Source organism: Saccopteryx leptura, chromosome X (genome assembly GCF_036850995.1).
Source record: "Saccopteryx leptura isolate mSacLep1 chromosome X, mSacLep1_pri_phased_curated, whole genome shotgun sequence".
In the NCBI taxonomy this organism is placed as follows: domain Eukaryota; kingdom Metazoa; phylum Chordata; class Mammalia; order Chiroptera; family Emballonuridae; genus Saccopteryx; species Saccopteryx leptura.
This window is the reverse complement of record NC_089516.1, coordinates 110,972,095-111,093,990: the sequence shown is the minus strand read 5'-3', so window position 1 is coordinate 111,093,990 and position 121,896 is coordinate 110,972,095. Positions and strand designations below refer to the sequence as shown.

Here is a 121,896-nt window from a genome sequence, read left to right as displayed (position 1 = left end):
TCTCTCTAAACTTCAGTTTCATCAGCTATAAATGAAATGGAGTTAAGAATAATACCTCCCTCTCGGAGTTGTTCAGAGGCTCGGGAGAGTTAATTCATGTTAAGTGCTTAGCACAATGTCCGGCAATCAGAGGTCACAAAAATTAGCTACAATCCTGATTCTGCAGTTTTAGAGAAATCACTGGTACTTGGTTGTATTGTTTGAAATCAACACAAACAGGCTTAACTGAATCCAATCTGTTCAGTTTGAGAAATTCTGAAAAGTGACCCAACCCCTAGGAGAAGATTTCAGAAGGGATATTGTAACTCAAGAAAAGTGGATTTCCAGTTTTCCTGGAGGACAGACTGAAGCACTAACCCATGATGAGGCATGATCGACCCAAGACAGAGAAGCTCGGAGTTCAAGCGGGACTACAGATTCCACAGCCACGCTCCCAGCTTTCTATCCGAGCTGGAAAGCGGCATGCTATTACCCGGAACCGCAAGCGCCTCTCCCCCTGCCTTTCATTCTTGGTAAGCCCAGGACAAGGCTCAATTTTTATTAAAAAAAAAAAAAAAAAAGAAAAAGGACTCCTGGGTCCTGAACTTAATTGCATAAATGAAAGGCGATGTTTTGCTTCCAAAAGTCTGGGTACATTGCCTCTTCCCAGCAGTTTCTTTCCCCCTGGGGACTGAAATCATACGGTTGAGTGGTCAGGCTGGGACTTCTGGATTCTTTGAAATACTACAAGAGCAAAGGGAACCCTAGTGACCACGTATGGGCTCCCGGGGCGGGGGGATCAACTTATATAATTTTGGTGCCCTCTTTAAAACAAAACAAAACAAAACAAAACAAAAAAACGGAATAGAACAAAAAGATCTTACTTTTGAAAATTTAACAAAAACTTCTGACCAAATGAATACATTGCTATGGCACCTCCCAGGGCTGGGAAGGGGCCCGTGCCAACAGGGCAGTGGGGTCTGGTGTGAGGCAGGATGGATTTGTTCTTGGCCTTTGCTCTCTTTCTTAATCAGTGTTGTAAAATATCAATACATGCCCTGAGGTAGAGTTTAGGATTATCACTATAACCACATGTTCCTATTCATTCCATTCAAAAAGGATTCCTTTCTTCTTTCTCTACAACTTTCTTGATCTCTGATTCATTTTCTATAGTATATGTGACATTTTCTTGAGACTGTTTTAGAAAATCTGTAGGTCAGAGATAAATCCATTTCACCAGTTTCTCATGAATGAAATCATAATTTAAAGTATTCCAATAAAACAATAAGTCATAATAATAGCAAGATTGTGTCAAGCAGGTGCCCAGCATTATTTTAAGCACTTTACATATATTAACCCCTTTGATCTCCACACTACTCCTTCGGGGTAGGTACTATTGTTATCCACATATGCCAGATGGGGAAACTGAGGCACAAAGCAGTTAAAGCTGGATAGCTGTCAAGTGACAAAGTTTGGTATTTGAAAATGAGACCTCTAGCCCAAAAGATTCTCAGGAGCGCAACAGGAGTGGGAAAACGGGGAGCAGCGGAGCAATCAGACGCTGAGCAAGCTCCAGACCAGGGCCCCCTCTGCCCCGATGGACAGGGCAGGCCCCGCATTTCTTCATCTACTCCAGCTCCGTGAGCAGGCTCAGTGGGGGTGGGGGGATCAGCTTATATAATTTTGGCGCCCTCTTTTAAAAAACCAAAAAGATCTTACTTTTGAAAATTTAACAAAACCTTCTGACCAAATGAATACATTGCTATGGCAATGGGAAGGGGCCCGTGCCAAGTGGCTCCAGAGTGAAATCATTAGCTTCCCAGTCCCTCTGCCTCTTCCATGAGATGTCTCTGCTGTCTGGTCGGGAGCAGGGCACCGGGAGCTCACTGGGACAGAAGAGTTTGCTTTTCACTCCCAAACAGAGCAATTTAGCACAGACTTTGTTCTGGTTACGTCTTTATGGCCACAAATATCTCCATTCTGGGAGTGAAAACGTTAGAGACAGTGAAATGTGTCCTGTGATTAGACACATTTGGCACATTCTCTTAAATCTCAGCAGTGCTACATTTCCTCCTGTGTTACAAAACTCGCCCAAGGAAATGAAATCCCAGGTTGGATGCTCCTCATCAAAATAAGAGCCCCTTTCTACTGTCTCCTTCCTTGACAGTATTGAAAAATACATAGATTAACAGACTTCTTTAATTGAATTCAGTTTTGTCTTGAAGAGGGTCCAGTGAAAACAGCCACCCAATCAGTCACTTGAACATTGTTTATATTTGTTGCTAGGATACCAAAGGTCCTTTTTAAGCCTTTGGCTAAGAAGAGCACCATGCATCTGAACTTGTTCACCTACACATAAAGCAAATAATGGCTGAAATGATGGGAAAGCGCCTCCAAATATTTTGAGTGGAACACAAGGCGTTTTTCTTGTGTGTCCAGAAATTGCAGGGTTCAATATTTGTTGTGCAAATAAATCTCCACCTGCATACTAAAGTGCACATTACACATAATAAGATGAGGCTTTTACAAGACAGATGTTAATTATTTTGAGGTAAATCAGATCACCTCTGACCCAAACTCCGAGCTGTAATTTTGTTGCTCAGCTTCTTGGTCCCAAAATTAATGTAAATCTTTACATTCGTAATTTCACTTGCAACGCCAACCCACCCTCACAGTCTGCAAATGACTGCTCCGAGTCAGAGACTATTCACTTACGACCTGTTAGATATTTTAAAATGTTCCCTGGAAGGATTTAATCACCTAATCCCAGTCCTTTCACAGATTCTGTTTTCTGTGAAAATGATGGTGCCAGAGAACGTTAAAACTGGAAGGGACTTCCAGTTTTTAGGGAAGAAACTAAGACTCGGATGTTAGAAGTGACGGTCCCCCTCAGTGACCAAAGCTAAAACTCGAAAGGAAAGTACTGATTTAGGGTTTCAATAAAGGGTCCCACTTAGAAATCCTTGCTCCGAGCCCAAGTCCAGAAGCTACCGCGGCGCACCCTCCTGCGTCCGACTGCGACTGTGAGCCCTGGCACCCATCGGCTGACGACTGTGAGCCCTGGCACCCATCGGCTGACACTGGTCTCAAAGAATCATGCCATTTTCAGTGTGAGCGCTGAGACTATTATTCAGATACAAATAAATCAGCTACTATTACAACAACATGTATTCATTTGGGTAGATAGATCTATGAGAAACTGTTCACAATGGTTACTTTTGAGGAGGAGGACTAGGGATGGGAAAGGTAGGACAGAGAGATAATTTGCTTTTCATTTTATACCTTTTCTTTACTATCTGACTAATTAGCATGTACAGATATTAACTGTGTTAAAAATCTAAAAATCAAAATAGAAATACTATACACTATGCTCACAAACTTCACAGGAAAAAATGAAATTTACGACAACACTGACACTTGAAAAATCTATCATCCAGTACGGCAGTACTTTTAAATTTTTTCTACCAAATTATCGATAATAGCCGAGGAGGCTGAATGGGCCCTTCCAGGGGTCTAGGGAAGTGCCAGAAATGGTCCTCTGTTCACAAGCACTCTCTAGTAGCAGCTTCTGTTTTTCAAAAATGCATTCAAATTGTGCAATAGACTCTCTGCCATATCCGCATGTCTTTTAATATGGAAATAATGGCTTAAATGACTTACCAGCCACGGCAACTGCCCCTGTGGGGAGACACCCCTGTTTTCTTCCCCCGGTGGTCCGGAGCGCCCACAGCACACTGCTTCCGAGACTGGAGAGGCCTCCGAATGAGAAGCTCGGCTGTTCGCAGGCTGACCTGTATTCTGGCTCTCTCACCTGGAATCAGGCTTCACGGATCCTGTTATGAATTGAATAGTAACAAAACAACAGCATAAATTAGGGTGTTGCTAAGATTGGGTACTATCAATGTTCGCATGAGCATAATAGACATAATGAATTCTATAGCACTAACCTGCACAGCTTGGAGAGATTAAAACCACTTTGTCTTTAAATTAAATTTCAAAAATCATTGAACAACAAGGATAGGAGGAACAGAAAAAAAAATTAACCAGCGCCTCATTTATATCAGCCACGCAACTGTAGGAGGCACCACTTCTTGCTTCCTGATCATTAGCGTCTGGTCCTAGGTTTATTTTAATAGCTGCAGCTCAGTGGATCCACAGTCATTGTAATAGCCATACAGGGGCTCCTCTCCTGTATTGTGATTTGTAGCTTTAGCTGGAGAGCCTCTTAGTGAAAAAGACCTAAGCTGAAGTTTGTTTTGTAGAAATTTTACACAGTATAGTATATCTAGGCTCCTGCAGAAAAGGAAAAATGGACTTAAATTCATTCTTAAGCAGTGCTCTGCTTGGGCAAATCATTCAACAAAATGGATGCCTAATTATGAAAAACTCCCATTAGTGTGCTTACTAGTAAGTGCCAGGTGCCAATAGTTACCCATATTTCCCCATGTATAAGATGTTCCCATGTATAACATACCTTAATTTTGGGGCCCAAAATTTGAAGAAAAAAAAAGTATTACATAAAGTTATTGAACTCAAGTTTTATTCATCATAAAATTCATACAACTCCTCATCACTGTCAAAACTCATCCAGCCCTGGCCGGTTGGCTCAGCGGTAGAGTGTCGGCCTGGCGTGCGGGGGACCTGGGTTCGATTCCCAGCCGGGGCACATAGAAGCGCCCATTTGCTTCTCCACCCCCCCCCCCCCACTCCTTCCTCTCTGTCTCTCTCTTCCCCTCCCGCAGCCAAGGCTCCATTGGAGCAAAGATGGCTGGGCGCTGGGGATGGTTCCTTGGCCTCTGACCCAGGCGCTAGAGTGGCTCTGGTCGCGGTAGAGCGACGCCCCAGAGGGGCAGAGCATCACCCCCTGGTGGGCAGAGCTTCGCCCCGGGTGGGTGTGCCGGGTGGATCCCGGTGGGGCACATGCGGGAGTCTGTCTGACTGCTTCTCCCCATTTCCAGCTTCAGAAAAATACAAAAAAATCCCAAAACAAACCTCATCCATTAGCTTGTCCTCATCTGTGTCTGATGACGGATCACTGTCTTCAACAATGAGCGCAAAAACAAGTGCGAAAAAGTGGGAAATGCAAGTAAAAATATCTACAACCACTGTATAGATGCACCCAGTTTTTAGACCAAATTTTTTCAAAAAAGGTGTGTCTTATACCTGGGGAATATGGCACTGCTCTACGTGCTTTATGTTCCTTAACCCTCCATCATAACACCCGGAGGAAATAAAACTGGCACGATTATATCCCGATATTATAGATGAAAAAACTGAGACTCAGGGATATTAAATGACGTGCCCAAGGTCATACAGCCAGGTAAGGAGCAGAGCCAGGATTCAAATCCAGGTACTTCTGATCCTGGAGTCTGCGAAATCTTAACTGCCTCGTAATAATTATCATAGTTATCACATATACTGCTTATTATGTATTTTCTATGGCAGATGTTTTTTTGTTTTGTTTTGTTTTTTTGTATTTTTCTGAAGTTGGAAATGGGGAGGCAGTAAGACTCCCGCATGCATCCGACCAGGGGGCGATGCTCTGCCCATCTGGGGCTTTGCTCTGCCGCAACCAGAGCCATTCTAGTGCCTGAGGCAGAGGCCACAGTGCCATCCTCAGTGCCGGGGCCAACTTTGCTCCAATGGAGCCTTGGCTGTTGGAGGGGAAGAGAGAGACAGAGAGGAAGGAGAGGGAGAGGGGTGGAGAAGCAGATGGGCGCTTCTCCTGTGTACCCTGGCCGGAAATCGAACCCAGGACTCCTGCATGCCAGGCTGGCGCTCTACCACTGAGCCAACCGGCCAGGGCCCTATGGCAAATGTTTTGCATAAGCTAATTCTTGCAATAGCCCTCTGGGGCAGGCAATATCTTAATTTTATAGATGAGGAAAACTGAGGCTTCAAGAAATTAGGCAATTTGCCCAACAGCACAATTAAAGGGCATTATCCAGGCTTCTTTGATACCAGAATAAGAGTTTGGGTTTTTTTTTGTTTTTTTTTTTTTGTTTTTTGTTGTTTTTTTTACAGAGACAGAGAGAGAGTCAGAAAGAGGGAGGGATATACAGGGACAGACAGACAGGAACAAAGAGAGATGAGAAGCATCAATCATCAGTTTTTCGTTGTGACACCTTAGTTGTTCATTGATTGCTTTCTCATATGTGCCTTGACCGTGGGCCTTCAGCAGACCGAGTAACTCCTTGCTCAAGCCAGCGACCTTGGGTCCAAGCTGGTGAGCTTTGCTCAAACCAGATGAGCCCACGCTCAAGCTGGCGACCTCGGGGTCTCAAACCTGGGTCCTCCGCATCCCAGTCCGATGCTCTATCCACTGCGCCACCGCCTGGTCAGGCAAGTTTGGGGTTTTTAAAAACAATTTTAATTTATAAAATGGTATATATTTAAGAGGTAGAACTTTGTTTTGACATATGCATATGCTGTGAGTTCTTTTTTTTTTTTTTTTTCTTTTTTGCATTTTTCCAAAGCTGGAAACGGGGAGGCAGTCAGACTCTCGCATGCGCCCGACTGGGATCCACCCGGCATGCCCACCAGGGGGCAATGCTCTGCCCCTCTGGGGCGTCACTCTGTTGCATCCAGAGCCACTCTAGCACCTGAGGCAGAGGCCACAGAGCTATCCTCAGCGCCAGGGTCATGTTTGCTCCAATGGAGCCTTGGCTGTAGGAGGGGAAGAGAGAGAAAGGAGAGGGGGAGGGGTGGAGAAGCAGATGGGCGCTTCTCCTGTGTGCCCTGGCTGGGAATCGAACCCGGGACTCCTGTACGCCAGGCCGACGCTCTACAACTGAGCCAACCGGCCAGGGCCTGCTTTGAGTTAACAACTAAGTATGATTCAGGTGATTGAAAGCTCTAGGGTCCCCTGGGCATTAACACGTCACACAGACCCCTAGCAAGCTGCACTTAAAACATGCCAGCACGTGTCCTACTCGTCAGGCATGAGTTTTGCCTGTGCACGTTAATCACCTATCCTTTTCTCCTAGTGATGTTGTGGATTGACAATCATGGTGCTTTACTCATAAATTTTGTGTTACAAAAACCCACTGGATTTCTGAGGTTTAAGAGCAACAGAAATCACAAACACATCCTCATGTGGATCCCAAATAAGGGCTTATCCAAAAGAAACATAAATGTCTTCCACTGACTGGATTTAACATTAGCCTGTTAGGAGATCCATTTCCTCTTTTCCGAGCCGAGTTTTGAGCTCGTGGCAGTTGCATAGATCTGCCTGAAATCTTCACCAGCACTGCAGTCTCAGCACTGCTTAATCTAATCCTCTGCTTTGAATGGGATTACACTGAAACGGCTGGAGCCAGGTGAAGACGGAGGGAAGGAACTGGCTGAAAATTGCTGTTATTGCCTTCTATTTTACAATTTTTTTGTTTTAACACAAAAATCACAGAACCACCACCCACTTAAAACATTTCAGCTTACATTTTTTGATTTATAACCACAGGACTAGGTTAAGGTGGATACATTTTATTTTTTGGAGAAAGCTCATTCAGTTGTAACCATCCATGGGTGGTAGACCAGTGATTTTGGATGCAGTGGACCTGAATATTATTTTTCTAACGGACTGGGAATGTTGATAGGTCACACAGCTAAGCTCTTCGTGTCTCAGGAAATACTGTAGTATTTATTCAACATGCAGCACTTACTCAAATGGAGCACTTACTAAATTAAAAAAAACTTTTTGGCAAATAAACCACAAACAAAATTGTATTTCAGATATTTTCTTTATTCCTTCAAATTTATTGTTAACCAGGAGTGACTGAAATAAAAAACAGAATTGAGTCCCATCATCAACATGGAAATGGCTTTAAGAGAAAACTGGTCAGATGAAATATTATTGCTTCCATTTTCAACCAGCAAATAGTTGCCATTGATAAATAGACAGCCGACAGTCTGTCAAGAATGCTCAAGTTATGTGACATAATACAACATGCCTGTTCTCAGCGGCAGGGGAGGGAAGACTAGGAAATAACTTAGGTGAACTTCTTGATTTCATCATACAAAACAAGCACAAAAGCACCACCCATGCCTCTGAGAACATTGGACCACGCACCCTTGAAGAAAGCTTTGCCTCCTTCATCACGAGCAATCTTCCTCCAGCAGTCTAGTGTGCCTGTGTACATGATATCAGCTGCAAAGAAGAAAGACATGAAGTTGGTGACAAAAGGCTGATGCAAAGGTCTTTAGAATTTACTGGTCTTAACCAGCACCCTGCCTCAAAGAGCTAAAATTAAGTTTTAAAAAGCCAACATTAACATGTTAGTGTGGGAAATACTGAAATATTAATGGTGTGACTAGAAAACAGTGATACGTAGACTACTCATTGGACATAACCTCTAATACAATTTAAGCACCCTCATTCATAGGCATCCAAAGGGCTCGCTCATAGGCCACTGTGCAGCAGACACATAAACTCCACCCCGTGACCTGAACAGACTGCCATTTCACAAGCCAGGCAGCACTAGTTTATGTCTCTGCCTCATGCCCACATTTTCATCTTCTGCTTAAGGGGAACTTACTTCCTTTGCGCCCCGACTGCATCATCATGCGGCGACGAACAGTGTCAAATGGATAGGAAGTCAACCCAGCCACCGCAGTGACGGACTGTGCGATCATCCAGCTGATGAAGATGTGAGTATTCTTAGGATCTGGAAGCATTCCTGATAAGAGGAAAGAGACACCTTTACCAAAAGGCAGAGTTTTACTGACTCGTTTTCCACCTCCCCTCAATACCTCCTCTGGTCATAAGGGTTGTACTGGATGACCTTAGCTGCCTTCACAGCAATTACAAACAAAACAAAACAAAGAAAACCACTCTGGCTCCTGGAAAACTAGAATGGCATAATGATTCTTCTAACTTGTCTCTTAATAACACAACTTCAAAGCACATGGCAAACTTACCCTTGGCAGTATCATAGATACCGAAGTAGGCAGCTCGATAGATGATAATACCCTGCACAGACACATTAAAGCCTTGGTACAGGCCCCTAATCCCATCAGATTTGTAGATCTTAGCCAGGCAGTCACCAAGGCCTTTGAATTCCCTTTCAGCTCCAGCTTTGCCCACATCAGCTGCTAGACGGGTACGGGCAAAATCAAGAGGGTACACAAAACACAAGGAGGTGGCCCCAGCCGCGCCACCTGATGCCAGATTCCCTGCAAAATAGCGCCAAAACTGGGTTCTCTTGTCCACACCACCCAGGAAGATCTGCTTGTATTTATCTTTGAAGGCAAAGTTGAGAGCCTGGGTGGGGAAGTATCTGATGACGTTGGCCAGGTTACCACGCCAGAAGGACAGGACTCCCTGCTCCTTGGGGATACGAACCACGCAGTCTATAATGCCCTTGTATTGCTTATCTGCGGTGATCTGCTTGCTGGCATGCTGCACCTGCACACAAGAAGGAGCGTTAACAGGGAGAGTTATAATCATGGAGAAGGTTAGAAGGAAGAGACTATATCATCCCAATCAACGCGATTTAAGGTTAGCTATCCCCTTAATGTAGTCTTCTGTATCACACGCTGGACTCTCCGAACCCTGACAGCTGTCACAGGTGGAAGAGAGATCTGTATCATTAGAGGCATTAAGCCTCCTCCCCTTTGGGTGGGAGGCGGCACACTTAAGCGGACCCGTGACCTTTAGAACTAAGAGAAAGGTCAGATCCAGGTTCAGCGGCATTAAGGTGAGTCCCACGTAGGGCGCGGTCACCTTGGGGACCAGGGCACACACCTCTGCTCTCTAGGGCTGCTTCCCTCCCGCTTCGCCCCGACTCCCCTCCTGGAGGTGACCCGCGGGCCACCCTCCTTCCTTCGCCAGCCCAAGTGCGCCCTCTAGAGCCGGAGCGTGCGAGCGCGCGGCGCAAAGCGGCCGCGGGGACGCGCCGGCGGCTGCGCAGAGGCGGACGCAGCAGGCACACGCGCTTCCCGGCGCAGGCTTCCGGCCCGGGCGGGTAGGAGCGCGGCCGCTCTGCTGGCCGCGTGGCTACCCACTGCTGCGCTCTCCTTGCCGCGACCTTGAGGTCTCCATTAGGGCCAGGTGTTCGCCGGCTTTCAGGCTTCCCCCGTGACCCGGAGGCCCGGGGAGCCTAGCCACTCCGGACTGCGCGGTCCGAGCTCGCGGCCTCTGGGGTGCCAGGCGCCGGCGTTGGTCACCTCCCTCCACCCCTGACCCCTTCCTAGATTTGGAAATTCAGGTCACGAAAGCACCTCCCTCGAGTTTGCCTTTTGGCCCGCCTCTGCGGCCCCCCCGGGCCCCTAAGCCGCCACTTCCCCAGACCTAAAGAGCTCCCCCCTCCATCCTAGGGCCCCGCTTTCTGCGCGACCCCCTCTCCGCTCCCTCCCCCACTTCCTGGTCGGGCTCTCGGGTCCCAGGACGTACCTGCAGCAGCAGCTTGACCCGCTCAATGGGCGCTACTGCTGTCTTGGAGATGGCCGCAGCCACTCCACCGGCCAGGAAGTCCTTGGCGAAGGACACAGCGGCATCTGTCATGTTGAAAGAAAAGAAGAAGCAGGCGACTGCGAAACTGAGCAAATAACCGGCCGGGACTCCGGGGCTGTAAGGCGCAGCGAAGCAAATGGCCGATATATATACGCGGAGCCGGCCACCCGAAGGCCGGCGTCGGAGGCGGGGCTGGCGGGCGGTGTGCTGAGCCGCGCGGCTGCTGAGTGGCTGAGCGCTGCAGGGGAGGATCCGCGGAGTGGGGCCAGGGCCGCCCTCCGCGCCCCGGGCTGGTCCGCTTGAACTGACCAGAGGGGAGGGAGGGGCGACCCCAGAGAATACCGAGGATTCGGACGCTCGACCCTGGGAGAAGCCTGGGAGCCGGGAGTGAGGCTGAGGTCACCATGTGCCTGGACAAAAACCTCTGCAGCAGGGCTGGCACAAGGATGAGGGGAAGGATGTAAGGGAATGGAAAATACAAAATTTTTTAAAAAAGAAGAAAGAAAAGCTCGATAATCAAGATAAATAATATTTAATGCAACATTTAAGAAATTTCAGACAGGCAAACTACGGCCAGCAGACCGGTCACCTGTTTTAGTAAATCAAGTTTAGTTGGAGGCCCAGGCCTGGGATTAGGGTGAGACCAGTGAGGCAGGGTCGTGAAAGTGTAGAAGGTGGGGATCCTGTCTTTATTTTAAATTTCGATAACTTGTTCATCATGAATTTTGTTTTGCATTACTTTTGAGTTCATAAAATAGTGCTTAAAAATATATTTTGTAAGTAAATCAGAAAAAGCCGAGACCAATATGGTTTCACACATAGGTGGGATATGACACTAAGACTCAAGGACATAGATAAAAGTGAAGTGGTTACCAGGGGGAGGGGAGTCAAGAGGGACAAATATACCGCGATGGAAAATTATTTGACTTTGTGCGATGGGCACACAACACAATCAATAAGAGTTCAAATGCCATAGAGCTGTTTGTCTGAAATTCATGTGTTCTTATGGACCACTGTCACCCCACTCAATGTAATTTCTAAATGTACAAAAAAGAATTTATTTTGATTACTAAGTTGTTTGGCGCCCCCTTAAATATTGTGCCGAGGCAAGTGCCTCCCCGCTCTGACCTGGGGCTGCCCTGAAGTTTTGCTGGTGAAGCCAGAGGAAACCGGGAGGACTGAAGAGAGGAGACCCTGTCCCCATGCTCCAGACCCGGGTTTGCAAATACAGTTTAACAAAGATCTTGCTGGGAATTAGGAGAGGAGAGTCCAAAGGACTTGGCTGGGGGTAGGGAAATGACTGTAGCCAGAAGCCAAATATAGAGGTTGTACAGAAATGATTGAAAGGCTGTGTGAACTAGGTTGGCATTTGACTTCCTGAACTCCAGGTAAAGTGCTCTTGGAGTGAATAGATTCATGAACTCCAGAAAAGTTTAGAGGAATCAACAGTGTTATACTGACGGCCATTATGTCAATGGACAAGTGCTTACTGAGCCCCTTTATTCCTACGCGGCCTAAGCATTTGTTACACATGACCTTGAAAAGCTGCTTGTTAGTTTGAATGCACTCTCTCAGGTTTAGAGCAGGAGCCAAGGGTGTAATCACAAATTTTTGTCTAAGTAATCACAACAATGTTTATAGAAATAAAGATAACTCTTGCAAACTGCAATTTCAGTTGAATCCCAGGTGTCCAGCGTGCAGAAGACATAGGGGCATAGCCCTCACTTTCCTCCCACCCTCTCTCCCACCTTTTCCAAGCCCCCCTGTCAAAGGACCCAGTTCTAGGGTTCCTCCAGGATTGTCTGGTCCTCTAAGTATACTTTGCAATTTGTTAGCCCTCCCAAGAACCCCAGCAAACCAGCGTGACAAGCACACATCACAAGTGTTCCAAGAGGAGCAAGTTTGAATCCAGCTTTGTTAATCTTGGGGATCTCTTTGACCTGTACTCGTGAGAAGCTGCTAGTTTTCTCATTAGCTGATGGTAACTAGTGATGCATCTGGATGCAAAAATAACCTTACTGTACAGTTTCAGAGAATGATAGAGTATATTCTTTGAAAGTGATATTCACTCCCCTACTTCTACTAGGGAGAGAATTAACAGCTAAAGCAAAAGTCTACAGAGCATTTTGTTTAGAGGGAGGTGGATTTTAGAACACATTTCAAAATAAAATTCAAAGCCTTTCTAGTTTGAACCCTTGCATTCTGATTAATGCATTTTATTCAAATGTTAATTCCTTTTTGAAATGCAGGGCTATCACTTAGATACACTGTTTCTAGTTCTCATGGCCACATCTGCTACTCCCTTTGAGCACGAGGTCCCTATTGTATTCTCTCTTCCAGATGATTTTTACAGTTACAAGCACTTCCACATTTATTGCTCTGTCAGATTTTTGTCTACACACACACACACACACACACACACACACACACAAAATGATCGAATAAGTACAAAGAATTTGTTCCTTCTCAGTCTTTGGATACCTAAGTGTAGTTTTACTGAAGATGAAATACAAGAAGGGTCATTTAAAAGCAACCCTTTGCTGTGGCCTGGTATTTTTCCAAATCCTCTGTGAGTGGGAGCTCTCCTAGTTGCCTATGACCAGATATACTTCAGAGAGTCAGGTGTTTTCAAAGGTGTCAAAGTCATAGAAAACAAAAACTGAGGAATTTCTCACAGATTAAAGGAGACTAAGGAGAAGGTCAGTTTAATGCAATGTGTGATCCTAGCTTGGATCCTGGTGGTACTCTTGGTGAAACTTGAATATCTGTAGATTAGTTAATAATATTTTGCCAATACTATTCTTAGTTACAGTGGTTATGTAAGATGCTAACATTTGAAGAAGATATATGGAAATATTTTATACTGTTTTTTTTGGCAACATTTTTTTTTTAATGTTTGAAGGTTAAAACAAATAAAAAGGAAAAAGGAGAAAGTGACCAGTAGTAAGAGCCCAGGAAGATAGTAATATTAATAATAACATTTATAATTGTGTATGGCTGGTCAATTCTTTAAAAATTGATTCCTTCTCGGAGGGCATAGTGGAGGTTCTATTGTTAGTAACTATTGTGTTTCTGGGAACTATGTAGGTTATAAGTGTAATTTTTATTGATTTTTTTTAGAGAGAGGAAGGGAGAAAGAGAGACAGAGAGACATCAATTTGTTTATCCACTTATTTATACATTTGTCGGCTGACTCTTATTTGTGCCCTGATTGAGGACTGAACTTGCAACCTTGGCATATTAGGACAATGTTCTAATCAACTGAGCTACCTGGTCAGGGATACAAGTGTCATTAAGAAAGAGGAACTAAAGCTAAGGCAGTACCTCGTAAGTCTCAAGAAAAACCAAGGAAGAGGGTCAGAAATGGTACTTCAGGTCTCAGTTATTTATGTACCAACACCAAGAATACGGGTAATGAAATGAATCTCCAATGTTAATACAAGCAGGAAAACAATTTTTAGGTATTGTTCAAAGTTGGTAGAATGGGACTTCTGACTGGTATCTGGAAAAAGAAGGGCAAACCTGTTCAGGGAGACACCATATATTGATAAAAGAAGAGCAGAGCAGTAATGTATCAAGAAGGTATAACCAGTAATTCTTTGTCTAGAGGGTGAAAAGCATTCAGTGAACATCAAAGGGAGAAATGAAAGTGATTTGTAGTTGTGGAAGTATAGGAGAGACTTGCCTAGATCGAGAAAAGTTATGAATAGTACTTCATAAAACCATCACATAGGCAAGAAATGGTGATCAGAGAAATAAGCCATCTAATATCTGCTGGAAGTTTCATTACTCTGATCACAACACGTTGGATAAGTTCTTTTAGCTGATACTTATAGTTCCCAGAGACGGATGAAGCAGGGAGAAGTAAACTTGCTAAGCGGGGCTTAATCCTGATAATAAATAAGGAAGATCTGGTTAGCGAAGTAAAAATGACAAAAAACCTGGGGAATGTCAACTGAATCTGTTAAACAAAAGGATGCTAGGCATGGTCAGACAGGTTAACTAGTGTGCATGCGCGTGCATGCATGCGTGTGTGTGTGTATGTGTGTGTGTGTGTGTGTGTGTGTTAGATATCAAAAGGATCAGAGAAAAGATAAATATGATCTCCTGGCCAAACTAAGATTCATACCTGTACAATTTAGAAAAATTCCAATGAGAAATTTAAAAAAGAGATCTAATAAACTGAAGTGTCCTTACCAATTATTCTCCAATGAGCTCACATTTTAAAAGTACACATATAGATGACATAAGAAGGGCTAGGCTTTCAAGAACGAAGATCAAAATGTATCACAGACCTCTAGGAACTGAGCCAGAAGGGCAAGGCCAGAATAAACCCAGGCTTACAAAACACAAAAGACCACATAAAGGATTCTAATGTTCTATTTAGTGCAGGACATTTAAGAATGAGGAGCTAGAGCTTAACATAGCATTGTGAAAACTCATGGTCTTAGTTGACTGTCAGGTAGCAATGCCAAAAATATGCTAATGTGTATTGAGTTGGGCCATAAGGATGATGGTGACTTTTGGTCCCCTTGGGCTTCTGCTGGTCAGCCCATACTAATTTAGGCTTACTTCAGGACACCATGTTTTGTTTTGTTTTGTTCTGTTTTGTTTTTATGACGGAGACAGAGAGAGGAACAGATAGGGACAGACAGGCAGGAAGGGAGAGAAATGAGAAGCGTCAAGTCTTCATTGCAGCTCCTTAGTTGTTCATTGATTGATCTTTCATATGTGCCTTGGCTGGGGTTGGGGCCTACAGCAGACTGAGTGACCCCTTGCTCAAGCCAGTGACCTTGGGCTTCAAGCCAGCGACCTTTGGGCTCAAGCCAGCAACCCCATGCTCAAGCTGGTGAGCCCACGGTCAAGCCAGCAACCTTGGGGTCTCGAACCTGGGTCCTCTGCATCACCGTCTGATGCTCTATCCACTGCACCACTGCCTGGTCAGGCAGCACACCCTGTTTAAGAGAACATTAACAAACTGGAATATTCAAAGAAGGCAGTCAAGAAAGGGAAATGCATATAAATCTCATCACATGAAACATAGCTGAATGAACGAGAGACTTTTAACTGGGGAGGAGCTTTGGGTGAAGGAGGGACATCTTGTTTCACGATTACAGGACTCTCAGATAGAAAAGCATTAGACATTATATATGGTATCAACACCAGCTTTTAGAAGTTTCATGAAGGTAGAGTTCAGCTAAACAAGAAATAATTTAGTAAGATCCTAGTTGATTAACTCAGTTGTTTAGAGTATCATTCAGAAACAGCATCAGTCAGGGCACATAAGGGAAGCGACCAATGAATGTACAACGAAGTAGAGCAATAAATGAATCTCTCTCTCTCTCTCTCTCTCTCTCCCTCTCCCTCTCCCTTCCTCTTTCTAGTGCTCTAAAAAGAATTAATCAGTAAGAAATAACTTTGATACCCTAGCTGCATGACTCCGTTGGTTGGCACATCATCCCAAAGCACAGAGGTCGCTAGTTTGATCCCCAGTCAGGGCACACACAGGAACAGATTGATGTTCCTGTTTCTCTTTCTCTCTCCCTTCCTCTCTCTAAAAAAAATCTATAAGAAATTAAAAAAAATAAAATAAAAAAGAAATAACTTTGTAGCCTGACCGGTGGTGGCACAGGGGACAGAACATTGAACTGGGATGCTGAGGTCCCAGGTTGGAAACCTCACGGTCGCTGGCTTGAGCACAGGATCTCCAGCTTGAGTGTGGGGTTGCTGGCTTAGAGCATGGGATCACTGAAGGATCCCATGGTGGCTGACTTGAGCCCAAGGTCACTGCCTTGAAGCCCAAGGTCACACTAGATTGAGCCCAAGGTCGCTGGCTTGAGCAAGGGGTCACTGGCTCAGCTGGAGCCCTTCAATCAAGGCACATATGAGAAACAATCAGTGAACAACTAAGGTGCTGCAAGTACAAATTGATGCTTCTCATCTCTCTCCCTTCCTGTCTCTCTCTCTCTCTCTCTCTCTCTCAAAAAAAGAAAGAATAGAAAAGAAGTAACTTTGTAAAATATCAGCTACTTAAAGGTGGAATGGGTTGCTATATGAAGTAGGGAACTTCTTGTTTCTGGAAATGTTAAGAGCGGAATCGGCCACTTGTTAGGGACCCTGCAGAGGAGATTGCTGTTGGCTGGAGAGAGAGTTCTGCACCCTTCCAATTTTAAGATTCTATGGCTGTATACTTTGTATCTGTAAGACTGAATTGGATTTGAGCATCTGAGTTTGGAAGTCGGGGACAAAAAAAGAAGAGAGGTAATTTAGGCCAATGGTCAACAGGGTGGGCTCTGTTGCCAGACTACTTGAGTCCAAACACTGGCTCTGCCACTATTTGTTTAGCATTTGAAGCCCTTTTGTCCCCCCCCCCCCAGGATTTCATCTCTGGCCCCTCTGGGCAGGCTTAGAAATTCCAGTCTTGGGGTAACTGCTTAAAACATAACAACAATCTTTAAAAAACTGTACATATTGAAAGTGTACAATTGTCAGACCTTGGGTAAGTTACTTAACCTCTCTAAACTTCAATGTCTTGGGGTATAAAATGGAAATCAGGATAGTACCTATACAGCTAGTGCTCGACTTACGACCACGATTGGTTCCGACAGACTGGTCATAACACGATTTGGTCGTAGTTGAGTAGGCTATATGTACAGTACTGTGAAATGATGTTATAAAAATCTTTGTCATATTTTATCATAATTTTCTTTCATTATTGTTATATATCATAATTTTCTTTGTTCATTTTATGCCATTTGTATCATCACTACACCATTTTGTTTCTTATTTTTACATTCGTCAGGTTTAAGTAAAACACTGCATTACCGGTACAACTGGTTTAATATTTGCAAAGACAGTTTCCTCTTGGTAAACATCTTGGGAGGGGTTTGATAAAAAATATCCAAGACACAAAATACAAATTGCTGTACCGAGTCTGGGATAACAGTTGAAATGGTGCACGTGGAGATGGTAGTGCTGCCGGGAGCTGGTCTGCCCTGTGGTATGCCCAGCTGGGCAACGCTTGTGCTGCCAGACACAGAGCAGTCGTGGCTAGTGATTGTGGTCGTAGAGTCAAATGGTCGTAAGTTGCATAGGTCGTAAGTTGATCAATATTTGTACCTCTAAGTACTATAGGGACAATTAAATAAGGCACTGTATGTAAAAACAGTCTGGTGCATAGTAAGCATTCAATAACAGGTTAGTTTTCATTAATACTAAGAAAAATACTAACTCAGACTGACCAACTCTGAGTTTTGCCAACACAAAAACCTTCCAAACCTGTAAGAATTTCTCATGATTTTATTTGAGCCAAACTGTTGACAATTGCCAGGAAGCAGAATCTCAACGGCTTGAGAAAGTCCCAGGAAAATGGCAGTTTCACCACTTACTGTATACATCAGAATCAAAGGGGTGCCGTGAAACTGACTGGCTGACTGGTGATGGATTAGGGAGGCGGGAGAAAGCAAAGCGGGGTGGGGGATCTCTGGGATTGGGGGAAAAGTAAAAATGTATCTGCTGAAACTTCTTTTACATAGTTACACGGGCCAGAGCAAGGCAGTTAACAGTTAATGGTTCACATGACAATAACAGTGAGGGGGTAGGGTGTCCTGTTGGCTCCTGCTCTGAGGGATGCCTGGCCTGATGGAAAAAGATGACCCTTACACTCCAAAGGCATGTTATCAGGTACATTGTCATAGATGCAAAAGACAACAGATAGGCTTGAGTAAAGTAAGCACTGACCTTTGTTTAGAAAGAGAACACCTCCCTGGGACATGACTACCCACCATGAGCTGCTTTTAGTTAGAAAGGCTAAGTTAGGTCTCTGAGTTTGCAAGGCCATTGTGCAGGCTCACCTGAGCTTGTCCGGTTTAGTTTGTGGTCCTATTTTTATTTATTTAAAAATTTCCCCCTCTTTTTTAGTCCATAGTTTTTTGTGTTTTTTTTTAAGATTGTAGAGGTTTTTTTAAAGATTTTATTTATTTAGTATAGAGAAGAGAGAGAGAGAGAGAGAGAGAGAGAGAGAGAGAGAGAGAAGGGGTGGAGTCGCAGGAAGCATCAACTCCCATATGTGCCTTGACCAGGCAAGCCCAGGGTTTTGAACCGAGTCCATAGTTTTAATGACCAAATCACTCTACCCCTGCTTAAGAAGCATGGTAAACCAGTTCTTCATCCCTCGTAAGGGCCCTGCCTATAAGTTGGTAACCATATCGGAGCCCATATAAGCAGGATTTGGATCTCTAAGAAGTACCCAGATCAAGCACACTCAGTTTTTAGACCTGGCTTGCATTTCCAGTATGGAAGATCGGAACATCACACTCATGCTGGCAGTGTCATTACTGAGGAGGAAACAATGCTCATCATTTGTAGGCCAGTCTTGCTGTCTCTAGTCTCTCACTTCAGTTTCTGGAATGATCTTGCGCACATCCAGTGTTTGTCACATCACCTATGTTGGTCAAGAAACCAGTGACTCTTCTTTGCTTAGTGGATCAAACCTAAACTCTTCAGTTTAGCATTTGAAGCCCTTTTGTCTCGTGCTCCCCAAGGGTTTCATCTCTGGCCTCTCTGGGCAGGCTTAGAAGTTCCAGCGCTGGGTAACTGCTTAAAACAAAGCAACAGTCTTATTGAGGTTATCACACAATAAAACTGTACATATTTAAAGTGTACAGTTGCTAAGTTTTTAAAGGTATCTTTACACCTATGAAACCATCATAGTTAAGATAATGAGTGTATCCATCACCACCCTAAATTTTCTTGTGCCCCCTTGTAATCCCTCCTTCTTTTCCATAGCAACCACTGATCTGCTTTCTGTCACTAGAAATTAGTTTGTCTCCCCTAGAATTTCATAAAAATGGAATCATAAAGTATGTATCCTTTGTGGGGAGGTCTGGCTTCTTTCCATATAAGTTGAGATTCATCCATGCTTTTTGTGAATCAGCAGTCATTTATTTTCAATTGCTAACAGTTCCGTTGTATGGATATATCATATTTTGTTTCTCCATTCATCATTTGATAGACATTTGGGTAGTTTCCACTTTTTGCCTTTTATGAATGATGCTGCTATAAACATGTCTGTACAAGTTTTTTTTAAATTCATTTTTAGAGAGACAGGAGAGAAAAAGAGATAGAGAAGGGAGGAGGAGCAGGAAGCATCAACTCCCATATGAGCCTTGACCAGGCAAGCCCAGGGTTTCAAACTCACCACCTCAGCATTCCAGGTTGATGTTTTATCTACTGCGCCACCACAGGTCAGGCCAATGCCTGTACAAATTTTTATATGCACACATGTTTTCATTTCTCTGATGTATACACCGAGGAGTAGAATTGCTGTGCTATATGGTAGCTCCTCATTGAACCACTTGAGGAATTGCCAGACTGTAAAATGATTGTACCGTTTTATATCCCCAACAGCAGGGTAGAAGAGTTCCAATCCCTACACATCTTGCTTGAGGCCTTTCTTTAGCCACTATCTCCTCAGTGTCATTTTTTTTAACAGAGACAGAGAGAGAGTCAGAGAGAGGGATAGATAGGGACAGACAGACAGGAACGGAGAGATGAGAAGCATCAATCATTAGTTTTTCATTGCGCATTGCAACACCTTAGTTGTTCATTGATTGCTTTCTCATATGTGCCTTGACCATGGGGCTACAGCAGACCGAGTGACCCCTTGCTCAAGCCAGTGACCTTGGGTACAAGCTGGTGAGCTTTGCTCAAACCAGATGAGCCCACGCTCAAGCTGGCGACCTCGGGGTCTTGAACCTGGGTCCTCCGCATCCCAGTCCGACACTCTATCCACTGCGCCACCGCCTGGTCAGGCCACTCAGTGTCATTTTTTGTTGCTTCCCCTTCCCCCAAGAATTTGTTCCCATCTACTCCTTTGGTGGTCTCATTCAGTCTCTTGGCTTTAAATGCCATCTATCTGCTGATGACATCCAATATCTTGTCTCCAGTCACCCTGTCCCCTCAACTCTAGACTTGTCCCTGTTTGACCAAGACAGTGCTGGTTTATGCTTATTATCCTGACGTTATTTTTTAAAATTGATTTTAGTGAGAGAGGAAGAGAGAGAGAGAAAGGAACATTGATCTGTTCCTGTATGTGCCCTGACCTGGGATTGAACCGGCTACCTCGGAGCTTCAGAATGATGCTCTGAGCTATCCGTCAGGGCATCCTGACATTATTATTAATAGTGCTCTGACATATTAGTTTCTATCGCTGCTGTAACAAATAACTGCAAACTCACTGTCTTAAACAAGCTAAATGCATTATCTTACACTTATGGAGATCAGAAATCTGACATGTATCTCCCTGAGATAAAATCAAGGTGTCTGGCTGGAATGTGTCTGTTTTTGGAGGCTGCCAGGGAAAGTCTGATTCCTGGCTCATTCAGGTTGTTGGCTGAATTCAGTTCCTTGTGGTCGTAAGACTGAAGTCCCCATTTCCTTCCTGGCAGTCAGCTGGGGGTTATTCTCAGCTTCTAGAGGTCACTCCCATTCCTTGACTTCCAGATACTTTTGTCTTCAAAGTCTGCAACAGTGAATCAAGTTTCCCTCATGCCCCATGTCTTCTGCTTCTTGCTCTGTCCCACTCTTTTACCTTCTTCTTCCAGTTTTAAGGACTTGTGATTAGACTGGGCCCACCTGAATGAGTCATGATAATCTCTCCATTTCAGTATTCTTAATCTTAATCACACCTGCAAAGTCCTGTTTGCCATGTAAGGTAAATGTGCACAGGTTTCTGTGATTAGGGTGTGGACAGTGCTGGTGGGAGGCCATCATTCTGCTTACCACAACTGGTTTGGCAATTACACAGACAGTCCGTGCTCCGGGCAACTGTCTATCTGGATGTCCCATGGGGCATTTTGAATTTAACATGTCCAACAGAGACGTTTTAATTCCTTCCCCACCAAAACTCTGGCCTTCACCAGGCTTCCCCATATTAGCAAATTATCTACTTTGTTAGTCAAGTCAAAAGCCAAAAAGCCTAGGTGCCTTTCTGATTCCTTCCTTTTATTCCCTACATTCAATCGCTCAGCAAATCTTGCTGAGTCCAACTCCAAAATATGTCTTGAACTGAGTCACCCCCTCCATCTTTACTGCTCCATTCCAGCCTGGCCTGTGGTTGCCCAGTGGATGAAGTGTTGACCTGGAGCGCTGAGGCTGACAGTTCCAAACCCCGGGTGGCCTGGTCAAGGCACATATGGGAGTTGATGCTTCCTGCTCCCCCCCTTTCTTTCTCTTTCTTTTTCTCTTTCTCTTTCACTTTCTCTTTCCCCTCTCTCTCTCTCTCAAAATGAATAAATAAAATATAAAAAAATTGCTACCATTCTATTCTAAGCCATCCTGTCCTGCTTGAACTTTGTAAGAGTGTCTTAACTGGTCTTCCCACTCACAGCCTCGCTTCCTTCCAAGCTGTTATCCACACAGAAATCAGATTGTATCTTCTCTACGTAAAAACCTTCAATGACTCCCCACTGCATTTAGAGTAAAATCTAACTACTTACTATAGCCCAAATGGCCACATATGATCTGGCTTGCTATCCAAACTCGTCTCATACACTCTCTGCTCCACTCACCACCCTGGCTACACTCACCTCTTTTCTGTTCGCCGAGTCTTTCCCCACTAGCAGCACCGCCTGGGTTTTCTCAGCCGGGGATGTTCTTCTCCCTAGTTTTCTGCATGACCGGCTCCTTCTCACCCTCCAGGTCTGGTCTCTAACGTCACATCTCAGAATGGCCTTCCCTGGTTCCCTGAGTTAGGAGCTTTCCCGCACTCCCACATATTTCCCTAATATTGCGTCCTGTTTATTTCCATCATAACATTACAATCTGTAGTTACCTAACATGTTGATTCGTTTATTTATTGACTGCTGCTTTCACTAGAATGCTAGCTCCAGGAGGGCAAGACCTTATCTGCCTTATGCACCACTGTGTCCGAGGGAGCACCCCGCAGCTGAGTAGCTGCGTGAAGCCAGTCTTCTTACTCTACCGCAAACCCCTTTCGCTTCCTTCCATCTCTGTGACACACACATAACCCGCCTTCAACCTGAGACACCCTCCAACTTACTCTTGGCCGATTACTATCCTCTTACTTCAAAACTTACTTCAGAACTCATTACCTTCCCAACGCCCCCTGGTCATTATTGGCCCCTCTCACCTGACGATTCTGTGAACCATCCATGCGGTAAGTATACCCTGAACCCCTTAGCGATCCTGTAAACAGCTGTTACTGCATTATCATGCCTTTGCTTTTATTTGCTTTGTAATCACAGTCATTTCATGTATGTGGGTAAGTTTTGTTCCTTAAGACTGTAAGTTACTCCTGGGTCAATACTGCATCACACTTCACATAATTCTCCTGACGTCCTCAGTGCAGTTCGGTGCACACTGCCAGCCGCAAGCAGAACACCCCTCAGAGCTGAGCAAATGCAAATGGTCTGAAGTTCATTTTAGGAACAACGCTAGAGTTGTAAAGAGTTGTTTTGAAATTATAAAAATGAGACATACTGGTATGCTTTTCCCTCCTTACTTTATTATTTTTATTATTATCATCATCATTATTATTAAATCAAAACAGCAGCTCAGAAGGCATGCCTGTGGCTGGCAGTAGCTAGAGCTTAACTGTCTATTTCATCGTGCCTGTGGATGAAGCACAGAAGACACTGATACGAGATAAGTTATCTTAGATTAGGATTTTAGATTTAGTAAAAAAATATATATATTTTTTGTTTTGCAGCTTTCAGAATTTCAAAAAGTTGTTCACCTCGAGGGGAATAGATGAACAAACATGAACTATTGCTTTGAGTAAAGAGTTTGCTACCCTCAAAATTGGAACAGATTGGACCGCGCATGGCATTTTCATGTGTGTATTAACTGCCGTTCTCCATAACCACAGCCTGCCACGGCAACTGGAAAAATGAGTTATCTTGATATATTTCTTTTTTTTTTTTTTAACTTTTTTTTTAATATTTTCTTTTTTTTTCCCTTTTTTCTTTATTCATTTTTAGAGAGGAGAAAGAGAGGGAGAGAGAGAGACAGAGAGAGAGAAGGGGGAAGGAGCTGGAAGCATCAACTCCCATATGTGCCTTGACCAGGCAAGCCCAGGGTTTCGAACCAGCGACCTCAGCATTTCCAGGTCGATGCGTTATCCACTTCACCACCACAGGTCAGGCTATCTTGATATATTTCAATAGGACAAGGTTCTGAGAGTTTAAACATTTTGGCCAGTATATATATTTCTTTTTCCAAGTTGAGAAGAGGGGAGATAGAGAGAAAAACTCCTGTATGCACCCCAAGTGGGATCCACCCAGCAACCCCCATCTGGGGTCGATGCTCTGCCCATTTGGGGACATGCTCACAACCGAGCTATTTTTAGTGCCTGAGGCAGAGGCTTCATGGAGCCATCCTAGGCACCTGGGGCCGAGGCGCTGGAATCAATTGAGCTATGTCTGCAGGAAGAGAAGAAAGAGAGAGAGAGAGAGAGAGAGAGAGAGAGAGAGAAAGGGAGGGGGAGGGGGCAGAGAAGCAGATGGTTGCTTCTCCTGTGTTCCTTGACAAAAAACTTAACCTGGGATATCCACACACTGGGCCAAAGCTGTGCCACTGAGCCGATCGGCCAGGGCCGGCCAGTATATATTTAACCATAGTTTTATAACTCAGATTAGTAATAAATGTCCAACACACCATTTTTATTTGGAAAATAAATTTAATAGGGAAAAATACTTTCAACATACTGAACGCTTGTGTGTGTATAAATTAATATCATGTTAGATATTTTAATGCATAGATAGGGACTATTCAAAAGTAGTTATATAAACTTGACACAGACTCCCCAAGGTGGAACAATCCAAAATTTGACTTTTTAAAAATCTAGTAGAGATGACTAGCCTAAAGTGTTTGTTTGTTTACTTATTTATTTATTTGGTATGTGTGTCAAATGCTCTATTTGATCCTTTCTAGGCAACTGGGACTCCTTGTGAGAATAACATAAGTTGACTAAATAATTTATTTTCAGGGTAGGCTTGCAAAGTAAGTTAAAAAGGCAGAACATTTAGGCCACTTAAGCTGTAAATGACTTCAATCGAAGGCAGTCTTTTGGGCATAATTAAGCAGTCATGACAACACCTGCCTTTCTGAAATATAAGATTCTAAGCCTGGTATGCTTCAAATTTAAATAAAGGATTGTTCTACATTGGCAGTCCTAACTTTTAAATGTTAAACATTTTCATTTAGCTTCTGATAAGGCATAATGTACATGGTGCTGTGTGCACTTCACAAGTCAGCAAAGATTATGCGTTCCAGGATGATTCCACGAGGAAGTCTCAGGTTATATGAAGCAAAATGAGGCCGACGCGGGTGAGGGCAAGCTTTGACCCTGTGACTGAGCACGCCACGTGGTCTGTTCAGCCCTTCAACTACTTGTTGCTTTGAGGGGTTGTGGCAGTGCCCTCTCTTCGGTATTGTGTAAATGGCGTATCATTGCTGCGAGCTTTTGTTATGAAATCTGGTGGAATGCCATTAGGGTATGGTCACATTGGGAAACTGCCCGTGGTGCTGGTGTTCCCAGGGCCATCAGTTTGGAGCTCAGAGGTGGCGTATGGCTAAATCTTGTCATTTCTCAGAGCAGCAGACAGGAGTCCGTCCCATCACTCCCCACTTGTGCAATGATGAGGCCACATGCATCTGTGATTGCAACATGGCTGCAGTCAGTGCACTTCTAGTTCCATTCAGTTTTAAAGAGCTGGCTTTCTAGAATTTAGTTTTTCAGTTTTGAAGAATTTCTTTAATTCCCGTAGTTCCTGAGGCTTCAAACTCTGATCCACCCCTGGGGTCAATTTGTAGCTCAGAGGAGACACAATGTAACCATTTTGGTAAAGACAGATTCTCTTGCAGAACTCAAACGTACCAAACATAACTCCAAAGTATGGAACTATCTGTTTAAAAAGAAAATGAAAATCATGTTAACATCTTAAAAAGGAAGTGTCAATGTGTCTGCAATCAACTTGAGTAGGGGTAAACTGAGTTAAAGGTGGTGAATAATACCACATGGTAATTCTTTTGGGGGTCAGGGAAGATGGTGGTTGGGGGGAGTGGAAGGGCAGAGCCTTTGAAGGGCCCCCGGGAAGCCCCGGGAAGCCCCGGACTAGCACAGTCTGCATGGAGACAGTCTGACACGTTCTGTTAACATATGCCTGTCTTGATTGGAACCAGTGGTGGGATTCAGCCAGTTTGCACCTATCGAATTTTTTGTTGAGTTTGGCGAACTGGTTTTTAAAATGGCACCTGTACTCAGGGTTCTAAGGTGGGCGCCTGGGAAGCTGCCTAATGTGGAAATCACAAATTGATATTCCTGACTCGTTTTTTTTTTTTTTTTTTTTTTTACAGGGACAGAGAGAGAGAGAGTCAAAGAGAGGGATAGACAGACAGGAACGGAGAGAGATGAGAAGCATCAATCATCAGTTTTTCAAGGCGACACCTTAGTTGTTCATTGATTGCTTTCTCATATGTGCCTTGACTGTGGGCCTTCAGCAGACTGAGTAACCCCTTGCTCGAGCCAGCGACCTTGGGTCCAAGCTGGTGAGCTTTTTGCTCAAGCTAGATGAGCATGCGCTCAAGCTGGGACCTCGGGGTCTCGAACCTGGGTCCTCTGCATCCCAGTCCGACGCTCTATCCACTGCGCCACTGCCTGGTCAGGCTCCTGACTCTTTTTTAACGTTCATCTGCGCAACAGCGTATTCTCAGTGCCCGTAGTAATAATGTTCATTCCATCCATAGGTGAGAAAAATTGCAAGTGAGGAAGCCAATCATGAAGCAATATGGAAATATCTTAAATAATATTTTTATTGTTTTTTTTCAGGTATTATTTAATATTTTTTCATTAATATTTTTAAAGTTTCTTTTTTGTTTTTTGTTTTTTACAGGGTCAGAGAGAAAGTCAGAGAGAGGGATAGATAGGGACAGATAGACAGGAATGGAGAGAGATGAGAAGCATCAATCATCAGTTTTTTGTTGCGACACCTCAGTTGTTCATTGATTGCTTTCTCATATGTGCCTTGACTGCTGGCCTTCAGCAGACCGAGTAACCCCTTGCTCGAGCCAGCGACCTTGGGTCCAAGCTGGAGAGCTTTGCTCAAACCAGATGAACCCACGCTCAAGCTGGCGACCTTGGGGTCTCGAACCTGGGTCCTCTGCATTCCAGTCCAATGCTCTATCCACTGCACCGCCACCTGGTCAGGCTAAAAGTTTCTTATAATGTAGTTTTGTTTACCTCTTTTCTTGTTTTATTTAAGTATTAAATGCATGAAATAATAAACTACCTTTTGGCATATCATATCATTTTTTTTTATACTTAGAACGAACATTAGGGCAGAGAAGTGGATGTTAAATTATTTGAATCCCACCACTGATTGGAACCGTTGATTTGTCCACTAGTGCAAGGTTAGTCCAGAGTTCTTAACCTTTATTTGCTGTTGCTCACAGAGTCTTTGGGAATACGATGAAAGCTACGGGTCCTTTCCCCAGAGAGAGGCACATGCGCACACACATCCCCATCTTTGCATACAACTTTAGGGTCGGGGGTTAGGTTCCCCTTGGGAGCCCATGAACCCCCATGGTGGGAACATCTAGCTCCTCTGGGATGGGGAATCAGGTGCCCTAGCACTACACAGCATCTTCTCTTTGGGGCTGATGGCCAGGCTGTGCTCTGGCCTTGGGCTGCCATCAGTGCTCCAGGGGGCATTTCCATGCAAACGATAGAGAGTATGGCAAAGCAACAGCTAGAACTGGAAGACGTAGGGAACCCGGAAGACTGACCATGCTTCTCACCTTTAGTAAGCTGGCTGCCAACCCATTCCAGAGCCCCAGGATCCCTTGGGTCTTCACTATCTGCCGGAAGCAGTCTGTGGCTCCGGAGAAATGGACATCTACTCCTCCACAGTGGGGAAGGAAGGGGCTCTGAGCCTGGTAGGAGACAGAAGGCGGGATGAGGTGATTTCGTTACTAGGACATGAAAGTTCCAGTCAAAATAGTCAGGGTTTCAAATATGGACTCCGGATGCCGCGTTCCTGTCCACGATGATGGCAAAATGGCTGCCACAGGGTTCTTCTTGTTCTGTGGGCTTAGAATGAATATTGATATGCAGTCAAGTCATGACACATTGCTCACAGATTTGTGGTTTATTTTACTTGGAAGGAAGCAGCCATTTGGGACAGATTCAACTTCACACTTAATTTTCCTTCCCAACCTATTATTACCTCTGGATATGATGGACACACACTCCCATGCTCTTAACCTTTTTTAAGTGTCCCCGTTTAAGACTATACTTTCAGGGATCATTTCTATAGTTCGTTAGGGGCCCCTGTTTCTTTGGCCTAACTGATTCCTTCCCTTGTTTAGAGCTCTGCTGTGGCACAGTCTATCTGGTGGGAGCTTCCTGGATACACTATCTGGGCTGGCAGCCAGCAAGCTTTGGGGAGCAGGTACTGGGCCTTCCTCACTGTTCTAGCACTTTAGGGCATAACATCCTTTATTGCACACATCAGGTATTCAGTAACTATCAAACCAAATTCCCCAAATATCATTGCCACTAGTAGCTTTTCCAAGTTACAGCTATTTAACTGTGACCAGGCTCAAGTAAGTTATGAATGGTCATGAAATAAAAAATTAAATGGCCAATATTTGCTGCGTGTTAGGTGTCAGGCATTACATCGAGTCCTCTACATGCTCTGGCCCATTTAATCTTCACAAAAACGTAATGAACTAGGTAATGTTATTTATTTATTTTTTTACAGAGACAGAGAGAGAGAGTCAGAGAGAGGGATAGATAGGGACAGACAGCAGACAGACAGGAACGGAGAGAGATGAGAAGCATCAATCATCAGTTTTTTTGTTGCGGCACTTTAGTTGTGCATTGATTGCTTTCTCATATGTGCCTTGACTGTGGGGCTACAGCAGACTGAGTGACCACTTGCTCAAGCCAGCAACCTTGGGTCCAAGTTGGTGAGCTTTCCTCAAACCAGATGAGTCCGCGCTCAAGCTGGCGACCTCAGGGTCTCGAACCTGGGTCCTCCGCATCCCAGTCTAATGCTCTATCCACTGCGTCACTGCCTGGTCAGGCTAGGTAATGTTATCTTATTAGCCCAATTTTATAGGTAACAAAATGGAGTTGGCCAAAGGACAAATCTCCAGAAGCACAGAACATAAGAGAAAAACATCTACGGTCTGTTTGATGTAGAATGAAGCTCTACACCACTAAGCACACTGTCACCTGATGTCCAGCACTGAGAATACTGTCCCAGCCCTTGACATGCTTGTTACCACACATCAACAGTGAATGTGGCTGCCACAGCTTATACACGGAGGGAATTTTTTATGCTAAGACTGGAGCTCATGGTGTGGTGTGAATCAATGCTTCTAAAACTGTCATACGAAACTGATGTTCAGAATAGAAAACATGTATTGCTAGTTGCCTCCTGCTATGGCCTGAATGTTTGTGTGCCCCCACAATTCATTGTTAAAGCCCTGATCCCCAGTGTGGAGATGGGGTTTGGGCAAGTGATTAGGTAATGAGGGTGGGGCCCTCATGAATAGGATTAGTGCCTAATAAAGAGAGACTTAGAGCTCTGTCCTGGTAGCTCAGTGGTTTAGTCCCCCGGCAGGACACAAAGAAGAATAAACCAATGAATGCATAAATAACTGGAACAACAAATTGATGTTTTTTCTCTCTTTCTCCTCCTCCTTTCCTCTCTCTCTCAAAACAATAAGTGAGTAAAAAAATAGAGACTTAGAAAGATGATCTTTCTCACTTCACTATGTGAAGACACAGCAAAAAGATGTCTGTCTGCAAACCAGGAAGTGGGGTCTTGCCAAACACCAAATCTACTGACACCTTGATCTTGGACTTCCCAGCCTCCAGAACTGTGAGAAGTGTTGTTGAAGCCACTTAGTCTATGGTATCTATTTACAGCAGCTTGAGCTAAAACATACCCAAAGGAAGAAGGAATGGTAAGGCTATATACCAGTGCTTCTCAACCCTTAGCTGCATATTAGACCAACCAAGGAAGCTTTTCAAAACCATCAGTGAGTGGAATCGATCCCTAGAAACCATGATTTAACTGACATTGGGTTGGGCTTGGATGTCAGCACTTTGGGCAAGCTCCCCAAGTGGTTCTGACGTGCAGCCGGCATTGTGCAGGCCCTCCAGAACACGAGGCTGCTCAGGGCTCAGACATGGGTCTACCAGCTTGCTGCCGACACAGTGTTTGGGAAAAGCACATGGGTCCTGAAGCCAGGCTGCTTGGACTGAGTCCCTGCTTTGTCACTCATTGGCTCTGTGACCTTGAGCAAAATGTCTTTACCTTTCTGAGCTTTGATTTTCTCATCTGTAAAATGGGGTAATAATAATATCTACCTTGTAGGATTGTTGTCAAGACTAAATGAAATACATATAAAATGCTTAGAACAGCATTTGACATGTAGGAAGCACTATGTAACTACTTTTTTATTTTATTTTTTTTTCTTTTCTCTTTTCTCTCTTTTTTTTTTTTTTTTTTTTTTGCTTTCTTTCCAAGTGAGAGGATGGGAGATAGAGAGGCAGACTTGCGCATGTGCCCCAACTGGGATCCACCTGGAAATCCCTGTCTAGGGCTGGTGCTCTGCCCATCTGGGACCATGCTTGCAACCGAGCTATTTTTAGCACCTGAGGTATAGGCTCCACGGAGCCATCCTCAGCACCCAGGGCCAATGTGCTTGAACTAATCAAGCCATGGCTGCAGGAGAGGATGAGAGAGAGAGAGAAACAAAGAGAGAGAGAAAGAGGGAAAGGGGTGAAGAAGCAGATGGTCACTTCTCCTTTGTGCCTTGACTGGGAATTGAACCTGGGACATCTGCATGCTGGCTGACGCTTTACCACTGAGCCAACCGGCCAGGGCCATATCCACTATTATTAATATCATTATTATTTATTATCTAAACTTGGAGAAAAGTATGCTGAAGACTAAAACGACCCACTAGACTGGAGTGCTAGACTGCCGTTTGCCCAAACTGTGTCTTACTAGTAAAGAGAAGCAAACATGTCAGCTGCTAGTCACAGGACCTGAACTAGCACTCCCTCCACATGAACCCAGGTAGTTATCCCACGAATGTCTAGTTTAGATCTATAGATCCTGGGGTGGGCATGCTGCATTTTGCAGCATAGCACCATCTGAAAAAATCAGAAGAGCCAGGTCCTTGTCCTGGCATTGACACTATCTATATAACCCTGACCAGGTTGTTTAGTTCTTTGGACATAAGTTTGTTCACATGTCAAGTGAGGAGATTGGAATTAAATGACCTTGAAGGCTTTTCTTAGTTCTATAATCCATGTTGCTGGCTTTACTGTATGCTCCTTCCTGACTCTAAGCCTTCAGACCTGCCATTTCCTCTGCCTGGCTGAGTCTCTCTTACTGATCAGAATAGATATCACTTCCTCCAGGAAGTCTTCTTAGATTCCCAAAGTCAGGAGCCTAGTAAACACTTTTGGTCACCCTGCGCTTCTCCTTCATGGCATGTGACACACTTTGTAGTGACTTGGTGTATAATTACTTCTTTCATGGGTACTACCTCCCCCACAGCTCCAGCCTCCTGTGCTGTAAATACCATGAGGGCAGTGACCATGTCTGCCTGTTTGCGGTCTTATCCCCAAAGCCTACCAGCCTGCCTGGCATGTACTCTGTACTTAATACATATTGGGGGAAAGAAGGAACAAACCTGCAGCAGGTCAAAATAAAAGACAAATACTTCCAAGTCAGACACTGGATGTTTCTGTGATAAACTTCACAGAGGCCTTCCAGCAGAAGCAACATTTCAGGTTGGTACTTTTTCTATGAGTACTAAAATAAACAATACTTTACAAATACGTAAAACTCACACCCTCTGACCAAAGCAATCCTACTTCTAGGAATTTATTCCATAGATATAATTGCCCATGTGGGAACTGATATATTTTATAAGAACTTTTGTTAAAGCATTGTTAATAACAGCAGAAAATTGGAAATAATCTAAATGTCCACCAATAGGGGGCTAGTTAAAGAATAGTTCGTACATCTATTATGTTAAGTGAAATAGCTCAAAGACAAATACCATATGACTTCAGTGATATGTGGAATCTAGAAAACAAAATAAATGAACAAACAAAACAGAAACAAACTCATAGATATAAAGAATATTCTGATGGTTACCAGATGGGAAGCAGGTTGGGAGTGTGGGTGAAAAAAGTGAAGAGATTAAGAAGTGCACATTGGTAGTTACAGAATAGTCACAGGGATGTAATACAGCATAGGGAATAGAGTCAGTAATATTCTAATAACTATGTATGGTATCAGATGGGCACTAGATTTATTGGGGTTATCACTTTATAAGTTATATAAATGTCTAATCACAGAGTTGTACACCTAAAACTAATATAATATTGTATGTCAACTATTTTTGAAAAATGAAAAAAAATTACTTTGAAAATAAAAAATAGGATATCATACTATGGAATACTATGTCACCATTTAAAAATATGTGACAGCCTGACTAGGTGGTGGCACAGTGGACAGAGCATCAGACTGGGATGCCGAGGACCCAGGTTTGAGACCCCAACGTTGCCAGCTTGAGCGCGGGCTCATCTGGTTTGAGCAAAAGCCCACCAGCTTGGACCTAAGGTCGCTGGCTTGAGGAAGGGGTTACTAGGTCTGCTGAAGGCCCACAGTCAAGGCACATATGAGAAAGCAATCAATGAACAACTAAGGTGTTGCAACGTGCAATGAAAAGCTAATGATTGATGCTTCTCATCTCTCCGTTCCTATCTGTCTGTCCCTGTCTATCCCTCTCTCTGACTCTCCCTCTGTCTCTGAAAAAAGAAAGTAAAAATATGTGACAGCTTGCCTGACCAAGCGGTGGCACAGTGAATGGATCATCAGGTTGGGACACTGAGGACCCATATTTGAAACCCTGAGGTTGCCGGCTTGAGTGCGGGGTTGCTGGCTGCAGCATGGGATCATAGACATGAGCCCATGGTTGCTGGCTTGAGCAAGGGGTCACTAGCTTGGCTGGAGCCCCCGGGTCAAGGCACATATGAGAAGAAATCAATGAACAACTAAAGTGATGCAACTATGAGTTGATGCTTCTCATCTCTCTCCCTTCTTGTCTGTCCCTGTGTGTTTGTCTACTGTCTATCTGTCTCACTCTCTCTTACAGAATAAAAAAACAAACAAAAAAACCACAACAACCATATGGCAGCTCTATCTAGACTGATTTGGTACCATCTCCAAGATACACTTTTAAGTAAAAAAAGAAACAGTGCAGAAGAGTATATGTAACATAATGCCGATTATCTTAAAACAAAAAATAAATGCAGATATTTATGTGTATCTTTGCATAAACCATCTTTGGAAAGATTCAGGTGAGAAACTGGAAACTACAGTGTTATCTGCAGAAAAGTTAGAGGCCAAGAGAAAAAGGCTGAGGAAGACTTACTTTTCAATGTATACTCCTTGCACCTTTTGGATTTTGTATCATAGCATATGTTAGCAATGCAAAGGGTAGAGTACATCATTTAGAAAAGCATTAATCAAGAAAACGAGAAGACAAGCCACAGACTAGGAGAACATATTTGCAAAAGACACATCTAATGAATGACCGTCATCCAAAATATACAAAGAACTCTTTAAACTCAACAATAAGAAAATGACCTGACTAAAAATTAGGCCAAAGACCTTAACAGACACCTCATCAAAGAATATCTACAGATGGCAAATAAGCATATGAATAGATACTCCACATCATATGCCGTCAGGGAAATGCAAATTAAAACAACCATGAGATACCACTACATACCTATTAGAATGGCCAATATCCAGAACACTGGTGCCACTAAATACTGGTGAGGACATGGAGCAGCAGGAGCTCTCGTTCATTGCTGCTGGGAATGTAAGCGTGGTACAGCCACTCGGGAAGACAGTTTGGTGGTTTCTAATAAATCTAAACATACTCTTAACATATGACCCAGCACTTGTGCTGATTAGATTAGATTAGATTAGATCTTGCTATTTACCTACACAAGTTGAAAACTTATATCCATACAAAAACCTGCACACAGATGCTTGCAGCAGATTTATTCATAATAGTCAAAGCTTGGAAACAACCAAAATGTGCTTGGCTGGCCTTAGGTGAAAGGATAAATAAACTGTGGTATGCACAGACAATGGAATATTATTCAGCATGAAAAAGAAATGACAGTTAGCGTCAGCCTGGCGTGGAGTCCCGGGTTCGATTCCTGGCCAGGGCACACAGGAGAAGCGCCCATCTGCTTCTCCACCCCTCCCCCTCTCCTTCCCCTCTGTCTCTCTCTTCCCCTCCCGCAGCAAGGCTCCATTGGAGCAAAGTTGGCCCGGGCGCTGAGGATGGCTCCTTGGCCTCTGCCTCAGGCGCTGGAGTGGCTCTGGTCGCAACAGAGCAACGCCCCAAATGGGCAGAGTATCGCCCCCTGGTGGGCATGACGGGTGAATCCTGGTTGGGTGCATGTGGGAGTCTGTCTGACTGCCTCCCCGTTTCCAACTTCAGAAAAATACAAAAAAAAATACAAAAAAAAAAAAAAAAAGAGAGAAGAAAAAGACATGAGCTATCAAGCCACAAAAAGACATGGGGAGAACTTAAATGCATATTACTGTGAAAAAAGCCAATCCAATGCAGCCACTGTGGAAAGCAGTGTGGAGTTAGCGAAAAAAAAAATTGGGACTGCCTTTTGACCCAGCTATCCCACTTCTAGAAATATATACAAAGAAACCCAAAATACTAATTCAAAAGAATATATGCACCCCTATGTTTATTGCAGCAATATTTACAATAGCCAAGATCTATAAATGGCTCAAGTGGCTATGAATAGAAGAGTGGAGAAAAAAGCTGTGATACATTTACACAGTGGAATACTAATCAGCCATAAAAACGAAGGAAAATTTACCTTTTATGACAGCATAAATGGGCTGGAGAGCATTATGTTAAGTGAAACAAGCCAGTGAGAGAAAGACAAGTACTATGGGATTTCACTCATGTGTGGAATCTCCCATCCAAGTACTAACCAGGCCCGATCCTGCTTAGCTTCCCAGATCAGATGAGATCGGGCGCGTTCAGGGTGGTATGGCCGTAGACTCATGTGTGGAATCTAACGAACAAAATGAACTAACAAACTAAATAGAAACAGACTCATAGATACAGTGTCAGAAGAAAGGGGGACTGAGGGGCTGGGGGCTGGGTGAAAAAGGTGAAGGGATTAAGCAAAACAAAAACAAAACCAAAAACAAAATTCATAGACACAGACAGCAGTCCAGTGATCAGCAGAGGAAAAGGGGTGGGGGAACAGAAGAGGGTAAAGGGGGGTGAATGGTGATGAAGGAGACCTGACTTTAGGTGGTGAACACACAGTACAATACACAGATGGTATATTATAGAACTGTACCCCTGAAACCTATATAATTTTATTAACCATGTCACCCCAATAAATTCAATAGGAAAAAGAACAATAAAAAAAAGAAAGAAGGAAAAAGGGCAATTTGAGAAGGGTACATACTGTATGATTGCAACTGTATGACATATCTAGAAAACCATGGAGACAGTAAAGAGATCAGCTGTTGCCAGGGTCAGGGAGAGAGGGGAGGGGTAAACAGGCAGAGCAGAGGATCTTCCGGGCAGTGGAAAGACTCTGAATGATACTATAATAATGATGGATACACACAACTATACATTTGTCCAAACCCACAGAATACACAACACTAAGAGTGAACCCTAAGGTAAAGTATGGACTCTGGGTGATTATGATGTGTCTACGTAGACTCCTCAATCGTAACACGTAACCACTCTGATGGGGTATGCTTGTAATGCATTGTGCAAGCAGTGAGTACATGGGGAACCTCTGTACCTTCCTTTCAATTAAAAAAAATTTTTTTAAGCGAGAGGCAGGGAGGCAGAGACAGACTCCTGCATGAGCCCTGACCAGGATCCAGCCCAGCCGGCAAGCCCCCTACCAGGCTATGCTCTGCCTGTCTGGGCCACTGCTCCATTGCTCTGCAACCGAGCTATTTTAGTGCCTGAGGTGAGGCCATGGAGCCATCTTCAGCCTCTGGGGACAGCTTTGCTTGAACCATTCGAGCCATGGCTGCAGGAGAGGAAGGGAGGGGGGTGTTGAAGCAGATGGTCTCTTCTCCCATGTGCCCTGACCAGAATCGGTCCAGGGACTTCCACACACTCTACTGCTGAGCCAATTTTAGTCCAGGGCCTAAAAATAATTTTAATTAAAGCAAGAATACAATATTGCATTAGTTTCAGGTGTACAACATAGTGATTTGACATTTACATACCCTACAATGTGATCACCATGCTAAGTCTATTAACCTATCACTGTGAAAAGTTATTAGTATTACTGACCATACTTATTGTACACTATGTCCATTTTATCACAGGAAGTTTGTTTTTCTTTTACTCTCCTTCACCTTTGCACCCATCCTCCACCCCTTCCTGTCAGTTTTGTTGTGAAGCTAAAAGTGTTCTAAGGAAATAAAGTCAATTTTAAAAAGGCATTTAAAAGAAGACAAAAGAAAGAAAAGGAAGAGTCTGCTAGTTGGAGCAAGCAGGAGCTCAGGACCTTTTGCTTGTTATGTGGAAACAACTTCATCTGTGGACATACAGAACCCAAGCCGGAGAGCAAGCTGCCCAATTCCCAAACCATCTGAGGGCACAGCTGCCTGTAAGGCAGTTGTGGTGGGAGGCTTTTGTCATTTGGCAAATCCCCAATAATCAAACCAAAAAAAAGCCAATCGTATGGAAGTAAAAGGATCTTTCCGTCCTTTGAACCACAGGCCTAAGTTTCTCTTGGCAGAGCCGGCCCCCCAGAGCTGGGACACATTATGGCCCTGCAGTGGGGCTGTGCACAAGACTGGGTGGAGGCAGCTGCCCCAGCATGGCCTGTCTGGAAGATACCCCCTATCCGGGCTGAAGTGTGTGCCTCACGGTTCGGCAGCAGCTAGAGGACTGACCAGCTGCTCAGAAAGCCCAGGATAATGGAGAGGGCTGTGATCTAATGGACAGCAGGTTAGTATTCGGCCCGGAAAGAGAGAAGAGAAACAGTCAGTTCCAGTGTGATGCTGGGAGGTGGGGGCGGGAAAACCCAAAGCTCAGGTGGGCTAGGCTAGAGAAAGCAACTGAGGTGCAAGTGAGTGCAGCTGCGGAGCTGCCAGTCCGAGGCCAGGGGAACGCGCATGAGTAGCAGCGCCTGGAAGAGCCAACTTTTAGTGTCACCATGATTGGGAGTGAGATCAGACAGGAAAGGTGAGGAAAGAAATGGAAGATGACAGTTTCCAGGAGGCAGGGAATATATAGATATATGCATTACTTGCAATGGTAGCCGTTAGGTAAATGCCTGTTAAAGGAACTCAACAAATGAATAATTAACTGTTCTACCATCCCTGCGTGCCATTATCTATAGAGATTGAGGGTCTTTTAAGGTTTTGTGATGCTAATTCATTTGTGTATTTATAGCAATCATAGGAACCATAGAAACACAACTGGACCAGCGTGTTTTTTTTTTTTTCTTGTGACAGAGACAGACTCAGAGAGAGGGGCAGACAGACAGGAAGGGAGAGAGATGAGAAACATAAATTCTTCGTTGCGGTTCCTTAGTTGTTCATTGATTGCTTTCTCATATGTGCCTTGAGCGGGGGACTACAGCAGAGCGAGTGACCCCTTACTCGAGCCAGCAACCTTGGGCTCAAAGCTGGTGAGCTTTGCTCAAACCAGATGAGCCCGTGTTCAAGCTGGCAACCTTGGGACCTGGGTCCTCCGCATCCCAGTCCGACGCTCTATCCACTGTGCCACTGCCTGGTCAGGCTGGACCAGCTTTTATAGTTCTACTCAGGCTTTCAATGCCTTGCATTCATTCTGAGGAGATGCTTCAAGAGCAATAAAAATACCACCTCGGCTTTATTGAGTATTTATCACATGCCTGGCTCTGTATCTGCATTAACCCAATTCAATCTCCTGACTATGAGCGAGATGCTATGTCCCCCCCCCCGGGTTTGACAGGTGGGGAAGATGAGGCTCAGAGGGGGTGCATGGCTTATGCAAGTTCATGCAGGAGTAAGGGGCAGAGCTGGCGTCCAAAGTCCACACTCTGTCTATGGAGCTACTCTGCTCATTAAAGATTTGAGATGAGCACAGCCATCAAAAACAAACAAGCACAAGCTACATGGGAAAAAGGAGGTGCGAACTACTTTCTAAAGCTGCAGTAGGGATGTCCACAAAAGCGGGTACAGGCAGCTTCGTCAGCATGCCCGGCCGCCTAGAGGTAACTGCCAGCTCATTTCTGAAAGTAGCTGGAGGCCGCGGGGGTGGGGGGGCGTCAGCAAGCTCTAGTCATCTCCTGACAGCAGCTGCCGAGGCCTGCACACAGCTGCGGGGCTTTCTGGGCAGACAGCAGGCCTTTTCTGGGACCTCTGTTTCCGTTTCTCCTGCTTCTCTCTTCACCCCCACTCTGGAGATGGGGTGGTGGTGGAGACAGGGGTAAACTTCCATCTTAGTTGCTACTGTTTAGCTGGAGCTCAAAGAAACCTGCTTAGAACATTTTTGATTCCCAGACATTAAGTCTTAAAGAGGAGTAATCCAGCTCAGGTCAGGAGAAAAGTGCACAGTGATTTTACAGAGTGAAATGAAGAAGTTTCCTCCCTACTCCCTCTAGGCCAGGGGTCGGGAACCTATGGCTCGCAAGCCAGATGTGGCTCTTTTGATGGCTGCATTTGGCTCGCAGACAAATCTTTAATAAAAAAAAATAATAACGCTAAAAATATAAAACATTCTCATGTATTACAATCCATTCATTTCCTACCGCTCATGTTCATGGTTGCGGGTGGCTGGAGCCAATCACAGCTGTGCTCCGGGACAACACCAAATTTTTATTGGATAATGCATAACATACACGGGTCGTTGTACGGCTCTCACGGAATTACATTTTAAAATATGTGGCGTTCATGGCTCTCTCAGCCAAAAAGGTTCCTGACCCCTGGTTTAGGGACAGTGTTGTTTCCATGGTCAACAACTGCCATCCCTTCTGTATTTAGAGCACTCTATACCTTTTGAAAAACAAAAACAAAGGGGAGCGTTTTCCTTTCCCTACCCCTTACCAATGATGCTCAAATGAAGCCACAGCTCCTTAGGGATATCCTGACATCTACCTAGAACCGGAAACGGCCTTCCCCCCTCCCCCGCCAGACCGCTAAGGCATGCTACTGACGTAGGCAGAAGCCTGACCCAAATGTAAGAGGACAGCACGGAGCTGAAAATGCAACAAGCTAGAGGTAATATTCCTATCCTCTCCCCCTGCCCTGACAGCTTAGAGCCCAGCAGGGTTTGTACTGCAAGACAGGTGAGCTGGCTCTGTTGGAAAAACAGAGTTCTGTTCCTACTGAGGATAGATGCTATGTCAACCAAGAGTGCTGAATCAGGCAGAAAACCCTGTTAGCACCTTCCAGCAGGTGTGATGATCATGACTTCCTTTCCCCTCTTGGGGCTTTGCACCTGCTTTCCTAGGGGCTCAGAGAGCCCGTGGGGCTTTCTTCCCAGTCCTTTTGAGTGAACTGCGAGCAGCGTGGAGTTTGTGACCACTCAAAGGTCCATGGCTGCTAAATGATCTGTGCTCCTCATTCTGCCTGCCAGCTTCACGCTTTCCATTGTCAGGCTGCCAGGGACTAAAGGAAGCCCCCCCCCCCCCCGACAGCCCGCTTTCCCAAAGATCTCCCCTCTAACTTGAGTTAACCAATCCCTAGCCAAAGCCAGGCTCTTGCCTGTTTCTGAGCTTGCACACTATTTTGCTTTTCTCAGCTGCTCTTGCAACTGTGAGGGGAAGCAGAGTTTGCCACCCCAAAATACGCTTTTTGGGGATGTTGATTATTTTAACCCAGTGATTAAGAAACGAAAGATTCAGATAGAACCTCTGACCTTCCCCCTTACCTGCCTAAAGAAATTTAGATAGAAAAACTCCTTAAAGGGAGGAAACTATTACCTTGCCTGGGTTCTCAGCTGGTTACAGCATCACCCCGATACACCAAGGCTGTGGGTTTGATCCCTGGTCAGGGCACACACAGGACTCAACCAATGAGTGCATAAATAAGTGGAACAACAAATCAGTGTTTCTCTCTCTCCTTTCTCTTTCTTTAAAATCAATATATAAACTAAATAAAATAAAATAAAATAAAATAAAGGAAAGGCGCTACCACCTTAGCGTCAAAATGCAAACGAAATGTGACAGTGAGGAAACAAAGTGTCTCAGACTCCCCTCTGTGTCCTATTGTTTCTGGGTGGCCAAGCAAGAATTTGTTCACCACTTGTTTGTTCGTTCTTATTGTCCTGTCGATTGCCTACTTTCCCTTTGAAGTCCCAGAGCCCTGTCTCCCTCTCCTTAGTCCAGAATGGCATAGAAGCCTCAATGGCCCAATGTGTCCTCGGGTCTCATATTCTTATGAGCCCTCACGTGTTCATACATAACAAATGGGCTTATTTTCTCCTGTTAACCTTTCTCATATGAATTTGATTATTAGTCCAGCCAGAAGAACTTAGAAGGGTAGAAGAAAATTTATTTTTGTGCCTTACACTGCGAGATCCCAATTCTCAAGGTTAGGTTTTCTTCTCCTCTTCCACTACTCCCAAGGCCGGGGCACAACAACCACCACCACCAAATGAACTGATTACCAAGGATCTAGGAGCAAGCCCCTGTACTGGGGCTTGACAGGCCTGACGGAGCCCCGGATGCAGTCTCGGCCCCCTGTGCTAGCTCTGTGACTGTCGGGCGAGCTGCTTACCCTGTCCATGCCTCTTCACCTCATCTAGAAAACGGGAATCCTAACAGTACTTGTTTCACAGGGTCTGTAGAGACGCTCGAATGGGATAATACACTGCCTTGTCTATATTAAATGACCAATAAATGGTAGATATAGTATTATAATTTTTGAATCCCAGGGAATGCTCTCCTTTCATCGCCAGTGTAAATAGGCTTCTTCCAGGGAGTCACAAGAAAAGCATTTTGAGGACATGCACATGGGAGGGTGAGGTGACTGGTAAGTTTTACTGAAGTTAAAACCAAGCACCGTTGTCTCCTCCACGACCAGGTGTTAGCTCTGTCCCACTGTGGAAGCAGTCCAGCCTGGTCTTCACCAAGCCCTGAAGGCCCAGGGGCCAGAGATGTGCCATCATCCAGCATCGGCAGGGCATCTCAGGCTGCCCTAGTCAGTCAGTCCTGCCACAGCCTAGTCCAGCTCAGGCTCTGCCCGTGGGGTTAGCCTAGCCTCTGTTCCGGACAGCGCTCCGGCCGGCGCTGCGCTGCCGCAGCCAAGCCCACACTTGGAGCCCATGCAAGCTGGGGCCCGAACGGCTGGGATGGAGAGAACATGCACAAACGGACGGGCGAGCAAATGAATGCGTGCTATCAAAATGGGCCTCTGTTAGGCTTTGATTATATTACCTTGGCCTTGCGAAGAGAGTTTTCTTTCAAACTAACCAATTTCCTCCCTAAGCTTTGTGCTAGGCCCTCCCCCATCCGATCCAGTCTTCTCCCCAGGCTTTCCGGGCTAGGTTCTTCCCCTTTACAAAGCTAATTTGGCTCCTACGGTGCATGTTTCACAGTTTTGCTGCATCATCTTGTTTCTACTGCACATGCACTTACCTCTCTTTGCACCATCTTTGCTTCTATTGCCCATGTGCCTAGCAAAGGAATTTTCCCAAGCCCTCCCTCGGTAATCCAGGCTAATGGCCACTTATCCCCTGGGGAGCTGGAAACCTGATTGTCCTGGGATTAAATCCCTTTTGGTGGAGGATGTGGCTTTCCCCTGAGGTGTCCAAGCAGTAACTTTCAGACCCACCAGGCCCAGCCAGTGTAGCTCCCTTCTCTGTCATTATCTCCTAGATACCTACACTAACAGGTACATATACATTTGGCCTCCATCCTTCCCATTACAAAAGCACCCCAGCAAAGGAAAGCACAGATTTAGATGCATTCACTGAACTCTGTAATGCTGTGATTCGTCAAACACTTCTAGGCAAAGTGGCGGGAGGTTGCATTGAAGACGGGGTATACATCCAAATGGTGTCACGACTGTTTTACTTCGTCCTTGCAGCGTACTTGCCTATCTGGAGATGTTACCAGCTACTTGGCCTGAGATAAACAGAACTGACTGCTAAGGCAGGAGAGAGAAGACAGTGCATTATCACAGCGAGGATTACAGGCAGGGAACAAGCAGAGGTTTCCTGAGAACAGGCTGTTCTTACCTCCCGGATGGGTCGGGGCAAGCGCACAGACTTGGATCTTAACGACCAGCAGCTAAGGTTCGATTCTGTACTCACAGATTCCATAAGCCGGCCGTGAACTTCATTCATTTTAAACAAGTATCAAGTGCTTGCCACACAAGGCTATGTGCTATGGGGATACACAAAGTGTAAGACCTATGTCCCCAAAGCAAAGAGCTCGTAGTCTAGAGGAAATAATGACACAGAAGATAATAACACAAGGAAGCATGTTGCATGGGCCTATGAGAGCTATAGTGAGAGTGTACCATCTGCATTTGTGAGGAGACTGCCTGCGCAGGAGGAGGTGAGAGAAGACAGGATGCGGCTTTGATGGGGTGGAGAGACAGAACAATGGTGTAGAGATGGGAGCAGTGCGGGCATGTAAAGAAATGCTTTGAAAATTCAATGGGCTGGGTCAGAGGACACACACAGGCTAAAAGCATCATTAAAAGAGGTTATTCACCCACAAAACTCCCACAAAATAACAGTGCCTTGGGGGGTGGAGTGCGGTGACAGTGGAAACACAGCATCTTCAATTATTGCTAGAGCACATTGTTAGTTAACTGGCTTTTCCTGCGCCACCGTCCTCTCCACAGTGGTCTGGAAGATCACCGTTGTGGCTCTACAAAGAAACACCTGCCTTCATCCACCGGGACAAGGTAGTTCTTTTGAGGGTGGGAAAAGCCATTCATTTGTCAAACCAAAGCAACAGATAAGTGCTATTTTAGGTTAGAAGAGACAGACACCCTGAGGTAAACCTCAGTGGAGAGCTTTTAAGCAGATGCAGAGAGATGCTCTAGGCAAAGGTACCTGATATGTGAAATATAAACTTATTTTTTTTTACAAAAATATTTTATTTATTGATTTTCCAGAGAGAGGAGGGGGGAGTGAGAAGTATCAACTCAGAGTTGCTTCATTTTACTTGTTCACTGCTTGCCGATTGTGCCCTGACTGTGTAAACCCAGGGGTTTGAACCGCTGACCTCGGCACTGCAGGTCGAGGCTTTACCTACTGCACCATCAGAGGCCGGGCTATACACTGATTCTTTAGGGGGTTGGAGGAGGCGGACTAAGATCATTTTGATTGAATTGGAGACTTGAATAGAAGAGAGGTTACAAAAAAGAGTGCTTTGTTTAGCCCAGGCAGTATTTACCTAATTTTATTTGCCAACATTGAAAAATGGGGAGATTTTACATAAAAATCTGGATTTTAGGTTCTCTTGAAAACCTGGAACCACAATTCTAAATGGAAGGGGAGCTTGCCAACGGCCTGCACTGGCTGCCTTTCTTTTTTCCTGCTATTCACATTTTAGATGCTAATCACATTTTGTGAACACAGTGCAGTGAGCTCTCCAAAACGCTTTTCAAAGCCAAATGCCTTGATGGCTCAGAGGCATTTGCAAGCTTATTCTTTACGGGGCAAATTCCTGTTATCTGGGTTTCCCTATTTTCTCTTTTTCACGTTATTTCCAAATTTCTGCTAGTGTTTGATTTTGCACCTCCTGATATAGAGGACCGCTGGGCAACGAGAGTGGCAAATTGTTAAGGGCAGCATGCCAGGCCAAGGGGCTCAACCTTCATTCTCCAGGGGCAAAAAAGGACAAAACACACGCAATCTTAAAGTTAGTCAGGAAGAAGCTATGAGCTGAGCCAGGGGGACTGAAATGACTACTGAAATGACTGTTGCCCCTGGAGACAAGGATCTGGTCTTAAATTTCAGCTTCTGGGTATGTAAACTCAGGCAGGCCACAGAGCCTCTCCGTGCTTTGTTTTCTCATCTGTAAAATGGGCTTGATAGGAACAGTACCCACCTTATAGGACTGTTGTAAGGATGAAATAAAGTAACAAGCATAAAGCATTTAGCACAGTGCCTGGTACATTCGTACTCCAGGATCATTTTTAGAATTAATCCTGGAGGCCAATTAGCAGATTACAGCAATAGCCTAGGTATGAGCTGTAAAGGTCCCAGATTAGGGCAGGGACAGTGACAAAAAGACCAGGCCCTGGACGGTTGGCTCAGTGGTACAGTGTCGGCCTGGTGTATGGATGTCCGGTCAGGGCACACAGGAGAAGCGACCATCTGCGTCTCCCTCCAACCCGCCCCCTCCCCTCTCTTTCTCTCTCTTCTCCCTCTGCAGTCATGGCTCAAGTGGTTCAAGTGCATCAGTTGGCAGCACTGAGGATGGCTCAGTGGAGCCTCAGCCTCAGGTGCCTCAGGCGCTAAAAACAACTGGGCTGCGAGCATAGCCCCAGACCGAGGTTGTCGGGTGGGTCCCGGTGGGGGTGCATGTGGGAGTCTGTCTCTCTATTTCCCCTCTTCTCACTTGGAAAGGGAAGGGAAAAAAAAGACAAAGAATGACCAGTGTGGGAGGTTGGGAATGAAGAACTAACCGGCCTCAACGGAGAGGTGATAGACAAATGGTAGTGCAGCAATGCAGGACCAGGGATGAAGATGTGGATTTGAGCAGAAGACACCATGTGTGGGGGAGGGGCACTCCAGGAGCGACTGGTGAAGCAACAGTGTTCAGCAGGCCCAAGGCAGCCTGAGGTGTTAAACATCTTGGTCAGGTTCAGCATCTCTGTTTGAACAGGTCAGGGCCTCCCTTCGCTCAGGTACCGTGTGTATTCTGCTCGGTCAACTGTGCCACTCGGAGACTACCTTTGTCCCTCATCTTCTGTGCTTTCAGTTCAAATGCTGACCTGGCTCAATCTGCTTGCCTTGTGAGCCTGATGGGGTCAAAGTCCGCTAGGGTGTAAAGTAACAGGCTGACACTCACTTTTATATTCGATGAAATGGAGACACGTAATACGGGCAGCAGGGGAGGGTGGCAGGCGGAGCTGGAGATCAAGCTTGTGCCTGGAGCCCTCCTCCTGATCCCCTCAGGAGGTTCCATGTTCTTAGCTGCTGCCTATATCTTCAGGGCAGCCTGTCTCTCTCTCCCCTCCCGAGTGCCTGTCCAGGGAACCATTTGCTCTGGAATTCCAGGTCCTTACTAGGAGCCCACAGATTAGTCAGATAAATTCATCTCCATCAATATTTTACTCTTTCTACTTTCTCAATCCACTAAGTCAGGGGTCCCCAAACTTTTTACACAGGGGGCCAGTTCACTGTCCCTCAGACCGTTGGAGGGCCGGACTATAAAAAAACAACTATGGACAAATCCCTATGCACACTGCACATATCTTTTTTTAAAGTAAAAAAACAAAACGGGAACAAATACAATATTTAAAATAAAGAACAAGTAAATTTAAATCAACAAACTGACCAGTATTTCCATGGGAACTAGGCTCCTCTCACTGACCACCAATGAAAGAGGTGCCCCTTCCGGAAGTGTGGCGGGGGCCAGATAAATGGCCTCAGGGGGCTGCATGTGGCCCGCGGGCCGTAGTTTGGGGACCCCTGCACTAAGTGTTGCCAACCATGACAGGCCCCGACTCTGGACTGGGTATGGGAGATACGAAGATGGGAAAGGTCAGGCCATACCTGGAAAAGCCTCAAGTGCAGCTCTGAAGATTTCCCACAGGGTGCTCTTAGGGTTCAGGAAAGTGCACCAGGGAGGGGGCGCCACGTTCCATTTGTACAGAGGGCTGGCCCACCCCCTTCCCACCAGGAACCATGCCATCAAAACATGCACGTGCACAGGCCATGCACAGTTCATTTACCTCTCTGTTCGTGAGCATGCCAGCCAGCAGCCAGGGCAAGAAAAAGAAAGAGGAGTAAAATGAATGTAAGCACAATGAAGGAAAGGCTCAGCTGCTTAAACAAGGCTTCTGATTATTGTCATTAATCAGGGGAATTCCAACCTGATGTAGCATTAAGCGGCATTAAACAGGCAATGTGCGTGTGTGCGCGCGCACGGGGGTGTGTGTGTATAAAAACATGTTAGGAGAAGGAGACATTCAAACAAAGTGGCCAGTCAGTGTGGAGGCTGACAAAATTCTTTGTCCAGCAGGTTATCAAATAGACACCTGACACGGATTTGCTTCCTGACAGGCAGCACAACAAGGAAAGTCAATGAAATGCAAGGGTTATCAGTCAGTGTGCTTAGCTCAAGCTCCCTCCTTACAAATTCTGCTGGCAAACTTGGCCTACTCCCCTGCTGGGGGGGGGGGGGCTGTTATCAACGCTCTCTCTTCTTGGAGAATTTGGATTGTGTGCTTTGCAAGAAAAACAACTACAGCAGAATTTAGAGTTCGACTGTTGTTTATCCTCCAAACTGAAGATGTATTTCGAGCAGGGATTAGGAGGTAGTTAACTGGACAGAGCTCACTAGCTCCACGGTTTTAATAACCTTAGATAGTGCTCAGATACGGCCATTTACTGCAGCGACATCTAATGGCCAGAGAAAGCAATGCACATTTATATCTAAAAGTAGACTGGTTGTCTTGAGGATTAACTTTTTTAAAAAGTAGAGAGGACAAAAAAAAAAAAAAGTAGAGAGGACAAGGTATTATTATGTTTACTAACCCCTGTTAAATAAAACTTTGACTGAAATCCTAAGAATTAATTTCCTATATCTTTGGATGACATGTATGATGTTATTCATAACTGGATGCTGATCATACTTTAAAAAAAAATGTATTTATTGATTTTAGCCAGAGAGGAAGGGGGGGAAGGGAAGAGAGAGAGAGAGAGACATTGATCTGTTCCTGCATGTGCCGTGCACCTCTGTGCTTCAGGCCGATGATCTAACCAATGGAGCTATCTGGCCAGGGCTGATCATAGTTTTTGAAGACAGAACAATTGTCTCTTTGGGTTTTTTTTTTTTAATTTTATTTATTCATTTTAGAGAGGAGAGAGAAAGGGAGAGAGAGAGAGAGACAGAGAGGGAGAGAGAGAGGAGAGAGAGACAGAGAGAGAAGGGGGGAGGAGCAGGAAGAATCAACCCCCATATGTGCCTTGACCAGGCAAGCCCAGGGTTTCGAACCGGCAACCTCAGCATTTCCAGGTCGACGCTTTATCCACTGCGCCACCACAGGTCAGGCTCTCTTTGGGTTTTTATTTTTTAACAGTCATTACAGCTTTGCATTGATGTTGAAGCTTCTTGTTGAAGCTCTGTGGAGGCACCATCTAGATTTCTATATAAGGAAGAATATTAACAATTTTCCCCCCAAATACCTACTTCGAGCACATCTTACCCTGTTTTATAGTATATTGTTGTATGTATATAAATCTTCTAGAGTAGAATGTAGTGGTGACTAGATTCCTCCAGAAGAGGTCCTTGTTCTTAGCTCTCAGGCGGAGAAAGGAAAGCTAAAAGTTTATGGGTAAGACTGAAACCTCACTCCCACATTTAAATGTCACTGAATTTTTTAAAAACCTTCGTGATACTGTGATTTAAATAAGAAATATATACAGTGTGTCCGTAAAGTCATGGTGCACTTTCGACTGGTCACAGGAAAGCAACAAAAGACGATAGAAATGTGAAATCTGCACCAAATAAAAGGAAAACTCTCCCAGTTTCATACCTATTCAGTACAGTTCGAAGTGGGCTCATGCACAGATTTTTTAGGGCTCCTTAGGTAGCTATCCCGTATAGCCTCTACAGACTCGTCACTGACTGTTGCTGAGAGTTGAGATGAACCATTCTTATTCACTGCTGGTGCAAGTGTAAACTTACCACCTTTCTAGGGCGCCAACTTCATTAAGAACCTTAGAATTATTTTTAACTTGTGACCTGTGAGTCTATTTCTAGGAATATACCTTCATCACAAATGGAAAAACATACAAGGGTTTTCACTGCGATGTTATCATCCTGAAGAATCAGAAACAGTCTAAATATTCAAAAACCTAGAAATAGTTGCCTGGCCTATGGTGGTGCAGTAGGTGAATGTCAACCTGAAATGTTGAGGTTGCCGGTTCAAAACCCTGGGCTTGCTCGTCAAAATCAACAAATAATTGTTACTTATGGCATAATGGAGGCAGAGACTGATGTCAGGCTGTCACAAACGAAGGAGCTGTTAGGCAACCAGAAACTGGAAGGGACAGGAAAGAATGCCTTAGGGCATTCAAAAGGGGCATGACCCTACCAACACCTGGACAATAAACTTTCAGCTTCTAGAACTTTGAGAATAAATCTTTGTTGTTTTAAAAATAGTATGGCACATCCATATAGCAGATACTTTATTTATTTATTTATTTTTAGTGAGAGAGACAGGAAGGGAGAAGAGACAAGAACCATCAACTTGTAGTTGTGGCACTTTGGTTGTTCATTGATTGCCTCTCATACGTGCCTTGACCGCGGGGGCTCTGAGTGGCTCAAGCCAGAGACCATGGAGTCTCACCCTGAAGCTGGAGACCCTATGCTCAAGTGGATGAGCCCGCACTCAAGCCTGTGACCTCAGGGTTTTGAACCTGGGTTGATGCTCTACCCACTGCGCCACCACCTTGTGAGGTAGATATTATGTGATAATTGAAAAGAATGTTCACAATAGTTGATAGCCTAGGGCAATATAGATTACATAATAAGTGGAAAAGGATGCTAATATTTCTGTACAGTAGGAACACAATTTTGTAAACGCCCTTCCACATACATGCATTATATATACTTATGCACACACATACAAATACACATATGTTGTGGACCATTAATGGCAAAAAGCCATTATAGATTCGAAGCTTGGCAGGGGGCTAAGTTCTCCCCCCTCCATCTCCATATTTGGCTTTGATGCTGAGTGTTTGCACCCACTCCACTTGTTTCCTCGGGTTGCAGGAAGCAATATACATGCCCTTCCTCTTACTCTTTGTTTGTTTCAGATGTTTGTAAATTTCACTAATGTATCCTGTTTTTGCCTTGGGAGAGTTCCCGTCTTAGCCTTTGATGTGCAACTTTGTATCAGGGTCCTTGATTTGCATAGGTCTATATAATAAAGCGAACTGGGGCTATGAGGCACTCAGATGCTGCCAGGCAGTTTGAGGAATCCTCCCGGTCCCATTGGTTTTGTTCTGACAAAGTGTGTTTCCTTAATTCCGCACCGTTATTTGGAGCCGCACTGGTCCGCAGCACACATAGAAGGGAAATTATTACTCATTACAGTGCATAGGTGTTGAGCTTATAAGTATTTAGTTTTTTCTGTGTGTGTGTGTGTGTGTGTGTGTGTGTGTGTGTGTGTGTGTGAGACAGGGACAGACAGACAGAGAGAGGGACAGATAGGGACAGACAGACAGGAACGGGGAGAGATGAGAAGCATCAATCATCAGTTTTTTGTTGCGACACCTTAGTTGCTCACTGATTGCTTTCTCATATGTGCCTTGACCGTGGGCCTTCAGCAGACCAAGTGACCCCTTGCTCAAGCCAGTGACCTTGAGTCCAAGCTGGTGAGCTTTGCTCAAACCAGATGAGCCCGCGCTCAAGCTGGTGACCTCGGGGTCTCGAACCTGGGTCCTCCGCATCCCAGTCCGATACTCTATCCACTGCACCACCGCCTGGTCAGGCTAGTTTTTTCTTTTTCATACTTTTCTACAATCTGTGCAAAACATAGATAACATAAAACTGACCATTTTAACCTTTTTTAAGCATATGTGCATTCCTTTTAAAATTAAGAATAAAGTTTTACAAATAAGCTTGCACTGAGCAGGCTCTAAACTTGCATCTACATTACTATTACGATAATGTGACAATTACTTGTTTCGACAAAGGACAGGAAAGGAATGCAACCCAGATGAATGAAAGGTTTGACGGACAGGAGCAACAGCACTGGTGTCATTAGGACGTGTATTATTATGAAGGCAGCTTTTCTCTATAGGTGGAGATGCATGCCTTCAGACTTTTTAGTGCTGAGGTCGAAGGGGTCCAGCCCGGCCGATAAAGCCTCGGAAGGGAAGCTCGGGACCACAGAGGCTGTGGAGAGATGAGTTACACACACGTGGGAAAACAAACTCAGCTGGGACTGGTCATTTAAAACTGGCTCAACTGACCCCAAATGAATATCCCAGCAGCTCTCAGAAGTATATACAATTGCATAAGTCAAACTTTGCCCAGAAGAGGCTGGGGAGGCAGGCAAGCCTGTGGACTGGAGTTTTAGGGAGGCCAGCAGAGAGCAAGTAGGGTTAAAGGCAGATGTGAAGCCTCAGAGTTTTCGATTCTGAGCCCACCCTCACTGTGCAGACCTGCTTGTAACCCCCAACACTACTTAGCCTATTGATTTCCTTTTAATCAGAATTGGCTGATTCGAGGCTAAGCCAATCACAGTCCTCACTTTGGACATCTGTAGTCATAGAGAAAATGTGAGTATCCCTGGTAACAATTAGGAAAACGCAGGGCCAATCTCACTAAGACACTGACCCATTTCAAATGAAGTTACTTCCTTAGCAAGGGAGTCAGGGAGTACTTGAGCTTGGTTATCAAATAGCTTCTGGCTTAGTTTGGTTCTTTCCAGTGGGTCTCACTGAGGTAAGGAGTGGCCACGAAAGCTGGAGTGCCCTGTCCTCACTGAATAGGCCCCGGGGAGAGGGAGCTAGGAGGCTGCACTGATGTCACAGGCCGGGATAGCAGTGAGGAAGAGAGGAAGGGACAGGAGGCTTCATCTGGAGCGGTAATAACAGCCATATAAAAGCGGAGTACGGGAAAGAACCGGCAGCTTGGGCTGGAGCCAGCAGCCCTGAGGTTAGCAGCAGAAATGCCCTGGAGTGGGGGTTGGCATAGAATTTGTGTGAGCAGTCACGGTCTCCGTGGAAACCTGGCATGGCTCAGGGTCGATGTTCTCTGCTGGTGTTACCCTCCCATCCACACTTCAAGGCACTGTCCCCTCCAACCTCACTCCTCACCTGCATCTTCCTCTTCACTGTGTCAAAGGGAAAGGAGAGGGTCTGGGTCACTGCAGCCGCCAGGCAGATATTGGCAAAGTTCTGGAGGACAGAGAAGCGATCTCGAGGTCCATTCCATATTTTCTCCAGGTTCATGTAAACTAGAAGGGAGCCCGCAGAGAAAGGGAACGCACCTGCAGAACAAAGCCAGGAAGAGGCTGCTGAGGTCTAGGGAGACCTTGGCGTGAGAGCATAAATGCCTGTGGGGAATACAGGACAAGTAAACAGCACCTCTCTGCGCTTGTTAAACTCACTCCAACCTGCCCTGCCAGAAAGCTCGGCTGGAGAGAGCATCGTACTGCTATGCGGCGGCTGCAGGGTGGATCCCCGATCAGGGCACATTCAGGAACAAATCGATGTTTCTCTCTTTCTCTCCCATCCTGTCTCTCTAAAATCAATCAATAAATTTTTAAAATCACTCCAACCGAAGAAGCAGGAAGGGACTTTCTTGGGTGATGACAACATGCTCTATTTTGATAGTGGTCATGTTATTTGTCAAAATGCATCACGTGGAAAAAGTGTATTAAATGGTTGGTGAAAGGTTTGCGCACTTTACCGCATGTAAATTTTACTTTAAAAAGGATCATAAACAAATATTGAACTCTAATCTAGTTCATGATATACATGCTGAAGGGTTGAGGGGTGAAGTGTATTGATGTTTGCAACTTACACGGAAATCATCAAAAAACATAGAAGATGCGCCGGTGAACGGCTAGAGGGAAGGAGAGACGGACAGATAGGCGAGAAAGCAAAACATGAACTGGAATATCCAGATGGTGGGTATATGGGTGTTTCCAATTCTTTTTTAACTTTTCTGGGTGTTTGAAATTGTAAGAAATCAGATGTTGGAAGAAAAGCACTCTCATGAGAAACAGTTAGTAGGCTGCTCTTAATCAACTTTTGGTCTCTAGCTGAGAAGAAAACATTCTGTGAAAACTGTGAGGCTGTAGTGGTGAGGGAGGTTACTTGCCCTTGCCCTTGGAAATCATGTAGCCATATCAGGGTTCAGTGAGCACCCTGCACTGTATGGCATCCTCGTCTTACTAGGAAAATATGGTGCCTGACCAGGCGGTGGCGCAGTGGATAGAACGTCAGACTGGGACGCGGAGGACCCAGGTTCGAGACCCCGAGGTCACCAGCTTGAGCATGGGCTTATCTGGCTTGAGCAAAGCTCACCAGCTTGAATCCAAGGTCGTTGGCTCGAGCAAGGGGTTACTTGGTCTACTGTACCCACTGATCAAGGCACATATGAGAAAGCAATCAATAATAACTAAAGTGGCCCTGGCCGGTTGGCTCAGTGGTAGATCGTTGGCCTGGCGTGCAGGAGTCCCGGGTTCGATTCCCGGCCAGGGCACACAGGAGAGGCGCCCATCTGCTTCTCCACCCCTTCCTCTCTCCTTCCTCTCTGTCTCTCTCTTCCCCTCCCGCAGCCGAGGCTCCACTGGAGCAAAGTTTGCCCGGGCACTGAGGATGGCTCTGTGGCATCTGCCTCAGGCGCTAGAATGGCTCTGATTGCGGCAGAGCAACACCCCCAGATGGGCAGAACATTGTCCCCTGGTGGGCGTGCCAGGTGGATCCCGGTCGGGTGCATGTGGGAGTCTGTCTGATTGCCTCCCTGTTTCCAGCTTCGGAAAAATACAAAAAAAAAAAAATAATAACTAAAGTGCTGCAATGAAGAATCGATGCTTCTTATCTCTCTCCCTTCCTGTCTGTCCCTCTCTCTGACTCTCTCCCTGTCTCTGTCCAAAAAAAGAAGAGAAAAAACAAAAAGAAAAAGAAAATATGGTAAGCGAGGAGTACAGTAGGTGGCACTTTCACAAACTTCCAGAAACTTTGGAAACCCTCTTAATTCTACTGAGGAACTAAATTTCTCCCTCAAAAAAGAGATTTAAAAAGAAGGGATAACACAGTGGAATTGCTTGTCTTTAGAATAATATTTATAAATATATTCCAAACACATTAAAAAGAATGTACTGATTTCCCATTTACTTTCATTCAGAAAACACTTGTGGAGCGTATGTTATGTGCTGGGACCTAGGTCGGGGCAGGAATACAAAGAGAAGGCTAACTCCTAGAGAAGCTCACCCTCTAGTGGTGACATAGCTGTAGGTGCCATGAGGGCAGGGCAGGGGGCGCTATACAAAGTACTTTAGGTACACTGAGATCAGAGGGGTTAATTTTGTCCAGGGGAATCAGAAAGCCTTCACAGAAGAGAGAACTCCTCAGCTAGGTCCTGAGGAATGAGTAGGAGTTCATCAGACATAGAGTGGGAAGGCAGTCCAGGCAGAGGGACTAGCATGTACAAAGGAAGTAGTATTTCCAGTAAATACAAGTATTTCAGTATGGCTGGAGCATCAGTACAGGTACAGGGGTAATAGGAGAGGAGGTAGGACAGGCTGTTGTGAAGGATCTGGAAGGCTATAAAGGATTGGGGCTTTTCTCTGTAGCTCAGGAGGCAGTGAAGGCTTCTGAGGCGGGCAAGGGAGTGAGGGTGGTGAAAGGATCATCTTGCATTTAGAGAGCTCACCACCCCCTGGCCGCAGTGCACAGGGCACACTGGGGTAGAAGAGACCCAAGGCTGCGAGCAGGTCGGAGGAGCCTCTTATGTGTCTGTGGGAAAGACGGTAATGAGAATGTGACCTAAGACAGAGGAGATGTGGATGGAGAAGGGGGATAGACTTGAAAGTTCAAAGAGGTCAACATGACAATACTTGGCGACTAAAGCGAGAGTGGAATGAGAGGAAGAGTTGAAATGAGTCTAGGTTTCTTCTGGCTCAGGCCACTGTGAGAAACAAAGGCATCTCATTCATTAGGGAATACAGGAAGAGAGCAGGTGTGAGACTAACAGGGACATCAGGTTTAGTCTTGAGTTGGATGTGCCGAGGGAGCATCAGGTGACGGTGTCTAATAGCAGTACTGCCACTGGGAATTGGTAGCAGTCAGAAGAGAGAGGACTCTGGGGTTATATTGCGAGGTTCTTCCATTTTCTATCCATGTGACCATGGGCACGTCACTTAGCTTCTCAAAGTATCTATTTCCTCAACTGTAAAATGAGACTTAAATGAGAGACTGCATGCAAAGCATTTAGTACACTGACTGGCACAGAGTAAGCACCAATGCACGTTAACATAGAGATGCTATTGGGGGCCGTTAGAGTAGAATGATGGTCCGAGCCACAAGCTTAGATGAGACCACCTAGGGAGGCCATGGAGGGTGAAAGGTACATTAAGGAAGGAGCTGGACGAACAGCAGTATGTAGGGGGCTGTGAGTGTCAGATGAGTCAGATAAGAGCTGCCAGGCAAGTGAGAGAGACATCCAGGAGACAGTGGGGTCCTAGAAGCCAAGTTTCTAGAAGAGGGGGTGATCAATTTCATCAAGTGTTGTAACAGACATCAGATAAAGGGCAAAAGTCTACTGGACTGGCCACTGACGGTCCCGGGCGACCTGCATGTGTATAGTCCTGGCACAGGCTCCAAAGACCACAGAAGCTATAACTGCTACCCTGGCTGTGCTCACAAGTGCATGTATGCACACCGAGACTCCCTCCCGCAGTCAGATGGGGAGTGTGGGGAATGTCTTCCAGTCAGTTTGTGCAGAGCCACCTCCACCCCTCTCTGGGATGTGAGAGGCCAAAGTCAGGACTGGGGTGTATGGTTATGGAATAGAATAAAGCTAAGTGGCTCAATATGCACCAAATCCATTTGACCTTGAGCTCAACGAAACGGATTTAACTGGTTACACAGGTATATAATACATTTGCATATGTCTAAGAATTAATTCAGCCTTTCCTTGGAGAAGGTGAAAATTTCCGCCTTACCTAAAACTGTAAGGGAAACCCCCCGATAAAGGGCCAAGAATCCTTCCTGTTGATAAACGGTAGAAAAAGCATGGAAGATTCCTCTATATGATGGTTGCAGCATATTCTGCACAATCAAGCGCGTTTTGATGAGGTCCGTAGGATACGTCACAATGGTGGAAACCATGCCTGCGAGACTTCCAGCCATGATGGCACTCCACTGGGAAATACGGCCCAGGTCATCCATGAAGAGTATGACAAACCTGGGAGAAAACAGGGGGGAAAGCCCAAGGGAATCAGCTACAGATTGTGCTTGAGTGCTCTACACCAGTGGTCCTCAACCCCCGGGCCACGGACTGGTACCAGTCCGTGGGCCATTTGGTACTGGTCCACAGAGAAAGAATAAATAACTTACATTATTTCCGTTTTATTTATATTTAAGTCTGAACGATGTTTTATTTTTAAAAAAATGACCAGATTCCCTCTGTTACATCATCTAAGACTCACTCTTGACGCTTGTCTCGGTCACGTGATACATTTATCTATCCCACCCTAAAGGCTGGTCCGTGAAAATATTTTCTGATATTAAACAAGTCCGTGGCCCAAAAAAGGCTGGGGACCACTGCTCTATACTACTTACAATATCTTCCGGCATTTGGAAGTGCCTTACAGTGAACACTACCATACTAATGAATACCACAGTCAACACTACTATATTTATATAAGTCTAGTTAACTAGAAGTAAGAGATGCCCAATCTTCTTATTTATAGCTACCCTAAGTCCTCCCCACTTCACCTGAGCATTTCTTCCTTTTATCTGCATAACTGGCAACTCTGGCTTGCCTGTAGTGTGTAATGTCATCGAAGTACTTTGTACATACCAAAACTGTAATGTGCTCCTTTGCTTCTGTTGAAACTTAAAAGAAGTTAAATTGCTTGAAATGATGACTTGGAGCATCCCCAGTCATTAAGTTTTAAAAATATATTGGCTTAATTATAAGAGAAGATGTGCCACCCCACTAGTTGTCAGGAAAACAACAAATAAAAACAATGACAAGATACCATTTCTCACCTAGCAAAATGTCAAGGATTAAAAAACTCTGGTAATATCTAGTGATGGTGAGGATTAGTGGAAACAGGACCGCTAACCAACTGCTTGTAGAAGAAAAAATTGGTATGGCCACTTTGTAGTATTTGGTAAAATTGAAACCATGCCTACTCACCCTAGCAATTCCATTTCTAGGTACATATTGAAGATAATTGTTTTTAGGGAGAGACAGACAGGGATGGACAGTCAGGAAGGGAGAGCAATGAGAAGCATCAACTTAGTTGTAGCACTTTAGTTGTTCATTGATTGCTTTCTCATATGTGCCTTGACAGGGGGTGGAGGTTCCAGCAGAGAGAGTAACCCCTTGCTCAAGCCAGCAACCTTGGAATCAGCAACCTTGGGCTTCAAGCCAGAGACCTTTGGGCTCAAGCCAGTGACCATAGGGTCATATCTATGATCCCAAACTCAAGCCTGCGACCCTGTGCTCAAGCTGACGATCTAGGGGTTTCGAACCTGGGTCCTCAGTATCCCAGGAGGAGGCTCTATCTGCTGCGCCACCACCTCATCAGGTGTAGAGAAATTCTTGCACATGTACATATGAAGACAAACACAGCATTGTTTGTAAGTGTGAAAAGCTCAAACCACCTAAATGACCGTTGGTAGGGGAATGGATAAATTGTAGGATAGCTATACAATGGACACTATATAGTTTAAATCAGGGGTCTCAAACTCAACTCAGCATGTGGGCCGCACTAGGTCTACAAAAGGCAACTGTTATGCAACACTTTTCTCACTGCAGTTGAAAACAAAAAAAAAAAATCAGTACAACAAGCACAATCGTACATGCAGTTTACTCAGTGTCACAAAACGACCAGAAACTGTAGTTCGCATCACAGCTGCTGTTTTTTTTTTAAATTATTTATTTATTTATTTTATTTATTCATTTTAGAGAGGAGAGAGAGAGGGAGAGAGAGAGACAACGAGAGAGAAAGACAGGGGAGGAGCTGGAAGCATCAACTCCCATATGTGCCTTGACCAGGCAAGCCCAGGGTTTCGAACCGGCGACCTCAGCATTTCCAGGTCGACACTTTATCCACTGCGCCACCACAGGTCAGGCTGACAGCTGCTGTTAACTAAGCTAATATCTAGCTAGGATGCTAGAGAAATGAAAAATACAAGTAGGCCCCTAGGCTTACTTAATATTATCCAAAATATTTTGAACTTCATGGATTAGTCTGCGGGCCGCACAAAATTGTTCGGCGGGCCGCATGCGGCCCGCGGGCCGCAAGTTTGAGACCCCTGGTTTAAATGAATGAGCTTAGAACTATGTAATAGGATAAGCAAATCATAAAGTTGAAAAAGCACGTTGCAGAGAGACTTACAGTCTATGACAATGATCTATTTAAATTAAGAAACACAGCCACAGAAATGTACCTTATATATTATTCATGACTAGATATAGATCCATATAAAAAGTATAAAGCAGACCTCCGGGAAGGTGGGAGAGGGGACGGACTGTGAAGGAGAATGAAGATGACTGCCGCTTGAGCTATACTACTTTATTTCTTGTATTAAAATAAATATTCGGAGTACCTTTCATACCAACTATCATGCTGTCAACTCTGGATAATAGGTGGTTGCTAGGTTACTTTTTGTTTCTCTGTAGTAAAAAATGGCTTTGGGTGGAAAATGCAAAATAGAAAGCCATTCTGTCACAAGCCCTCTTTCTGGAAGCAGCACATCCCTAGGCACGAGAGCCTACCTCAGCAGAAATTGTTCTAAGGGGACTTTTACACGACACACGATCCCAGATAAGGAAGCAAAGGAATTTGACCCATCTTGCTGATCAAGATAAAATAAAAAAGGACTTGGAAACCATGAAAAAATTTTTTTCTGCCCGAGAGTGGGGAGGGAGAGACAGAGAGGAATAGTAAGGGTTTGAATAAAAGGAAAATGAACAGAGCTAGGCGAAAATAAAAGTATTGTCTCTTTTAAAAAATCAGAACATCCCTAAGTGCTTTGGCTTTGAAACCTCCAGGGAAGATGTGCCTCTCCTGCTCCTTCAGTTTGTCAGCAAAGCGGGGCCCTCAATAAGAGGAGTGGGCATTCAGGTGCAGTTACTTAAGGGGTACGGCTCCTTGTTCGCAAGTGAACACTCCTTGATAAAAAAACAAAAACATCTCTTTCAAGCTGTAGGAAAATCTTGACTTCGTTTTGTTAATGTACCTTAATTGCACCAACTAAAACAGTCACCTGAGTTAACCAGCTACCTTTTAAAGTGCAGGTAACTAAGCCTGGCAATCACCGAAGGGCCATTTGCCTCAGTGTCACTGCCTGCACACTTCCTTGTTTTCCCTCCCTTCTCTGGCCAGTCATGTTGGAGGGGAACCTTACACGGGGAAGGGGGCATTGAGGAAATGAAAACGATTGGAGGAGTGGTCCGCAGTAAGCTGAGCCAACCTGAAGAAGATGGATTTTAAAATGTCCAAAGAAACACTATTCGTTCTCATTGCCTCACCCTTATCCCCTGTCCCACTTGGGCACTTCTAGGGCATTAATTAATTCATTGCTCATTTACTGAACATCTATGGTGTGCCAGACACTGTGATAGCACTCAGCATAAATTGTAAGAGAGTTCAACAGTCCTGCTAAAGAAATGTAAGGGCAACAGGAGAGGAAATAAGCTTTTGACATGGGTCTGAATGATCCGAAGAACTAGGAAGAGGATCCCTATCTTATACCAGACTGCCTTATAAAGTCAGGTCTTATTATCAAATACACAGAATTAAAAAGAACCATAGAAAGTCCCTTCTTCTCGGATTCCGATCATCTGACACAGAGACAATGACCACTAATCCTTTCCCTTAGAACCACAGAGTCAATGCAGGCAACCCTAACAGGCCATCGATGATGATACCCTGGTCCCCACAGCTTAAGCTCTTGTCTGATTGGCCAGGGCACCACTGTTCCCCTTGCTGCCCCCTCCCCTACTCCCACACACATGCACAGTAGTTTTTTCCAGTGAGACTGGATAGGCTGGTGAACAGCAGTAACCTCTTCTTTTCGGTAACACGAATATAACACACACCCTGGATATATGCAGTTAGAACTGTCAACACTTCAACCTAATAAAGGTTAGCAACCAAACACAAGCTCATGAAGTGGTTACACAATAAGGAGTTGGTGTTGATTATGAACAATTTTAGAGCTGCAGGGACCCAAACCAATGCTTATACAGTTAGACAAGCAGTTGTGGTGTAAAGTTGGGTGAAGGTCTACTATTTGATGCTCACAAAAATCAGGGGATATTTTATTGCTTCATATTAATTTTGAAATGTCCCCTAATTTTTGTGAGCAGTATATTTGAAAGTTGTCCATTGCGTTAGGCTCTATCTATTTATCTATCATCCATCTACCTACCTATCTATCATCTATCTATCTATCTATCTATCTATCTATCTATCTATCTATCTATCTTCTATCTATTTATTTCAAGCACCCAGCTCCTAATGACTCTTCAGTGGACTATTTTGATCATTAATTCAAATAAGCAGCCATTTCAGCATCACAATAGTGGGCAAAGTCCTGGACTGTGGAACGAGAAGACCTGGTTTCAAGCTCCAGATCTGTCCTTAATTGCGTTTGTGGACAAGTTATTTAAGCACTCCGTTCTTTGAACATTTGGGATGTTTATGCTTTGCTGAAACCCATGATCATAGGCTGTACCATCCCCTCCAGCTAACTATTTCACAAATTCGTGGTCAGGAATAGAGATGAATCTGTATAATGATGGACCAGAGGTACTATCTTTATGCAGGAAGGATAGCACCATGACTAATCAACCACTTTGCTTTCTATCTAGGCTTAGCCATTCCCCAAAATGCTTCCTTTTAGTTTCCAGGAAGAAAACAATCTTGCAGGAAAAAATTATTAGCAAACCTAGCCCAAGTAACTATCTCTTCTTCCTCTCTCATGCATCAAATCTTCTCCACTCCCACTGTCACCAGTCCATTTTCAGGGGCCCTCAGCTGTCACAAGGATGAGTGCAACAGGTTCTGAATTGGTCCTGTCCCCCAATCCAGTCTTCCTCCTCTCTAGTCACATCTTACCCTGACTCTAGGTGACAATTAATTCCTGTTGAATTGCTTTAATCACAACACTCTCCTCCTCAAAAATCTCCCATGGCTACCCTTGCATACCAACTAAAGTCCAAACTCCTTCACCTGGCCCTCCCACATCTGATCCCAACCTGTTTTTCTGGCTGTGTTTCCCATTACTGCCAGAGACACACCTTATGCTCCGGTCATGCTGCAGGCCTTCCCACTCCCGTGCGTTTGCTCATGACGTTACCTGCATTATCTTTCCCCGCATCTTTGACCAGCAAACTCCTACTCGTTCTCGTAAGACCTAACTCAGATGGATTTTTGCCTCTGTGGAGTTTTCATATCTCTTCCTCTCCATCCCTCATCAGAAATGTTTATTTCTATAACACACTTCAAGCATGGCAATCACACACTGTGGACACAGTAATCTTAGTCTTCTATTACTTTGTAAGCTCTGGGGCACAGGAGTACCTTTCATCCTTACCGTGCCCCCTGCATCATGAACATAGGAAGTACTTAAGGGAGACTTGCTAACTTAATGTCAAATAAAGGCAGAGAGAAAGGTAGCATGATGTAATAGAGTAGTGGTCAGGAACCTTTTTGGCTGAGAGAGCCATGAACACCACATATTTTAAAATGTAATTCCGTGAGAGCCATACAACGACCTGTGTATGTTACGCATTATCCAATAAAAATTTGGTGTGGTCCCGGAGGACAGCTGTGATTGGCTCCAGCCACCCGCAACCATGAACATGAGCGGTAGGAAATGAATGGATTGTAATACATGAGAATGTTTTATATTTTTAAGGTTATTATTATTTTTATTAAAGATTTGTCTGCAAGCCAGATGTAGCCATCAAAAGAGCCACATCTGGCTTGCAATCCATAGGTTCCTGACCCCTGTAATAGAGTATGAGATTTGAAGTCAGAAAGCCAGGCAGTGGGACTCAGCTCTGTCATTGATGGCCAGTCTGAGTCTAATTCTGCATCTGTAAAATGAGCATATTTCGCACCTCACAGGGTAGGAGGCAGGAGTTTAAAAAATTCAGGGATGTACACATGCATGTATACACATGAAATAACTATATAGAGGTGATAGGTTAATTAGACTGATTGAGGTAATCATTTCACAATGTATATCAAAATATCAAGTTGTACACCTTAAATATATATAATCTGTATGTCAACAATATCTCAATAAAGCTGTTAAAAACCCAATAATGTTGGCCTGGTCTGTGGTGGCATAGTGGATAAAGCCTCAACCTGGAACGCTGAGGTTGCCTGCTCGAAACTGTGGGCTTGCCTGGTCAAGGCACATACAGAAAGCAACTACAACTAGTTGATGCTTCCCACTTTTCCCCCCATTTTCTCTCTCTCCTCTCTCTAAAAATCAATAAATAAAATCTGAAAAAGATTTACAAAAAGATCTAATAATGTCCATACATACACTCTCGATGGTGAGCAGAAAAGCTACAGCACTGAAAGCAGCCTTAAAGTTTTCTCTGCCTTCCTCTCCTAGCTATGCAGTCCGAATGCAGACTTCCATATGGCTTTGTGGAGAAGAGAGACAGTGAAGTGGGGAGAAGCTGAGTCATTCAAACTCAGAGAGCTGTTTATAGACTTCAAGCCAGAAGTTGCTGAGGGCAAGGGGGTGCTGGGGAGGAAAGAGAACCTTGACAGAAAACCTGCTGATCTCACAAGGTAACCCTACTCCCAGGAGGAGGTGCAATGAGCCCTGGCCTGGAGGACTCAGTGACAAAGTTGATTCCATCTTGCTTCTCATCTGCCAGGTGAGCCTTCCAGCTCTGGCCTCCCGGAGTCAAAGGCAAACTTCCTTGACTGTTAGCTTGGAAGGCTGAACAATGTGGTCAGGACTGTGGGCTGTTTGTCTAATGCAGAGCCAAGGCCAGTCTTCAGAGCTGGCACTGTGTTGCCCAATGAAGAACACAGGGACCATCTTTCCAAACAGAAACATCTCCATGTCCTGAAATTCCATCACTACCATTTCATTACTGTAAGCTTTGTTTCCAGCTAAAATGCTGGAAAAACCTTTGCCTGGCCAGTGGTGGCACAGTTGATAGAGCATCAACCTGGGGTGCTAAAGTCCCCAGTTTGAAACCTGGGGGTCACCAACTTCAGTGTATGGGTGGGGGTGGGGGGTGAGGTTTCTGGCTTGAGCTCTGCTTGAAGGTCTCCCCCCATCAAGGCATGTAGGAGAAGCAATCATTGAACATCTGAAGTGAAGCAAGTATGAGTTGATGCTTCTCATCTCTCTCCTCTCTGTTTCCCAAATCAACTAAAAAATAAAAAATAAAAAAAATGCAAATATCTGTGAGCTCTGAGGAAGCTTTAAGACTAACCTGGCATTATCCTTTTCTAAGAGGCAGTTGTTGAGGTAAGCCATAACTTTGACAGATGAATGTGGCCAGTAAACAGCTGCGTGCTGTGAGCAGTAGGCACCAGGTGGGGAAGCTGTGACCTCTGTGGGACCCTAAAGCAAGCTTCATTGGGGTGTGTGTGTGTGTGTGTGTGTGTGTTTATGACTGTGGCTTTTTTTTTTTTGTGGCAACTGACTGAACCCTTTGCCTCTATCAAATACTTTCGTCTGGAAGTTTGGTCCCACAGCCACAGCTGCATACACGCGCCTTCCAAGGGGTCTCTCGGAGGCTAGCCAAGGCGGTTTCCAAGTTGGTGCACGGCAGGAACGGCTAGGCCCCTCTCTCTGGAGGTCTATTCACTCCGTCCCCCAAATCTCGGTTGGCCCCATTCCTCCTCCTCACCCGTCCACGCCGGTGAGCCTCTCTGGGCCGGGACCGTCCGCCCCAAGACCACACCTCTCGAGGCAGGAATCCCAAGAGCGTGGGACAAACGTGGGAACGGCGCTTCGGGGCCCTACGTGTCGCCTTTCGGCCAAATTGCCCCAGAAGTTCCCACGCGACCAGGAAAGCGTTGGGCCCCGCGGCTGGGCCCTGAGCCCCGGCCCCGCGGCCCGCCCCCGCCCCCGCGCGGCCCGTACTTGCGGTAGGCGGCGAGCTGCACGGCGCTGGAGGGGAAGAGGCGCAGGCAGGCCACCGCGTTCCCCTTCCACAGGGCCCGGGGCCCCTCAGCCCGCCACACGCCGAGCCCCGCGGCCCACGGCCCGCGGCCCCGGCCCGCGCCGACCTGGGCCAGCACGGTGGCGAGCTCCAGCGGCGCGGTGAGGCTCAGGCTGAGCGTCCCCGCCAGCCCCGCGCACAGCAGCCGCTGGCTGCCCGTGAGCCGGCCGTCGCGCGGCCATGTCGCCATGGCGCCTCGCCGGCCGAGCCCGGGCCCGGGGACACCGGGACACCGCGTGTGTCGGGCCTGGGGCTCCCGGGCTCCCGGGCTCTCGGCGGAGGGGCGGGCGAGCCGGCCCCGCCCCGGAGGCCTCGGGCTGGGTGGGGCGGAGGAGGCCGCCCGGATTTGCCCTCTGCTTTGTTGTAAGTTTCTGTTGACGAGTCGCCGAGTTCCCTCCAGGCCCAGCCGCCTAGACTTCTTGCTTCTGAAGTGTTCAGGGCTGCCTCTCTTCTGGTTTGCCCTGCAACGGTTCAGTCATCCTGACGGGCCTCTGTGGGATGCAGATCACTTTGAGTTTAAAGGCAAGAACAGAGACGCTGCAGGCACCTGAGAAACGTTTACCTCTCCCTTAAAGAATTTAAGTTAAGGCCCTTGCCCATTATAAGAGTTATTAGAAATGAGTTTTTTGACTTATCTGTAGGGCAGGGCAAACTTCTAATAATTGAAGGCCTGTTCTCCTTACTGTCGGGGAATGACCTCCCCGCCCCACTGGAGCCCCAAGGCGCTCAGCTCATCAGGAGCGCAGAATGCCATATTACATCATTTTCCTTTTCTGTCTCTGAACCTCTCCTGTGTGTGGGGTCTCTCGTCTGTTAGGTTCCCATACATATCTATGTAATTAATTTTGCTTATTTTCTCTTGTTAATCTGTCTTTGTCGTTTTAATTATTAGAGCAGCCAAAAGAACCTTGAGAAGTAGATGAAAGTTCCTTCCTCACCCACAACCCCACTACTCTCCTCCACATTTCACCTCACTCCCCTGGCTTCTGTTCTTTTTCCTTCAAACTCTTTTTTTTTCTACCCCAAGACAAAACTTTGCAGATTTCTCAGCACAGAAGGAAAAACCTGTAAAACACAGCTGCTACCTATCAGACACTTGTCAAATATCGGGTTTTACATACATTATCTCATTTGAGCCCCATAACCGCCTTTAGTAGGTGTGTCCTCACTTATTGCCCGCATTTGGAGAGGCTGTAGATGTGTGGTGGTTAGTGCTTGGACTCTGGAACCTACAGTACAATCTTGGCTCTGCAGCTTACAGCTGTGTGTCTTTGGGGAAGCCACTCAACCTCTCTGTACTTCAGTTGCTTCATCTATAGTTTCTTCCTCTAGGGGGTGTTATAAGGATTAAATGTGTGATGACAGAGGTAACCACTATATGCGTTAACTATGATTACATATTATTTTACAGAGAGAGAAACCAAGACAGGGAGATGGACTTACTCAGGGCCACACAGCTACTACCAGGCAGTCAGGATTCAAATCTAGGTCAGTTTTGTGCCAACACCCACTATCGGCTACACTACACGCCTGCCTCACTGTAGAGTGTAACTCGAGTAAGGACATTGTCAATGGTTCTCTTAGCTAAGAGTACAATAAAGGGAAAGAAGAGCTGCGAGTGAATTGATGAGAACTCAAGAAAGATTTTGATAAATATTTTAAAAATTCCAAATTTCTCCCTGTCTTTTTTCATTCATTCATTTATTCATTCATGTATTTATTTATTTTGAGAAGAAATAAATCCAGAAATTTAATGTTGGTTCATTGTTGAGTTGGTAACAGGATATGAATATATTTCTAAAAATGTGTTTATTAGCAATTAAAAAATCAGTCATGCCTGACCTGTGGTGGCGCAGTGGATAAAGCATCGACCTGGAAATGCTGAGGTCGCCGGTTCGAAACCCTGGCTTGCCTGGTCAAGGCACATATGGGAGTTGATGCTTCAAGCTCCTCCCCCTTCTCTCTCTCTGTCTCTCCCTCCTCTCTCTCTCTCTCCCCTCTAAAAATGAATAAATAAAATAAAAATAAAAAAATGAAAAAATCAGTCATGTTTCATAGGAGTATATAGCAAATAAGTGGGGTCGGAAATGTGTTTTATGTGAATTGGGGTCTTATGATGTTGGCTTGGTAGAGCATGGTACACTTGTGTAAACTTAGCATCACCAACACTGTGAGGTCAAGTAGAAATTAGAATTGGTCACTTGCCCAGTGTCTTCCTTATGTATCACATATCCAAAGCCAATTTTTTTTTAAATTTTTTTTTAAATTTTATTTATTCATTTTAGAGAGGAGAGAGAAAGGGAGAGAGAGAAGAGAGAGAGACAGAGAGAGAAGGTGGGGAGGAGCTGGAAGCATCAACTCCCATATGTGCCTTGACCAGGCAAGCCCAGGGTTTCGAACCGGCAACCTCAGCATTTCCAGGTTGACGCTTTATCCACTGCGCCACCACAGGTCAGGCCAAAGCCAATTTTTTTAAAGCCACATATAGGCGTATGGGGTGGAGGTGGTATTGATTTATGGAGGTGTGAGGAGTAGTGGTTGATGCTCTGAACTGTGGTTTTTATGGTATAAACCCAGGCAGAGAAAGCAGAAAGGGTAACAATAATAAGAATAAAAAGAAAGGGGCAGTCAGCAGTCTGCTAGTATAAGACATCCCAGGTACACATATCTTTTAGGCTTTTATGGTTATGATCTACATTTAATGACACACATGATAAAAGGAGTTTTTCTAAAAGACATTACAGGGTTGAGATTGAGAGGACTTGCTCTAATTACAAAAGCCTTGCTCTACTCTCAATGATTGGGGTGTCGATGGAAGAAACGTCCAAACCTGTAGAAGAATTTTTGTAACGGTATATGTGAGCTAAACAGATGACATTACATGGAAGCAAGTTCTTGACAGACTGGGATAAATCCCTCAGAGAATAATAGTAAATTCATAATTTTAGTAGATTTATCCATTTCTTCCTTTTGAATAGATTTAAATAATTGATCAGCCAGAGTAGCTAGTTTATCAGCATGTGTGGCTGCCCAGTTGGATTTGTTATTTAATCAGAATTACAAGCTCCTAGCCCTGGCTGGATAGCTCTGTTGGTTAGAACATCATCCCAACATGCCAAGGTTGTGGGTTCGATGCCCAGTCAGGGCACATACAAGATTCAACTAATGAAAGCATAAATAGGGAACAACAAACAAATCGATGTCTCTCTTTCTTTCTTTCTCTCTCTCTCTCCCTTCCTCTCTCTAAAACCAGTAATAAGAAAAAAGTAAGCTACCCTGGCTGGATGGTTCAGTTGATTAGAGCACTATCTCCATACACAAAGGTTGTGAGTTTGATCCCCAGTCAGGGCACGTTCAAAAACAGGTCAATGTTCCTCTTTCTCTCTCTCAAATCAATCAATAAATTAAAAACATGTTTTTAATTTTTAAAAAAAGGTAAGCTGTCCCCAGAGCTGGAGTTTTTCAGGTTGCTAGGTAAAGATAGAAGGCATTGATCCTTTATCTTTACTGCATTAAAACAAACAAACAAACAAGCTTCACATCTAATCCTTCCAGAAATGTTGAATAGAACATTTTGATGATTCTTAAAACTTCCTGGAAATGATCCTGAATATTGTTTGAAAGATTTTTCAAAACATTCAAGAAAGCAAGTATGGTTTCATCAGGTTTTTGTCTACATTGCTAGATTTTTGTCTACTCTATTTTCCAGGGAAAAGTATCTGGGATGGCTTGGTGAAGATGGTGGGCCAATTCTCTGCATTTTCCCAGTCCATTTCTCTTTGTTTTAAAAAATCCGCTATAAGAGTTTTCCAGCAGATCTTACCTAGCCATTCTGCCTCTTTGCCCTCAGAAACCAATAGCTGTATTAGTTGGAACAGGTCAGAATAGCTAGGATCATATATTCTTTTTTTTTTTCTTCAGAGAAAAAGAGAGTCAGAGGGAGGGATAGATAGGGACAGACAGACAGGAACGGAGAGATGAGAAGCATCAATTATCAGTTTTTCATTGCGACACCTTTGTTGTTCATTGATTGCTTCCTCATATGTGCCTTGACTGGGGGGCTACAGCAGACTGAGTAACCCCTTGCTCGAGCCAGCGACCTGTGTCCAAGCTGGTGAGCTTTGCTCAAACCGAATGAGCCCGCGCTCAAGCTGGCGACCATTGGTTCTCGAACCTGGATCTTCTGCATCCCAGTCCGATGCTGTATCCACTGCACCACTGCCTGATCAGGCTTATATATTCTAACAATTAAATAGAATTCATTTGCCAACCCAACAGGGTTTTCAAGAGGATCAGGAAAATCTTTAGTTAGACTCCTTAATTCTGCTTTAGTTCAAGAAGAGTAAATTATTGCCTGTTCCCTTTGTCCTATGACTGGCTTTTCTCAAAAGGCCGCTGCCAGAATTTCTGGTTCTTCTGGCCTATCCTGGTCTGGCTTTCTATTCTTAGTTTCCCCTAAGTCAGTAGAGGGTGGTGGTGGAGAGGAGAGAAGAGGAGGAGGAGAAAGGGAGAGCAAATTCCGGAAAGTAGTGGGGTGGTTGGAGAAAGAGGAGAAGAGGGGTGTTAGCACGTACTGAGTCAGTTTGGAAGCCTTCTTGGTTGTTTAGAGACAGTCTCTAAAAGTTTCTTATTATGTCCTGAATAAAGAGATTTTATTTGAGGTTTCAAAGACAGTCTTTAAAATGTTCTTATTAACTTCCTGAAAAGAAGAAGGTGTATATCTATCTGTGTTTTTTTTTTAGAGGCTTCTATTTTACAGGGAAGGTAAGCATCCCTTTTATTCGGTTTAATTTTAGAGCCTGCTTTTTTCCAGTTGAGCACACCACAAAAAGTAATTTTGAGTAATTGAAAGAGCCCCATTTCAGCCATTGTCAGTTGATATCAGTCTTAGTTAACCTTCCCCATTTCTGTAGTTACTGGCAGGTTGAGGCTCTGTAAGCATTGTGTATGAAACTCTGACTACTAAAGAGAGGCTGAGTGTTGTGGGGTTTGCTGGCCTCAGTGGCACGATTTCCCCATCTTGATTTTAATTTTAATTTTGAGCAACTTTTCAAAAGCTGAAATGGAAAACATCCACATAAGAACAACTCAAGATCAGGATGCTCCCTAAGGCAGTTAGGTTCAGGATTACAAGGAAAGACTCAGTCAAGTTGACCTGAGGTAGAATGGGGGGCTGGTGGTGCACAGTGGGCCCCCGCTGGGACCTCGCACCTGCTCTGGGTCTGAGGGGTGGTCCTGGTCCTGAGTGGGCTTCTTCAGAGTCCTGTCTTCCTATGCCAAGTAAATGTCCATGCAAGAAATGAAAAACCTGCATATAAGAGTTTATTTGGACCAAACTGGGGATCTATGCCAGGTAGTGAGATCTCAAATGCTCCTGCCAATAACAGTTTCTGCTTTGTTTTATGCATTTGAGATTAAGAAAGGAACAAAAGGAAGGTTACATGAAGGTGGGAAAAAGCAAAGCAGGGATTAAATTACAGGACAGTTAAGATTATGTGCTTTTTTTTTTGAGGTGGTCACATTTTAAAAAAAGACTTTATTTGTTGATTTTAGAAGAACGAGAGAGACTGGGAGGGTAGCAGTGGGAAGCATCAACTCATAGTATTTATTTCTTGTATGTGCCTTGACTAGGCAATCCGGGGGTTTTGAACTGCTGACCTCACAGCATTCCACTGCACCACCACAGGTCAAGTGAGAGTGGTTACATTTTAGAAGGAGGGGTCTGAAAGGGGGCATTTCAAAGAGGTGTTAACATAGATGTATAGAAACAATGTACAGGGTTTGTTTAAGGCAAAGATCAGCTTTTTACTGAAGTTCTATGTCCGGGTTGTGACTACTCACCATGACCTGCTCAGTTAGGAGCTGATGGTCATCTTCTGTAGGGCCCTTTTATATTCACAATCTTAAACAGAAGTCAGCCCTTGAGGGTGTCCCCTCCACAGGCTCTGAGATAACCTGGATGAAGATCTTGGTGTTCATGTGTACATCCTTTCTTACATTCTTCTCATGCTCAAATAAATATTTATTTATACACTTTTTTTCTCCCTCCCTCCCTCCATCCTTCCCTCCCTCCCTCTCTCTGTCCTTGACTTTCTTTCAAAAGAAGATATGCACCCTATGTTCATTGCAGCATTTACAATAGCCAAGATTTAGAAGCAGCCTATATGCTCATCAGAGGACAAGTGGATAAAAAAGCTGTGGTACGTTTACACAATGGAATACTACTCAACCATAAAAAAGAAGGAAATCTTATTATCTGTGGCAGCATGGATGGATCTGGAGAGCACTAAGCTCAGTGAAATAAGCCAGTCAGAGAAAGACATGTACTGTATAATTTCATTCATATGTGGAATCTTTTTTTTTTTTTAATTTATTGATTGATTTTAGAGAAAGTGGAAGAGAGAGGGAGAGGGAGACAGAAATACCAAACTGTTCTTGAATATGCCCTGACTGGGGATCAAACCCATAACCTTTGTGTTTCGGGATTACACTCCAACTGACCAAGCCATTCGGCCAGGACCATAGGTGGAATCTAATGAACAAAATGAACTAACAAGTGAAATAGAGACAGATTTATAGAGAGCAGGCTGACAGCTATTGGAGGGGGTGCTGGGTGAGGGGGGTGGACAGATTGAGAAAATAAAAACAAAACTCATGGTAACAGTGTGCTGCTGGTGGGAGTGGGGAGAATGGGGAGGAGGAAAGAGGAGATAGGGGAGATAAATGATGATGAACGGAAACTGACCTGGGGAGGTGAGCACACAATGCAGTGTACAGATGATGTGTTGTGGAATTGGGCTCCTGAAACCTGTATACTTTTGTTAACCAGTGTCACCCCAATGAATTCAATTAACAAAAAACAAGCAAAAATGAGATAATCCCTCTTGAGGTATACCCAAAACACTGATACTAAGGTTATCTCTAAGGAAGGAAAATGGGAGACTTGGGAACAGAAAGGAAAGGAAGATTGACTTTTTTTTTTTTTTTTTTTTTTAAATAAATTTTTATTTTAATGGTGTGACATCAATAAATCAGGGTACATACCTTCAAAGAAAACATTTCCAGGTTATCTTGTCATTTAGTTCTGTTGCATACCCATCACCCGAAGCGAGATCATCCTCCGCCACCCTCCATCCAGTTCTCTCTGTACCCCTCCCCATCCCCCTCTCCCTCCTTCCCTCCCCCCACCTCCCCATAGCCACCACACTCCTGTCCATGCCTCTTAGTCTCGCTTTTATGTCCCACCAATGTGTGGAGTCCTGCAGTTCCTGTTTTTTTTCTGATTCGCTTATTTCACCCCGCACAATGCTACCAAGACTCCACCATTCCTCTATAAGTGATCCAGTGTCACCATTTCTCCTAGCTGAATAGTATACCATGGTGTATATGTGCCCCATCTTCTTCATCCAGTCCTCTATTTTTTTTTACAGTGATTAAAAGCCTTTAAGCAAACTCTTGGCCAATACAGCGAGAATCCCTAAAAGAGTAGTGTCCTTAACATGTTCCCCAAGTCCAAGATGGCCCCATCACCATGCCAAATCCCTGAAAAATGCAACCCAACCACAGTTCAGTCTGTTAGGAGCTGTCACAGGGAGCAGGAGTCCAGGAAAGTTCCACACAGGAAAAGTCCGCATGGCACTGGAATTGTTGTCACCATTCTATATTTTGCAGCTCATGTCCAAGTCCCAATGACCGCTGCTTCTAGCTGGTAATGATTCAGGTAGACTGGAAAAAGCCATTTGCAGCATGCGTGGATATGAAGCTTCTGTTCTCCTCTGCCTGGAGAGTTGAGACCAGGTAGCTTTTTCCTGGAGCTCTGTGACTGTGGCCTGGTAAAGAGAACCTTGGGATACACTAAGCTGGGTGGCAAAGGTAAATTCATAATACAAGTTGGCTAAAGGAGGAAAGAGAGCTCTAAATTAGGAGTAGGTCCCAGCCTGAAATATGAGTGGGGCATTGAGGTAGGAGGGATAAAGGAAACACTATATATTAAGCAAAGCAGCAGAAAATAGGACTATCAACACCCACAACAGAGATCTTTGAGGGAAGAATAAAAAACCTGACTATTCAGGCAAAACATAGTTAAGTAGCCCTTGTGCGAATGAGATCAGTTTACCTGCTTCTTGGAAGAAATACCCTAGGCTCGTCCACAGTGTTGTAGATGGGGCCGACGGCCCTGGGCACCTTCAGCCTTCAGTGGCAAACCCCAGCTTTCTGGGCAAGGTTAGGTCATAGGTGGCTGGAGCAGGACTGGAAGAGACTGAACCCTCCCTTAGAGGAGCGAGGGGGAAGCCCCCCTTCCAGTGTCCCTGTTTCCTCACAGCAGAGGCGTGTAAGCCTGGCAGGCTTTAGCTCAATGACCTTCCTTTCCACTATTGAAGCAGGACCCAGATGGCATCCTATGAGACCCCTTTGGGGCGTTGGAGCCTTTAAGGGTGTATCCTAAAAGCTGGTAGTTCCCCTGATCTCTATTGGGCTTTTTCTGCCTCTAGGTATCTTAAAAGCCATTCTCAGAAGATCTCGCTGAGGGGTTTGAGGATCCCCATCTGCCTATATAAATCTTTTCCATATATCTGGAGCTGTTTGGAAAAAAGACAGAACAGTGTTATTAGCTAGATCTAATAAAGAGGGTAGTAGTTTGCAGGCGAAAAAGATTTGGTGTCTCCTGCTCATCAGCATTCAAAAGAAATGTAAATTTTTTTTTTTTTTTTTTTTTTTAAGTAAAAAGCATGATATAGTAGACCCGTCGGAGTCATTGGCCTGGTGTGCAGGATTCCCGGGTTCGATTCCTGGCCAGAGCACACAGGAGAAGTGCCCATCTACCTCTCCACTCCTCCCTCTCTCCTTCCTCTTCATTTCTCTCCTCCCGCCCGCTGCCAAGGCTCCACCGGAGCAAATCCACCCTGGGCACTAAGGATGGCCCCACGGCCTCCGCCCCAGTTGCCAGAATGGCTCGGGTTATAACAGAGCAACACCCCAGATGGGCAGAGCATTCCCCCCGGTAGGCATGCCAGATGGATCCCAGTCAGGCGCATGCAGGAGCCTGTCCGTCTGCCTCCCCATCCCCATCCTCAGAAATATACAAAAAATAAATAAATAAAAGAAAAAATACTAAAAAAAAAAAAAAAAAAAAAAAAAGGGAGGGGGCATTCCCTTGTGCTAAAGCTCCAGGGAGCATGGAGTGAGCTTGAGTATGTCCTATGAAACATGGAGCTCTATGTTTACATATAAGTCTTTGAAGAAGGAGGAACTGCTGAAGTAGTTTATCAGCATTTGTCCCTAAGACAGCAGTCTTTATAGTGGGAACACCATACGTAAATATTTGCTGTCTGTCTATAGATTAAGGGGGGAATATGGCAAATGCTGAAAAGTCATGATCTTTGTGACCCTCTCCTCCCCCCACCCCCTCCCTCTCCTCCCCCCACCCTGTAACCCCAACACTGTTGTTCATGTCTCTGAGTCTCATCTTTATGTCCCACCTATGTATGAAAACATATAGTTCTTAGTTTTTTCTGATTTACTTCTTTCACTCAGTATAATGTTATCAAGGCCCATCCATGTTGTTGTAAAAGATCCTATGTCATCATTTCTTATGGCTGAGTAGTATTCCATAGTATATATATACCAAAGCTTTTTAATCCACTCGTCCTCTGATGGACACTTGGGCTGTTTCCAAATCTTTGCTATTGTGAACAATGCTGCCATAAACATGGGGGTGCATTTCTTCTTTTCAAACAGTGCTATAGTGTTCTTGGGGTATATTCCTAACAGTGGTATAGCTGGGTCAAGAGGCAGTTCGATTTTTAATTTCTTGAGGAATCTCCATACTGTTTTCCATAGTGGCTGCACCAGTCTGCATTCCCACCAGCAGTGCAGGAGGGTTCCCTTTTCTCCACATCCTCGCCAGCACTTATTCTGTGTTGTTTTATTGATGAGCGCCATTCTGACTGGTGTGAGGTGATATCTCATTGTGGTTTTAATTTGCATTTCTCTAATGATTAGTGATGTTGAACATTTTTTCATATGCCTATTGGCCATCTGTGTGTCCTCTTTGGAGAAGTGTCTATTCATTTCTTTTGCCCATTTTTGGATTGGATTGTTTGTCTTCCTGGTATTAAGTTTTACAAGTTCTTTATAAATTTTGGTTATTAACCCCTTGTCCGACGCTATGTCAAATATGTTCTCCCATTGTGTAGTTTGTCTTTTTATTCTGTTCTTATTGTCGTTAGCTGTGCAGAAGCTTTTTAGTTTGATAAAGTCCCATTTGTTTATCCTGTCTTTTATTTCACTTGCCTGTGGAGACAAATCAGCAAATATATTGCTGCGAGAGATGTCAGAGAGCTTACTGCCTATGTTTTCTTCTAAGATGCTTATGGTTTCACGGCTTACATTCAAGTCTTTTATCCATTTTGAGTTTATTTTTGTGAGTGGTGTAAGTTGGTGGTCTAGTTTCATTTTTTTGCAGGTAGCTGTCCAGTTTTCCCAACACCATTTGTTGAAGAGGCTGTCTTTACTCCATTGTATTGTCTTACCTCCTTTGTCAAATATCAGTTGTCCATAGAGCTGTGGGTTTATTTCTGAGTTCTCTGTTCTGTTCCATTGATCTATGTGCCTGTTTTTATGCCAGTACCATGCTGTTTTGAGTACAATGGCCTTATAATATAACTTGATATCTGGAAGTGTGATACCTCCCACTTTTTTCTTCCTTTTCAGGCTTGCTGAGGCTATTCGTGTTCTTTTTTGGTTCCATATAAATTTTTGGAATATGTGTTCAATGTCTTTGAAGTAAGTCATTGGTATTTTCATTGGTATTGCATTGAATTTATAAATTGCTTTGGGTAATATAGACATTTTAATGATGTTTATTCTTCCTAACCATGAGCACGGTATATGCCTCCACTTATTCGTATCTTCCCTGATTTCTTTTATCAATGTTTTATAATTTTCCGAGTACAAGTCTTTAATCTCCTTAGTTAGATTTATTCCTAGGTACTTTATTTTTTTGGTTGCAATGGTAAAGGGGATTGATTCCCTGATTTCTCTTTCTGACAGTTCATTATTAGTGTATAAAAATGCCTCTGATTTCTGAGTGTTGATTTTATATCCTGCCACATTGCCAAATTCTTTGATCAGGTCTAGTAGTTTTTTGACTGAGACTTTAGGGTTTTCTATATACAATATCATGTCATCTGCAAATAATGATAGTTTTACTTCTTCTTTTCCAATTTGGATGCCTTTTATTTCTTTTTCTTGTCTGATTGCTGTGGCGAGGACTTCCAGAACTATGTTGAATAAGAGTGGTGAAAGGGGGCACCCCTGCCTTGTTCCTGATCTTAAGGCGATTGCTTTTAATTTTTGCCCATTGAGTATGATGTTGGCTGTGGGTTTGTCATAGATGGCCTTTATCATGTTGAGGTATGTTCCCTGTATTCCCACTTTGCTGAGAGTTTTGATCATGAATGGGTGCTGGACTTTATCAAATGCCTTTTCTGCATCTATTGAAATTATCATGTGGTTTTTCTCCTTTCTTTTGTTTATGTGATGAATCACATTGATTGATTTGCGAATATTGTACCAGCCTTGCCTCCCAAGAATAAATCCTACTTGATCATTGTGTATGATTTTTTCCATATATTGCTGGATCCGGTTTGCTAATATTTTGTTGAGGATTTTTGCATCTAAGTTCATCCGGGATATTGGCCTATAATTTTCTTTTTTTGTGTTGTCTTTGCCTGGTTTTGGAATCAGAATTATGCTTGCCTCATAAAAGGAGTTTGGGAGTCTTCCTTCCTCTTGAATTTTTTGAAATAGCTTGAGAAGGATAGGAGTTAGTTCTTTTTTGAATATTTGGTAGAATTCACCTGTGAAGCCATCAGGCCCAGGACTTTTCTTTTTTGGGAGTTTTTTGATAGCTGTTTCAATCTCATTTGTTGTAATTGGTCTGTTTAGGTTTTCTGATTCTTCCAGATTGATTTTTGGAAGATTATATGATTCAAGGAATTTGTCCATTTCATCTAGGTTGTCTAGTTTTTTGGCGTACAGTTCTTCATAGTATTTTCTCACAATATTTTGTATTTCTGTTGTGTCAGTTGTTATTTCTCCACTCTCGTTTCTAATTTTATTTATTTGAGTCCTCTCTCTTTTTTTCTTGGTGAGTCTTGTTAAAGGTTCATCGATCTTGTTTACCTTTTCAAAGAACCAGCTCCTGGTTTCATTGATCCTCTGTATTGTTTCTTTAGCCTCTATGTCATTTATTTCTGCTCTGATCTTTATTATTTCCTTCCTTCTACTAGCTCTGGGCTTTACTTGCTGTTCTTTTTCTAGTTCTTTTAGATGCAGGGTTAAGTTGTTTATTTGAGCTTTTTCTAGCTTCTTGAGGTATGCCTGTAATGCTATAAACTTCCCTCTCAGGACTGCTTTTGCTGTGTCCCATAAATTTTGAGTTGATGTATGCTCATTATCGTTTGTTTCTAGGAATTTTTTAATTTCTTCTTTGATCTCAATGTTAACCCATTTATTGTTTAATATTGTGCTATTTAGTTTCCAAGTGTTTGAATGTTTTTCAATTTTTCTGTTGTGGTTGATTTCTAGTTTAATGCCATTGTGATCAGAGAAAGTGCTCGATATGATTTCAATCTTCTTAAATTTGTTGAGCCCGCTTTTGTGCCCTAACATGTGGTCTATTCTAGAGAATGTACCATGAGCGCTTGAAAAGAATGTATATTCTGCTGCTTTAGGATGAAAGGTTCTGAAGATATCTATTAGATCGAGTTGATCTAATATGTCCTTTAAGTCTGCTGTTTCTTTGTTAATTTTCTTTCTTGAGGATCTATCTAATGATGTTAATGGGGTATTGAAATCTCCTACTATTATAGTATTGTTGTTGATCTCGCCCTTTAAGTCTATCAAAGTCTGCTTTATATATTTAGGTGCTCCTATATTAGGTGCGTAGATATTTATAATGGTTATATCTTCCTTTTGGATTGCTCCCTTTATCATTATGTAGTGACCTTCTTTATCTCTAACTATGGTCTTTGTTTTAAAGTCCATTTTGTCTGATATAAGTATTGCTACCCCAGCTTTTTTTTCATTTCCATTTGCGTGAAATATTTTTTTCCATCCTTTTATCTTCAGTCTGTGTGCATCTTTTGATTTAAGGTGTGTCTCTTGTAGACAGCATATGTATGGGTCCTGTTTTCTTATCCACGCAGCTACCCTATGTCTCTTGATCGGCTCGTTTAATCCATTAACATTTAAGGTTATTACTGATATGTAATTGTTTATTGCCATTTTTTTTCTTTAAAACTGTTTTTCTCTTTTGCTATATTCTTTTTTTCCTTTGACCTGTTTACAACAGGTCCCTTAGCATTTCTTTCAGCCTTGGTTTGGTTGCAGTGAATTCCTTGAGTTTTTTTTTGTCTGTAAAGCTTTTTATTTCTCCTTCAATTTTAAATGATAGCCTTGCTGGATAAAGTAGTCTTGGTTGTAGGTTCTTGTTCTGCATTACTTTGAATATTTCTTGCCATTCCCTTCTGGCCTCAAGTGTTTCTGTTGAGAAGTCAGAAGTCATCCTTATGGGGGTTCCTTTGTAGGTGATAGTCTTTTTTTCTCTCGCAGCTTTTAATATTTTCTCTTTATCATTTAGCTTTGGTAATTTAATTATGATGTGTCTTGGTGTTGGTTTCTTTGGGTTTCTCCTTAATGGAGTTCTCTGTGCCTCCTGAACATGTGAGACATTTTCCTGCCTTAACTGGGGGAAGTTTTCCACTATAATTTGTTTGAACAAAGTCTCTATCCCTTGTTCTTTCTCTTCTTCTTCAGGAACCCCTATGATGCGGATGTTATTTCTCTTCATGTTGTCACAGAGCTCTCTTAGAGTTTCCTCAGACTTTTTGAGTCTCTTTTCTTTTTTCTGCTCTGCTTCCATGCCTTTATTTATTGTGTCCTCTAACTCACTGATTCGATTCTCTGCTTCATCCATCCTGCTTTTAATTCCTTCCATTGTATTCTTTATTTCAGATATTGTATTTGTCATTTCTGTCTGATTCTTTTTTATTATTTCAATGTCCTTTTTTATATTTGTTATCTCTTTATTTAGGTTTTCGTAATGGCCATCTATGGTGGTTCTAATATCTTTGAGCATCCTAACAATCGTTATTTTAAACTCTGCATCTGGTAATTTGGTTATATCTGATTCACTTAGGTCTTTTTCTGGGGATTTCTCTTGGTTTATTTGTGTTGTATTTCTCTGCCTCCGCATTTTCTCTTCACGGGAGTGGCTGTGATCACGTGCCCGGGTGCACAAGGGTTGGTGGCCTTGGCCTTTGCCCCACCCCCCTGTGTGACGTTATGCTCGGTCCTGAGGGCACTGGCGAGCACCTTTGCTCAGCTGCGGGTCTCCGCCTGTTTCCGAGCTTTCGCCCTGCCTTTGCCAGATGATCCCACTCAAGGACTGACTTTTTTTTTTTTTTCCTGAAGCTGGAAACGGGGAGAGACAGTCAGACAGACTCCCGCATGCGCCTGACTGGGATCCACCCAGCACGCCCGCCAGGGGCGAAGCTCTGCCCACCAGGGGATAATGCTCTGCCCCTCCGGGGCATTGCACTGCTGCGACCAGAGCCACTCTAGCGCTTGGGGCAGAGGCCAAGGAGCCATCCCCAGCGCCCGGGCCATCTTTGCTCCAATGGAGCCCTGGCTGCGAGAGGGGAAGAGAGAGACAGAGAGGAAGGAGGGGGGGTGGAGAAGCAGATGGGCGCCTCTCCTATGTGCCCTGGCCGGGAATCAAACCCGGGTCCCCCGCATGCCAGGCCGACGCTCTACCGCTGAGCCAACCGGCCAGGGCCGGAAGATTGACTTTGACTATGTACCCTTTTGTGCCGTCTGCCCCCCACCCTCGCCTTTTTTAACATTAATATGTCTTATTAACTGAAAGATATCTCTCCTCCATCATCGGTTTTCTCTGAAGCAATCCCATTAGGTGTGGTGTTTTCTGTGACAAGGCCTTGCCAGTGGGCATGTGTTAGTTTTGAAATGCTGACCAACTCTTGGTGAAGTTATGAATGAAACAAAATACAATCTGATTTCTATTTACATGGTACTTGCATTCCTGGACAATTTCATGTGCATAAACACTGTGCAAAAAAAAAATTATTTTAGAATTAAGAAACATTTCTAATTTTCATAAAAATTATTTAAACAGCAAAAATAGATTTACAGAGCCATATATCATTAACAAAACTGGAAGGAAACAAAATATTCTAGAGACATCTTGAAAATTTTCAAAAGAATACACACCAGGCTGAAAATCTACAACTAAACTGTGGTTTCTACAAAAATGTGTTGTCTTTATGAGAAAAGCAGAGTTAAAGTCTCAACTCTGATAATTTATATCAACCTTTCCAGCTTATGGATATCTGGAGGGATCTTTGAAAGCCATGAAGGATGAAGGACAGTCTTGAGCACTGCAGCTGCGCAGCATTCCTGGCCCATTAAATGCCAGTAGAGTGCCCCATCATTCTAGCCCCCTCCTTTCCCAGAATTTCCCCTGAGAGGCAGTGCCATTCCTTTGAGAACGCTGCTCTAGTGACTCCCCTCAGATGTTTGCAGAGCTGGTTCCTTTTTGTTATTCAGAGCTCAGCTTGAATGATTTCTCAGAGGGCTGGCCTGACCACCCAATTTACAGAGCCTCCATTCATTCTACCACATCACCCCGTTTCAATGATCTGTATGGCATTTATCCCCATCTGCTATTTTTCTTTCTTTTTAAAATTGATTAGAGAGAGAGAGAGAGAGAGAGAGAGAGAGAGAGAAAGAGGGAGAGGGGAGGGAGGGAGGGGAAGGGAGGGGGAAGAGAGAGTGAGAAGCATTAACTCATTGTTGCTTCACTTTAGTTGTTCATTGATAGCTTCTCCTATGTGCCTTGATAGGGGAGCTCAAGCCGACCCAGTGGCCCCTTACTCAAGCCAGAGACATTGGGCTCAAGCCAGCAACCATGGGGTCATGTCTATGATCCCACACTCAAGCCATCAACCCCATGCACAACCTGGTGAGCCTGTACTCAGGCTGGTGACCTCGGGGTTTCAAACTTGGGTCTTCTGCGTCCCAGGCCAATGCTCTATCCAGTGGGCCACCACCTGGTCAGGCAGCTTTTGCATTTTTATCCTTGCCATACTGTATTTAACTTTAAGCAGTACTTGAATGTCCTTCTATCCTGTTTCAAATATTTTTTATGATGTTTAAAACAGGAAGGTTTTCCATCAAAATGTGTGAGCCTTTTCACTCACTCACTCACTGTTTTGTTCATTCCACAAATATTTATCGAATACTTACTCTAATCAGGAACTATGCTGGAGTACATATACCACTCAATAGAATTTAATTTGTGCCCATAATCAGGCTATGGTAATACAAATTTCAGTGCTTTTGATCATAGTTACATGATGCTTTTCGTTTCTTTGCTATTAATATTCTTAAAACAATAAAAGGTGTTTCTGATGATGGAGTGATAAATTTATGATACGTATTTGAAGACCTAGGACTAAATTCCTCACATTTTAATCACTTTACTTCTATGCTTTTTGCAATTTATGTATGGCAAAATGATCTTTTTTTTTTTTAAATGAATTTTTATTAATGGTAATGGGATGACATTAATAAATCAGGGTACATATATTCAAAGAAAACATGTCTAGGTTATTTTGTCATTAGATTATGTTGCATACCCCTCGCCCAAAGTCAGATTGTCCTTCGCCATCCTCTATCTAGTTCTCTGTGCCCCTCCCCCTCCCCCTAACTCTCCCCCTGTCCTCCCTCCCCCCACCCCTGGTAACCACCACACTCTTGTCCATGTCTCTTAGTCTCATTTTTATGTTCCACCAATGTATGGAATCATGTAGTTCTTGTTTTTTTCTGATTTACTTATTTCACTCCTTATAATGTTATCAAGATCCCACCATTTTGCTGTAAATGATCTGATGTCATCATTTCTTATGGCTGAGTAGTATTCCATAGTGTATATGTGCCACATCTTCTTTATCCAGTCTTCTATTGAAGGGCTTTTTGGTTGTTTCCATGTCTTGGCCACTGTGAACAGTGTTGCAATGAACATGGGGCTACATGTGTCTTCACGTATCAATGTTTCTGAGGTTTTGGGGTATATACCCAGTAGAGGGATTGCTGGGTCATAAGGTAGTTCTATTTGCAGTTTTTTGAAGAACCACCATACTTTCCTCCATAATGGTTGTACTACTTTACAGTCCCACCAACAGTGAATGAGGGTTCCTTTTTCTCCACAGCCTCTCCAACATTTGCTATTACCCGTCTTGTTGATAATAGCTAATCTAACAGGGGTGAGGTGGTATCTCATTGTAGTTTTGATTTGCATTTCCCTAATAACTAATGAAGCTGAGCATCTTTTCATATATGTGTTGGCCATTTGTATCTCTTCCTGGGAGAAGTGTCTATTCATGTCCTCTTCCCATTTTTTTATTGGATTGTTTGTTTGTCTGTTGTTGAGTTTTATGAGTTCTTTGTAAATTTTGGATATTAGGCCCTTATCTGAGCTGTTGTTTGAAAATATCATTTCCCATTTAGTTGGCTGTCTGTTTATTTTTATATCAGTTTCTCTTGCTGAGCAAAAACTTTTTATTCTGATGTAGTCCCATTCATTTATCTTTGCCTTCACTTCTCTTGCCATTGGAGTCAAGTTCATAAAATGTTCTTTAAAACCCAGGTCCATGAGTTTAGTACCTATGTCTTCTTCTATGTACTTTATTGTTTCAGGTCTTATATTTAGGTCTTTGATCCATTTTGAATTAATTTTAGTACACGGGGACAGGCTGTAGTCGAGTTTCATTCTTTTGCATGTGGCTTTCCAGTTTTCCCAACACCATTTGTTGAAGAGGCTTTCTTTTCTCCATTGTGTGTTGTTGGCCCCTTTATCAAAGATTATTTGACCATATATATGTGGTTTTATTTCTGGGCTTTCTATTCTGTTCCATTGGTCTGAGTGTCTATTTTTCTGCCAATACCATGCTGTTTTGATTATCGTGGACCTATAATATAGTTTAAAGTCAGGTATTGTAATGTCCCCAGCTTCATTCTTTTTCCTTAGGATTGTTTTGGCTATTCGGGGTTTTTTATAGTTCCATATAAATCTGATGATTTTTTGTTCCATTTCTTTAAAAAATCTCATAGGGATTTTGATGGGAATTGCATTAAATTTGTATATTGCTTTGGGTAATGTGGCCATTTTGATTATATTTATTCTTCCTATCCAAGAACAAGGAATATTTTTCCATCTCATTGTATCTTTTTCGATTTCCCTTAACAATGCTTTGTAATTTTCATTATATAGGTCCTTTACATTCTTTGTTATGTTTATTCCTAGGTATTTTATTTTTTTTTTGTTGCAATCGTGAAGGGGATTATTTTTTTGAGTTCGTTTTCTAATATTTCATTGTTGGCATAGAGAAAGGCTATGGACTTCTGTATGTTAATTTTGTATCCTGCGACCTTACTGTATTGGTTTATTGTTTCTAATAATCTTTTTGTGGAGTCCTTCGGGTTTTCGATGTATAGGATCATATCATCAGCAAAAAGTGATACGTTTACTTCTTCTTTTCCGATATGGATGCCTTTTATTTCTTTGTCTTGTCCGATTGCTCTGGCCAGAACTTCTAGCACCACGTTAAATAAGAGTGGAGAGAGTGGACAACCCTGTCTTGTTCCTGATTTAAGGTAGAAAGTCCTCAGTTTTATGCCATTTAAAAAGATGTTGGCTGATGGTTTATCATATATGGCCTTTATCATGTTGAGATATTTTCCTTCTATACCCATTTTGTTGAGAGTCTTAAACATAAAATTGTGTTGTATTTTATCAAAAGCCTTTTCTGCATCTATTGATAAGATCATGTGGTTTTTGTTCTTTGTTTTGTTGATATGGTGTATTACGTTAACCGTTTTGCGTATGTTGAACCATCCTTGAGATTCTGGGATGAATCCCACTTGATCATGATGTATTATTTTTTTAATATGTTGTTGTATTCGGTTTGCCAGTATTTTGTTTAGAATTTTAGCATCTGTATTCATTAGAGTTATTGGTCTGTAGTTTTCTTTCTTTGTGCCATCCTTGCCAGGTTTTGGTATGAGGGTTATGTTGGCCTCATAAAATGTGTTTGGAAGTATTGCTTCTTCTTCAATTTTTTGGAAGACTTTGAGTAGAATAGGAACCAAGTCTTCTTTGAATGTTTGATAGAATTCACTAGTATAACCGTCTGGGCCTGGACTTTTATTTTTGGGGAGGTTTTTAATAGTTTTTTCTATTTCCTCCCTGCTGATTGGTCTGTTTAGGCTTTCTGCTTCTTCATGACTCAGTCTAGGAAGGTTGTATTGTTCTAGGAATTTATCCATTTCTTCTAGATTGTTGTATTTGGTGGCATATAATTTTTCATAGTATTCTACAATAATTCTTTGTATATCTATGATGTCTGTGGTGATCTCTCCTCTTTCATTTTGGATTTTATTTATTTGAGTCCTGTGCCTTTTTTCCTTGGTGAGTCTTGCCAAGGGTTTGTCAATTTTGTTGATCTTTTCAAAGAACCAGCTCCTTGTTTTATTGATTTTTTCTATAGTTTTTCTGTTCTCTATTTCATTTATTTCTGCTCTGATTTTTATTATCTCCTTTCTTCGGCTGGTTTTGGGTTGTCTTTGTTCTTCTTTTTCTAGTTCCTTAAGGTGTGAAGTTAAGTGGTTCACTTGGGCTCTCTCTTGTTTGTTCATATAGGCCTGAAGTGATATGAACTTTCCTCTTATTACTGCTTTTGCTGCATCCCAGAGATTCTGGTAAGTCATATTTTCATTTTCATTTGTCTGTATATATCTTTTGATCTCTGCGCTTATTTCTTCTTTGACCCATTCATTTTTTAGAAGTATGTTGTTTAGTTTCCACATATTTGTGGGTTTTTCCCCCTCTTTTTTGCAGTTGAATTCTAGTTTCAAGGCTTTATGATCAGAAAATATGCTTGGTACAATTTCAATTTTTCTAAATTTGCTGATATTGTCTTTGTGGCCCAACATATGGTCAATTCTTGAGAATGTTCCATGTACACTAGAGAAAAATGTATACTCTGTCGCTTTGGGATGAAGTGTCCTGTAGATGTCTATCATATCCAGGTGTTCTAGTATTTCGTTTAAGGCCACTATCTCTTTATTGATTCTCTGTTTGGATGACCGATCTAGAGCCGTCAGCGGAGTATTGAGGTCTCCAAGTATGATTGTATTTTTTGTTAGTTTTTGTTTTAAGGTCAATAAGTAGCTGTCTTATATATTTTGGTGCTCCTTGGTTTGGTGCATATATATTAAGGATTGTTATGTCTTCTTGATTCAGTGTCCCCTTAATCATTATGAAATGACCATTTTTGTCTCTGAGTACTTTTTCTGTCTTGTAGTCAGCATTATCAGATATGAGTATTGCTACACCTGCTTTTTTTTGGGTGTTGTTTGCTTGGAGTATTGTTTTCCAACCTTTCACTTTGAATTTGTTTTTATCCTTGTTGCTTAGATGTGTTTCTTGTAGGCAGCATATAGTTGGATTTTCTTTTTTAATCCATTCTGCTACTCTGTGTCTTTTTATTGGTAAGTTTAATCCATTTACATTTAGTGTAATTATTGACACTTGTGGGTTCCCTACTGCCATTTTATAAATTGCTTTCTGTTAGTTTTGTATCTAGTTTGATTCTTCTCTTTTGTTTTTCTATCATTTGTTTTTGTTTGTTTGTGTTCCATACTTCTTTCCTCTGTTGCTACCTTTTTTAAGTCAAGTGTTTTTGTGGTGGTTTTTTCTAGGGTGGTTACCATTAAGTAATGAAAAGGGTACCTACCATATTCAATGTAGTACCCTATCTTATATGTATTTCTGCACTTCATCGTCCTTTGCTACTGTTAATCTCCATCCTCTCCCCCCTTTTTTTCCTTTGTTGTCACAGTTTAAGTTTGGTTTTATTGTATTCTTGGTGGAGCTGTTACTTGTGGTGTTGTTTTCTTTTGTTCTTTGAATCTGGTTGGAAAACCCCCTTTAGTATTTCCTGGAGTGGGGGCTTTCTGTTGATAAATTCTCTCATCTTTTCTGAATTTGTGAATGTTTTTATATCTCCTTCATACTTGAAGGATAGCTTTGATGGGTATAGTATTCGTGGCTGAAAGTTCCTCTCTTTCAGGGCTTTAAATGTTGGGGTCCACTCTCTTCAAGCTTGTAGAGTTTCTGCTGAGAAATCTGATGATAATCTAATAGGCCTTCCTTTATATGTTGTACTCTTCTTTTCCCTGGCTGCCTTGAGAATTTTTTCTTTGTCATTGGTTTGTGTCATCTTTATTATGATGTGCCTTGGAGTGGGTTTGTTGGGGTTAAGAAAACTCGGTGTTCTGTTTGCTTCTTGAATTTGAGGCTTTAGTTCTTTCCACAGGCTTGGGAAGTTCTCGTCTATTATTTGTTTGAGTATATTCTCCATTCCATTTTCTTTCTCTTCTCCCTCTGATATACCTATTATTCTTATGTTATTCTTTCTGATGGAGTCAGACAATTCCTGTAGGGCTTTCTCGTTTTTTATTATTTTTGAGTCTCTTTCTTCTTCTCTCTGTTGTGCCTCAAGTTGTTTGTCTTCTATTTCACTAATCCTATCTTCAATCTGGGCTGTTCTGCTAGCTAAGCTTGTTACCTCGTTTTTCAGCTCGTGAATTGAGTTTTTCATTTCTGTTTGATTTCTTTTTATAGTTTCAATTTCCTTGGTAATATATTCTTTGTGTTCATTGAGTTGTTTTCTGATCTCCCTATATTGCCTTTCTGTGTTTTCTTGTATATCTCTGAGTATTTTTAAGATTTCTATTTTAAATTCTCTGTCATTTAGCTCCAAGGCTTCCAATATGTTAAGTCTTTTCTCCATAGATTTTTCCACATCTATTTGTGTTACCTCTCTTTCTTTTGTATCCATAATATTCGATTTCCTCTGTCTTATTGGCATCTGAGGGTGGTCTTGTTGATAGCACTAATTAGAATTAATAAAGAGTAAAACGAAAAAAAAAAAAAAAAAAAAAAAAAAAGGTAAAACTCCCCACAAAAAAAAACAGTAATAATTTATTATTTCCCCCTTTTTTTCTTTCTTCTCTTTCCCTCCTCTCCCCTCCTCAGGGAAATATCGTGCCTATAATGGAGGGCCTGATTTGGGGTGAAGAGTTCAAGGGGCAAAAAAAGGGGAGTAGGGACCTACTAAATGCAAAAAAAAAAAAAAAAAAAAAAAAGGAAGAAAATCTTAGACAAGCATAAGATGATTTGCTTGTGAGTGATGGTCAACTAAGAGATATAATGAGAGGGATAAGAGGGAACCAGAAAAAAGGACAAAAAAAAGAATAATAAAGAAGAAAAAAATAAAAATGATAAGTAAAAATCTGTTGTATTAAGTGGAGCGAAGACTAAATACAATGGAGACCTTGGGTTGGGAGGACTCAAAATGCCACAAAAATAAACAAACAAGAAAAAAACAAAAACAAAAGCGAAAAAGAAAAATAAAGCCAAAAAAAGCCTTGAGTCCCAAATTAACTAATTTGTTCGTGATTGAGGATTAAATGGGATGAAAGTAAAACGAGAAAAGAAAAAACGAATAGAAAGGAAAAAATAAGAAAAAGAGAAAAACGAAGGAAGAAATAAAAAAGGAAGAGAAAAAAACAAGATAAAGCAAAACAAAATAAAACAAAAGAGGAGAGAGTGAGAGTTAAGTGTTTTGGAGTATAACCTTAAAGGAGGGTGAGGATGAAGAAGAGAAATAAAATGTAACACTTATGGGTAGTGTAGTTCAAGAAAAGGGAAGCATAAGATGGGCAGAGAATAGAAGGACCGAGGTGGAGGAAATAAAGGCAATAAGATAGAAGAAACAACAACAACAAAAAAAAATTAGTGGAACAAGTTGTAAAGTCTGTGGATTTTTCTTGATTTTGAGATGTTAACTTCTTCCTTTTTCTTTTCTCTCCCTCTTCCTGGTCGGTGACTCTACCCCAGGCTCTGCCCCTGTGTCACACTTAGGTAGGGATTTGCAGTTGATGGGATTCTATGGCAATGTCATATAATTGGCTTTAGTCTTGCTGGTAGTCAAGGCTTGTTGGTGTTTGCAGGGTCCAACGATGAGAGAGTTTGCTTTCCTGGATTCTCTCTCCTAGTCCCCCCTTCTTGAATTAGCAGCCTGGTGATCCAGCTATAAGGCTGCAACTGCTTCTGCCTGGGGAGTAAGAGGCTCAAAGAGCTGGGAAATCCACACTCTATCCCCACTCAGTGCAAGGCTTTGGGAAAGGCTCTGGCAGTCAGGGCCTCCAGTGTAATCAGGCGGGGGTGGGAGTCAATTGTTGTCAAGGTGACTGTTCAGCGCCTAGCATTCAGTTGGACCTCTCAACCCAGGCTTTCCACACTTTGTAGCCTGTTTTGGCTGGGAAGAAGAGGCACTAGTCTCTGCTTGCGACTAGTGTAGTATAGATCTTATTATCTGCCAAGTCCTTCTTGTTAGCGTTTATCCCTGAATATGGAGGCTCTATCAATCAGAAGTTGCCCCCGCCCCTTTAGCGAGAGGCACTAAAAAATATCACGCCTCTTGTCTTGGGTCGCTGAACTGAGAGAGATCTTATCAATTAGAACCGAGGGTGCGCAGATTTCACGGGTTAAGCTAATTTCAGTGATTGGGTCGCAGCTGTGCTCCCGAAGGTATTTCAGGCTGCCTGCGCGCGCCCCTCCCCCAGCGCTTGATTGTTAGCTTGAATGGCTGGGTGAGGTGCCCCACCCACGGAGAGAATCTCCCAAGTAGGGAATACCGCCCTGGGGCCTCTCCCGCTCCCCCCGCTGCTGGCGGCTGGGGTGCACCGGGCGCAGGATGATGGGGCACCCTGGGTGTGTGGGCCAGCAGGGCGCTCTGGGTGCGTGGAATGCCCAGGGTACACGCGCGAATGGGGTGCTCCGGGCACCGGTGGTTGGTGACTCTCACTCGCAGTGCGCGGGCCGCTGGGAACGTTAGCGGTGCTCGCTCTGTAACTGGACCGGGCGCGCGCCAGCGGCTGCTCGCCGCTCCGGAGTGTGGGCGGTGCTCGCTCTGCAACCGAACCGGGCGCACGCCTGCGGCTGCTCGCGGCTGCTCGCGGCGGCTGCTCGCGGCTGCTGCTCGCGGCTCCCGAGTGTGGGCTGACTCACCACAGGCGCACTCCCTCGCGGCTTGAATGAACGTCCCTGCGGTAGCTTCCTCCACACCCTCGTCTCTCAGATTCAAATGATAACAGTCCTTTCGCTTTCAGTTTGTGTGGAACTCCGGAATGCTCCGAGGATAAATTTTCCTGTTTCTAGTTGATAAATTTTTGTGATTTTGGGGAGATCTGTCGGACGCGCTGCTCACGGCGCCATTTCCGTGACGTCACTCTGGGAAAATGATCTTATAATTGATTTGTACTTCTAAGCGAGTTAATGTTAGATCCGTGTGACTATCACCACCACAATTGGGATACAAAACTGCTCCACCAGCCCCCAGAATTTTCATGTGCTGCCCCTATGTAGTCAAGCCCTCCACACCCCCAGCCTTTGGCAATCGCTGAGCTGTTTGTTTTGTGTCCCTATAGTTATGCCTTTCAAAAATGTTATATAGCTTGACCAGGCAGTGGCGCACTGGATAGAGCGTCGGACTTGGATGCGGAGGACCCAGGTTCGAAACTCCGAGGTTGCCAGCTTGAGCGTGGGCTCAGCTGGTTTGAGCAAAGCTCATCAGCTTGGATGAGCAAGGGGCAGACTTGGTCTGCTTTAGCCCCACGGTCAAGGCACATATGAGAAAGCAACCAATGAACAACTAAGGTGCCGCAACGAAGAACTAATGCTTCTCATCTCTCTCCCTTCTTGTCTGTCTGTCCCTATCTCTCCCTTTCTCTGACTCGCTCTCTGTCTCGGTCAAAAAAGAGAGAAAGAATGTTATATAAATGCATTGATGTACAGGGACCTTCAAGATACAATGCCCCACACTGGTGCTCTGTGTTATAAAGTGCTTTGCAAAATGGCAGTGATCATTGGCAATGCACAGATGGAGGAAACAGAGGCCAGGGCGCTCAATGGTTGGTTGTGCAAATGTTAAAATCACTGAGAATGATGGGAGAAGTTGAGTAAAGAGGGTAAACAGTGAGACAAGAACTAAAGCCTTCATGAAGGAGGGCAGTGACCAGGAGGGTGAAAAAGGACTACCACCGTGATGGGGAGAGGGTGAAATAATGTGATGGTGTGAGCCAAGGAGGAGCCAGAGATTTCTCCAGAGTGGAAAGTGTTAAAGGTCAGAAATTGGCCCTGGGGAGCACAGAGAATTCCAGCTCCACCTCTTGGCACTCTAAGCCATTTAGCTGCAGGGAGATGAGAGAAAAAGCAGCCTGTGATGTAGTGGGACCGGCAGACAGCCTAGGTGTCAGTTACAGCAGGATGTGGAGGGAACATCCTGAGGAGAGGTTTGAGGTTATTGGGACTTAGCCCATGATGAACCGGGAGTTCTTTTTAAAATTTATTTTAATTTATTCTGTTTACATAGATTCTAGTGTCACCCCGAATGCATCCCCCTCTCCCTCCTAGTCCCCTCAAGATCTCCCTTGCCCCCCTCCCCATAGCGCCCTCCCCCCTTCCCTTCAGGTTTATCCCATCCTATCATCCCCTTTCCCTCTGTCCTCTTTTCCTCTGGTCCCATTGATCTCTCCTCTGTCTCAATTCCGTTCCTCAGTTCTCATTATTCCTTGGATTCCTCAAATGAGTGAGGTCATATGTTATTTTTCTCTTTCTGCCTGGCTTATTTCACTTAACATAAGAGTTTCCAGGTCCATCCATGTTGTCACAAAAGGTAAAATTTCCTTCTTTTTCATGGACCCATAGTATTCCATTGTATATATGTACCACTGCTTTTTAATTCACTCGTCCACTGACAGGCACTGGGGCTGTTTCCAGATCTTGGCTATTGTGAACAATGCTGCTGTAAACATGGGGGTGCATTTCTTCTTTTGAATCAGTGATATGGTGTTATTGGGATATATTCCTAAAAGTGGAATGGCTGGGTCAAAAGGCAGTTCCATTTTTAATTTTGGGGGGAATCTCCATACTGTTTTTCACAGTGGCTGCACCAGTCTGCATTCCCACCAGCAGTGCAGGAGGGTTCCCTTTTCTCCACATCCTTGCCAGCACTTATTCTGTGTTGTTTTGTTGATGAGTGCCATTCTGACTGGTGTGAGGTGATAGCTCATTGTGGTTTTAATTTACATTTCTCTAATGATTAGTGATGTTGGGCATTTTTTCATATGCCTATTGGCCATCTGTATGTCCTCTTTGGAGAAGTGTCTATTCATTTCTTTTGCCCATTTTTGATTGGATTGTTTGTCTTACTGGTGTTGAGATTTACAAGTTATTTATAAATTTTGGTTATTAACCCCTTATCAGACGTATTGTCAAATGTGTTCTCCTATTGTGTGGTTTGTCTTTTTATTCTGTTCTTGTTGTCTTTAGTTGTGAAAAAGCTTTTTAGTTTCATATAGTCCCATTTGTTTATCCTGTCTTTTATTTCACTTGCCCGTGGAGATAAATCAGTAAATATATTGCTGAGAGAGATGTCGGAGAACTTACTGTCTATGTTTTCTTCTAAGATGTTTATGGTTTCATGGCTTACATTTAAGTCTTTTACCCATTTTGAGTTTATTTTTATGAATGGTGTAAATTGGTGGTTTAGTTTCATTTGTTTTTGCAAGTAGCTGTCCAATTTTCCCAACACCATTTGTTAAAGAGACTGTCTTTACTCCATTGTCTGCTCTTATCTCCTTTGTCAAATATCAGTTGTCCATAAAGGTGTGTGTTTATTTCTGGGTTCTGTGTTTTGTTCCATTGATCTATATGTCTTTTCTTATGCCAGTATCAAGTTGTTTTGAGTATAATGGCCTTGTAGCATAACTTGATATCAGGAACTGTGATACCTCCCACTTTATTCTTCCTTTTCAAGATTGCTGAGGCTATTCGTGTTCTTTTTTGGTTCCATATATAATTTTGGAGTATGTGTTCTATATCTTTAAACTATGTCATTGGTATTTTAATTGGTATTGCATTGAATTCATAAATTGCTTTGGGTAATATAGACATTTTAGTGATGTTTATTCTTCTCATCCATGAACACAGTGTATGTTTCCACTTGTTTGTATCTTCCTTGATTTCTTTTATCAATATTTTAAAATTTTCCGAATACAACTCTTTAATCTCCTTGGTTAAATTTACTCCTAGATACTTTATTTATTTATTTTTGTTACAATAGTGAAGGGGATTGTTTCCTTAATTTTTCTTTCTGACATTTCATTGTTGGTGTATAAAAATGCCTCTGATTTCTGAGTATTTATTTTTTAGCCTGCCACCTTGCTGAATTCATTTATCCGCTCCAGTAGTTTTTTGACTGAGACTTTAGGGTTTTTTATATACAGTACCATATCATCTGCAAATAATGATAATTTTACTTCTTCTTTTCCAATTTGGATGCCTTTTATTTCATCTTCTTGTCTGATTGCTGTGGCTAGGACTTTAAGAATTATGTTGAATAAGAGTGGTGAAAGGGGGCACCCCTGCCTTGTTCCTGATCTTAAGGGGATTACTTTTAATTTTTGCCCTTTGAGTATGATGTTGGCTTTAGGTTCGTCATAGATGGCCTTTATCATGTTGATGTATGTTCCCTGTATTCCCACTTTGTTGAGAGTTTTGATCATAAATGGGTGCTGGATTTTATCAAATGCTTTTTCTGCAACTATTGAAATTATTATGTAGTTTTACTCCTTCCTTTTGTTTATATGATGAATCACATTGATTGATTTGCAAATATTGTACCATCCTTGCCTCCCCAGAATAAATCCCACTTGATCATGATGTATGATTTTTTTTCATGTATTGCTGCATCTGGTTTGCTAATATTTTGTTGAGGATTTTAGCATCTAAATTCATCAGGGATATTGACCTATAATTTTTTTTTCTTTGTGTTGTTTTTCCCTGGTTTTGGAATCAGAATTATGCTTGCCTCATAAAAGGAGCTTGGAAGTCTTCCTTCCTCCTGAATTTTTTGAAAGGACTGAGAAGGATAGGAGTTAGTTCTTCTTTGAATATTTGGTAGAATTCACCTGTGAAGCGATCAGGCCCAGGACTTTTGTTTGTTGGGAGTTTTTTGATAACTGTTTCGATCTCATTTGTTGTAATCGGTTCTGTTTAGGTTTTCTGATTCTTCCAGATTGATTTTTTAAAGATTACATGTTTCAAGGAATTTGTCCATTTTACCTAGGTTGTCTAATTTTTTGGCATACAGTTCAGTTCTTCATAGTATTTTCTTACAATATTTTGTATTTCTGTTGTGTCAGTTGTTATTTCTCCACTCTCATTTCTAATTTTATTTGAGTCCTCTCTCTCTTTTTCTTGGTGATTCTAATTAAAGGTTCATCAATCTTGTTTATATTTTCAAAGAACCAGCTCCCAGTTTCATTGATCCTTTGTATTGTTTCTTTAGCCTCTATGTCAGGGGTCCCCAAACTTTTTACACAGGGGGCCAGTTCACTGTCCCTCAGACTGTTGGAGGGCCGCCACATACAGTGCTCCTCTCACTGACCACCAATGAAAGAGGTGCCCCTTCTAGAAGTGCAGCATGGGGCCGGATAAATGGCCTCAGGAGGCCGCATGTGGCCCGTGGGCCATAGTTTGGGGATGCCTGCTCTATGTCATTTATTTGTGCTCTGATCTTTATTATTTCCTTCCTTCTATTACATTTGGGCTTTACTTGCTGTTCTTTTTCTAGTTCTTTTAGATGCAGGGTTAAATTGTTTGTTTGAGCTTTTTCTAGCTTCTTAAGGTATGCCTGTAATGCTATGAACTTTTCTCTCAGTACTGCTTTTGCTGTGTCCCATAAATTTTGAGTTGTTGTATGCTCATTATCATTCGTTTCTAGGAATTTTTTTTTATTTGTTCTTTGATCTCATTGTTAACCCAGTTGTTATTTAATAACATGCCATTTAGTTTCCAAGTGTTAGAGTATTTTTCAGTGTTTCTGTTGTGATTGACTTCTAGTTTCATGCCATTGTGATCAGAGAAGATGCTTGATATGATTTTAATCTTGTTAAATTGGTTGAAACCCCTTTTGTGCCCTAACATGTGGTCTATCTTAGAGAATGTACCATGAGCACTTGAAAAGAATGTATATTCTGCTGCTTTAGGGTGAAAGGTTCTGAAGATATCTATTAAATCCAGTTGATCTAGTGTGTCCTTTAAGTCTGCTGTTTCTTTGTTAATTTTCTTTCTCGAGGATCTATCTAGTGATGTTAGTGGGGTATTGAAATCCCCTACTATTATAGTATTGCTGTTGATCTCGTCCTTTATATCCATCAAAACTGCTTTATATATTTAGGTGCTCCTATATTAGGTGCATAGATATTTATAATGGTTATATCTTCCTATTGGATTGCTCCCTTTATCATTATGTAATGACCTTCTTTATCTCTTAATATAGCCTTTGTTTTAAAGTCTGTTTTGCCAGATATAAGTATTGCTACCCCAGCTTTTTTCTTGCATTTCCATTTGCATGAAATATATTTTTTCCAACCTTTTACTTTCAGTCTATGTGTATCTTCTGTTTTGAGGTGTGTCTCTTGTAGACAGCATATGTATAGGTTCTGTTTTCTTATCCATTCAGCTACCCTATGTCTTTTGATTGGATCATTTGATCCTTTTACATATAAGGTTATTATTATTTTTTTGTATTTTTCTGAAGCTGGAAATGGGGAGAGACAGTCAGACAGACTCCCACATGCGCCCGACCGGGATTCACCCGGCACGCCCACCAGGGGCGAAGCTCTGCCCACCAGAGGGCGATGCTCTGCCCCTCCGGGGCATCGCTCTGCTGTGACCAGAGCCACTCTAGCGCCTGGGACAGAGACCAAGGAGCCATCCCCAGCGCCCGGGCCATCTTTGCTCCAATGGAGCCTTGGCTGCGGGAGGGGAAGAGAGAGACAGAGAGGAAGGAGGGGGAGGTGGAGAAGCAAATGGGAGCTTATCCTATGTGCCCTGGCCAGGAATCGAACCTGGGTCCCCCGCATGCCAGGCCGATGCTCTACCGCTGAGCCAACTGGCCAGGTACATTTAAGGTTATTATTGATATAGAGTTGTTTCTTGCCATTTTATTCTTTAAAGCTACATTGCTCTTTTACTATATTATTTACCCCCTTTGTTCTTTTTACAACAGGCCCCTTAACATTTCTTGCAGCATTGGCTTGGTTGTAATGAATTCCTTGAGGTTGTTTTTTTTTTTGTTTTTTTTTTGGTCTGTGAAGCTTTTATTTCTCCTTCATTTTTAGACGATAACCTTGCTGGATAAAGAAGTGTTGGTTGTAGGCTCTTGTTCTGCATTACTTTGAATATTTCTTGCCATTTCCTTCTGGCCTCAAGTGTTTCTGTTGAGAAGTTGGATGTCATCCTTATGAGGGCTCCTTTGTAGGTGATTGACTGCTTTTCTGTAGCAGCTTTAATATTTTTTCTTTATTTCTTAGCTTTGGTATTTTAATTATGATGTGTCTTGGTGATTTCTTTGGGTTTCTCTTTAATGGAATTCTCTGTGCTTCTTGAATTTGTATGACTTTTTCCTGCATCAATTTAGGGAAGTTTTCAGCTATGATTTCTTTGAACAAGGTCTCTATGCATTGTTCTTCCTCTTCTTCTTCAGAAACCTTTATGATGCAGATGTTGTTTCTCTTTAGGTTGTCACAGAGCTCTCTTAGAGTTTCCTCAGATTTTTTGAGTCTCTTTTCTTTTTGCTGCTCTGCTTCTGTGTTTTCATTTATCTTGTCTTCTAAATCGCTGATTTGATCCTCTGGTTCATGCAGCCTGATTTTAATTGCTTCTAGTGTAGTCTTCATTTCTGATATTGTATTTGTCATTTTTGACTGTTTTTTCTTTATTATTTCAGTGTTCTTTTTTATGCTTGTTATCTCTTTATTTATGTGCTCATTTTGTCCACCTATTGTTCTAAGATCTTTGAGCATTCTAATAATTATTATTTTAAACTCTGCATCTGGTAGTTTTGTTATTTTTATCTCACTCAGTTAATTTTCTGGAGGTTTCTCTTGTTTATTCATTTGGATTTCACTTCTCTGTCTTCCCATTTTGTCTGTGTATACACTCCTCATTTGGGTGTGTTGTTTGTGAAGTTAGCTAAGTCTAGGGTTGGTATTGTCTGCCTCCAATTTACAGTTGTATTATTTCTAGGTCTTTTTGGGTTGGCATCAGCTGCTTGTAATCTGCTGTGGGCTACTTATCTGCTATCACTGTTACTTTTGCTGTTTGTGTTGGAGTTTTCTATGTCTTAGCTGGGTCAGGTGTGAGGAGCCCTTCTTTAAGCTTCCACTCTAATAAAGGTTGTTAGGTCCTGAACTGGTGCTTTCTATATCTGGCCACTGAATGTGCCTGCCCCGGACCTCCCTGGCCGAGGCCTGGTGCAGATCAGTGGGGGTCACTGCCTATGACTGGCTGTTATCAACCTTTTGGGAGCTACAGGCAATCCAAATCTTGTGGCTGCCTCTGTTGGGTCCAGGTGCCATTGTAAATATCAGCTGCACTTCTAGGCTTGATTTTATCTACTCTTGGCCTGGGGGAACTTCCTTTAAAAGTTCAAATTCTCCTAAGATCCACTTTCTGTTGCCTCTTATTTCTGGCTACTTGTTGGGCTCAGTACTGTAATTCAGTGATTAGATATGGTATTGAATGTGGCCTACTCCTTGGCCTCAGGTGTCATTCTATCCAAGCTATTTATTTATTTATTTTGTTTTGTTTGTTTCTTCTTTTTCAGCATTCAGTATGGTGTAGTTACAGGGGTCCAGTGGGTGTGGCCCTTGTGCTCCTCTTGTGTGGTCTGTCCACCCATATGCTGCCACTTTTGCTGCCTGGGTCATTTGGGCTCAGGTGCTGCTGGCGCCAGCCCGCCTCCACAGCCACTGCTGCCCCGGGGTGGGCTCACACTTGCCTGCACATGCCCATTTGGACTGCTTCCATGGCCTCCCAGCCTCTGCTCCTGCTGAGGGCTGGCTTGCCCTACGGGTACTTTTGCTCACGGTCTCCGCTGCTGCAGAGGGCTGGTCCATCGCTGGGGGTCTGTGCATAGGCTCAGACCTCAGTAGCTGCTAGGAGGGGCGCCTGCTCGAATCACCCCCAAGGTTGCTGGGCTTGTGCCACTGAGGGCGCACCCACACCACAGGCAGGTTTGTGCTCGAGCTGGGACCCCTACAGGGGCCATGCGCAACTTCCGCCCTCGCTGGTGGGCTCACCTGCACCCGTACATACCCCTCAACTGTTGCTCAGGCCTCTGTCCCTGCCACAGGTGGGCCTACTCAGCGAGCAGGACTGTGTGTGATCCCGGACCTTAACAGTGGCAGCAGGAGCGGCAGTTCCCCCTTCTGCAGGCCAGCCTGTATGTGCTCGCTCGAACCGCTCTGGTTTCCACAGCCATGCCTTGCTGCCTCCGGCCCACTCGCCCCTGTAGAGCACTCAGCAGTGTGTGTGGAGGGTGTAGCTTAGACTTCTGCACTCCCTATTTGAGTCCCTATGTGCTGTCTGGCTCTAAGCGCCTTGGTCTAACTAGGGCAGGTGAGCCTCTGGTGGGCATCTCTTTGCTGGTGATGCTGTTCCCAGGAAAAATGTTCACTTTAGATTTGGAGAGTGACTCAGCCCAGGGGTTAGTGTGTCCATCTGTCAAAGTGTCTCCCCCTGTGCCTCCAAGACCACTCTCTCCTCTGGCAACTCCAGTCCTCCCAGCGCTCCCCACTCCTGGAGCTCTGGGAAATTGGCTGTGAGCAAGGCTTTCTGTGCAGTTCCTTTAATACGGGTCCTGGGTCTAAGAGTTCTGCCTCCTTCTCTCAAACAGTGTCTAGGCTCTTTTCTCAGAAAATATAGTCCATAAGCCCCTTCCAGGCTCCAGAGCTCTAGGCTGAGATTCTGGTTTTGGGGATGAGGACCCACAATTCGCTGGACAACCCTCCCTGTCACGAGAGTCCCTCCCAGCTGCTGCTTGCTCCCAGGAGTGGGGCAGCCCTTTCTGCGACTCTGCCTTTTCTACCAATCTCAGTGTGGGTTCTTTGGTGGGTCCTTGGCTGTAGAATCCTCTTAGTTTAGCCCAAAGTTTGTTTTTCATGATCAGTGTTCTCAGAATTAAGTTGTAATCCACCTTGGTTCTGGGAAGTGGGAGTTGGAGCATCCGCCTACTCTGTGGCCATCTTGGAACTCCCTGGCAGTTCTAACCTTAACCCAAGCCTAACCTTAACACTTATCTTCGCCCTAACCTAGTGATGAAGCCAAAGTGTTGCAGTGTAAAGTGATCCTTTACTTCTAGGTCAGTTGGTGTTAGCAGCAGCAGGGAAGGTAGCAGCAGCTGGCTGCAATGAGTCATGGAGCCCTATGCTATTCTGGCCCTGGGAAAGATGTTAAGTGTCCCTTGTGGGTTTTCTCCAGGACTGGGCCTGAGGGCTTGTTTGGGAGTATAGGGTTGAGCTCCTCCTGCAAGTATGGCATGAGCAGTTCTGGTATTTACCATCCCCAACCAGAGACTAGCTATATCTACCAGAGTATGGCCATGTTGTTGCTATTTGGCATGTAATCCACATGAGGTTTGTTGCATTTAAAAGATGTCAAAAGGAAAATTGACTGACTACTTATCCAGACTTCATGGGATAACAGTACCTCAGTGGGGGTTCCTGCTATCAATTTCTTAGCTTTGTGGATCCAGAAATTTAACTTTATCAGTGTACTCTTTTGCTACCTCTCCCTCATCTCCACAACCTGTAAATATTGAAGTGCACCATGCTCAGTCCTTGAGCCTCTTCTCTATTTAAACTAATTTCCATGGTGGTCTCATCTAGTCTAATGTCCTGAAATACCACCTATATCCTGATGACTTTCAAATATACATCTCCATCCTGGAATTTGCCCTGAACTTCTAGATGTTCATACGTACATTCTTCCTTAATAGCTCCACTTGGTCTGACCTATGGTGGCACAGTGGATAAAGTGTCGACCTGAAACACTGAGGTCATGTGTTTAAAACCCTGGGCTTGTCTGGTCAAGGCACATATGGGAGTTGATGCTTCCTGCTCCTCCCCCCTTGTCTCTATCTCTAAAAATGAATAAATAAAGTCTAAAAAAAAGAATTTAATAGCGCCACTTGGACATTTAATGGGCACCTCCAGCCTAATGTGTCTCAAACCAAACCCCTGGTCTTTCCCACAAAATCTGCACTTCCCCCAGTCTTCCCTATCTTAGTAAATGGAAACTTGGTTCTTTTGGTAACTTGGGTCAAAATCATGTAGTCATGTCTAACACCCATCTTTCCCTTTAAAACTTATCACGTCTAAGTTACATTGTTGGAATTTCCTCCCAATAGGTCTTTCTGCTTCCATCATTGTCCTTTCTCTTTCTTTTTCTTTATAGAATTTTTCAGTATCTGACATGTTATTGACTGGGGACAGAGAAACTTTCCCCTTTCCCTCTTAGTTCTTCTGGCTGGTTAAATAATTCAAATGACATATAACAGATTGACAGGAAAAATAAAGTTTTAATACATGTGCTCTGGTGTGGACAAGGCCCACCTGGGGTGAGAACAAGGGAGATGCAGAGACCCGCCTCTGGGGACCAGGTTCAGTGATGCAGATCCACTTTATTCAGGAAGTAAGCTAGCTTATATACACAGGTTCAGCCTATAGGGTGTTACAGCCTGTTCTTCAAAGCCAGTGGCTGAAAAGATCAGGGAGCTGCCTGGTTAGTGCTGAGTCATTTCCTTATAGTGGCCAAGCTCCCTCCTGGGTATGCCTAGGAGGGTTTCAGGTGCTGGAGTGTTCTCACAGCATTGCATCAGCCACAGCTGCTAGGAATGTGCTCTGTGCTCTACCTACATTTCTCCCTTCTCTTTTAATTAGGGCCAATTGGACTTGATGAATGACAGCTTGCTGTTGTTGTAGCTTCTAAATGCTACACATTATGCAACAGAACCCTAGTAGAAGTAAAACAACTATAATACCTATTATACTATATGCTAATAGATTAGGTGGATTAAACAATGAGGAAAGCTTCTGTAATGTTTGACTAGTTAGGAAATAGAATGAGGGTCTTAAACAGGGGATTCCTCCTAGGGGTCAGGATGTCATTTCCCTCCCATTGTCTTACAGAGACCTCCCAGGTGCCGTTAAACACAGTTCCATTTTGATTGTAAAATATGGATGTAGGTCCATGCACACCCCCTTCCTACAAAGGTCTCAGCATCCAAACATGGAACGGATGGCTTGCTGCGTACTGCATATGGTTGCATTCTGTCTCTCAGCTTCTGATGCCAAACTCCGAGGTTGATGGTCTGTGCATCTGGGCCAGAGGCAATGTGGCAGTCTCTCCAGGGAATTCCTTTTCTCGGGATTGTTCTTAGATGTTCGTCATACAGGAACAGGCAAAGAGGCGACCCTGGGAAGGCAAGATTAGTGGGGTGGGCCCAGCTGTTGGTAGCTGGGGGAGGAGGGTTTCAGCAAAGTCCCCGTAGTATGATTTTGAAGGAGGACCCACCCTTCCAAGGGGATGGTGTTTTTATTCAGAGTAAACTTAAGTAGCACTGGGTCACTGAGGTTACCCTACATAGTGCCATTCCACTGTTGGGATTCCAGGCCACTATTGTTGCAAGGGAGACTAAGGGAGCAGTTACTGGAATATACTGCTGGAAACTGTGGGCTATTAACTTTAACAGGCATAACTATGCCAGGGTGGGGAACAGCTGCCCTGATGTGGGGGTCGCCTGTGTCTGGGAGTCAGTGGTCACTATAGCACACACAAGCAAGAACAAAGCACCAGGGCCTAGGGGTCTGTCAGGGTCCACTCTCTGGGCCTGTCCCGCCAAAGCCTCTACATCCCCCCAGGTGATGGGGCATGCACGCCAGCTGTGAGGTATTCTTCTGGAGTGCTGAGGACCTCCTCCCCTCAGGCGCAGTTGGTGTGGAGGAGGCCAGGGCTGTGGCTTTGGAGGGCTGAAGACTGAACCACTTAGTGGGTGCCCAAGAAACCCTGTCAAGCAGGTTCAGGGGTTCCTGGGATCCAAATTGGCTGAAAAATACAAGCATAACCTCTCTCTTGTGTTAGAAGAGGGTGTGATCCCCACCACTGCCATGGCTGGGTCCTTCCAGCATCATTTCAGAGAGAGGGGAGGGGGAGAGAGAGAGCGAGAGATACAGAAAAATAGACAAGACAGACAGACAGACAAACAAGGGGGGAAAAGAAAAAAGACACATGGGAGTGTATAGGCTAGCCTATGTGTCCACAGCAGGAACATGCGTTGGAGTTAAACTGGGGTAGAAAATGGCGTCTGAGAGGCTGGGGTGGGGCATTGAGCCCCGGCAGGGAATGCGGAAGTAGCGACTTCCTCTTCTTCGGGTGATAGAGCTGATGGCGCAGTTTCTAATGTATCTAGTTTTGTTTCTGCACATTCAGCTGCAAGTCCATCAATCTTGGTGGCCCAACCCTTTTCTTCCTCTACAGGGGGAGGCGAATAAGGAGGTAGGGGTTCCTCTGAAAGATGAGTAGCCTGTCGGACCTTAGGAACCTGCAGAGGGTCCTCAGCAGGAGCAACGGTCAGGCAGGCATGTATTGCTAGCAGGGCAGGAATGAGGCCGAGAGGGAAGGTTTGTCCTTCATGTACCTCGGCTGAACGAATGCGTCGGAGAGATCAGGCCCAAGTATTTGGGTCCCAGAGGGGCACGTCCTCAATCCAGGGATTGAAACCAGAGAGAATCTCCCAGTAAGTACAGAGATCCCTTTCACAAACTTTAACTCGCCTACTCTGCAATAGGAAGTGCAGGGCTAGAGCCTGTGAGGCTCGAGAGTGGGGGAGAAGGTTTCCCATTGCAGAGGGTCACTCACCCGTCCTTGGATGCTGGTTAGGTCCCTGTTTGGGTGCCAGTATGTGGACAGGGCCCACCAGGGGTGAGAACTACGGAGACGCAGAGACCCGACTCCGGGGACCAGGTTCAGTGACGCAGATCCACTTTATTCAGGAAGTAAGCTTGCTTATATACACAAGTTCAGCCTATAGGGTGCTACAGCGTGTTCTTCATAGCCAATGGCTGAAAAGGTTAGGGAGCTGCCTGGTTGACACTGAGTCACTTCCTTACAGCGGGCGAGCTCCCTCCTGGGTGTGCCTAGGAGGGTTTAATGTGCTGGAGTGTTCTCACAGCATTGCATCAGCCACAGCTGCTAGGAATGCACTCTGTGCTCTACCTACACACTGGGAATTCACAAAGACATGAAAATTAGAAATACAGTGAGACAAGATGAGGTATATTTTGGACTAAAGAGAGAGAAGTAAAGGTCTGGGACTTCAAAGGGAAAATGGGTAATTCACAGGTAGATGAAAAAGTGCAAACATTTGATAAGTTAATTCTTGCCTGGCCACCCAAAAACAATGGGACACAGATGGAAGTCTAAAAAAACCAGACTTGCCTGGATCCTAAGTGTCTGCCACACTTAGTTCATATTATGCTAAGGTGGATATGCTAAGATTTCCTTCCTTTAGCAAGTTTTTCTATCTGAATTTCCTTAGGCAGGTAAAAGGGAAGGTTAAAAAAAAACTCTTCTTGAGTGTGTTAACCTTTAGCTACTTTCAGCTCAAATAGTCTGCATGCCAGGATGACACATTCTGGGGAGATTTTTCTGAACCCCTACCCTGTATATTTTCCTTAAAACAAACGAAAAACTGTCTCTTTAGCCCACTAGAATATAAGCTTAGGGGCAGGGATTTTATTTTTTTTATACTTACATATTTCTGGTACATAGAACAGTGTCATGACACATAGTAAGATAGTACCACTCAATAAAAATTTGTTGAATTTATGAAGCTCTGGCTAGGTAGCTCAGTTGGTTGGAGCATCATCTTGGAACATGGAAGTTGTTGGTTCAATTCCCCAGTCAGGGCACATACAGGAGATGCTCAATGTTCCTGTTTCTCTCTCTCCCTACCTCTGTCAGAAAAAAAAAGTAATATGTCATCATTATATTCTTTTTTTTATAAATAAATTTTTATTTTAATGGGGTGACATCAATAAATCATGATTCATAATAGAAGTTGGCAAAGGGGGAAAGAGAGCTCTAAATTAGGAGTAGGACCCAGCCTGAAATATGAGTGGGGCATTGAGATAGGAGGGATAAAGGAAAGACTATATATTAAGCAAAGCAGCAGAAAATAGGACTATCAACACCCACAACAGAGATCTTTGAGGGAAGAATAAAAAACCTGACTATTCAGGCACGACATAGTTAAGTGGCCCTTGTGCAAATGAGATCAGTTTACCTGCTTCGTGGAAGAAATACCCTAGGCTCGTCCACAGTGTTGTAGATGGGGCCCATGGCCCTGGGCACCTTCAGCCTTCAGTGGCAAACCCCAGCATTCTGGGCAAGGTTAGGTCATAGGTGGCTGGAGCAGGACTGGAAGAGACTGAACCCTCCCTTAGAGGAGCGAGGGGGAAGCCTACCTTCCAGTGTCCCTGTTTCCTCACAGCAGAGGAATGTAAGCCTGGCAGGCTTTATTTAGCTCAATGACCTTCCTTTCCACTATTGAAGCAGGACCCAGATGGCATCCTATGAGACCCCTTTGGGGTGTTGGAGCCTTTAAGGGTGTATCCTAAAAGCTGGTAGTTCCCCTGATCTCTATTGGGATTTTTCTGCCTCTAGGTATCTTAAAAGCCATGCTCAGAAGATCGTGCTGAGGGGTTTGAGGATCCCCATCCGCCTATATCAATCTTTTCCATATATCTGGAGCTATTTGGAAAAAGACCAAACAGTGTTATTAGCTGGATCTAATAAAGAAGGTAGTAGTTTGCAGGCGAAAAAGATTTGGTGTCTCCTGTTCATCAGCATTCAAAAGAAATGTAAATTTTTTTTTAAGTAGAAAGTATAATATGGTAGACCCGTAGGAGTTCCAGGATATGACTATCCCCTTTAAAAAAAAATTTTTTTTAATTGACCTTAAAATGTTTGCTGAGTACACTTTAATAATACCTTAACTTTAAAGATTGTAAGCATGACAAAATACAGTGAATGCTTTTGCTCCATATGCAGGAGCATTTTCAGTTTAGCCAGTTTAGGAAATCCAATAATAGAACAATGCACACAGACAATGAGCTATAACATGCTTAGCAGCCTCTCCTGTTCTGACAGAGGTTACTATAGATCCGGAATATGTATCCCCTGTAGTGTGGACATACAACTGTTTGCCAAATGAAGGTATATGAGTAACATCCATCTGCCAAAGTTGTCCTGGTAGGGGTCCTTGAGGGTTAACTCTAAATGAAGGGACAGTATAGGACCCCTTGGACAGGATTTCCCAATCTGCCGTGCTACTTCCCGAGAAAGTTGAAACTGTTTACACCGGCTGCAGCGTTCTGGTGATGAATAGTATGAGACTGACTTGCTCGGTCTGTCATGGTTGCTCTATATAATTTTCTTTTGGGTAGCTTGATCAACAAGGGCATTCCTAGGCCCTGGCCGGTTGGCTCAGTGGTAGAGCCTTGGCCTGGTGTGCAGGATTCCCGGGTTTGATTCCCAGTCCGAGCACACAGAAGAAGCACCCATCTACTTCTCCACCCCTCCCCGTCTCCTTCCTCTCTGTCTCTCTCTTCCCCTCCCGCAGCCAAGGCTCCACAAGAGCAAAGCCACCCCGGGCACTAAGGATGGCCCCATGGCCTCTGCCTCAGTCGCTAGAATGGCTCTGGTTGCAACAGAGCAACACCCCAGATGGGCAGAGCATTTCCCCCTGGTAGGTATGCCAGGTGGGTCCCGGTCAGGCACATGTGGGAGTCTGTCTGACTGCCTCCCCATTTCCATCTTCAGAAAAATACAAAAAATAAATAAATAAAAGAAAAAATACAACAATAAAAAAATAAAGAAAAGAAAAGAGAAAAAAAAAGAAAGAAAAAGGGCATTCTCTTGTGCTAAAGCTCCAGGGAGCATGGAGTGAGCTTGAGTATGTCCTATGAAACATGGAGCTCTATGTTGACATATAAGTCTTTGAAGAAGGAGGAACTGCTGAAATAGTTCATCAGCATTTGTCCCTAAGACAGCAGTCTTTATAGTGGAAACACCATAAGTAAATATTTGCTGTCTGTACATTAAAGGGGGAATATGGCAAATGCTGAAAAGCCATGATCTTTGTGCCCCTCCCCTCCCCCAATCCCCTCCCTCTCCTCCCCCCACCCTGTAACCCCAACACTGTTGTCCATGTCTCTGAGTCTCATCTTTATGTCCCACCTATGTATGGAATCCTATAGTTCTTAGTTTTTTCTGATTTACTTCTTTCGCTCAGTATAATGTTATCAAGGCCCATCCATGTTGTAAAAGATCCTATGTCATCATTTCTTATGGCTGAGTAGTATTCCATAGTATATATATACCAAAGCTTTTTAATCCACTCGTCCTCTGATGGACACTTGGGCTGTTTCCAGATCTTTGCTATTGTGAACAATGCTGCCATAAACATGGGGGTGCATTTCTTCTTTTCAAACAGTGCTATGGTGTTCTTGGGGTATATTCCTAACAGTGGTATAGCTGGGTCAAAAGGCAGTTTGATTTTTATTTTCTTGAGGAATCTCCATAGTGTTTTCCACAGTGGCTGCACCAGTCTGCATTCCCACCAGCAGTGCAGGAGGGTTCCCTTTTCTCCACATCCTCGCCAGCACTTATTCTGTGTTGTTTTGTTGATGAGCGCCATTCTGACTGGTGTGAGGTGATATCTCATTGTGGTTTTAATTTGCATTTCTCTAATCATTAGTGAAGTTGAACATTTTTTCATATGCCTATTGGAGAAGTGTCTATTTGTGTGTGTCCTCTTTGGAGAAGTGTCTATTCATTTCTTTTGCCCATTTTTGGATTGGATTGTTTGTCTTCCTGGTATTAAGTTTTACAAGTTCTTTATAAATTTTGGTTATTAATCCCTTATCAGATGCAATGTCAAATATATTCTCCCATTGTATAGTTTGTCTTTTTATTCCGTTCTTATTGTCTTTAGCTGTGCAAAAGCTTTTTAGTTTGATAAAGTCCCATTTGTTTATCCTGTCTTTTATTTCACTTGCCTGTGGAGACAAATCAGCAAATATATTGCTCCGAGAGATGTCAGAGAGCTTACTGCCTATGTTTTCTTCTAAGATGCTTATGGTTTCACGGCTTACATTTAAGTCTTTTATCCATTTTGAGTTTATTTTTGTGAGTGGTGTAAGTTGGTCTAGTTTCATTTTTTTGCAGGTAGCTGTCCAATTTTCCCAACACCATTTGTTGAAGAGGCTGTCTTTACTCCATTGTATTTCCTTACCTCCTTTGTCAAATATCAGTTGTCCATAGAGCTGTGGGTTTATTTCTGGGTTCTCTGTTCTGTTCCATTGATATGTGCCTGTTCTTATGCCAGTACCATGCTGTTTTGAGTACAATGGCTTTATAATATAACTTGATATCCGGAAGTGTGATACCTCCCACTTTATTCTTCCTTTTTAAGATTGCTGAGGCTATTCGTGTTCTCTTTTGGTTCCATAAAAATTTTTGGAATATGTGTTCTATATCTTTGAAGTATGTCATTGGTATTTTAATCGGTATTGCATTGAATTTATAAATTGCTTTGGGTAATATAGACATTTTAATGATGTTTATTCTTCCTAACCATGAGCACGGTATATGCCTCCACTTATTCGTATCTTCCCTGATTTCTTTTATGAATGTTTTATAATTTTCCGAGTACAAGTCTTTAATCTCCTTGGTTAGATTTATTCCTAGGTACTTTATTTTTTTGGTTGCAATGGTAAAGGGGATTGATTTCTTGATTTCTCTTTCTGACAGTTCATTATTAGTGTATAAAAATGCCTCTGATTTATGACTATTGATTTTATATCCTGCCACCTTGCCGAATTCATTTATCAGGTCTAGTAGTTTTTTGACTGAGATTTTAGGGTTTTCTATATACAATATCATGTCATCTGCAAGTAATGATAGTTTTACTTCTTCTTTTCCAATTTGGATGCCTTTTATTTCTTTTTCTTTTCTGATTGCTGTGGCTAGGACTTCCAAAACAATGTTGAATAAGAGTAGTGAAAGGGGGCACCCCTGCCTTGTTCCTGATCTTAAGGGTATTGCTTTTAATTTTTGCCCATTGAATCATTATATTCTTTAAGAACTTTTTTACTTAGGTAAAATGAAAATTTGTCAAACTCTGATGATTTCAATATCTTTATCTCCCAAATCCTGAACCAATAAAAAAAAATGAAAACCTGGAAAGAATATAGTTTTTGAATGTATAAATGAATGAATGATCCAACTCATAATATATTGATATAGAACCAGATTGTCTGTTTATCAATTGACATGATAATAATGACAGCTAGACAGACTTGAATATTCACGTTAGATATTCAGCATACCCTCTTTCCTTTATGAGAGTCTTAAAAGGCTATGAGAAGTACATATTATAATGTGAAGTTAAGAAAATATATTAGGATACTCTATATAGGTAACACTATCAACACATCTTCATTTATAGGAATATGCCTTCCAATTGGACTATAATATACACCCCTGCATTGGGATTTTTGGATCTTTCCCTTTTTTTCTCTAGTTTCCATATAGAGGAAACAAGGATAACTTCCAAATTTTGGACTTGAGTAAATGATTGGATGGTGATGCAAGTAACAGATATGGAAGGACTTTAAGCTTACCAATGACTTCATGAGAATAATTTAGGCTGAAAATGATGTACAAGGATAAATAAAGTAGGAAAAGTGTTAAAGCTATGGTAAATCCAACATGAGTGATTGTTTCATGTATTCAAGCGGTTACACCAAAAGCAGAGTCTATGATGGCAGAATGTACACTGACATTCCTGTGCTCCTCTATCTTTTTCAGCTTTACTTTTAGCCAATTGAGACCATATGGTTTTGTTCTGGCCAATGAACTGTGAGTGAAATTGATAACTGTCACTCAGGGCCTAACCCATCCAATTGCCCTCATAATTTTTCAGGCTGAATCTCTCTGCTGCTGGACACTGAAATGGCCGAGCACAATGCAAGGAACCTGGATGCTTGAGTCCACCACTTAAGGAAACCTATTCAGGAGAGTTGTTCATAAATGAACCATCTCTTGGGACTCTGTTGAGTGAGAAATAACCCTTTTTGTTTATTTGCTACCAGAGCAGAGTCTAATCTACCCCAACTAACACTGCCTCCCACTGTTGTTCACAGAAAAGCCCTCTCCCCTGAGCTACACATGAAGATTTAAGAGAAGCATTAAGAAGCACTTAATGCTTGTCGGTTATGCTAAAGTGTCTCCCCCCCCCAGCTTTATGAAGAGGTGGGAAATGACTATAAATAACTACTTTTGCCTAAGAAAGTCACTGACTTTCATAAACATAAGTCATCACTTGACTGTTTGAGTTCCAAGAAAAGTCTGCGTCTCTCTGGAAAAACCCTTCAGTATGAATGATTGTAAGCATAACTAGTATTGGCTTGAAACAATGCAAATTCATGCTTTTATGACAAACTTCCTCAGTGTTGTAGCATGCAAGGGAAACTGAATGCAGTGATTGCAAATGCACATGTAGCTCGATGGAGACTGAGTTTGGGATATCAAATGGTGTGTATTGTCTGAGTTATCTACTTCTGAATTCAACTGATGAACTTGCTGAAAACATTTTGATCATAATAAAGAGACTCTCAAAGTGCTTGATTAAGCCTGACCAGGCAGTTGGCACAGTGGATAGAGCATCAGCCTGGGACACTGAGGACCCAGGTTCGAGACCCTGAGGTCACCGCCTTGAGTGTGGGATCATAGACATGACACCATGGTCGCTGGCTTGAGTCCAAAGGTCACTGGCTTGAGTCTAAAGGTCGCTGGCTTGAGCCCAAGGTCGCTGGCTTGATCAAGGGGTCAGTGGTTCGGCTGGAGCTCTCCCCTCAAGGCACATATGACAAAGCAATCAATGAACAACTAAGGTGCCATAACTCTGAGTTGATACTTCTCATTTCTCTCCCTTCCTGTCTGTCTCTCTGTCTGTCTGTCTCTGTCACTTAAAAAAAGGCTTGATTAAGTGTCTTCTGTAGAATTTCTCCAAGGTGGATAGCAGTGGTGAGTGGTTAATTGTACCATTGTACCAATTTAGTTCCTTTAGGTAGCAGATGCTGATATGGAATTAGGAATGCAAGATGTTGATTGGGGATAATGACTGTGAAAGATAAAAGGGCAGAGAGCAAGATTGGGCAGGGAAATCTCCTAGACCAGCGGTTCTCAACCTGTGGGCAAACTGCGGCTCGTGAGCCACATGAGGCTCTTTGGCCGCTTGAGTGTGGCTCTTCCACAAAATACCACGTGCGGGCACTACCTCGATAAAGAATGTACCTACCTATATAGTTTAAGTTTAAAAAATCTGGCTCTCAAAAGAAATATCAATCATTGTACTGCTGATATTTGGCTCTGTTGACTAATGAGTTTGCTGATCCCTGTCCTAGACCGAAATGCAGATCAGGCACTCATGAAAGGATGGCAGGGAGGAAGGGAATTAGGCAGAATAGCTTTAGACTGAGGAAGGTAATTAAAGTCTTGGTCAACCCAATTGGGAGTTCCAAAGGAAGGACTGCCTGTTAGAAGAGTTCCATGTTAGGCAGAAATGGCCAGGCTCTATTACTGCCACCATGCTCAGCCATCGGATGAAATTTTCTAAGGGAACACATGGCCTGGTCAACAACACTGCGGCTAATTTTGGAAGGTGCTGCAGCTGGAGGTTGTCAGCTAATTACACTCCTCATAGATACATGGCAAATTCTTTCTCAAAGTGAGATCTAAGCTAGTATATAATTCCATGCCTGCTATAGTCTACCCTTTGTAGATGGCTTGGATTTACTTCTCCAAGTGTGTTGAAAGTTCCTGTGCACCTCTCTACCTGAGGAGAAATGTGGAAGGGGAGATCAGAGGGAAGAACTGCAGCCCAACTTGCTGCAGTTGTTTTCAGAGCTGCCACTTTTCCCCATCTTCTCCTCTCTCCACTATCCTTTCTACATTCACACTGATTTTCTGTCTGTTTGATCTATTACTTACAAGAGTGTTGAAGTCTCTCGTTATAATAGTGGGTGAATTTATCAATATTTCTCCTTGAAGTTCTATCAGTTTTGCTTCACTTATTTTGATGCAATGTTATTAGGTGCATATACATTTAGAATTGTTATGTCTTCTTAAGCATTAGCCTCTTTTTCATTATGTAATGTTCCTCTTTATTCTCCCCTTCTCTCTTTTTTATCTCTTAGCCTCAGTTCTTTTTAAACATTTATTTATTTAATTTACTGGGGTGACATTAGTTAATAAAATTAAATAGGTCTCAGATGCACACATCTATAATACATTATCTGTATATTGTATTGTGTTTTCACTACTCCAAGTCTTCTTCCATCACCATTTACCAGCCCCCTTCCCTCTAGTAATCATCATACTCTTGTGTCTGTGTCTATGAGGCTTTTTTGCTTAATCCCTTCACTTTCTTCACCCATCTCCTCAACCTCACTCCCCTCTGACAGCTGACAGTCTGTCCTCTGTATCTACAAGTCTGTTTCTATTTTGTTTATTTTGCTCCTTAAATTCCACATATAAGTGAAGTCATATGGTACTTGTCTTCCTTCTTTCTTTTTTCTTTCCTCCCTCCTTTCCTCCCTCCCTCCCTCCCTCCCTCCCTCCCTCCCTCCCTTCCTTCCTTCCTTCCTTCCTTCCTTCCTTCCTTCCTTCCTTCCTTCCTTCCTTCCTGCCTTCCTGCCTTCCTGCCTTCCTGCCTTCCTGCCTTCTTTTTAAGTGAGAGGAAGGGAGATAGAGAAACTCCTGCATGAGCCTTAACCAGGATCACCCGGCAACCCCCATCTGGAGCCAATGCTCGAGTAAACCTATCTATCCTCAGCTCTGAGGCTGACACTCAGACCAACCAAACTATCCTCAGTGCCCGGGGCTGACACTTGAACCAATTGAGCCACTGGCTGTAAGAGGGGGAAAAAGAGAAGGGGGACAGGGAGGGGAAGAGAAGCAGATGGTTGCTTCTCATGTGTGCCCTGAGCCAACCAGCCAGGCCCAGTACTTGTCTTTCTCTGATGGTATATTTCACTTAGCATAATACTGTCCTGTTCTATGCAGGCTGTCGTAAAGGGTAAGATTTCCTTCTGTGTGTGTGTGTGTGTGTGTGTGTGTGTGTGTGTGACAGAGACAGAGAAAGAGACAGAGAGAGGGACAGATATGGACAGACAGACAGGAAGAGAGAGATGAGAAGCATCAATTCTTTGGTTGTGGCTCCTTAGTGTCCTTAGGTGTTCATTGATTGCTTTCTCATATGTGCCTTGACTAGGGGGCTGCAGCAGAGCGAGTGACCCCTTGCTCAAGTCAGTGACCTTTGGGCTCAAGCCAGTGACCATGGGGTCATGTCTATGATCCCACACTCAAGCTGGCGACCTCTGGGTCTCGAAACTGGGTCTTCCGCATCCCAGTCTGATGCTCTATTCACTGCGCCATCACCTGTTCAAGCAAGGTTTCCTTCTTTTTACAGCTGAGCAGTATTCCACTGTGTAAATGTACCACAACTTTTTTTGTGTGTGTATTTTTCTGAAGCTGGAAACGGGGAGAGACAGTCAGACAGACTCCCGCATGTGCCCGACCGGGATCCACCCGGCACGCCCATCAGGGGGCAACGCTCTGCCCACCAGGGGGCGATGCTCTGTCCCTCCGGGGCGTTGCTCTGTTGTGACCAGAGCCACTCTAGCGCCTGGGGCAGAGGCCAAGGATCCATCCCCAGCGCCCGGGCCATCTTTGCTCCAATGGAGCCTCGCTGCGGGAGGGGAAGAGAGAGACAGAGAGGAAGGAGAGGGGGAGGGGTGAGAAGCAGATGGGCGCTTCTCCTGTGTGCCGTGGCCGGGAATCGAACCCGGGACTCCTGCACGCCAGGCCGACGCTCTACCACTGAGCCAATCGGCCAGGGCCTACCACAACTTTTTTATCTACTCATCTGTTTATGGGCATTTGGGGCTGCTTCCAAGTCTTGACTATCATAAATAATGCTGCAGTGAACATAGAGGTACATATATTTTTTTCAAATGAGTGTTTTGGGTTCTTTGGATATATTCTGAGAAGAGGAATTGCTGAGTCATAGGCAGTTCCATTTTTATTTTTATTTTTGGTAACTCCATACTGCTTTCCACCATCACTGCACCAATCTGCATTCCCACCAACAGTGCACAAGGATTCCCTTTTCTTTACATCCTCACCAGCACTTGTTGCTCCTCTTTATTTTTCATAGTATTTCTTGTTCTGAACCCTACTTTAAAGGCCTGATAGATATATAGGCACTCCAGCTTTAGTTTGATTACTGCTTTCTTAGTATATCAGTGTCTGTCTTTTGTTTTTGCTTTTTTTTACTGTTTATTTTTTATTTATTTATTTTTAAAATTTTGTTTAGAAAATTAACTTTAACAGGGTGACATTGATCCATAAGAGTACATAGGTTTCAGGTAAACATTTCTATAGCATTTGAACTGTTGATTATGTTGTATACCCCTCACCCAAAGTCAAATAATTTTCATCACCTTATATTTTTCCCTCTTTACTCCCTTCCACCCACCTCTTCTCCCACATCCCCCTCCCCCTGGTAACCACTTTACTTTTATCTATATCCATGAGTCTCAGTTTATAGCCCACCTATGTGTGGAATCATACAGTTCTTAGCTTTTTCTGATTTAATCATTTCACTCAGTATAATGTTCTCAAGGTCCATCCATGTTGTCATAAATGTCACTATGTCATCATTTCTTATAGCTCAGTAGTATTCCATTGTATAGAGGTACTGCATCTTCTTTTTCAGTCCTCTATCAAGGGGCACTTTGGTTGTTTCCATGTCTTGGCCACTGTGAATAATGCTGCGATGAACATGGAGGTGCATGTGTCTTTACGTACCAATGTTTTCAACTTTTGGGAACCATGATACTTTCTTCCATAATGGTTGTACTAATTTGCATTCCTACCAGCAGTGAATGAAGGTTTTTTGTTCTCCACAGTCTCTCTAACACTTGTTATTATCTGTCTTGTTGATAACAGGTCATCTAACTGGTGTGAGGTGGCATCTCATTGTAGTTTTGATTTTCATTTCTTGAATAGCTAGTGAAGAGGAGCATCTTTTTATATATTGGTCGGCTATTTGTATGTCCTCTTGGGAAAAGTGTCTGTTCAGATCCTCTACACATTTTTTAATTGGATTGTTTGCTTGTTTGTTTCTGAGCTTTGTGAGTTCTTTATATATTTTGGATATTAACCCCTTATCAGAGCTGTGGTTTACAAATAACATCTCCCATTTAGTTGGCTGCCTATTTGTGTTGATGTCAGCTTCTTTTGCTGTGCAGAAGCTTTTTAGTTTGATGTAGTCTCATTCATTATTTTTGCCTTTACTTCCCTTGCCTTTGGGGTCAAATTCATAAATTGTTCCTGCAGCCAAGGTCCATGAGTTTAGTACTTATGTTTTCTTCCATGTAATTTGTCTTTTTGATTTTAATCTATCTATGTATTCATATTTAAATAAATTTTCTTTTTTTATTAAATATTATTTTGTGTCAGTTTCAGTTATAAAGGATAATAGACAGTCATTTGCTTTACAAAGTCTTCCCCCCAATGTTTCCAGATGTACCATACAGAGTTACAACAATATTATTTACTATATTGACTATATTCTCTGGGCTGTACTTTACATCCCCATGGCTACTTTGTAACTACCAATCTGTAATTCTCAACCATTTCACTTTCTTCACCTAGTCCCCCAACTGTCCCCCTTTTGTGGCAACCATCAGTCTGTCATCTGTATCTATGAGTTTGATTTTTTTATTATTATTAATTTATTGTGTTTACATAGATTCTAGTGCCCCCCGAATACATCCTCCCCTCCCCCGTGTTCCCCAGTATATCCCCCTGTCCCCCTCCCCGTAACACCCTTCTCCCTTCCCTCCAGGATTTGCTTTTCTGCTCTCATCCCATCCTTCCACCCCATCATTCCCTTTCCCTCTGTCTGATTTCCTTCTGGATCCTTTGATCTCGCCTCTGTCTAAATAGATTTTCTTATAAAAAAGTTATAGTTGCTTATAGTTGAGTCTTTTTTAAAATCCACTGCAACAACCTCTGTCTTTTTTTTTTTTTGACAGAGAGGAAGAGGAAGGAAGGAAGGAAGCAAGAGAAAGAGAAGCCTCAAGTCATTGCTCTACCTAGTTCTGCACCCACTGATTGCTTCTCATATGTGCCTTGACTGGGGCTCAAACTGGTGCCCTTGGGATCAAGCCAACACCCTTGGACTCAAGCCAGTGACTCCAGGACCCAATTGGCAACGTGGGTGCTCCAGGACGATACTATATCCACTGTACTGGCTAGGACCAACCTCTAGTGTTTAAAACATTTATATATATATAATTTTTTTTTTGAGAGAGAGAGAAAGGGAAAGAGAGACAGGAAGGGAGAGAGAGGGAGGGAGAAAGAAGCATCAACTAATTGGATTTTCCACTTTGGTTGTGTATTAATTGCTTCTCGTATGTGCCTTGATGTGGGCAGGAGATGCTCAAGCCAGCCAGTGACCCCTTGCTCAAGCCAGCAACCTTGGGTTCAAGCCAGCGAACTTGGGCTTCAAGCCAGTAACCTTTGGGCTCAAGCCAATGATCTTGGGATTATGTCAATAATCCTGTGCTCAAGCCAACAACCCCACACTGAAGCTGGTAAACCTATGCTTAAGCTAGTGACCTTGGATTTTGAACCACCAACCTTAACATTCTGGGTTAACACTCTATCCACTGCGCCACCATCAGTCAGGCTAGACCATTCATATTTAATGTGATTATTGATATAGTTAGATTAATATCTACCATCTTCGTAACTGTTTTCTATTTGTTGCATTGTTCTTTGTTTCTTCCCCACCCTCTCTTTCTGTCTTCTATGGTTTTAATTGAAATTTTTACGATTACACTTTATTTCCTCTGTTAGTATATCAGTTACATTGGTTTCCCTAGAGTTTATATAATACAGATTTTTAATCTAAGTCCACCTTCAAATAATACTATCCTATTTCATGTGTTGTGCAGAGTATTTCTGTTATAAGGCCTCCAAAGTACTCTGGTGGCAGCTGTAGTTTATAGTTCAATGGGACTCCTGCTGTTTTTCTGGAAAAAGTTTGACCTTTTTGGGGACAAGTACCTCTTACACTGCACAGCTCAAAATTGTGAGGACACAATGTCTTCTTACTAGTATGTTATTGTGGATGATGACATTTGGGGCCGCTTGGGGAAACTGCTATATACATGTCTCTGGTTTAGCATTCACAGTTCATCCTGGAGAATGGTACTGCGTGCTTGTAGAGCAGGGGTCCCCAAATTTTTTACACAGGGGGCCAGTTCACTGTCCCTCAGACTATTGGAGAGCTGGACTATTAAAAAAAACTATGAACAAATCCCTATGCACACTGTACGTATCTTATTTTAAAGTAAAAAAAGGCCCTGGCCGGTTGGCTCAGCGGTAGAGTGTCGGCCTAGCGTGTGGAGGACCCGGGTTCGATTCCCGGCCAGGGCACACAGGAGAAGCACCCATTTGCTTCTCCACACCTCCGCTGCACTTTCCTCTCTGTCTCTCTCTTCCCCTCCCGCAGCCAAGGCTCCATTGGAGCAAAGATGGCCCGGGCGCTGGGGATGGCTCTGTGGCCTCTGCCTCAGGCGCTAGAGTGGCTCTGGTCGCAACATGGCGATGCCCAGGATGGGCAGAGCATCACCCCCTGGTGGGCAGAGCGTCGCCCCATGGTGGGCGTGCCGGGTGGATCCCTGTTGGGCGCATGCGGGAGTCTGTCTGACTGTCTCTCCCTGTTTCCAGCTTCAGAAAAATGAAAAAAAAAAAAAGAAATAAAAAAAAGAAGACTGGAACAAATACAATATTTAAAATAAAGAACAAGTAAATTTAAATCAACAAACTGACCAGTATTTCAATGGGAACTATGCTCCTCTCACTGACCACCAATGAAAGAGGTGCCCCTTCCGGAAGTGCGGTGGGGGCCAGATAAATGGCCTCAGAGGGCCGCATGCAGCCTGCGGGGCCCGGGCCATAGTTTAGGGACCCCTGTTGTAGAGTATTGCTTCTGGGTTCTGAGCTTGTGCTTCAGCCGCACCTTCAGCAGGCTATTCCATCACATTTTCAGGCCAGCTCCTTCTGAATGGTGTGGAATGCAACATGCCCAGGGAATTCTATGGGCCCAGACACACTCCCACACTGTCTTTGCTTTGAAGGAAGTCCCCTGGTTAGATGCTACAGTGTAGATCAGGCATTCCTTAGGTCCCTGGAGAGAGGTACTGGCTGAGGTTCTCTGGGAAGTAAAGGCAAAATCATACCCAGAATAATATCATTTCTATGAGAGTGATTTGCTGGTCCTTCCAGGATAGAACAGGCCTTATCACCCCCATTCCTAGTGATGAGCCTGGCTGTGTGGTTACCCTTCCTCCCACCTGCCATGGCCTGCAAAGGAGCACCATGGGAACTTTTTGGTAATGCTGGTGCCTTATCACCGGCACACTCCTTATGGACTTGGGGAAGTGTGTTCACTGAGCTGTTCTGTACAATATATTCCTCCAGCAGGTATTCTTCCCTTGCATAACATATTCACTCAGCAGGCCCTACTCTGAGCCTTCTAACCACTGTCTGTCACGGAAATTCAGGAATATCTACCCAGCGTATTGTCAGATAACGTGTTCTTCATGCTTCTAGGGTCCATCCTTGCAGTATGTTTGTACCACCTTCCAGGGTCCTTGCCAGGGTGTTAAGTCCTGGATCCCAGGAGAGACCCTTACATTTGCAAACTATCCTTCATCCAAATTTGTGTTCTACCTCCCTATTTATTACCTAGAACCTCTTGCTAGAGAGATATTTTAGGTCTCTGGGTATCAATTTCCAATCTTCCTCTAAATATCTCCCCTTTCTCCAGTGTACAGTCACCCAAGTAAGTGGTCACAGGTCCCTTCAGAGCAGGGCTGGAACTATCATTATGCTGTGTAATTGCCATGGTGATGCAGGATTCTTCCTCCTGGGGACCTAGCTGCCTTTTCAGTCAATGGGTATAGGCCTGAAAACTGACTCAGGTCCAGGAACTGGGCAAGAAATCATGGCTTTTTATTGGGAATGTTAACCCTTGGCCTATTTTTATTGCATATATATATATATATATATATATATATATATATATATATAAAAAACAATATCCTTATTGGCTATCTATTTATTTGCCCCTAGGGACACCATACTTTATTAATCATCTCTACTCCCTGAGACAAGCCCCTTTGGCTGCCCCTTTGAAGCTGACAGTCATAATGGCTATTGTGACCTCTGGCTTCAGGCAGTTAAAGACAGACACCAGGTCCTTATTACTTGACTTTTATTGATGAGCCCAACTCTGTGATTGCCTCTCCTATCATCTCCCCTGGTCTGCAGAGAAGAGTCACCAAAGGACTTCTTTGTGATGCTGGCATCCCTCTCACCAGGCACTCCTCTCGGCTCCAGTGAATGGTATTTCTCCTGCACCCTCCCAAGCAGCATCATTCACTGGTAGGTCTTCTGGCATCAGGTAACGTATCTACTCCAGCATGCTCACTTCCTTGAGCCTTTCAGTTCCTTTCTTTACTATCTGCTATGGCAATTCAGGCATTTTAAATCTTATCCAGTGTGGGTCATTTCTTTCTCCAGGCTTTCAGGAGCCACTATAACAATGGGTTTGCACTTACCTCTAGGGTCCCTGCCAGGGTGTTAAGTCCTACATCCCAAAAGAATGCCCCACATTAATAAATTCTCTCTTATCTAGTTTTATGTTCTGGCTCTATTGATCGAACACCCTTGAAATCCTGCCAATAATATCTCTGGCTTCTTCTGAAATACATTAGGTAGGTCTTGCAGCTCCTTTGATATATAGACCTGATTTTTCTTAACAAACCCAGCACATATCTGGCTGGGTTATATCCTAGCCTAACCCTAGTTACTGGCCTGAGAGCCAAGAGAAGAGGTAGAAATAACTCTGGTTGCCTTATAGGAGAGCAGACTTTGTACTGTTATCTCTTAAGGAGTGGCGTGAACACTAGCTATTAATAGAGGAGGTAGATTAATTACCTGTGTAGGCTTTGTGGATTCGGTTTAGGGAGCCAAAAATCTCTAGAGACATTCACTTAGATGTTCCCATGCCATACACCAGGATCCTGGGGTGGTATTCCCAAATAGAGCCCTGACCTCAGGATTTCCAACTGGGGCCCTCAGTGTCCTGGGACGGCACTCAACCCACTGCACCACCACCAGTCAGGTATCCACATCTATTTTTCATTGCAGCTTCCAGAGAGCATTATCTTGCACCAGAATATTCTCCCAACTCACTAACAGTTTTAGCACTTGGGCCACCATTTTGTACCAGGGACTATCCTTGATACACATACCACTTAGGATGAAGTCCTCACTTCATTTCAGGTAGTAAGTAATCCAGTCCCAAAACCTCACCTTCTCTCTGTATTCTCAGACCAAACCTAACACCAACTGTGTCAGCTGAAGTCCTCTGGAAATCAGACAATGAACCAGAGTTAGGAGGGCAAGAGGTTTACTGGAAGTACTGCCTATAAAAGACAAAGTTAGAGGAAGCAGGATTAAGCAGGAAATTCCCCAGACCTTGAGGCAGACCTGAGACTTGTGAACAGAAAGCGGACAAGCAGCAGATTTCGTAAGGGATAGTCTTAAACTGCAGTGCAGATTTCATAAAGTCTATTTTCAAAATGTCAGAATGCTCCAGGACTCAATCCTTGGCCCTCTTCTTTTCTCTAGTCACATGTACTCACTCCCTTGATAATCCCTTCCAATCCTGTGGCTTTAAATCCCACCCATACTAATGACTCCCCAAATTATATCTTCAACCCAAACCTTTCCCCTGAGCTCCAAACTTATATATTCAATTTTCCACTTAACATGTCTACTTGAAAATTTACTAGATTTCCAATTCAACATGTCTAAAACTAAACATGTGATTTCCGCCCTGATCCAATCTGTGCTTCCTAGAGTCCTCCTCACCTCCGAAAATAACTGCCACTGTTCACCATGTTTTCGTCAGTCGTCTTTGCTTGTTTCCTGTCCTTCATTTTTCACAATATCCAGTGCATTAGCGAGTTCTGATATCCCATCTGGACATGCTAAGGTATTTCCACAGGCAGTTCCCTCTGATTGCAATGATCTTCCCCTTGTCCTTACACGATAGAGTATCTTCAGCTCTCCGCTTACGGCTTTTCTCACCATACTAGACTTACTGGAGTGATCACTTTGTAAGTTATATAGTGTCTAATTACCATATTGCACACCTGAAACTAATATAATATTTATTGTATGTCAACTGTAATTAAAAAAAATTAATTCTAAAAAGGAAAAAACTTATGTCTCTAGAGAGGACTTCTATGAACACTCTCTTATGTTCTCTCATAGTATGCTCTGTTTTCTTAACATCACTTTAAAAATCTGTCCCTATGTATCTGTTTGTTTCAAGTCTATCTCCCTCATTGGCACTGTAAGCTCCATGAGGGAAGAAGCTTGTTTGTTTTATTCCCTACTATATCTTCAGTAAATGCTGAAGTATTTATTGAGTGAAGAAATTAGTTTAAAAGATTTTCAACAATTTGTTGTCTTCTGCCATCGAAGAAAATCATATAAAAATTTTGGATTAGAGACATGCCCTTAAGGAAATCATGTTCCATTCATATAGTGAAGAAGATCAATGCTTCCCAAATGCATTAGTAATATTAATATTAATATTAATTAATATCATTAACACAATGGTAGTAACAAAGTCCCACAGACCAGGTACAGATATATGCGGTTTTTTAAAGTGAGACAGAGAGACAGGGACAGACAGGCGGGAAGAGAGAGAGATGAGAAGTATCAACGTGTTGCAGCACTTTAGTTGCAGACATTTGTTGTCTCACAGTTCTGGGGCTGGAAGTCTCAGCCCAAGGTGTAAGCAGGGCTGCTTTCTTCTGAGGGCTGTGAGAGAGAATCTTCTCCATGCTTTTCTCCTAGCTTCTGGTGGCTTGCTGGCGACCTTTGATGTTCCTTGGTTTGCTGACGAATTGCTCCAAACTTTGCCTTCATCCTCACACAACATTCTTCCTGTGTCTCTGTCTGGGTTCAAATTTCCTCCCTTTAAGCACATCAGTTATATTGGATTTGGACCCACCTGAATGGCCTCATTTTAACATGTTTACTTTCGTAAAGGCCTTATTTCCAAATAAGGTCACATTCTGATATATTGGGGGTTAGGACTTCAAAATACCTTTTGGGGGGATTTAATTCAGCCCATAATACCAACCCTGTGAAAAGGGGTATAAAAACTAGAATATCTATTCATATTTTAAACCAAGAAGTAAGATATTAATATTTAACATATGGATTGACAGCATGAGAATGCTCACTTAGTCTTCTGTCTGACAGTTGGTGTCAGAAACAGGACATGGTACCCTGAAATGAGGGTTTGGTGGCAGCAGCATACTCCTTTGACTTCTAGTGTATTGCAAAGTGTTGCCATTTACTATGCCAAGTTAAATGAATTTGTGGATAATATGATCTTGTTTTAATTAAACTAACCCTTACAAAATGTAAAATTGGATTAAAATATTACTTTAGAAATAAAAAAAACAAATACTCCTCTACTCAACCTCCCCACAAACCCAGCCAGAGAATAAAATGAACACTAATACTTCAAGAACAAATGAATAGCAAAGTAAAAGGGGGGGGTGGAAAGTAGGGGAAACAGAAAGCACAAATTAAGGTGGCAGAGAGAAATACAGTGAACCAGCAATGACAATGGTAAACAGATGAGACCTGTAAATTAAACAGCATAGATTGATAAATTGTATTATTAAAAACCTAACTATAACTCAGCAAACATTTTAAGGTCAATTTAAAAAAAAAATTTAAAAGGGGGTAGTCATATCCTGGAACTCCTACAGGTCTACCATATCATGCTTCTTACTTAAAAAAAAAAATTACATTTCTTTTGAATGCTGATGAACAGGAGACACCAAATCTTTTTCGCCTGCAAACTACTACCTTCTTTATTAGATCCAGCTAATAACACTGTTTTGCCTTTTTCCAAATAGCTCCATATATATGGAAAAGATTTATATAGGCGGATGGGGATCCTCAAACCCCTCAGCAAGATCTTCTGAGTATGGTTTTTAAGATACATAGAGGCAGAAAAAGCCCAATAGAGATCAGGGGAACTACCAGCTTTTAGGATACACCCTTAAAGGCTCCAACACCCCAAAGGGGTCTCATAGGATGCCATCTGGGTCCTGCTTCAATAGTGGAAAGGAAGGCCATTGAGCTAAAGCCTGCCAGGCTTACATGCCTCTGCTGTGAGGAAACAGGGACACTGGAAGGTAGGCTTCCCCCTCGCTCTTCTAAGGGAGGGTTCAGTCTCTTCCAGCCCTGCTCCAGCCACCTATGACCTAACCTTGCCCAGAATGCTAGGGTTTGCCACTGAAGGCTGAAGGTGCCCAGGGCCATGGGCCCCATCTACGTCACTGTGGACGAGCCTAGGGTATTTCTTCCAAGAAGCAGGTAAACTGATCTCATTTGCACAAGGGCCACATAACTATGTCGTGCCTGAATAGTCAGGTTTTTTATTCTTCCCTCAAAGATCTCTGTTGTGGGTGTTGATAGTCCTATTTTCTGCTGCTTTGCTTAATATATAGTCTTTCCTTTATCCCTCCTACCTCAATGCCCCACTCATATTTCAGGCTGGGACCTACTCCTAATTTAGAGCTCTCTTTCCCCCTTTGCCAACTTCTATTATGAATCTACCTTTGCCACCCAGCTTAGTGTATCCCAAGGTTCTCTTTACCATGCCACATTTGCAGAGCTCCAGGGAAAAGCAACCTGCTCTCATCTCTCCAGGCAGAGGAGAACAGAAGCTCCATATCCATGCATGCTGCAAATGGCCTTTCCAGTCTACCTGAATCATTACCAGCTAGAAGCAGCGGTCACTGGGACTTGGACATGAGCTGCAAAGTATAGAATGGTGACAACAATTCCAATGACATGAGGACTTTTCCTGGATGTGGACTTTTCCTGGACTCCTGCTCCCTGTGACAGCTCCTAACAGACTGAACTGTGGTTGGGTTGCATTTTTCAGGGATTTGGCATGGTGATGGGGCCAACTTGGACTTGGTGAACATGTTAAGGACACTACTCTTTTATGGATTCTTGCTGTATTGGCCAAGAGTTTGCTTAAAGGCTTTTAATCACTGTAAAAAAAAATAGAAGACTGGATAAAGAAGATGGGGCACATATACACCATGGTATACTATTCAGCTAGAAGAAATGATGACATCGGATCACTTACAGCAGAATGGTGGAATCTTGATAACATTATGCGGAGTGAAATAAGTGAATCAGAAAAAAACAAGAATTGCAGGATTCCATACATTGGTGGGACATAAAAACGAGACTAAGTGACATGGACAGGTGTGGGGTGGTTTCAGGGGGTGGGGGGAGGGGAGGAGGGAGAGGGGGAGGGGTACAAAGAAAACTGATAGAGGGTGACGGAGGACAATCTCTCTTTGGGTGATGGGTATGCAACAGAACTAAATGACAAGATAACCTGGAAATGTTTTCTTTGAATATATGTACCCTGATTTATTGATGTCACCCCATTAAAATAAAAATTTATTTATAAAAAAAACTCCAACTATATGCTTTATTTATAAGAGATATACCTAAAATATAAAGACACAGGATGTTTGAAAGTAAAAAGACAGAAAAAATATGCCCAGGAAATATAACCAAAAGAAATGGTGCCATAATATTAATATCAGACAAGTTAAACTTTAAGATAGAAAATATTACTAGACATAATCTGGTCACTACATCATTATGAAAAATTTATTAAGAAGGAATAAGAGTTCTAAACCTATATGTATTTAATTATATTATTATAAAAATAAAAAATAGACAAAATGACAAGGAGGTAAAATACACAAGAAAGATTTTTAAATTATAGTTGACATAAAATAGGAAAAATTTTAATATAATTTTCTCCATATTTGAGAGATTATGCAGACAACAAATTAATGAAGTATAAAAGGTTTGAAAGTACCATTATCAGGCTTTCTCTACTGAACATGCATAGAGCCTTACACCCATTAATTGAATAATATTTTCTTTAAGCATATATATAACAGTTTAAAAAATTGATAGTTGACTTGCAAACTAAATAACAAATACCAAAGAATATTTATCATGGATATCACATTCTCTGACAACAATGAAATTATATTAAAAATAATAAATAAGAGGATGATTTTAAAGCTACATATACTTGGGTATTTATAATCACATATCACATGGGGAAAAAATTGTACTGAAAACTAGAAAATATTTAGATTTGAATGACTGAAAATACCTAATATCAGAGCTTGTGAGGGTACAACTAAGGTGAGACTTAGGGGATTATACAGTGTGTCCGTAAAGTCATGGTGCACTTTTGACTGGTCACAGGAAAGCAACAAAAGACGATAGAAATGTGAAATTTGCACCAAATGAAAGGAAAACTCACCCAGTTTCATAGCTATTCAGTGCAGTTCGATGTGGGCTCACGCACAGATTTTTTAGGGCTCCTTAGGTAGCTATCCTGTATAGCCTCTACAGACTCGTCACTGACTGATGGCCTACCAGAACGGGGTTTCTCCACCAAACTGCCGGTTTCCTTCAACTGCTTATCCCACTGAGTAATGTTATTCCTATGTGGCGGTGCTTCGTTATAAACGAGCCGATATTCATGTTGCACTTTGGTCACGGATTAGAATTTAGTGAGCCACAGAACACACTGAACTTTCCTCTGTACCGTCCACATCTTGACTGGCATGGCCGTGGGCTGCTCCGCTGTATACACGGTGTTACGTCATCATCTGTGCATGCACACAGGCTGCCACATCATCCTACAGAAACTGGGAGGGTCTTCCTTTCATTTGGTCAGATTTCACATTTCTATCGTCTTTTGTTGCTTCCCTGTGACCAGGCAAAAGTGCACCATGACTTTACGGACACATTGTATATACCTCTAACTTTTTATATTAGGAAAGGTAAAAGCCTAAAAAGTAA

The 121,896-nt window shown here is 43.4% G+C and overlaps 2 protein-coding genes across 3 annotated transcripts; both read right to left on the bottom strand.

Annotated features, from left to right (window-relative positions):
* Nucleotides 1-7,699: 7,699 nt before the first annotated feature.
* On the bottom strand, nucleotides 7,700-10,567 carry SLC25A5 (solute carrier family 25 member 5). Its single transcript, XM_066356133.1, has 4 exons — nucleotides 10,370-10,567; nucleotides 8,896-9,382; nucleotides 8,514-8,654; nucleotides 7,700-8,125 (listed from the first exon to the last, which is right to left on the bottom strand). Exons 1-4 carry the CDS (start codon nucleotides 10,478-10,480, stop codon nucleotides 7,968-7,970), a joined length of 897 nt encoding a protein of 298 aa, XP_066212230.1. The 5' UTR covers nucleotides 10,481-10,567; the 3' UTR covers nucleotides 7,700-7,967.
* A 13,556-nt stretch (nucleotides 10,568-24,123) lies between these two features.
* SLC25A43 (solute carrier family 25 member 43) lies at nucleotides 24,124-62,916 on the bottom strand. Of its 2 annotated transcripts, none has more exons than XM_066356131.1 (5): nucleotides 62,534-62,916; nucleotides 54,388-54,629; nucleotides 50,531-50,703; nucleotides 27,248-27,382; nucleotides 24,124-25,356 (listed from the first exon to the last, which is right to left on the bottom strand). In XM_066356131.1, exons 1-5 carry the CDS (start codon nucleotides 62,800-62,802, stop codon nucleotides 25,156-25,158), a joined length of 1,020 nt encoding a protein of 339 aa, XP_066212228.1. In that variant the 5' UTR covers nucleotides 62,803-62,916; the 3' UTR covers nucleotides 24,124-25,155. The 2 variants fall into 2 exon arrangements, with proteins under 2 accessions (XP_066212228.1, XP_066212229.1); XM_066356132.1 differs by having other exon boundaries at nucleotides 25,190-25,356; nucleotides 27,248-27,374; nucleotides 50,519-50,703.
* Between the last annotated feature and the right edge of the window lie 58,980 nt (nucleotides 62,917-121,896).

Bases quoted from the DNA above. Each gene is read 5' to 3' on its own strand.
- SLC25A5 (XM_066356133.1), bottom strand. From the start codon at position 10,480: ATGACAGATGCCGCTGTGTCCTTCGCCAAGGACTTCCTGGCCGGTGGA. The intron at 9,383-10,369 runs GTACGTCCTGGG...TCTTGTGTGCAG, and splicing joins GGGTCAAGCTGCTGCTGCAG to GTGCAGCATGCCAGCAAGCA. The intron at 8,655-8,895 runs GTAAGTTTGCCA...TCCTCTTATCAG, and splicing joins TATCTATGATACTGCCAAGG to GAATGCTTCCAGATCCTAAG.
- SLC25A43 (XM_066356131.1), bottom strand. From the start codon at position 62,802: ATGGCGACATGGCCGCGCGACGGCCGGCTCACGGGCAGCCAGCGGCTG. The intron at 54,630-62,533 runs GTACGGGCCGCG...GTTTTCTCCCAG, and splicing joins CAGCTCGCCGCCTACCGCAA to GTTTGTCATACTCTTCATGG. The intron at 50,704-54,387 runs GTAAGGCGGAAA...TTTGTTCTGCAG, and splicing joins GGTTTCCCTTACAGTTTTAG to GTGCGTTCCCTTTCTCTGCG.